The 136,891-nt window shown below is 53.6% G+C and overlaps 5 protein-coding genes across 18 annotated transcripts; 4 read left to right on the plus strand and 1 right to left on the minus strand.

The window, feature by feature from the left end:
- Positions 1-13,564: 13,564 nt before the first annotated feature.
- Positions 13,565-40,942, plus strand: RGS8 (regulator of G protein signaling 8). Of its 5 annotated transcripts, none has more exons than XM_058421758.1 (7): positions 13,644-13,662; positions 19,646-19,704; positions 21,273-21,811; positions 23,674-23,775; positions 24,665-24,729; positions 33,382-33,548; positions 35,219-40,942. In XM_058421758.1, the coding sequence occupies exons 3-7, from the start codon at positions 21,786-21,788 to the stop codon at positions 35,399-35,401; spliced, it is 543 nt and encodes a 180-aa protein (XP_058277741.1). In that variant the 5' UTR covers positions 13,644-13,662; positions 19,646-19,704; positions 21,273-21,785; the 3' UTR covers positions 35,402-40,942. The 5 variants fall into 5 exon arrangements, with proteins under 5 accessions (XP_058277742.1, XP_058277741.1, XP_039929100.1 ...); XM_040073163.2 differs by lacking the exon at positions 13,644-13,662 and adding an exon at positions 19,181-19,328; XM_058421759.1 differs by lacking the exon at positions 21,273-21,811 and having other exon boundaries at positions 13,565-13,662.
- A 6,874-nt stretch (positions 40,943-47,816) lies between these two features.
- LOC120756856 (regulator of G-protein signaling 16) lies at positions 47,817-54,615 on the plus strand. Of its 3 annotated transcripts, none has more exons than XM_040073602.2 (5): positions 47,817-48,257; positions 49,368-49,469; positions 50,158-50,219; positions 51,514-51,680; positions 51,980-54,615. In XM_040073602.2, the coding sequence occupies exons 1-5, from the start codon at positions 48,178-48,180 to the stop codon at positions 52,178-52,180; spliced, it is 612 nt and encodes a 203-aa protein (XP_039929536.1). In that variant the 5' UTR covers positions 47,817-48,177; the 3' UTR covers positions 52,181-54,615. The 3 variants fall into 3 exon arrangements, with proteins under 3 accessions (XP_039929536.1, XP_039929537.1, XP_039929539.1); XM_040073603.2 differs by lacking the exon at positions 47,817-48,257 and adding an exon at positions 48,720-48,826; XM_040073605.2 differs by lacking the exons at positions 47,817-48,257; positions 49,368-49,469 and adding an exon at positions 49,662-50,026.
- Positions 54,616-58,724: 4,109 nt separating this feature from the next.
- Positions 58,725-64,463, plus strand: RNASEL (ribonuclease L). The gene is made up of 7 exons (XM_040073323.2): positions 58,725-58,837; positions 60,174-61,761; positions 62,096-62,184; positions 63,098-63,288; positions 63,390-63,510; positions 63,805-63,926; positions 64,311-64,463. The coding sequence occupies exons 2-7, from the start codon at positions 60,324-60,326 to the stop codon at positions 64,444-64,446; spliced, it is 2,097 nt and encodes a 698-aa protein (XP_039929257.1). The 5' UTR covers positions 58,725-58,837; positions 60,174-60,323; the 3' UTR covers positions 64,447-64,463.
- On the minus strand, positions 64,439-82,845 carry RGSL1 (regulator of G protein signaling like 1). 4 transcript variants are annotated; one of them, XR_005702220.2, is made up of 17 exons: positions 82,714-82,845; positions 81,781-81,885; positions 81,361-81,522; positions 80,267-81,201; positions 79,707-79,769; positions 77,859-78,090; positions 77,153-77,239; positions 76,358-76,430; positions 75,278-75,482; positions 74,785-74,914; positions 73,788-73,953; positions 72,982-73,120; positions 71,670-72,411; positions 68,925-69,017; positions 68,747-68,804; positions 65,968-67,324; positions 64,439-64,523 (listed from the first exon to the last, which is right to left on the minus strand). XR_005702220.2 is itself a non-coding variant. In XM_040073321.2 (17 exons), the coding sequence occupies exons 2-17, from the start codon at positions 81,815-81,817 to the stop codon at positions 67,264-67,266; spliced, it is 3,012 nt and encodes a 1,003-aa protein (XP_039929255.1). In that variant the 5' UTR covers positions 81,818-81,885; positions 82,714-82,845; the 3' UTR covers positions 65,707-67,263. The 4 variants fall into 4 exon arrangements, 3 of the variants coding, with proteins under 3 accessions (XP_039929254.1, XP_039929256.1, XP_039929255.1); XM_040073321.2 differs by lacking the exon at positions 64,439-64,523 and having other exon boundaries at positions 65,707-67,324; positions 71,670-72,115; positions 72,287-72,411; XM_040073320.2 differs by lacking the exon at positions 64,439-64,523 and having other exon boundaries at positions 65,705-67,324.
- Positions 82,765-99,067, plus strand: GLUL (glutamate-ammonia ligase). 5 transcript variants are annotated; one of them, XM_040073326.2, is made up of 10 exons: positions 82,765-82,906; positions 85,320-85,455; positions 88,101-88,182; positions 88,514-88,739; positions 93,549-93,739; positions 94,940-95,101; positions 95,365-95,511; positions 95,920-96,047; positions 96,213-96,412; positions 97,329-99,067. In XM_040073326.2, the coding sequence occupies exons 4-10, from the start codon at positions 88,606-88,608 to the stop codon at positions 97,645-97,647; spliced, it is 1,281 nt and encodes a 426-aa protein (XP_039929260.1). In that variant the 5' UTR covers positions 82,765-82,906; positions 85,320-85,455; positions 88,101-88,182; positions 88,514-88,605; the 3' UTR covers positions 97,648-99,067. The 5 variants fall into 5 exon arrangements, with proteins under 5 accessions (XP_039929260.1, XP_039929262.1, XP_039929263.1 ...); XM_040073327.2 differs by having other exon boundaries at positions 82,766-82,906; positions 85,307-85,455; XM_040073328.2 differs by lacking the exon at positions 88,101-88,182.
- Positions 99,068-136,891: the final 37,824 nt, after the last annotated feature.

Below are 136,891 nucleotides of genomic sequence, written 5' to 3' on the forward strand. Positions count from 1 at the left end.
GCTCTTCTCCTTAAGGGTGGTTTTTGGGGTTTGAGTACCATCCATAGAAAGTGACACTAGAGCTGACTTGCTGCTGCTTTGCAGATTATAAAATGGTGCAGTTACATGTGTAAAAGAAAAATGGGTTTTTTTGCTTCTGACATGATTGTTATTTTCAGTCTCAGAGCTGGTTAAATATTACTTAAAACAAGACTGAACAATCCTGGATTTGTATTCACATTCACTGAATTCCTTCATTTTGTCTTCATATGGGCTATTCATTCCTACTTGAAATCAATTCATCTGTAGTTAATATTTTTTTTTTTTTCTTTCTCTGAGTAGAAGGTGTCAGTAATGGAGTGAGGATCAGTTTTCAGAGAGAAGCTGACCTGAAAAATGGATCCCTAAGCAGATCCATGGTGAACTTTATGACCTGTCCAACTGAGGACATTCTGTGATTTGAAAAACAATTATTTAATTTTTGCTGTCGTTTTTGCAGGGAGGAGAGTCACCCTGGGGCATTTATACCAGATATTTTTGTTCTCCTGACTTGTCAGCGGTGATGCAAAATACAGTCACTGCAGGCTATGTGTTGTATTCAGACTGCTGGTTTAGAGGATGCTGGATTTTCTGATTTCATTTCTTTACTGGTAGTGTGATTAGGATTTGCATGGAATTTGCTTGAGGATCATCTGTGCTCCCAAAGCAGGGATGTCATAGGCTTGTTTTAGGTCATGGAACATAGGAAATAAGTTACTCTCAGAAGTTCCTCACTCCCTCCAGGCTTTTATTTTTAGTAACTGTAAACAAAATGTGCTGAACTTTGCTTTTTAATTGTGAAATCAGGAGTAGCGTATCACTTGCTTAGTACCTGCTTGCAAAGGCAAAAGCTGTTTACCTCTGATGAGTCCCAAATTAGGATTATCGAGTGTTCCAAGGGGAAGCTGATGCTCTGGGAGGCTTAGGCAGAAATGTAACCCTGCCTGGAACATTCTTTTTGAGAGCACTTGTTAAAACATGTGGGCGAGCTGTCTCCCAGCCATGCACATCCCTCTTGTGCAAGCAGCTTTGGGTGCTGGTTGTTTACCCACTGCTAGATGAGGGACTTGCTGCAGTTGGGAATAAAAAGTGCAACAAAACACCTTGTCTGAGCTGCTGCTGTCCTGCCACAATTAGGTTAAATGTTAAAAGGTGTGCCCCAAATCCAGGCAAGCCATTTGTGATTGGATTGGTGAATGAAAGTGGCTTCCAAGACGAGCGTGAGTTTGCCAAGGTTGTGTGAATATTGCCACAAAGAAGTTACTAAAATTTTTGTTTGTTTGTTTTATAGAGCATTGTGTAAGATTTTGCTTGGGCTTGTGGAAGCCAAATCTACAGAAAACCCCTGAAACCACAATCTGCTTGGCACACTTAGCGGTGTATTTTGGTAGGAGCAAGTGGAGACCTGCATTACAAAGAAATCCATGGAAATCAGGGCTGGTCATATTGCAGACTGGAACCTCCTGCTTGCTGGAGAAAAGATGATGGCCTGTGATCCTGAAAAGAGATGTTGAAAGCATTACTTCAGCACAGTGTTCATCAAAAACACCTCCTGCTAGTAATCCAGACTGCAAACTTTCACAGACCCCCTGTTGTTTCTGCTCTTCCTTATTTTCCCTGGATCAGATAAATGTGGAGAAATGCTGCTCTAACATCTGTGCTAGAAGATGCCAAATCCTGGGCTCCTCTGTTAAGGATTATTCTTTAGGTAAGAATGTGAGGTTGAGTGTTCCCTGATATGATCCTCTCCACTCCAGAGAATTCATGATTAGCACAGATGGGATGTGAAGATCAGGGTGGGCAGTAGGATTGTACAAGGAGTGCTCCAGAAGAAGCCAGGGTTGGATGTGAGGCCTCTGCACTCTTGACCCCACTTCTCACTGATTTTCTTCTCTTGGATCTGAGCAACACACTGGTAAAACTAGGGATGGTTTATTCCCCACCTCTAGGAGAACCTACTCTCTGTGTGTTTCAATAGATTTGACCAGGAAAACCCTCTATTAAATTTATACTACCCCTTTGTGGAAGCAGAGATCAATTTCTAGTGTGTTTCAGTATATTTTTTTACCCCCTCCAGAACAGGAATGTAGTTGGTGGGATTCTCAACAGCCAAAGAGCAAGTTGTTATTTTAGTTTGGCTTTTATTTTTTTTCTTAAAAGTTTCTTTGCCTGTCCAGAATATTTCAGGTTGGGCCAAGCTGGGGAGAGATCACAGCCTTTGATTGCAGCTATCCCAGGTGGTTTGGGTGAATTTAGTTGGAAGGGTTTTGTATAAAGTGCCAAAGACGGAAAGGTTTCCCAGAATTTAGGATGGAGTCTAATTCTGTGTTGTGCTGGTATCTCTCTCGAGATTAGCTAAATTATAATTTACTAAATTGCAATGTATCACAGCAGCTTTGTGTAATTCTGTGCTGCACATACCCAGAGGTTGACAGTGCTGATTTATTCCCAGTTCTGCTGCAAACAGACCGCTGCTGTATGAAAATACTATCATCTGTAACAAGTCAACTGAAATATTCCAAGAATGGTTTCAGCTGTTTGCAGCTGGATTTGTAGCCACTATTTTATCCTGGATGTGAGCAGGAGGTGGGGCTTTGTACATTCCCAATCCCAGGAATGCCTCTGCTGCTCTGGACTCCACCAGCACCTCTCCCACTGTGAGGAATGGAGTGGTGAATGCAGGCAGCTCCAGAAAATGAATCTCTTTTGGTAAAAGGAGATACTTGGATAAAGAGAATTTATGCTCTCAGATGTATGAATTCCTATTTTCCCCCCAGTTATTTCTTACCTTTGCTTGCACTGGGATGTGTTTGGAGCACTCTTGGTGCATTGTTGAGCCCCTGTGCTCACAGCAGCAGAACAAGCAGACACAACCACAGCCACCTAAACAGTGCCAGATGGAAATCCCCCGAGTCAGCTTCACATGACTTCACCTCTAAGTGTTTGGGCTCTGATTCCAGGCTTGTGCTCTAGTTTGTTGTGTTCCTTTGAAAGCATTGTTTTCTGTAATTAAAAAATGATGATTACATGCAGCCACCAGCTGTGCCAGGCACAGTTCTACAGCGAGCAGAGCTCTGTGACAGATACGTTCAGATGGATTGGTCACATTTTTCTCTAACAGCCCATCAGGAGCCAGCTTGCTTGTTATGTTTTGATAGTCTTGGTGTTCTCTCCAGAGCTGAAGTAAAGCGTTGTGGATGGTTCCCCCATTAGTCTGGTTATATTTTAACCATGCTTGTATTTCATAGAATCACAGAACCCAAGAAATGGTTTGGGTTGGGAAGGGTCTTAAAGACCCTCTAGTTCCACCCTGGGACATCTTTCACCATCCCAGGTTGCTCCAAGCCCTGTCCAACCTGGTCTTGGACACTTCCAGGGATCCAGGGCTATCCACAGCTTTTCTGGGCACCCTGTGCCAGGGCATCCCCACCCTCACAGGGAACAATTCCTTCCCGATATCCCATCTAAACCCTCTCTGTCACTTTTAACTTCTATCCCCTTGTCCTGTCACTACATGCCCTTGCAAAAAGTACCTCCCCCTCTTTCTTGTAGACTCCCTTCTGTATTTTTATAGCCTTGAGTTCTGTTAAATTATGTGTTATTCTAAAAACGACTTCCTCATGCTTAATTTAAACCTCTCACCTGATCATTGCACAAGGCACTTTCCCATGTAGCTTATAGAAGTAATGATATTCAGATTTCTTATGTGTTTTCTGTTCTGCTTATAACTTCATGAATTATTATCCTTTTTTTTTTTTTTTTTTTCCCCCATTCACATCTATTTTAATCTGTACAGTTTTAGGCAGTTTCACCTACTTTCCTGGGGACAACCCTGCATGCCTTCCATGCAGTGACTTTCCATACACCCATGGGCAGCTGGATGGCCAAAGCTGAATGCTCTTGTTAGTTGTTTTGGTGGGGTTTTTGCCCCCCACATCTTGCTGTTAGTATTTACCAACCTTCATTTCCAGTGACTAGGTACTTTTTTGGTGCGAAAACTGGGATATATATCACATATATTTTATATATATTTAAAAAATATTAACTGCTCAAAAAGATCCCAATCTACCTGAAAAAGCAAGAAGCAAAATTGGACAACAGTTTCTACTTGCCTGAGTGGCAAAGTGAGCAGCATAAAAACATTTCTGAGAACAGCTGGTACAAGGGGCCTGTTTGGTGGCAGTTTTCTCTGGAATAGCAATCACAGTGTACTCTTGTTTGGTTGGGTTTTTTTTAAGTATTACCCTCTACTTGGAGAGCAATAGATTTAAAACACTCTCAGTCCTGAGAATTTTGCTTGTTTACTTGAGCAATTTGAAGGGAATTATAGTTGAAGTCCCAGCTCCTTGGTGGTGTCCCTTGTAAGGCAGGCTCCTTATTTGTCATCTATTCAATTTTCCTTGCCATTATTTTTATTGGTATGTAAAGGAAAAGGACATCCGCGGTGGTTCTGGGAAAGAAAAAGCCTTCAATAGATTTTTTTCCTGCAGCATGAACAGAACTAATTTGACAGCAATTACAGCACCAGGGCTCTGAGGAGAAGGACTGAGCGACTCCCATGCTTTCACACAGCATCATTTCACTCTGAGTGGAAAAACAACAATGGCCAGAGCCAAGCACTGCCCAGAGCTGGGAGTTCTCTGGAGGATGACACAGCCCCTGGTGAAATTGCCCTTTTCTTGCAGCTCCGTACAAAGCTACCAGAGAACCATGAGGAGATGTGGGTGGATGACAGGCTGAGTAGCTCAAGGTGCCGCAGGGTATTGTCCCAGAGGGAGCATCCCAGGAACAGCCCGGGGAAGAGACCTCATTGTGGCTTTCCAGTATTTTTTTCCCTGTGAGGAGACCCTGGTACAGGGTGCCCAGAGAAGCTGTGGCTGCCCCTGGGACCCTGGAATTGTCCAAGGCCAGGTTGGATGGGGCTTGGAGCAACCTGGGATAGTAGAAGGTGTCCTCCCCACAGCAGGGGTGTGGAATGAGATGTTGTTTAAGATCCCTCCCAATCCAAACCATTCCATGCTTCTCTGAGAACTTGAAAGCTCAGTCATCTCTAACCTCCCATGCTTCTTTCTAAGGAAAGAGTTTACATAAAAGCTACCCTGTCATGTTCATAGTAAAATATTAAAAATACAGTTATGGAAGGTGAGAGCTTGATCTGGATGTTTAAGATGTCTTGTAAAAATCCTTAGAATTCTCTAAATAGAATTTAAACTGAAAGCATATGAAGCTATGAATTCTGAGCTCCTCTTTTCACTGTTAATATTGTATAACTAAAGCCAGATCCAGCAAAAAAGGATTCTTTTAATGGGAGGAGCATAATTTTAGCACAGCTGCCACAGAAACACGCAGGGCCAAGCTCTGCCCACTGTTGCCTCTGGAGATAGCTGGGTTTAATGCATTTGCAGGAGCCGTGTGGAGAAAATCTCCGGCATGCTGTTACTAATTTCATTTGTGGAAGATGAGATAAATATTAATGAATATAAACACCTATTAAATGTAGACTCACCAGTTAAATAACTGTGCTGACTGAATTAATGTGCGGAGAGGTGCTTTGTAGTCAGGAATGTTTTGCTGGAACGATGCTTTCTGAAAGGCAATTTCTGCGAGTTTATCATTTCGTTAATGCTACCTGAAAAACCTCTTGTCGAAGTTGGGAGCCTGCAGACATTTTTTCTTCACATCAAGGTCATTTCCATCCCTTTTTTCTGCTCCTTGCTGCTTCCTTGGCAGCGCTGATCAAAGCATCTGAGGGGTGCCTGATGAGCAGCCCTTCATTATTTCAGCCCAGACCAGCTTTCGGACCCAGAACACTGCATGGCCTCCTAAAACAGCTGCTGCATTTCTGGTGAGGAACAGGACTAAAGAATGGAGCTTTGGGAGATACAGAAATTAGCTGACAGAAATAAAAGAAGGTGCAGCTAATTTGTGCTGCCTCCCTATGGCTCCTGCTTAAAAAGATTTAAAAATACTGAAAAGTGTCAAAATAATCAGAATCTATTATGCAACAGTAGGAAATACTGAAGCTGTTCTTTAAATAGCCAGTGACACAGAAGATTTTTGTGTGCTTTCCTGGGGGTTACTGTTCCTTTTGAAATCACAAAAGAGGTTGCTGCTTTTTTCCTTCGCCTTTCACAGTAGTGAGGACTAAAAGCTGGAGGTACAAATTGCGTGTAGATACATAAATTCAGCGATACTATGCATCCTATAGTGAAGAAAAGGCATCGTATATTGTGCAGATGTAGAAAACTGTAGTCATTTTAACAACTTCATAATCAGGAAAAGTCATTTAACCTGGAAGTTGATGTATGGTGCTCATTTATATTTATTACGTATACCAGGAGGACAGGGAAAATTGAGGATGAGAATTCTGCTGGAGGCTGTGTCGATCATAATAAAGGATTAAAGTGCTCAGGAGGGTGAGTTGCTTCACCCACCTTGCTCTCAGCAGTCAGGACTTGAACCTGATGCTGTAAAAACACTGAGATGTTTCTAACTGAGCTGAGTTTGAATTATGACCTCTTTGGCAACTCTTGCATTTCACTTGGCTTTGCTTTTGAACTGCTGCAGGTTTGTTTGGGGGCTTTTCTCCCTCCCTGGAGCTATAAATTTCCCATATAACATTTCATGATAGATGGAGTGTTGGACTGTTGGGAATGAGCTTTTTGTGACACTGACCTAAGGTGCTGCTACTCAGTGAATAAAAGCACTTCTCCCTTTGTAACCCTGGGCTTGCTTTATTCTCTAAACCTGCAGGAAAAAATGCGTTTTGCTTCATCATGATCCATTAATGTGAAAAATACTTGTTCTGACTGTGACAACCCTTCCTTTCAGTGGTCCTGGTAATGACAACAAATGAGGTCAGCATTCTCCTTGGTCCTCCTCAGGCTGTTAATGTCCATGTGGGATAATCATGGGGACTGAAAGACCTATCAAAAAATGTCAAGAAGGCCAAAATGGTTATTTTTCATAGTTGTCATTGTTAGGAAGTTCAAGAGAAAGAAGTGCTGAGTAGCACTGCTGGTGATAATGACAAACAGTGAGGGCTTTGCTTAGAGTAGAGGGGAAAAATTGCATTCAAGAGGGCTCTTGGGAAATCAGGCGGTCTCAAGCTGCCTGGGTGGCAGGATTTTCGATAAAAAGCTTTGAAGTGATCTCAGAATAATTTGTGGTGTTTTCTGATAAATTTGGGGGGATAGGTGAGGAACCTGATTGCTGTAGAACTCGCTCAGTACCTGTGTCTAATGGGAAGAAAGGGGACCTGGGTAATTACAGATCAGTTTAATTTTCACTTGCAGGAGGAAAAAAAAAAAAAAAATGGAAAAAAAAGCACACAGGTCTGGAAGGTGCTGGACAGGTAAAACCATGTGGTTGTTTGGGGAAGTGTCATCTCAAACCACAGTAATGTCATCCTCTGACAAGATTAAAACCTCTCATGCTAAGGGAGAGACATTATGTGACAAATACCAACTCTTTTGGGCGTGGTCCATACTGTACCAGACTCAGGATGAAACTGGGTGCAAAATGCTTGGTTGATCGTAGAACAGTGGAATGGTTTGGGCTGGAAGGCACCTTAAAGATGATCTCATTCCAACCCCTCTGCCACAGGCAGGGACACCTTCCCCTAGACCAGGTTCTTTAGGGCCCTATCCAGCCTGGCCTTGAATACTTCCAGGGATGGGGCAGCCTTCACCATCCTCATTGGGAAGGATTTATTTCTTCTTAATATCTAATCTAAATCTATCTTCCTTCAGCTTAAAGCCATTCTCCCTTGTCCTGTCACTACGTGCTGGTGTGAAAAGTCCCTCTCCAGCCTTTTGTAAGCCCCTTTGAGGTACTGGAAGGCTGCTATAAGGTAAATTAAATGGGTATTTTCAGGTTATTTAATTCAGTCTGGAATGGTGAATGGAAAATGTTGTTTCCTATATTTGTGAACGAACTAGTACAAATCTGAGAATCTGTAGGCTAACGGGAGAGGTTTCAAGCCTTGAAAAAACTGAGAAATGGTCACAGCAGACCTGGGACAAGCAGGCAGTGAGTGTGAGATGCTGGATTTGGAGAAAGCAGCCCTGCAGTCAGCAGCAGACAGCGGCTGTTGTGCCAGCAGTAGCCGCTGCTGCTGATGCTGGGTCACAAGCTGAACACGAGTCGACAAACTCAGCCCATTGTGCAAAGGCAAACACCACGCTGGGTGTAAACTGTCATGCAGACAGCAAAACATACACTGCTGCCTCCTCCTGCTGCTCTCACCCAGAATACCCACTTTTGGGGCTTGGTGCTGCGCTCCTGAGGAGATCCTGCCTGCTGCCCTGATCCCGGCCCGTGCTGGGCCACAGCAGAGCCGTTCACTGCTGCCTCGTGACGTGGGTGCTGCATGGGCCTGTGTGACACACAAAAGCTGCTTCCTCCTGCCAGCAGGGAAGGCAGAGACTGATGTGGGAGTTAAAATGGGGTTCACTTCTGGGGGCTGTGCGTGGTGCTGCCCTGGGCCACGCAGAGGTGACCTGCTACGCCAGCATGCTCTGACACTCTGTGACCACTCCAGTTTCTTTAGCAGGTGTCCATGTTTTCCAAGACAGAGAGATGCTCATACTCAGGTAGTTGTGGAAGTCCATTATTATTATTTTTCTTAACCTCATTGCCTATTTCTCTTCATTTTAACCATTCAGTCCCACAGGATGACCATGTCCCCAGTACCGGATTTTTAGGGAGGTTTTATTTGCACAGTACCTTGTTGCATTCTGTGGGTGCTGCCTGAAGTCCAGGACTCCTGGGAATTGCATCCACGCTGTCTTTGCAGTCAGCCTGAGCTCTAAATGGATCGGGATCCACTCCTCTTGTCTGTGCAGCTGTGGGGTCTCAGGAACATCTCATTTGCCTGCTCCTAAAGGCAGGTGATGGAGCATCCTGAAATATAACCCCCTCTCTGGGAGTCACCTTGTTTGTACGTGTTTGGTCATGTGTAAGGGGACTGCAGGATATGCGGAATTTGGGCAATAAATACAGACTTATGGCTTTAAACCACAGCGAGGACAGGTAGGTTGTAACAAGCTGCTAGATCAGGCTTTAGAATGCTTCTGCCTTCCTCTCCTAAAGCCATCCAAAGAATCTTTCTTGGCTCTGTAGCATTGCCAGGAGCAGAAGGGTTGGTCTCCAATGCTCCCTGCAGCAGATGCTCAACAGCACTCAGTTGCTGTCTTCTGCCTCCATGAGTATTTCCTAGAGAATTTTCAGACCTTCCCAACTCATGGCTATTTATAAGGCAGTTTCTGCTGGCTGCCAGCGTGGCTCTGGGTTTTGCTGGGCTGCGCTGATGGAAATGTGAAAGATAAATTAACCTGCAGGTGCTTAGTCAGAGCTGGCATGTGGTTTTCCAGGCATGGGAGCCAATTCTCAGGGTCAAAGTGTCTGGTCTGCATTTGGCCAAGTGTCTGGATGGTGGCCAGCATCACGAGAGCCCCTAATTACAGCAGGCTGGGCAGGGAACAGGCATCACTTGGTTCTTGGCCTCTCCTTCTTTGCCAAATGGTGCTGGGGTTACACCGACTTCCAACAGGGGGGAGAGACACACATGTGTCCCTGCTCTTCGAACAGAGGCTCAGCAGCGTTCCCAGATGTTCCCTTAGCAGTGCAAGGGCTAAACAAACAGCAGCAGATGGGATGGCCCCAGTTGTCGTGCTCCACAAAGCCGCCAGACGACTCCAGGACACGTTTTGTGGAGTTGCTGCTCGCAGTGGGTCGGTTTGAGTGATCAGGGAGGAAATGAGGGAGCAGCAGGATCGCTGTTGGATCCTTCTCAGCTCTGATTAGGAAGGAGCACTGGAAGATGATGGCTCACCTCTGAGCTCTGTGTGCTGCTGCTGCAGGGAGGGTAAATACAGAATCAATAGCACGTTTCAGAACACTTTTATTTTTCTCCCCCAGAAACTGTTTTTCTAAGACAGTTGCATTTATTTTAGGAGAGAGGTTATCTCAGGAGTCATCTCCCAAGAGACTTCTCTGTTATGTGATGTTTTAGCAAGAAAGACCTTCTCCAGAGACTGTGCTTTCTCTCGGGGGATTTGTGTTTTGCAGAGCATTTCCATGCATGTTTCAAAAAAACAGTTTCTGTCCCCATTCTTTCGAAAACAACACGTCATCAGTCGTAGCCTTCAGTCTGTGATGTGGTGGCCTCTCTCATCTCCCAGGCTGGACTTCAGGTGGACAGGAGTCATCCTGCTGTCTGCAGCCAATGCCTGTGATTGGTGCTGCCCTTAGCTACAGCTGCTCAAAGCCCCGGGTCAGCATCCTTTCTGGAAGTCTCATTCCTTGCTGCTCTAGGATAAGTGTCCAGGAATATGGCCCTAGGCTCAGGGAATAGGGGAGCCAGAGGGCACAGAAGCTTCCACAGTTCAGTCCTTTTCCTCTTGGTTTCCCCACAGGAATGGCTTTGCCTTTGCTGCCATTTGCAAGCCCAGTTCAGCCCTCAGAGGGCTTTCCCAGAGTCCCGGGGTGGCAAATACAAAGCCAAACAAGGAGCAATGTCGTGCTGCTGCCCACCAGTGCCAGCGCTGCCACATGATGATTTCTGGAGCTGAAAGACCTCTGAAATGCAGGCTTGTCTGAAAACCCCTGGAGTGACTGGCTCTGGGGTTTCCATTTCCAAGGCTGGGGATTGCTGGATTCCCAACCTGGTTTAAGTAGGGGAGAGAATGTGAGTGGAAGGGGAAAGAAATGTCACAGGCCGGCGGGGAGCTGTCTGCCCCTGCAGGGACCGGGCTTCCCGAGGTGGATCCAAGCCATCAGGCTTCACAGCCAGGACGAGCTGCTAATTTCAGCCGTGGCACTGCCCCAGCCACCCTGCTTGGAAAAATGCTTGGGTTTTGTTTGTGCACAAGGGAGTCGTGTTTTGCGGGTGCCCCGTCCGCCACGGGGGACGTCTCTGTGAGCAGAGGGCCAGCACTAATGCCATCCTGTGTGGCTGGGAATGAATTCACCCTTTATTCCATGCTCTCCATCCCTGCTGGGCCCAGAGCCCTGCCCTGCTCTCAGCGGACGGAGATGCTGCCATTTGCAGCTCCACACCCTGGTGCCTCTAATCCCGGACAAAACCCGGCCCGTGGAGCAGCAAACACAACAAGACCTCTATTCTTAGCCTGGAAAGCCTCAAAGCTGGTTCTTTGGGGTGTGGGGCGATGAATATGCAGTTGCTGGAGCTCTCACAAAGCCCCGAGCTGGGAGCAGACTCTCCTCTCCCGTTGGATCTGTAGCCTTCGCTGCAGCTTTTCACAGTTACATAAATATGGCCTATTTTCCCCTCACAACTTAACATCTTGCTCGCTAAGTTTAGGCTTTTGCATGCATACAAAACAAACCTGCTTTTCCACATGCAGCTGGAAATCCTGGGTCGCCCAGGGAGAAGCTGTCCCTGCCCCTGTAAAGCTGGGGGCCACCTTCACAATGGTGACAGAGAGCGGCACTGACAGCGTCCCCTTGCAAATCCTGGCCACCACGCTGCAAATCATCAAACTGCCTTTTTTTTTTCCCTCTGGGAGAGCCAGATCCCAGCCTACAAGGCTGCCAGAGGGTCTGCCCTGCTGGGGGCTGGAAGTTTGGTTTAGGGCACAGAGCAGGCAGCTCCTCGCTCCCCACAAGGCAGAGATGTGGGGATTATTTTCCCCAAAGATGGTTCTTGCCCACCCTCCCCAATGCCTCTGCCCTATATCCACATTAAAAACCACCCTACAGAGAATGGATGTCATGTGGAAATCTCCCAGCCCTGGGGTTTAGGAAAGCTGTGCATCCTCAGGGACTCCTGGCAGCTTTGTTAGTGATGTAAGTAATGCAGAGAGCTGCAAGAAAGATGCCCACACCCCCCTTTGCAGTGCTATTGTTCCCGATTTCAGCATCCTAAAGGGATCCAGCTCCCCAGCACCACTGGGGTCTCTCTGGGATGGAGGAACAATCATGATCTTGACATGGCATCAAAGCTCAGCTTCTCGCTCCTCTTGTGGTGGGAATGAGGGTGGGATACCTGGTTTTAGGCCCTGAAGTGATCATCCCTTGGGCCGTGGATGTGCTGCTCCAGGCAGAGAATCCAACCACAGCTACGGATCCACAGCGAGACCTTTCCTCCTGCGGGGCTGGCGGAATGCTGAGACTTGAAATATGTTCTGACAGCTCCTGGCAGGGTGACCTGTGAGGGGGAGGTCTGGAGCTAGGTGCCAGCATCCTGAGGCCAGTGGTGCAGGCAGGCAGGCCTGGGGTACAGGATTTTGGCTCGGTGGGACAGATCCTATCCTCTGCTGCGGGAATGTTCATCATTTGAGGTGAGTCTTGAAGGTGTGTGACTGAACACAGCCACCCAGAGATGGGGATGGGCCTGGTGTGCTCCCAGGTTAACTGCTGGGGAGGGTACTGACTTGGAAATTCTGCACTCATAAATCCCTGCATCACCCATTGATTTCTATTAACAACAGCAGTCCTGTGGCTAGAGATCCATGTGTCTGCAAACACCAGTGGGAAACCTTGGAGTAAAACGGGAGACTGGGGGTTTTGGGGAGGGTGGAATACCTCAAGCATCTGACTTGACTTTCATTTTAATCCTTCTGACCAAACTGAGCTCCCCCAGGCAAGAGCCAGACTGTCTAAGTGGCAAAGCACTGGAGCAGAGGAGGGGAAGAGATCTGGGAGCTTTCAAAAAGCTGAAAAAGGCATGAGGTACAAAGCTTTCGCTTCCTTCCAGAGGATCACACGCTCCTAAGCATGCTATGTTTTAGAGAAATGAAATCTGCGGAGCCAGGAATTGGTGCCCCTTTGGGAAGGGTTCTGGCTGGATCTCTGGTTCCCACCGTTTTGGGTCTGTCATTGCAGCAGATCAGCAGTGTCAGGGACTGCAGGCAGCTCTGCCAGCAGCCTCCTGACAGCATCCAAAGGGGAGGTGTCATGGCTGGAGTGTCTTTCCACCCCCTCAAACAGCCCTGCCAGCCCTTTGGATCTGTACCAGGACGACCCAGATAAGGGGATGAGAGGGGGAGGCTGAGCTTTACGCAGCGCCGGTGCTTCGGGGATGTGCGGCCCTGTGTCAGGCCAGCCCCATGCCGTCCCTCGGTGCCCCTTGGGCATTTTGTTACGTTCAAAGGAAGAAAGGAGTCACCACGAAAAGCTGAACTAGCGCTGCAATCCCTTCCTGCTCTTCCCCTGCCGTGTACCAACAAACAAAGACCAGGGAGCCCCCCGTGCCCAGGCAGTCCTTTCCTCGCTCCGACGGCACGTGAGGCCCTCATGTCTTTCCTGCCCCTTTCCCCCCCGTGCCCGCCGTCAGTGCTCCGTGGGCAGCAGCCAGCCTGCCGCAACAACGAGAGCAAGTCAGGCAGTGCCATCCTCCCCGAGCCTCTGTCTGCTCTGTGTGCGTGTGTGCATCTGCGAGAGCTCTCCCTTCTCCCCCTTCCCTCTCTTTCCTATCCCCCCTCCTTCCACCAGCTCTTGTTTGCACGACATGCAGGGCTGGGGAGCCGGGGGAAGCGGCACGGTGCTGCTGCTCCGGAGGACACAGCCGCGGCCAGGCCGCGGCCCTCTCCCTGCCCGATGCTCCGGGACCCCGCAGCTCCTCAGGGCCCCGACCAGCCATGTCCATCAAGCACCAAAAGCCGCGTAGCTGCAGCACAGGTAAGGGCCAGGAGGGCCTTGGAGGGCGAGGAGAGGCCCCATGGTCCTTCCTTTGGCCGCATCCCTGGGGGAGGAGGGATTTTGACTTGCTGCTGCCCCAGTTTTTCCGGCGGGGAAGGAGGAGAGTCCTCCTTCAGCAGGCAAAGTGGGAGGGGAAAGGTGCTGCTCGGATGTCACCCCTGTTAATGCCACTGCAGCGCTTCTCCCCGCGCATTAATCTTCCCGTGGCATCTCGTGAATGGTCAAAGGGACACGGGCACGGCTTGTAATTAATTAGCAGGCGGGGAAAGGGCAGCGTTTCTTAGGCTCGGCCCGGCCCTGAGCGGGGAGGAGCGGGACTGGTTCTGGGGTGATCTCCGTTGCAATGGGATTAGCGCTGGGCCTTTGATGCTGGGAGAAAACATCGGCCTGTGCCCGCGCCCGCACCTCTGAGATCTTCACCATCTTGGCATCTTCCCCCCGCCCTTGCTTTGCTACTGTTGTGCCTTTAAAATGGTGGATTGCCTTTGCTTTGAGTATTTGGGTATCTGTGACATTGTGACTGAGCGCCGGGGCTGAGCTGGTTAAAAATAAGACTAATTGGAGCGAAAAGAGACCGTGTTGGAGGCGAGAGAGCTGCGCTGAGCCGAGGCTGGAGAGAAAACTTGCAGATGGCAGAGGCATGTGCACTCTTTGGGGGAAGAGCCAGCCAAACCGGGGGGGGGTTTATTCTCCTCATGCCGTGACTGTGGGGCTGCTGTAACACCCCCACAGTGCTGAGGGTCACCTCCTCGCTGTCCCATGGGTGGGGGAAATAAACCGGTCACTTGGCACAGCTGACAAATACAAGGGGCCCCTTGTGCTGGCACCTTCTCCCCGGGGCTGATCCCGGCTGCCGTGCCCCATCCCAGCGGAACGCGCTCCAGTTCCTCCGGCCGGGGAGCCCGCAGGTCGCACGGTGAGCGGGCTGAGCTTCCTCTGTCCTGCTGTGCTGCCCTTGGCTCGTCCCTGCAGCCCCCAGAGCAGCGCCGGGACAAGCCTGGCCTGTCGCCCTGCCCCCCTTGCATGCGGCTCTGGGGACATCGCCCAGCTGGGCTGTAGGGCTCAGGCTTTGGCAGAGCTCGGCGAGCATCTCTCTCCATCCTGGCAGGGCACGGGCACTGCTGGCAGCCACTCTCCCGAGGAGAAACGGCTGCTGGATGCAGCAGACATTTTTCTGACAGAACCACCGTCTGCTGGAGGAAGAGGACGAGCTCATCTGGCTCACCTCGTTTATATTTTAGTTCAGGCTACGGCAGCAGCCTCCGGAGACAGATGACGGAGAACTCCCCGCTCACCCTCGTGGCTAACTCTGTTTGTTTTTCACCCTACAGATAGTGTTTAAAGGCAAGCAGGTGCTCAGGTGTTTTGCTGCGGTGGGAGTGACCTCCCCGTGGCACAGTTGTGTATCCACCGAGCAGTAAATGGCCCCAGGAGATCCTTGCTGGATGCCCTGCAGGCCCCAGCCTTTGGAATAAGGGCGATAAGATCAGAGCAGACCTTGTCCATCATAAATGGCTTTGGGGCTGCGACCCCGAGGCCCGGCGCTGATTTTTAACACTCAATAAACAGCTCGTTTGCAGTAGTCAGCGCACAGAATGCAGGCTGCTTGCAAGCACCTCGGATGATCTCCCGGCAGAAAATTAACCCTATCTGTCAGCAAGCCTCGCCCCCTGACCTGCGCTGGGCATCGGACCCCAGTCAGACCTGCGAGGGACCGGGAATCCGTGGCGGGGGATCACTGTGGAGCTCTGTCTGCCGGGGTGGATCCGTCCCAGCTTCCCAGCCACGCACAGAGCTGCGTTCCAGCCGCTGCCATATTGACAGCAGCAGCGATGCTGAAAGCTGGGAGGGCTCCAAGGCTGCACAGAGCAGCTCTGTGTCAACTCCAATCCTTTCTGCCTCCCTGCTCCACGCTCGCAGCATCCTCCCCAGCGCACAGCAGCTCCTTTCCACCCAGCTGCTCCTGGGCACGGCAGCGCGTTTCCTCGGAGAACAATTACGAAATTGCAATAAAGTGCTTTAAAGGGGAAATTCTTCCCTTTGATTCCTGCCCGCCCTTCTCAGCCTGGAGCTTCCTGCCCTGCTTTGCTGTTGGTTTTGTGCCCTACCCGCCCGGAGGAATTCGGGAGGGAGCGGGAAGCGCAGTGGAAGCATCTGTTCTGCCGCAGAGCCCAGGAGCCACAGGCATGGCCAAGAGACACTTTTGTCATTGACACAGGGGACAATTTAAATAGCTGCCATGCTCTCGAGCTAAGCCGCATCTGCGGGTCTCACTTTATGTAACTCGGTTTTATTTTTGAGCGTGTTCTTTCATTTCCAACGGGAGTTTGATTCGATGGATGTCTCCCATCTCCTGCCCTGCCTCCCATCTCCTCACCTGTCCCTGAAACTCTGTCTCTCCTTGTTTCACCTCTTAGGATTTCCTCCCTGCCAGGCCTGACGTGGAGAATGATTTGAGGTTTAAGATGAATAGAGAAATCAACCCCTTAAAAACATTGCGAGCTTCACCTGTGGATCTCTCCCGGTGCTACTTGAGATTTTTTTTTTTTTAAAGGGGGTTCTGTTTGCAATTAAGATAAGCGTGTGGTTTGTTGTGTAGTTTAGCAAGTTATCTGCACCGACCGTAATTCCTTCCTTCCAAGGCAGTCACCTTGTGCTGGACCAAGTGTGCTTTCAGACAAGACAGCAGGGCAGCCTGGCACAGTGAGCAGAAGTAATTTCCTTCCAGGTTTAATTGCAAATGGTGGTGGAGAACCGCAATCTCTGGGGAGTGATTAGTTAATTACTAATCTAAATTCCCTTGGGCTTGGGCCCGAATCGGTGCCGCTCTGGATTCTGGATAAATTTTGAATGACCGTGAAGGAGAGCAAATGACATTTTATTCCTCTCAGGAGTCCAGCAAAAGCCCAAAGCCCCCCTGAGTTCCAGCAGTGTGGCTGCAGGTTTGTGGCTGAGCCTAAGGCAGGTTGTGCAGCTCACCTGAATTCCCAGAGCCAGGACTAATGTGGGAGGCAGCCAGCCCTCCGTGATTGGCATTTTGCAGTCACAGAGCCTACACAAAATCCCAGAATGGTTCGGATTGGAAGGAACCTTAAAGCTCATCGAGTTCCAACCTCCTGCCATAGGCAGGGGCACCTTCCTGTGGTTGCTGAGCATCCTCTGGAAAGATCTCAGAGGCAACAGGGTCTCATGAAAAAGCACCAGGGAATGACTTCACCTGCGGGGATGGAGCTGCCTAGCACCACAGCAAAGTGAAGAAGTGCTTTTCTTGGCAGGAGGGAAGAATCCTCTTGGACCAACAGGTGGTGAAAGCTTGAATGAGGCCCTCGGAGCGCAGCACCAGCCAGGAGAGGTGCTGCCAAAGACCCAAGAAAAATCGTGAATTAAAAGCAGCTGAAGCTGGTGGAGCTGTTTGGTCTGGACAAGGCTTTTTGGATAAAAACCATTTGAGTAATCATCGATGGTCAAAACACCTGGTATAGGCAGAGAGGCATTGAAAATAGAAAGGACCCTGGAGAGGGAGATTAACGTGTAGGGAAGAGGATGGCAAATTCCCTTCTGCCCTTCCACATTGACAGCCAGCACTCCCCAATGCTGCACGTGTTCACTGCCTGTGTGTTTGCTGCTGCCAGGTTAAGAGGAAATTGCTTTAGAGTAATTTTTGGAGGGATTTAAATTTTTGGATGGGATTCAGTCCTAATATCAAAATGAGTTATTTTATTAAAAGCATTTAAATAGAAACTAAAGAGTGGTCAGAAGCAGGAGGACTATTTTAGAAGGAATTTGCTATAAACCTATTGCACAGAAGCTTTCTAAAATATTACCCTGTAAAAACCCCTTAATTCTCTTTATCTGCAATTTAATTACATTTCCCATTGTGCCTGTGTTAGAACAGTTAACTTATTCTTGTTCTCTATTAACTCACACCTGCCCCAGGAAACTAGAAGGAAAAATGGTTGGCATTCAGAGTCATTTGTGTGTTATTCAGGATCTCACTGAGCTCACAAAAAGGGTCTGATGAGGGACTGGAGCAGCAGGAATTTGGGATCTCATAGTGGTGATGGCTGTGAGATGGCGATACCTAAAACTGGTGTAAAAGCAGAGGGAGAAGTGGGAGCACTCCCCAGATCCAGAGACTTGTCCCATCCAGTGTTGGTGGACCAGAGTTTGATCTGTTTGGGACTGCTGCAAAGTCTCAGAGTATGTGAATAATGGAGCAGAATCATCCAGAGCTGCGTGGATGGAACATTTCAGTGACCTCCTCCAGCCCACAAGGTGTTTGTGAGTGAGAGCTGAGGGGTGTCCTGGGACTGTTATGAAAACCTTGTCACTTGTGACCCCCTGAGGTGCCCAGAGGGAACCTGGGGGCATGGAAATTATGTATTCAACCAAAAATGACACGTTAGAAGTTAAATTTGGCTCAGGTTTTGGGGCAAGGGCTGCAGCTGACTGTTATTTAACTCGGACAAACCAGCCTGGGGTAAGAGAGGCAGAGGATGAACCTCAACCTTTGACTGGTTTAGAGAACATTTCGCTGGCCACAGCATTTTTGCAGTGCTTGTCTTCTGATAACTGCAGATGTGATTAATCCCAGTCAGGATGACCTGGGCTCTGCCAGGGGAGGATGAGAACAAGGCAAACATTTCCGTGCCGCCCCGGGCTGGGAAGGAGGGGTCCAAGCTGCCAGAGAGCCAGGATCTTTGCTGCAGTGCTGCTAATCCCTGTGTTTTTCTAGGAGGTTTTGCAGGACTCTGCCTCTCCCCGGGGATGGTGCCTGGTGATAATGTGCTATCTCAAGGCATGTTTCCTGCTTAGAGCACCAGGATGCCAGGGCCAGCAGTGTTTTAGCAGAGAGGAAGGTGACTACAAGTTTCCAGGGAAAAGGCATTGACTTGTTAAATTGCAGAGGACTTCTCTTATTATTATATTTTCTTATCATTATAATTTTTTTCTTTTCCTTGAGTCAGTCAGCTTTGTCAGGATGAAAAAAGCAATGGAGACGCCATGGCTTGAGGTCTCAGTGAGCCTGTGACCCCTGTCAGTGCCTGTGTGACCCCAGGTGTTGTCACTGCTGGCTGTGCTGAGCCCACAGCTGGGGGGCCCTGGGTGAGGTTGTTGTCACTGTCACCGTGGTGCCCTGGAGGATGTTGCTCTCTGGAGGATGGAGATGGGTGCAGGAGAGAAAAAGGGGATTTGAGCCCGTACACTGGGGCGAGGGCACCGAGGGAGCTTGCAGGGATGTAAACCCGGATGGTTCAGGGGCCCTGCCCCACCACAGGGGGGATTTTTGCTCCTGTCATCCCGTGCCCAGCAGTAAGATCCTCCTTTGCTTTGTGCCAAAATCTGACACCTGGGACTCTTCAATGACCCTGCTGACACCTGGGCTCTTCAGTGAAACTCTCCCACCCCTCCTGTCCGTGGCAGCTCCTGCGGATGAGCGGTCTGAGGGCAGCAACCTTCCCTGAAGCTCCGGGGAGCCGCTCAAAGCGAGGCGGGCGGGTGCTTTATTCCAACACAGCGAGCGCTTTGGCAGGCATCACCCCCTCCCCGCCCCCAGATGCTCCCCGGCAGCCTTTGGCATCCTCCGCCCGTGCGCGGCGGTCCCCCGGTCCTCTCGGGGGGAGAAGCTGGGCTTCTGCCGCCAGGTGGGTGAGGCGGGGGATGCGCGGGGATGCGCGGGGATGCGCGGGGATGCGCGGGGATGCGCTGGGATGCGCTGGGATGCGCGGGGCTCCTGAGCAGAGCCGGCGCTGAGCGCTCGGAGCCGGCTGCGCAGCCGGGCTGGGGCTGATGAGAGAGCGGCTCTGAGCTGCGCTGCTGCTGCTGCTGTTGTTGTTGCTGCTGCTGCTGCCGCTGCTCTGCCCGGGGAGGGCTGGGGAGGGGAGGGGAGGGGTGCCGAGGTGTGACTGGCACCCCGAGCAGGGGGCTGTCTCTGAAGAAGCCCGCTCTACTCTGTCCCCAGAGCCTCTCTGAGCACGCTGTCGGCACAGACCCACCGGCAGAGAGGACAGGTCAAAGGCAGTGAGTATCTTTTCCTCGGTGTCTGTCTGTCTGCAGTGCCTCTGTGCTCCGTTTTATTTTTTTTTCCCTGGCTTTCTCTGCATGTGAATGGATGGTCTTAATCTCCTGAAGCCCCTGAGAGATCTCATGGTTTGCTGTTGTGTTTATTTGTTTAGTTGGTTTCTTTTAACCTTTGTGCAGCTATTTGGTTTTTTTTATTGGGATGGCTTCTTTATCTTTGCTCAGGTGGTTTGATAACCTGAACGTCCTAATCACACCCCTCCCTTGCTGTCTCTCAAGGAGAAACCCCCAAAACACATCCATGATGAGGCTAGTAAATCTCCCTGACCGGGTTCCTTCCACAGGAGGGGGAGGCAGGATGAAGGATGGAGCAAGGGAGGCAAAACCCCTCACCAAGACCTTTATTGCAATTTACCAGACGCCGCAGATTACATTTTAAAGTCATAACTGGCTGGGTTTGTTTGCAAACAGAGGGAACATCCATGGGTATGCCAGCCGAGCAGTGGGATTGCCTCCACTGGCAGTGGAGGTCCCAGCGCCCCTGGAGTCGGACAGACTTTGGGATCTCAGGGAAGTTGGGTGCTGCTCAGCGGTGCTGTGGGGGCTGAGTGGGTGGGAGTGGGGGCGAGCAGAAGGCTCTTTCATAACAGCACCCCAAAATTCAGGCTGCTGGAGGAGGCTGCGAGGGAGAGGGCAGATGGCTCCGCTTCCAGCCCGGAGCAGCAGTGGGAAAGAGAAGCAGGAGCTGCTGGACTCTGGGAAGTCCTGTGCTGCGGCCCCACATGCGGGTGAGGCTGTTAATGAGGAAATTTAAAGGGGCTTAAGGAATTACAAGGATTGATTTCAGTCGGAGCGCAGCGAAGCAGCCGGTCGGGGTGGGGATTAAGGAAATGCACTCACTGGCAGTGCAGCGCAATCCCGGCTCCATTAATTTAGCGGGGAAGAGGCTTTGTGCGTTTTTAATGTAATCAGGTTTTAAGAGGGATGTTGCATTGGGCAGCCCAAGCTCCAGGGTCTCCCCAGGCCCCAGCAGAGCAGGGTCCTGACCCTTGCACAGCCTCTCAGCTCTCATCAGCTCCTTGGGCTCCTCCTCGGTTGTTCCCAGTGACATGGACGTGACATGGAGGGTACCTGGAGCTTGGCAAATCAGAAACCTTTGCCTCTGCTCATTGTAGAGTCCTGTTCTCTGTCCCCTGGTGCTCCTGCCTGCTGGATCTCACCTTCACTCTCTGTTCACGTGAGAGTTGTCAACCAGTTGCTCCCCAGTGTGCCAAAGCTCACGAAGACCCTGCCATCTCCCTCCTTCCCTCCTTCCCTCCTTCCCTCCTTCCCTCCTTCCCTCCTTCCCTCCTTCCCTCCTTCCCTCCTTCCGTCCTTCCCTCCTTCCCTCCTTCCCGCCTTCCCTCCTTCCCTCCTTCCCTCCCCTGGTGGTTCCTCACGGGCTCCCACCGCCCCAGCGAGGCCTTGCTTGCTTTGGGTTATTTTTGTGCGAGCGCTTGAGCCTGTGGGGTGGTGAAAGGAGCAGCACCTGCAGATGCGTGAAGTTCCTCCTGTTATTCTGTTTGCAGTGCCAGCTTTTCCGTGATGCCTGGCCAGTAACCTCAGCCATGACCTGGAGGGACAGGCACAAGAGGTAGTTTGGTCTTCTTAGCGAGGTCAGCCCGGAGCTCTGCCCGTTGAGGAGAGACCTTCAGAGGTGTCGAAGGATGAGTGGGATAATGCCGACTCCTGCTGCTCCCTGGTGAGCTGGGACACCAAACTCAAACCTCTTTAGACCTGAAGCTGGACTTTACCTGCAGTCCTGGTCTTAGAAGGAAATGCTGTCTCTCCTCTGTGACCATCCCTCAACTCTCAACGTCTTCCATTGAACAATTGACTTTTCCACGCTAGGAAGCAAGGATCAAATGGGTTGAGGACAACTGGTCCTTCTTGGCTTTGGCAAAGAGGATTCTTTGGTGCATTTTTAAGTGCCGGGCCATGAAACAGTAAATCCCTTCTTCCCGCGCTCCTGCCTCCTGCGAGCAGCCCCGACTGCGGTCCAAGCCAGCCAGTTAAAGGGTTAACCAGAGCTGGATGCCTGAATGGCTGCCTTGCTGATCCCACGGAGGTAACTGGAAAGACACGGTGCATCCCTCACCCCTGCCCGTCCTGTCGCTGTCTACCTGGTCCAGCAAGACCTTCAGCTCCCTGCAGTGTCCCCTCTTCCCTCCTGCCCTTCCCTTGCCTCTCCACCTCCTCCAGACCCAATTTCTTTCCCTCCCTCCCTCTCTCTCTCTCCCCTGTGCCCTGTCTTGGAAGTCCTCGCTGAGAGGAGTGTGTTCCGTGAGGAACAGCTCCCCGCTCTGCCCCTCCACCCGCTCTGATTCCCTGCTGCAGTGCCTTGATCTCAGGCATCACAGGGGAATGCGAGCAGCGCTGCGGTAACAGCCTGTCACACCTCTCGCTGGGAGATTCGTGAGCAAACAGAGGAGGGAACGGAAAGGTGGGGGGTAGGAGGCGTCTGGAGAGGCACCAGAAGGATCCCGGGTGTCCACTGGAGGCCAGCTGGGAACGGGGCACTCCCTGTGCTCCCATCTGGAGTTTGTGGAGCGCAGCATCCCGGGCCCACGGTTGTGGGGCCGGAGTTGGAGGCTGCGCAACAATTCCTGTGGCTGAGGAGTTCCTGGGTTTTGTGCTCGTTAAACGCTGCGAGCTGCCTGTGCCGCACCAGGGAGACACTCGGCGCATTTAATTAACATTTAATTTGCTTTAAGATTACATTAAAATGTGCAATAATAGAAGCGCTCCGAAGGGCGGGAGGAGAAGGGGGAAACAGGCGCGCTCCAGATTGGCTCAGGCACTGGCGCTGAAGTGTTCTGCAAGAATTACAGATGGAAAGGGGAAAAAATGCTGTACTTCTGCAGCCACAGAAAGTATTCGGCATCTGTTTGGCAGCAGGGCTTGGAGAAGTGCTTTCAGCAGCTCCAAAGTAGGTCCAGCAGCTGAGAAGTGGAGAGGGGGTCCCTAAATGCTCCTCCCAAGGTCCGGAGCAGAGAACGGCCTAGTTTGATGTCCAGGGAATCTCCTGGATTGAGAGGAGCTGCCCCAGGGCTGGAGAGGCAGATGACAGAGCCCGTGCAAAGCCCCGAAGCAGCCCCTATGTGTTTTTGGGGAGGGGGTGATGCCAGTCCCGTGCAATGCGTGTGTGTGCTCTGCTCCCCGGCCCCCCGTGTCCCTGCCCATCCCGGGTTATGTAATGAAGGATGCTGCAGCTGCTGTCCCGGGAAGGGGCTGGGCAAGGACACCAGGGGCAGGCACAGGATCGAAGGCTCTGGGGCTGGGCTGAAATTTAGAGGAAAAAAAGCAATAAAGCCATTTTCTGCCTGGGTAAGCGTGTCAGGGAACAGGCAGTTTGATCCTGCTTATGTAATCCTGAGTCTAAAGAAGCCGCTTGGGATCGATCCTGGCCGGGAAGTCACGGTGCTGCAGCACAGGCTCACCTTGCAGGTGCCTTACTGCCCCTCTCCTTCCTCCTGCCCCCTCCTGCCCTTCCCCTCTGGTATTTGTGCTGTTTCTGGCTCTGCTGGAATGTGGTGACCGATTTCTTGTTCTGCTGCCCCTTGCTCTCCTCCCACACCTGACCAGAGCAGGACTTTCCAAGGAGCCATCCCAAAGCGCAGCCTTTCAAAGCCTTTTTGGCCAGCCCAGGCAGCTGAATGCCTGGTGTGAGTGAGCCTTCAGCTGCTCTGGGACTGTGTTCACCGTTAACATCTGCCTGGAGATGTCTCAGGGTCCCTCTCACACATGAGGGAACCAAGGACACAGATATGGCACAGAGCCGCTGAGGTGGTGTTTCTTTTTTTTTTTTTTTTTTTTTTTTTTTTTTTTGGGGTTTGTTCTTTTTCTTTTGCCAAGCTGTCTAGACTTATAATCATCCTTCTTCTTTGGTTTTCCCCTGCTAACACCCCTGCTTCCCCACCTCGACCGCAGGAGCAGAGGGATGAGGACTCGCCTGGGCTGCCTGTCTCACAAATCAGACTCATATAATGATTTCACAGCTATTCTTCCGGACAAGCCCAACCGGGCTTTGAAGTGAGTATAGCTGCAGCATCCCACCCCGACCCCACTCCTGCCCTTCCCCTCCCCACACCCGGTACTGTCTTCCTTTTGTTGTACTTTGTATGAGCTGTGACTGCTTCCAGAGGAAAGCAAACCCTGATCCAGCAGGAACAGCCTCAGGAAACACCTGGATCTTTGGCACAAGCCCTGCCGTGAGACAGGACATGCCCACAGCCCCCAGTGCTGTGTGTGGGACACGTCTGCACCTGTTTGGGGATGGAATTTACACCTCTGGCGTGGCAAATCAAAGCCTGAGCAGTTGGCTTGGTGCAAGAGGTGACAGAAATTTCAGGTCATCTTCAGCCCAGCCTCGTGTTTAACACTGCCAAAATTCGGGTGATGGTTTGCACAATGCTTGAGGGAGGTGCTTCAAACCCTGCGGAGTCCTGATTTGAGACGTGTGGGACGGGACTCACCTGGTCACAAGTCCCTGCTTACGCCTGAGCTAAGATCTCTCCTTCCCCTGAAAGGCAAGCGAGAGAAGCAAACACTTCTGCAGGGCTGAGCTTCATTTCGCCTGACTTTTGGCTTTTACAATGTAAATGTCTGCATCTGAGCTCGTTCCCTGGGCCTCTGCTTAGAGTCAATGAGGGAAAATTGGTCCCTTTTTGGGTATGATTCATCTGGCCTATTTTGCCTGCCTGCCTGGGGTGTGAGACGAGCAGGATGAGTCCCTGCATATTGCTTGGTATCTCCTCACTGATTCTAAAGGGAGCTCAGGGTTGCCTGGCTCAGTTCTACACTCTAGACCCCCAAAATCAGGTGAGAAGGATTCCAGCCTTCCTCGGTGTCCTCATCAAACAGCTCCAGAGCGATGAGCAGCCGTGGGTTGTCAATGACTTGCCTCTTCCTTTCCTTACAGGAGACTGTCCACGGAAGAAGCGACAAGATGGGCAGACTCTTTTGACGTCCTTTTGTCCCATAAATGTGAGTAGAGATCAAATTCTACCTTTTTTTTTTCCCTCCTCTTCCCTTAACCCCTGTGTCCAGGGGCATGGTCCCTCACTCCGCTCACTCCCCAGCAGTCACCATCCTTTACAGGCAGGGGAAGAAAAGAGTTTTGTGCATTCCCTTCACGTCTTTGCCCGTGACCATGGGGAAAACCCCAGCTGCTGAAGCCATCGGCCCGAGGTGCTGCCTTTTCCAGCTCAGTACCCTTGACCAGCTTGCCCTGTCGCAGAGGAACCTCCCGTGGTCCCCCTGAGCAGAGCCTGATTTGCAGTTCTCACAGCAAACCCGAAAATTTCACATCCAGAGGCCTTATGCCAACCTATAATCAGCACCCCCCGCTCTGTTCAATCCTGTGAGTTCTGTTCAGCAAACATTGCTCTGCTCCACCAGCGTTTTCACACTGAGAAATTATAAACAAAGCAAAGTTCCCAGCATGGATTCATTCGTGGGCTTCCATTGGAGTATAAAACCCGAACGAGTCGAGGCTGGGGAAAAGTCACCGTGGGTGCTGAACTGTTTTATGGCAATAAGGAGCTGTCTGACTTGCTCAGAAGCTCAGGTTTTTGCTTACATTTTACAATGTAAGTGTAGAATTATATTATTAAGAAAAGGGTAATTTTGCTAGGTTTCTACTGAGATGACAACGGTTTTGGCAGGGAATTAAGTGACAACTTTAAACAGGCTGGCTGACCAAGGCAGGGAAAGCAGGATGTAATTTTAGCAGCAGTATCTAGTTGAGATCATTGCTCTTGCAGCCAATAGGGGAAAAAATATATGGTGTAGCTGGGTATGGCTAAAAAGGAACATTTCTCTTGTGGAAATTCAGAACAAGAAGGGGAAAATGCACCAAGGAGATTATAGGGTACCTGGGGGATGGAGAGAGGGGAGGGCAGGATATTCACATCCCTGTTATCATCCTGAACTCAAACCCATTTCTTCTTCACCGGTGCAAAAGTAGAAATTTTCTTTATTAGACTGCAGAAGAAGCGCTCGGATTACAAACCCCGGTGAATTTACCCACCTATGTCCTGATGTTATACAGATTCTTCCCTCTTCAGCTGACTACGGCAAAAATGCTAAATCAAGCCTTAGTTCAATTATTTTGTCCAGCAGCCTCCACAAGTGTGTCTGGTTTTATTAATAAATTAGCCCTAGAGAGTGATAAATGAATTATCAAGATCGTTCCCATCTCTTAGAATGGAAAGTAATTCTGATAACTCCCTGGCACTAATGAAAAATATTCAGTTTCTAATGAAAAATATTCAGTTCCTAATAGCAACAGAAGGTGATCTTTAAAATTTAAATTAATCTTTTTTTATCATCAGTCACGGTGACATTGCCTGGTGATTGGTGACAAAAAAAAAAATTTGTTGTTTAATAAACTACTTTCTAAAGGAATATTTTATAACTGCTCTGCACCTGAAGTTTCTGGAATTGCCAGCCTGGCAGTCAAGGGTTATAATGATGCAAATACAAAAAGTTCTGTTGAAAGAGAAGTGTTATTTTGGTTACACTGGTTTAAAGGAGAGAAGAGCACGTACTCATAGAATTAATTCTATTGTACGAGTTGCATTTTTGCTGTTAGGATGTGCTGATGTTAGGCAGGTAGAGGAGCCTTTGCCTTAACGGGCCAAAATCTGGGAGTAAATAAAGCTGTGCCTGGCCTGCTGGCATCTGTCTGTAGGGAAGCTGCCAGCAAAAATTCTGCTTTTGGTGCCAAGAAGGGGACAGAACTGTCCCAGTCTAATTTCCCTGTGACTGCTCAGGTGAACAGCATTAGCCAGGGAAGATTGGAATTCATGCTTGGGGGCATGGGCTAAGCACCAGCTGGGCTTGGGGAGAATTCCCCCCGGGGCTCGCAGCATCAGCAGGTAGAGCATTTCTGCTTGACACATCTGTCAGAAACTGTCTTCACTAGATGGACAGTTCATTTATTTTGGAAAGGGGATTGTGATTTCAGGGGGTTGTGTGGTGCTTTCTGCTGCGGTCAGATGCTTTCGGTCCCTTCCAGCCGAAGTGTTCTCCTGGGAAAATAAACCCCAGATTGCCCCAGCGGGACTCAGGAACTGGATGGAGCAGCTGAAAACGGGGCAGACCTTGTGGGCAATATTGCAAGGGGTTGGACAGGTGGCAAAATTGCTCCAAGGAGCAAGAATTGTGGATCAGAGCTCCCTAAGAGGCGCTCCAAAGTGCCCGGCAGAGCAGGCTGCCCTGGTGCACGGAGGAGGCTCACAGGGCTGCGGTACTTTGTGAGACGGGAAAAAACACTCCTTCCCTTCCCCTTCCTATTTGCACGAGTCTCCCAAAGGTCTCTAAGTGGGAGTGACCTGGGGAGGTGCCATGCGTTACACAGATTCCATGGAGAGTCTCGTTCAGCCCGGCTGGCTGGGGATTTGAGCCGCCTGGTCTAGAGGGAGGTGTCCCTGCCCGCGGCAGAGGGGATGCGATGGGATGCTTCTTAAGGTCCCTTCCAGCCCAAACCAGTCTGTGATTCTGGGATCACCTTTGCCAGACATCCTTTGAAGTGTGAGGGCCCTGGGGAGCTCCCTTTGATCCCCCCTCACCCTTCTAATGAATAAAGAACTGTGCAGGTAATGTTTGATCCTGACCTGCTGCAGCGGGGCAGCACCGTGAGAGGAGGGTTGAAATCCCTGGGGATTCGAAGCAATTGCTTTGTCGTGGGAGATTCTATGCCCCTGTGCATAGAATGGTCTGATTTGGATTAATTCCCCGAGCCATTCAAAGGATAATTCGAGTTGACGTTAACAAGAGCCTGCGAGTGGGAAATGCGGGAGGGCTCTGCCACCTCGCTTTTGTGAGCACTCAATTCCCTCATCCCTCCTGGAGCGAGCAGTGCTGAGCAGCAGCTCCAGACCGGGAGGTCAGTGCGGTGATATCCTAATTGTTTCTGCTAATGAGTGAAGCAGATCAACTCAGAAAGCCCGGGCTCAGGCAGACAATCCCTGTTTTACACCAGGAGCCCTGTCTGAGCTCACTGCCAGACGCGAGCACAGCGTAGCCCGTGCTCCCTGGGCTCAGGGCTGCTGAGCAGGCAACAGGAGCGGGGAGCCTGCTGCTGCTCCTGTCAGGGAATTGAGAGAGTGAGAGGCAGACCGTGTGCAGCGTTTCCTTGGGTGCCCAGGGAGAAAAAGCAGCGTTTTTAACACGCTGGATTTGGGCATCTCTTCCCACTTTGTGCCAGGGAGGTGAGCTCAGCGCGGTCGCCCGAGTGTGAGTGCATGCGGTGAGCGACTGAGGAGCAATCCCCTCGCTGTGCCCGTGCCCAGGAGGCACAGCCTGGCCAGCCAGATGAGGATTTCTTTTGACAGGCTGCTGGGGGGAAATACAAGCAATAGCCTGTCTCGTTCTGCGTCCCTCACGGGGCTGGGCACATGGCTTATCCTTTGTCCAGCATCCAGCAGGACAGGCTGTCCTCAACCCCTGGTCACTCCTCAACAAAGCACCCGACGCCAAGAACCTTCACGCTGAATTCCCACTTTTATCTCAAGGGTGATTTTCCCCCAGATTTTTTGTGATCTCCGTGCTCTTCCGCCCAAACTTTATTGTTGTTCTCCTCCTTCTGTTGTCTACACATCCCTTCACTTCCTACGCAGCACAGGAATATCCCAACCTACTCCCAGCTCTTTTTAAGCCAGAACAGCATTAGCACTGTGCTGGTGACAGGCAGCTGAGATCAAGGGAAGCACCGCTCAGCAGCAGTGAGGGCATTTTCATCTGCTGTGCAGAGCAATTGTCACCTTGTCCCTCCAGCCCTGGACCCAGTCCATCCATCCACCAGCCACGGGGACTCTACCTTTACTCCCTGCATGAAATCTGCTTGCTGAGGGGGTGAAACACGTGCATTAAATAAATGATTGTTGATTGCTTTCTTGCTCTGACAGCGGCAGGTGCTTGGTTATTAAACTGCCTGAATGATTTAGAGGCCGCTAATCTGGGCTCTTCCTCGCGCTGATGAAGCTTGGTTAAGACCTGTCTTGTGTTTTCTGCTCCCCTCTCGCTGGAAGGCTCCACTTCTCCATCTCCTGTAGGGATTTCAGGAGTGCCTGTCCTCGCACGGTCCTGGGACTGCCTGGCACTGCCCATCCATAAAACACAAATTCCTGTCATTGCCTGACTCACGGGTGACCTGCAGGATCCTGAGTCACGTCTGAGCACTTGCACAATCCCTCCTGCACGTTCCTCAGTCAGTCTGAATGGAGAGCAGGGCGTTTTGAAGCTCATAGTTACACTGCAAAAGTAAAATAGCAGACGTCTGCTGCTTCTCCCTCAGACTCTCAGCAGCCAGCAAAGGGCTCTGCTTCTCTGCCTTCAACTGATCTGCTCCATCAGGATCGATTTCCTCCTTTGGCTTCAAGCAAAGGACTCTGGAGTCAAATTCCTGAATAATTGTCCAGTAGTTGTCCTGAGGAAGGGCTGTGCACTTACACCAGCACATCCTGTCCTGAGTGGCCTCAGGTTAGGGATTACCTTGTGCTGCTGCTTCCTCTGCAGGCTTCTAACCCTGCTTTTAATTCCTGGGCTTTCTCTGCAAAGCATCCCTTTGGAGTTGCACGCTGGGGTGTTTCAGGAGGTGAAACCTCTCTCCTGCTCACATCACACTGCACTCCAGTGGTGGTAGCCCTAGGAAATAAGGACATCCAGTTGTGTGGGATGAGCTTTGAAATGATCACTGCTGATCATCCATGAGTGTTCATTCCTTGGAAGCCTTCATGTGCTGTGAAGGAGAGGAAGAGATTGAGGCCAACATCCAGGTCAAATTCCAGCTCAGGTGGTGGCAGTTCCCATGCCTGATTGTCCTCCTGCCCTTTCAATCAGACTTGTCATTGTTCCATGACAAACTTTTGGCAGTGGCTCCCCAAACCCAGCTGTCAGGCACAGCTGGAAAGGCTGGCAGGCAGTCAAGGGCTAAAGATGAAAACTCTGGAAAACCAGAGAGCCAGGGATGACCTCTCCTGCATCCAAAGTGTCCCGTGCAAGGTCCCCACAGCTTCAGCCTCACCACTTGGAGCTCCTCCAAGGCTGTGAGGACTGCATGACAGGAGGGTATTAAAAAAAGCAGAGAACAGCCAGACACTATTATTTATCCATTCAGTGTCTAAACTTATTTCAGGATAAAAAGGAGCTGATTGACATTAGAGCAGGAGGCAGAGCTCATGGAAACCTCCTGGTCCCAGGGGAACCTGCTGCAGCTGCTCTCTGGGGCAGGGCTGTAGCAAACGCCTTTCTCTCCTTGTCACTCACAACATTCCCTTCTTTTAGCAGATACTATATTTTTCAGGTATTTTATTTCTCAAGTATCATATTTCTCAGATATTACATTTTTCAGGTTTGGTTTTGTTTTGTTTTTTTTTTTTTTTTTTGTGGGTTTTTTTTTTTGGGTTTTTTTTTTTGGTTTTTTTTTTTTTTTTTTGGGGTGTCATATTTTTCAGATATTACATTCTGCATCAGTGACCTTTTGCAGATGTGCTATCACTGCTATCCCTGCAAGTGATCTTCTGTCAGTGCTGCAGCTCTGGGACTGCTGTAGAGGCAAAGGGGGGAAAAAAGACCAAGACAGAGACAGGGGAGCTCAGCAGGGATGCAGCAGAGACATAGCAGTGTGCTTGGGTGCTGGAATATTTAATGGCAAGCATCCTAGGAGCTGATGATTTAAAATGACATAGATCTTGAGGAGCTGGAACTTCCTCCCTGTTTTATTTCCTTCTTTCCGAAAGCTGTCAGCCTGCAAAGACTCCTTGCCCCGTTCTCCAGTCCTTCCCTTGCTCTCACACAGGCCTTGTGAATTTTAGAGGTTCTAAGGGGTCACAGGTTTTGGAAAATGTTTCTGTATCCCACATCTCAGGAAGGGGAACTCTACAACACCCCTCACTTTTCCCATCTTTATCCACCCATGGAGATGCTCAAAGCAGCCTCGGGCAGGGTGATCCTGACAGGTGCCCGGCTCCTTTGGCATTCTGCTCCGAAGGCTTCTCTGGGGCTGATGTCACAATATTGCCCCAGGCTTGGAGGCACAATTTGCAGTGTTACTTGGAGGAGAGGCTCGGTTTTGTCTGCCCTAGCAGTGCAAAACCATGATCTCCTCCTAAAACTGCTTGAATGAAGAGGTGTCAGGACGAGCTGGAATAATGCAGCTATTTCTGGGGCTGACAGCAGGAGGGTGCATGGCTGAGATGGGATGGATCCATTTTTATTGCTGATAGCAGACTGCTGATGGAGCAGTCAGTGAAAAAAAACCAAAAAAAACCCCTAATGAAGGAGCTTTGAGGAGCGCAGAGCGGAGGGGTTTAGCCTCTAATTTGGGCTTGTCTGGTCTAATATCTCTTCTGCCTTTCCCTCTGAGGATCTGGGCAGTCAGACATCTCTGACTGACACACAGACAGAAATAGGATTGTTTGTTGCTGCTCAATACCCAGGGCCACTGCTTAGGGCTTGAGGAAAGAGAGCTGGGAAATATCTCCATGTCCTAAGTTATTACCAGAAAAAAGGGAAAGCAGGAAGAAATTTAGGATGTGCAAGAGAGATGCAGGGCAGTGTTACATTGCTATAGATCTGTAGCACACATAGCATATAGATAGCATATAAATAGCATATATATTATATATACATATATAGAGATAGATAGCATATGCAGCATATAGAAAGAACCGTCTGAAGAGCCTGTTTGAGAAAATGTTAGGATTATCCACAGCGATCTGAACAAGCTTGAGAAATGAGCCCATGAGAATCTCGTGAGGTTTAATAAGACCAAGTGCCAGGTGCTGCACCTGGATTACCCCCAGTATCAATCCAGGCTGGGAGATGAACGGATCAAGAACAGCCCTGCCCAGAAGGACTTGAGGATGCTGGTGGATGAGAGGCTGGACATGCCCTGTCCTTGCTCCCTTCATCCTTCTGAGGTGTCTGAAGCCTCACCAGGCGCATCCCCAATTCCCTCAATATTTTCAGACAGTTGATTGGAAGTAGCCAGTGCTGACTCAAGAGCTTTCCAGTCATGAACTACAAAAACCTGGATCCTATGGCGAAAGACCAGGAAGAGTTAGAAACACATTACTGGGAAAAAAAAAAAAAAAAAAAAAGAGAGAAGCTAAATTTATCCCGAGGAGAAAGGGTATGTGTGAAGCCTTCAGCTACTTCAGCTCTGCTGGTGCCGTTCAGGGAAAGGAAATAAAAAACAATGGCTGTGTCCATAAATAGGCCCAGGCAGGGCTTTAAGAGGACACAGATTGCCTAATAAATCTTTCCATATTTCTAATCTGCCCCGGCTGACTCAGATTGCATTACTGAAATGTCACAATTGCTGAGCATTAGCAAGTGATAAGCACACTTTTACCACTGACTAGACAAGCCGTAATTATGCCGAGTCCTTTCCCTCTCCCCTTCATTGGAGCTGTAACAGACTCTAAGAGAGCTTTCCTGTGTTTGAATAAGAACTAAAAATGGCACAAGGCAATAAAGCAAAATGACAGAAAACATAGGAGACAAGTCCACAGCAGCCATGTTTTATTAAAGGTTTTTCTTAGCAATGGATCGGGCGTTATAAAGCGTTGCATTAAAGTGAGTTGAAGCTTGATAATTCCATGAGTAACTTTCCAAAGGGTGGGTGTCCCAGTCCCGAGGAAAGACTTTTGCTAGCTGGAAAACACTTCTTAAGAGTTACATCAAGTGACATTTGGCTTTGTGGCAGCTCTCGGGAGCCCGGCTGATCAGTGGTGGAAGTTACGGACACGTCCTGGGATGGCAGAACTCAGGAGAAAAATCAAATGGTCTTTGGTAGGCAGGGGTGCTGTCCTGTTTTGGAAAGACAGGTGTCTGCCAGGGAAAGCTGGAACTTCCCATGGAATGGAGAATGTAAACCAACTCCCTCCAAATTATTATAATTTTGCTATTAAGGGAGCTTTCAGGCAAAGATATGGGAATAGGAATAACAGTTATTTACTAGGAATATTAAAATATACAAACGTAGTAGTACAAAAAACAAGCAAACAAACAAAAAAGAAATCCTAGAAACACTGACAGAGTCAGAATATGACCTGACACCCTGGTCAGGGTGTTGGGAGTAGTCCAAATAAGTCCTCCTGGAGTCACAGATGTGGTTCTGTTGGAGTAGAGATGATCCTGTAGAAGGGTGGTGGCAAGATGGGTCCAGTCTTCCTCTGGGAATCCAGTGGAAACAGGCTGTCCTAGTATCCTGGTCCTGGTGTCCTGACTCTCAGTTTTTATCCAGGTGGGAATTCTTGGCTCCTCCCCTGGGTGCAGCTTCTCCCAATGGGATGATGGAATTGTCTCAGCCATGCAGTGAGCCTCGATGGCCCATGAACAGCAGAGATCCCCTGGGTTGTGGAAGAGATAAGAACACTGCCCCGCCTGGTTTAACAGCTGGCCATGAACAGAAGAGACCTGCTCCCTCCCTGCCAGAGTTATGAGGAATGGGTTATACAAGAGATAGAGAAAACACCTCCCCAAACGGTTTCAACCGATGGCAAACAGAATACACATTTTTGGTTACATGTTGCTGCCCAAGACAGGTGGATGGAGGGATGTCTGTGAAAGGAACAGCTCCTTGCCTTCCCTCCCCTCCCTTTGTAACTCCCCGTGTCTCCCCGGCAGATGGGCTGGCAGCTTTCCGTGCTTTCCTGAAGACGGAGTTCAGCGAGGAGAACCTGGAGTTCTGGCTGGCCTGCGAGGACTTCAAGAAGACGCGCTCGGCGGCCAAGCTGGCCTCCAAGGCCCAGCGCATCTTTGAGGAGTTCATCGACGTGCAGGCCCCTCGGGAGGTGGGTATGGAGCACCCCGGGCTGGCGCAGCACCCCTAGGGCACCCAGCAGGGCTGTCACCCCCAGCTGGGTGCTCTCCCTCTCCCCCTTCCCTCTCAGGAGCGGCTCAGGAGGGGGGGTGGCAATGCCGTCCTGCCGGCTCCAGCTGCCTCTGCTCACCGTGACTCATCCCTGATCAGGGCAACTGCTTTGATTACTGAATTACTATCAACCACTTTGAGTACTAAATTAGTCACAGCCACCGGCAGCCTCAACCTACGTTTCCTAACCTCGTTGAGCTCCCCAGGAGCATTTCACCGTGCTCCTCTCATTTGCTATCAACCCTTGAGCAGGCTGCTGGGCTCTTTCCTCGCAGGACGCTTTGCACAGGAACATCCCACCCATGAGTAACTTGTTGACTCCCAAGGGAGGAGAGTTTCGCTGCTGACTAACTCCCCCCTCACCCAGACCTCCCGAGAGATGCGAACAACAACTCCGAGCTGAACAAAAAAATGCAGTCACAACCTGGAGCCTGGGATTGTTAAATCCTCTTCCGAGCACTTGACAGGCTGATGGCACTGTCAGATCCTGCGTGGTGACGGTGCTGGGTTGTGTTCCTGCAATCACAGCACAGCCAGGGGGGCTCTCACTGCACCCAGCCCCTCCTGCTGCACTGCATGGATGCCTGTCAGACCCCAAAAAAAGCTCATTTTTCTCCTTCTTCCAGCCAGGAAGGCCATTGCAAGGCCACTGGGAAAGACCCAGGTTCACACCGAGGTGTGTGGGTGTCTCAATGCCCTCTGCTCTCCTTTGGGCATTTTCCCACTGTTTTTCAGAAAGGACTGGAATGCTGATTTTTGATTAGAAATGGGAATGCAGGTAGGATGGGGTCTTTCCTACAATTTGGTCTTGTGGTGAAATTTCCTTGGCACTGTAATTTGGCATGCTTAGAATATGAAATAATTAAGCGAATGCAGAGAGCTAATCCGTGCTGCTGACATCTGCGTTGAGGCAGACAGCTTTACTTTCCAGGCTCCTTCAAGTTTGGACACTGAGCTAATGACAACAAATAACATTTTTCCAGCCATTTTTTCCCTTCCAGACAATAACCCTAAAAAATGCTGATTGCTCTGCTAGGGAAGGAAAGCAGGAAAACTCTGCTGGCTGGCTTTGCAAAGAAATGGCAGTCATAACATGATAGGGTGGTTTATTTTTTTTCAAGCCTCTCCTCCAGATATCGCAAATTGAAGCTGCCATGGGAAAAATCAAACTGTTTATTTTAGATCACCAGAGTTTAGAAACATTTAATAAGAATGTAGTAATGGTTTAAACCCAGTTAAAAGTTCATTTCCCCCATCTATTGGGCATGTGGTGAAGAATAGAGGGAGCAGGAGAGAGGTTAGGCTGAGTCAGCAGTTCTAGGTGATGCGCAGCCTAAGAGTCTGAATAAAAGTAATTTGATTTCAGAAGTGCTCAGATCACTATAAATCCGACTTCTCCAGGCCTGGGGCAGGATTCACAGCCCTGGATCACTAAACCCCCCAGAGCTGTGCGTGCTCTTCAGGCATGGACGAGGGCAGGACTTTGGTTCTGCTGCTGCTGTTTCACAGCCACGGCTGAGAGGGAATGTGCCCTTTGGAGGAGGCCAGCTGGACACTCAGTGCCAAATTCTCTTCTGCTGCTTTCCCCAGGTGAACATAGACTTCCAGACACGGGAGCTGACGAGAAGAAATGTGCAGGAGCCCTCCCTCTCTTGCTTTGACCAAGCTCAGGGGAAGGTGCACAGCCTGATGGAGAAAGACTCGTACCCCAGGTTCCTGAGATCCAAAATTTACACAGACCTGCTGTCTCAGACCCAGAGGAGGCTCAGCTAGAGCAGCGATGGGGCCCTCAGAAACCACATTCTTCCCACAACAGCCAAAACCCATGTCTAAATGTGAAACTTTCCTGGTGTTAAAAGCAGTGGGAATGGGAAAAGAGGGAGAAGGGGCAGAGGAAGCTTCCAGAGAGTGATCCAGGTGTGGTATTAAGACTCTTCGACTTTCTGTGCTTTTTTTTTTTCATTTTCTTAGCAGTAGCACCTTGCAGTTGTTGCCTCTCTCTAGCACAAACCCACCACCCTCTCGAGTCACGGGGCAGTCTGTGGGCAGGGCGGGTTTCCTTTGAAAGTGCTGGGTTGGTTTGTGTGTAAATAACACCTCTCCATCCTTCCCCACATCTCCCTGTCTCTCACCTCTCCCTTGTGCTTGGAAGGGCCCCAAGGGCAGTTCTGACTCTTGTGAAGCCACATCCAGCCCACGTCTCACACGTTGGCTGCTGGGGTCTGCACCCGGAGACCGAGGGCAGGGAGAGAGGACACAAAGGCACAGGATTCATTCCCTTTCCTGGAGTGGAAACCATCAGCAAACTCACCTCACCCCATTTTGTCTGCACACCTTATAGCAAGGCTGCTACCCTGTCACTGCCCCTTTTCCTTCTGGGATGGAGACTCAGAGTGTTCTCCACAGGACTGTCGAGGAGCTGAGTTTTCCTCGTGAGGAAGGTGATCCCAAAAGCTCTCACTAGGCCCAGGCAGGCGAGTCTTCTAATGTGAATGATTGTTTTTCATGGCTGTTATTTATTTGTGTGGTGGCTCAGTCTCAGGGCCCCAGTCGTCATTCAGGCTCTGTTGTGCTGGGCACTGGACCAAAACCTCGCACAGAAGGGGCTCCTGGCTGCCACAGGCTCGGTGGCTCCTCAGGAACGACCTGTAGGGAGACAGTGGAGAGAAGGAATGTCCCCTCTGCCCCTACTGAGGTGTAAGAAAAGCACAAGACCCGTCTGCCACGGCAGATGGCATTTTTCAGCCGGTACCTGGCCGGCGCGTGGCAACGTGAAAAATCACCTTTCTATTTTTTGTTATTTCCTGATTACCGACTGCCCCTTCCCACTGTGGGTTCAGTGCCCTGCAAAGAGCTCCCCGAGACACGGACCCTGCCGCAGGGTGCTCGCTTCCAGCGGCACACAGGGGGCATGGAGCGAGCAGGATGGGTGTCTGGGTGTGCAGTGGGGTGTGAGGTACTCCTCAGGTGTTCCCATAGCCTGGATGGACGCTGCAGGAGAAGACTCGGTGCAGGTGTCAGGGGTGCAGCACCTCCTCTGTGCTCCTGCCATCTGATGGCCCCATTTCCGTGGCATTGCTGTTCCAGCTTGGCAGATTCTTGCAATATTTTTGAGGGGAGAAGCAGACAGCCTGTCTGTGGATTTGAGCCGACAGACCAGAGGTCTGTTTTCATAATTTAATGAAGACCTTGAAAGCGACCCCGTGGATCTTTTCCTTCTCTCGGTCATCCCCAGACCAGAGGCTGTGAATCTCTGCTCCAGCCAAGGGTGGTGGGTGGGTTTGATACGTCAGAAAGCTGCTGATAAAGACTTTGTGTAAAGTGCTGTAAATGAGGTAGAATGAATTCTAAAGCCAAGCATAATGTGTTTGGAACAAGATTAAAAAAAAAGTCTGGTTGGATATTAAAAATTACTGCCCATTAATTAAGTAGGACACAGCTTTTTGAGCCTTTTTGCAGGGGTGATGTGCAGGACAGCAGGACAAATAGGTTTAGTATCAAGACAGAGGTGGTAACCGTGCTGGGTTTATTCTGGAGGTGTTTTCCTGTGATCTCCAAGACTCTGAAGTCTAAATACAGTGCAAGTGCAAACTTTTTGTTCAGTAGGGAAACCTGCTTTTCAGTGCCTGGTTGGTCGGCAGTGGAATCCTCCAGGTCTTTGGAAGGCAAATCCCATCTCCAGCTGACTTTCCATGAGGAATGGCCATTAAAAGCAGCACTGACCCAGCATTCCTGGCTGTCCTCTGGCCCTGCAGGGACACCTGAGGAGCAGGGTGGTGACAGAGGTGGCACTCTGCATCCAGGCTCAGTGACACAGCTCCTGGAACTGTTGGGGCACAGGAGACACAAAGCTCAAGGTCTGGACGAGGCAGTTTGACACAAACTTTGTGCTGCTTGCTCGAAAGCAGTGAGAGACATCTGGAAAATGCTCCAGATTTGCCACGATTTCTCCAAGGGCACCAGATCATGCAGGAGCTCAGTGTCCCAAAGCTTTATGGCAAGCGAGGTGCAGTGAGATGGGTGTGGGGACCTGCGAGATGCATGGAAAGAATCAGAGATGGAAGCAAAGCCACACATCCAGTGGCTGTCTCTGGTGCTGTCTGGGCTGTAGGATGGAGCCACATCACCTCCACAGCCCCTGCCTGGGGTAGGGAGTGAGGAGGGCAAACCCAGCCACGCTGCAGTGGAACACTCGGGGCCTGACCTGCAGGGGAGGATGGAAATCTTCCCTCACTGGCTGTGAGCAGAGGCTGGAGGAACTCCCCTTTCCCAGAAACGCTGTCTACACAGGACACACTGGGATCTGCAGGGGCACAGGCTGCTTTTGCAGTATCCTGCCCCAAAAACTGATGCCTTGGAGTGGCTCACTGGAACAGAGGCTGGACAGAGTTAAGAGGATAAAGCAGGCATTTATTAAAGGCTTTCAACAGATACACCTCGGGCAGTCAGAAACCTCCCAGAGGGGCTACACCCAGGATGGACGATGGTCAGGAGTTTTTCAGACAATTATTAAGTTAGGTCCATTTACATGTCAGGGGTTAATTCTCCAATTACAGCTTCAAGTAACGAAGTCATATTCCCCCAGTTTGCTCCCCCAAAATTCGCTTTTGTTTTTACATTTCGGGGCCTGAGGCAGTAGGGTGTCTTTGGATCACGGGCCCAGAGTGGTTGTTTTGTCTAACTAAAATGTGAAGACATTTACCTAACACTCCACATGGAGTTTAGAGCTATGCACTAGTGCAGTACAGGATTGGGAAAATGTAAAAGCTAAAATCTTAAGGCATCAGCCCGTGGTCCCGGTTTTACCCGGTGATCCCACTGCTGCTCAGCTTCCCAGCACTGTGGCATCAAACAAGAGCTGCGAGTGGTGAAGGGAGGGTGCCCTGTGTGCCCCTGCCTTCCTCCTTTCCACCCTCCTCTTGCCTGCGTGTGCAAAGAGCAGCCCAGGATGCCGGAGCCCAGCAGTCACAGCTTTCAAAGGGAAGGCAGAAGGCCACCACAACTGCCTTGTGGTACTTCTCTCCAGACAGACCTTCCGAGTGCGCTTGGGTGGTGCTGACCTCTAGTGCCAGCTGAGGCAGCCCAGACAAGGCTCTGCAGCACCTTGGGGACGGTCACAGAGACGGCCAGGCCAGGGGACACAGCAGGAACCAGACGCTTGTGTCGAGGAATGTGAGTGGGGACAATGCCCAGGCTCCCCTGGTCCTGTTCAGAGCGTGATTCCATCCCTCCACAAGACCCTCCAGCAGCTTTGGTGCTGTCGTGCTTTCATTTCATGTCAGAACTCATGGGGAGACTTCAAAGTGGCCAACGCCCTGCAAACCCAAGCTCCCTTCTCTCCTCCATCCACCTGGGGAATTGCTTGGAGCAGGGCACGCCTGGAGATGCCGTGGTGACAGGAGCAGGGATCAGGAGCTGATGTAGGAAAAGTGTTTTCCCCATGAAGCTGGTGCCAGATAAGGCTCTCCACTGGGAACAGCGTCCTAGAACACAGAGGGGAGCAGAAGTGTTGTCTGAGGCATGGGAGTCTACCACGGTTATTTTTGTTGCTGCTCTTGCAGTTTGTCTCTCTGGAAGGAAAGCAGACTAGTTGTTTAAAGTAAAATTCTGTTTTTCTTAAACAAGAAAATGGCACCAGCTGCTTCTTTTATGACAAATGCCATTCTGAAGTGAATCAAAATAAGCAGCTTGTAGCGCTACCCCTTAAACCAGGGGCTGATCAAGGAAATAATGACTGAGCCAAAGCTTTGGAAAGAGCTGAGTGCTGACTAATCCCCACCAAGGACGAATATCCTATCCTTGATTCATCTCTTCCTGGTGTGAAAGGGATATTCACAACCTACAAACCCATTTCCCCTCTCCACAAGCACACACCTCCAAAGTTTTCCTCCTGTTTGGAGCAGCGTTAAAGTGTGTCATCCCACAAAGAGAGAGGGGGAAAAAAAAGGTTCACTCAGTTCTTTTTATTCTGTTTGCTGGCACATATCCACTCAGCTCCCAGGTAGTTTGATGGCAGAAGGGAAAGAGTTTGCAAATTTCCTTTCCCTTTTCTATGAGCTTCAGGTGCTGTTAACTCCAGGATCAGATGCAGAACTCTAATCTGTCTGAAGTTTCTCCTGCTTTGGTCCATCGGCCAGGCTCGGGATGATTTCCATCCCTTTTAGTGGACTCATTAATGCACCAGGGGGTCCCTGTTGTCCATGCTGGGGAGGTGTGAAGGGCAGAGCCTTGCCAGTCTAAGCAGGGGAGGGGGAAATTGCTGTGTGTGTCTGGGGGTGTGGGTGGACGAGAGTGCATGTGACTTCATCTGTATCTTATTTAGTGTTCTCTACTAGAGAAGCTTTTCTGAGACATAGATGTGCATGTTAAAATAGGAGAATTAGGCGTAAATGACATAAACTGAGATCTTTAGCCAGTGTTGTGTTTGCCTCGTGTATAAGTCCGAGTAGTAGTAAGAGACGTAAAACTCTGCTAGGCTTCCAGTTACCCCTAAGAGCACATGTATCAAACTGAACTGAATGTTCACTGATAGACACAAAACCAAAATGTTTACAGCATTCAGAGCAATAGCAAAGCATACCTCATGCCAGTCCTGGAGTGCCTCTCACCCGTCAGCGCGAGCTCTCCCCTCCCTGGGGGCCTCTGGCTTCTCCCTCCAAACTCCTCCTCTGTCCCGTCCTGGTTGTTTTTCCTCCTCCTCTTCCTCCTCCTTGAAGCACTCCAAACCTTCCTGTCCACCAGCACTGTTTGTCCTCATCTGTCTGAGCCTGGGACTCGCCTAACCTCCCCCTGTTCGCCCCTCCTCCATCCCCATCCATGCCTCCTCTCTTCCTTGCCTTTCCCTTCCCCAGACTCTTGCCTCTGGTCATGCCATCTCCCTCCTACACGCCTCCTACTGCCACTGTAAAGCTCCTGCGAGCTCTTCCTTGCCTGTTATATTAAGAACAAAACGTTTCACATCATTTCTGCATTATCTTTCATCCCTGGGGCTGCTGCAGTTGTCTCCTTCCTTGGTGCTGTGCTCTCTCCGGCATCGTAGCATTATACCCCAGAACTGGAATTAAAGTTCATTTTGCTGCTAGACCAGAACGCTTCTCTCTACCACGCACCCCTTGGGCTTTGCAGAGGCTCGTCTTGTCCCCAAGTCTTTCGTCTTCCTTCTTTTTCTCCTTCTTCCGTGCACGCTGCACGTGCCGTGCTTGTGGCTGGGGCTGGCTAGGGGAGAGGGCGGCCGTGCTGGGGTCACTCGCAGCTGGGCACCCCCGTGGCTCTCTGGTTTATAAAAGCAGTCTCAATAAAGGTGTGTGGGTTGTATTTGCTCGGCAAAGTCAGTCATTGCGCTCTGTGCCTCCTCCCGGCTTTACGGGAGGATGTGTCTCTGATCCGGGGCTGCAGTGAACTCAGCGGGAGTTCAGGGAGCTGAGGCCGTGGGAGGGAGGTGGCAGAGGGGGATGAGCTTGTTACCGAAAACGTCCAACCTTCCTGGCAGAAAGGCACAGGAGAAGAGGCAGTGCCTGCTGCTGGAGGGACCAGGGAGCTCTGGGGACCAGCTGTGCTGTGAGTTGTTTGCCTCGAGTAGCCCCACACCTCCCCGTTTGCCTCACGTGCTGTGTGCCCCGGGCCGGCTCTGGAACATGACGGAGGAGGAGCTGCTCAGCTTTGCGTTCCCAGTGTAGGTAATGATGTTATCCTGAGAGAAATGTCTTCATGTTGCTCCATCAGTGCCTGCAGCCACCAGCTGAAAAGCAGTGAGGGGAAGGAGGCACCTGCTGCTGTGTTTATCCTGCAGACCTCTGTGGGACTCCTGGCAATGAAGAGAGCAGGGCACGAGCACGCCCTGGGGTAGATCCCTCTTCCTTAAGAACCACGACTGAAGAGCTCACCTTGTTACAGCCTCTCTCCCCAACTCCCCTATGAGTTACCCAAATCAGAGCTCAGATTTGTCCTTAAGCTCCTTGGCACCTCCACCTCGGTGGGGTGGCAGTGTCCCCTTGAGGGCCTCACTACAAGCCCGGTCAGGCCGCTTGAAATAACAAAGCTGTCTCGTTCCTCTGGAAATAAACCCGTGGGTGGCTCAGAAGAGACTGAGGACGGCTCTGCTGCACGCAGTGAACTCAGAAGGGAGCCACCAGGTAAAAAGAACAGCTCAAAAGTGCTTCCCTCTGCCACGTTTTTATTTTCATGACATTCCCGCTGCTGCAGCTGCCGCCTCGGCGGTGTCCAGGTGCTGGAGATACGGGCAGGAGCAATTTGGGCAGGCCAAGCAGGCTGTCCCCTCCTGCTCAGGGAAAGGCATGGGCTCAGCTCCCCAGGCTCGCCCTGCATTAGCTGCTTGTTTGCTAGGCTGCCCTTCCCTGGGAGGCTGGAGAAGCTCCTCAGCCACCCCACAAATCCCACCGGTGATGATAGCCCGGGGTAACGTCACCACGCCCTGCAGGGTTCCGCCCGTTGTGTACAGACACCCCGAGGACGGAATGAACACCCTGAGTCGATTTGTTCTCTGCCTGAGTGTCTGAAAAGCTGCAGCCCCGGGGATGGAGGGGTGTCTCCCAGCCACACTGCTGAGGAGGAAGAGGACGGGAGAAGCTGTTCCTCCTCAGCCCCTGGTTTCACTGGATGGGGACAGCAGAGTGGGGATGGGTTGGCTCCGAGCTGTCGATGGCTCAGCTGGAGCAACTTAGAACCAGGCTCCCCGGAGGTGCAGCTTGGGGAGATGAGTCAGAAATGTGCCAGTAGGGCCTGCAAGGAAGGAAAATCCCAAGAGCCTTCCAGCAGCACACTCTGAATCCCACCCTCTCTGAGTACACCCCGCTGCTGCCCGTGATGGATTCCCTGCCCCAAATCCCAAACCCATCATGGCCAGAGATGGAAACGAGTGCTCAGCCTTCTCCCTGCACCAGGAGCAGCGGTGGGGGATGCACAGGCTCCTGGGAAGAGGGAGCAGCGTGGATGGATCGAGCATGATCGTGTCACAAAGAGCAAGCAACAAATGAAGAGCTTTCTCCGGACCATAAAAAGCAACCCTGTGCCCCAGCAGGCAGCTCACACCCAGGTCTCAGCTTGTTTCATCCTTATGGGATAAACCAGGGGGGCATGAGCAGGGTGAGAGTCACCAGTCAGTCCCGGGCCAGTCTGGGGAGTCTGGAGGGGCCTGGGAACGCTGGGGAAGGGTCAGGCAGCAGCTGAGGGCAACCCTGGGTAGCCAGGGGGAAGGGGAGGCGTTAGCAGGGGCAGGCAGGGGGGCAGGGAGGCGAGGGGAGGTCTTAGTGGGAAATGGTGTGGTGAGAGATTTACTGCAGAAACCTGTGCGGGGCTTCAGTGAGGAAGGGCTGAGCGTCTCCTGAGCAGGGCTGGCCCGCAGGAAGAGCAGTGACCTGGATCTCACCTGGCCCTGGGCACACTGAGGGCTCTCGCCTCGCCCGGAGCACGACCCACTCTCCCTGCGAAAGGTGAGCGTTCGCTCTGCACTCTGCACGGGCTTGCATTTAAAAGCAAAAATTAAATGGGCTTATTTCCCTCTGGAAATGGGCGTAGTGGAATTTATCAGCCCCTCTGGCTTCTTTCTATCCCCCTTTCTTTTCCCCCTAAATCCCTTCTTCTTCTGTTGTTCCTTTTCATCTGCTGCTGCTTCCCTCAGCCTGTCTCCGAGCCAAACCAATTTGAATGCATCCAAGGGAGGATCTGCCATTAGTGCTGCTCTGTCTCTCCTCTTAGTTAGGATATATTTAGCCATCATCTTTTAGCTTTTTTTTCTGGCTGTTCAGTGGCTTTCGAAAGCAGGTGCTGGGAACGGAAAGAGAAGATTAAAAGTACCTGCTGTCAGCTACCTCTCTCTCCCTGTGCAGCTGTGCAAAGCGAGCACGTGAGCAGAGTGGGTAACAGCTGCCCCTCGAAAACCTCATTTGTAATTCTAACTATTATTATTTTTTATTATTATCGTTTCAATAATCCCTTTCCGCACTGCCACAGATTTCCCGAGCAGCCATTTCCTCCCGTGCCGGGAATCCATCAAACACCCCGTGGGTCAGGGTGAGGGACCCAGGCAGCTGGGATGTCCTGGGATGGGCTGGGCGGGCGCAGATGGAGCCAGGCTCTCCTGCAGCCACAGGGACACGGTGTCCCACAGCCGTCCCTGACTGTCCCTGCCCCACAAGCCAAGACCCAGCCAATGTGGCTGCTCAGGGACCACTTGGAAATGCCTGGCTGCTGTCTCAGCCTTGGCAGCTTCCCTGCTCCTCCCTGGCACCACCATGGAATTTCTCAGGTTGGAAAAGACCTCTAAGATCATCAGGTCTGACACAGCCATGCCAAGCTCACCGCTAAACCCTGTCCCCAGCTCAGCACTGCTGCCTGCACAGCACCAACCTCCATCCCATTCCCACCTCCTTGGCTTTGTCCCCTCCCTAAAGACATCCAGAGCTTATCAACAGCTTGCAGGTGGAGGAAGGGGCTGTGCTACATGAGCAGGGCCTTTAAAGCTCCCCTTTCTGCTCCTTTGCACTCAGCACCTCCCTGATCTCATGGCAGGCTCTGCTGGAGCGCTTTCAGGTTTGACCGTTGCGGATTGCCGCCTCTGTGGTTCCCCAGTGCTTTAGGAGAAATCAGGACAGACTCCTTGGTGGGCCTGCCTGGTGATGCAGCAAGACCCCAACAGCACAGCTCACCCTGGCTCTTCCCCTCTTCCTTCTCCCTGCCTCCCCTTCCCGCTCTATTTCTGCATCCTCCCCTTATTCCCTTATTGAACTGTATAAAAATACAAAAAATATCTCTGCCAGAATCTCTCCTCAGAGCCTGATTGTGCACGAGGGCACTTTGCACCCTGTCACCAAACCCTTGTTCTCCTATTCCCCACCCCATTTCTGTAGGCTGGGGCTGAAACCTTTGTGGTTGTGTTTCCCAAAGTTGCCGGCCTTTTGCAAACACTAACCCAAAAACCCCAGCAGCAATCCCTGGGGCTGGTGGGGTGTGTGTGTGTGTTTGCTGCTGAGGGTGAAGCCAGCCAGGGGCTGTACCCCCCAAATTCTGGCTGTGGGTGCTTCAGAGCCCAGCCAACCCCAGAGCACCTGCCTGGGCTGCCAGGACCTTGCTGCTGGACATGGAGCTGGTCCTCATGGATGGGAGGTCGGGGTGGTGCTGGCAAGGCTGTGGCACGGTTCTGGGAAGGGAGCCTGGCCCCAGGCGTTGCGACACAGATTTTTATTTGAGTTTATTTTGTATTCCAAAACAAGGGCTGATAATGGAGGCAACGGAGCCGGAGCCGCGGGAGGCTGCTGAGCTAAATGAGACAGGAAGCACGTAATTAAATTAGATACAGAGCAGCACAAAGACATGTGAGTACACATACGGGGCTGGGCCGAGAGGCTCTTATTGCATAACCCCGGGAAGAGCTCTGCAATAGGAAAAATCTCACCTAGTGCAGCCCATGCCGGCCAGCTGCCTGCCTTTGAGGCTTTGTCCCAGCCTCGGCGAGGAGGACTCTTCTGGAACGGCCCAGTCCCACTCCTGTGCTTGGGCTCAGACCTGCACACGTGGATCTGGCACTGTCCTGTGCTAAGCTCTGGATCAAACACCCCAGTGTGAGCATTTCCTGTGCCTTTGTGCCTCTTCTGGCTGAGCTGCTGCGGTGCCCAAAAAGACACAGCTTTGGCTGAGTCCCTCTCCCCTTTCCCCTCTCCCCTTTCCCCTCTCCCCTTTCCCCTCTCCCCTTTCCCCTCTCCCCTTTCCCCTCTCCCCTTTCCCCTTTCCCTCTCCCCTTTCCCCTCTCCCTTTCCCTTTCCCCTCTCCCCTTTCCCCTTTCCCCTATCCCCTTTCCCCTCTCCCTTACCCCTTTCCCCTTTTCCCTTTCCCCTCTCCCTTTCCCCTCTCCCCTTTCCCCTCTCCCCTTTCCCCTCTCCCCTCTCCCCTTCCTCCTTCCATTTCCCCTCCCCTGGGGTTGTACAGAGCTCTCTTTCTCACCATGGGCAGTTCTTCACCTCTGTTTCGCTGTCAGCTTGGCCCCACCCGTGCCCAGAGCTACAAATCTGCCACAGGGGACAAGGCGAAGTCCCGCACACCCTTGTCCGATGCATTTTATTTCTCTGGGGAGAAGCAGCAGGGAGGCAGAGCCTGAAGCAAGGAGGGGGGCTCGGCAGGCAGCAATCTCGAGGCAGGGATGTGCAGAGTTTCTCTGCTCTGGCTCACATTCCCCGTGCTCCTCACCAGTTGCTGTTGCTGCCATCCCAGCTGTGGTTTTTTTTGCCACAGCCACATTTGCCTGGCTGCCTCAAGCAGCACGTGGTTCCCAGCACAGTGGCTGTGCCAGGCACCACGGAGCTGCAGCCAGAAATCATCTGTCCCGTGTGCCTGCGACACGTGTCCAGGCTCCTGGAGGCTTTGCTCTTGGCATGACCTGCTCAGACCGTGCCTCAGACACCAGGGAGTGTTACCAGAGCACCCTGTGACTGCGCAGATCTGCGCTTCTAGAGGGGAGAGGGACAGCGGTGAACAATCCCGCAGCGTCTGTGTGCCAAACCCGGGGGGAGATGGAGATGTAGGTGATGAGGAGATGGGGCATCTGGTCACCTGCTGCAGTGGGGAGGTGAGTGTGTGCTTTAGCAGGGGGTTGGACTGGAGGATCTGCAGATCCCTTTCCCAACCCCGACCCTTCCGTGACTCTGTGGAGCAGCTGTGTGCCCCTCCCCTGTGGGTACCAGGACACCAGTGCTCCCAGCACGGTGCTGAACTGGGGTGGAGCCTCAGGCTGGTGTGGGCAAGCGCTTCCAGAGCTGAAAACAAGCCTTGTCCACGCTGTGGGTGTGCACAGACCTTCTCAGCAGTGTACAGGCAGAGGCCACCTCACAGCCCTCTCTCCCTTACCCTTCCATTTCTTCCCTCGAATCCACAGCCAGGACCACAGCTCTAATCATGGTTTTAAGGCACAGAGAAGACATGAATAAGAGCTTTGTGTAGCTCTAGCCATTTATCTGGATATATCTGCTAACCAAGAAGGCTTAAACTTGATTATTTGAGTGAAAAACCCCAGAGCCATCGGGAAAGAGGCTGCTCTTACACTAGAGCTGTGACAGGAGCTAAAAGTGTGTGTTCAGTCGCTAGTCCTGATGCATTTTTTCCTGTCTGTCCATGAGCAAGACCATTCTGTGGTTTTTTCTAAGTGATGAGAGAAAGACAGGACTCTCCTCTGAGGTGAGGTGCCTCATGCTCCTCCCAGAGTCTCCCACTCAGATATCCTCATGCTCCTGCTCCCAAAGGCAGCCTGAGAGGAGCCTTTTCTCCCTGGCCCAGGGCCGAGATTGCTTCATGCTGCCACTCTCCTGGACCAGCTCATCTCTCCTGGGAAAGATGCTCTGGCAAAGGGAGAGATGCTCTGGCAATGTGCTGTGTGTGATGAATGCAGGCAGCAAGGGTAGGAGACAACTGGAGCTCTGGAAAAATGTCTGAGCTGGGAACAGAAGGGAGGAAGGGAGAGGATGAGGAGTGGAAGTGGCAGCTGTGGCCTTGTGCTCGGCTGCCCACGAGCAGGGAGGTTTATGGTCACTCCCTTCCACAGCCCCTGAGCTGGGGAATTGCAGGGAGGGCAGCTCTGGGGGATGCTGTGTGAGCCTGACCTCACCACGGGGACCTGTTGCTTCTCAGGGATCTCTGGTTCTTGTAGCACCAGACCCTGGGGTTTGCTGGCGTGCACTGGTTTAACCCTTTCTCTTCATCTTTCTCTTTTGCTGGGTCAGTCCTTCCCCTCCAGTTTCCAACTGGCTTTTAATCTCCCTTCAACTTTCAGATCTCATCAGGATCCTCCATTCTCAGGTGCTTTCCCTGGTTTTGTCTCTCTTCGATGCGCATCCCTTCCCTTCCCTTCTCCCACCACACACCCAGCAGGGAATCTGTGACGAAGAAATGCGACTTCAGCCAGCCCTGTCCTTACACATTCCAGCTGTGACCTGGCAGTGCCATTAAGGGGCAAGAGGAAACACGACACGCGGGAAGCGCCTACATCCATCGCGCCGGGAAGCGCAAACCCTCCTGCCCCGCCGGGGGCTGGCACCCCCTGCTCACCCCCCTCGGGCAGAGCCCGCTGCTGCGGGGCTGGGAGCGCGGGGAGCTTTGGGAGCGGGATGGAGCAGCGGGACGGAGCTGACGCCAGTCGCCGAGCGCTGCCGCGTCTGTGCTGTCCCTGCGCCGTCCCTGGCTCTCCCACCCGCGGGCTGTTACTCAGCAGGCTCCGCACGTCGGTGGAAACGAGCCCGGCTTTTTCTCCCCGTTCTCGAGGAAGCGGCTATGACTGTGATGCTCAAGGACGAGCCCGGGCCTCCCACTGCCCCCTCCCTCGGCAGCACACACAAACTTACCTAAGCTCTTATCTTCACGGGCTCTGCCCGAGCAGCTTTTGGTTGGCTGGAGGCTGGAGCGATGCCGGGTCCCCCTCCCCGCTCTCCCGCCTCCCACCCGATATAAAGCGCGGCTCCGCGCCGCTGTCGCAGCCGCCAGCACACGACCGCGGGGCAGGTGGTGCCGCAGCCGCCGTCGCAGCCCGCCGCCAGCCCCGCCAGGAGCCGATGAGCTGCTGGATGCCCGGGCGCCCGGCTCTCAGCATGTGCCGCGGCTTGGCCGCGCTGCCCGTCGCTTGCCTGGAGAGGTAAGGCGCTTCTGGGAGGCGGAGGGCTCGCTGGAAAGGACGCGCCCGGACCAGCCCGTGCTGCTGCGGATGTGCTGTTAGGGTGGAAGCCGGCGTGCAGGCCTCGAGGGGAGCTCAGCGAGGCGATTCCTTGTCGGCCGCTTCCCTTCGGCTCTCCCTGAAACGAGCGGAGGGAGCGGAGGCTGGACGGGGCTGCACAAACACACCAGGGCTTCCCCGGCTCTGCCTCCGCACAACTCGCTCCGAGTTGGCGGCAGCAGGGAGTGTTTTTGTCAACACGGTCGAACTGCTGCTCAGTGACATGTCGCTCCTCCCGCGGAGCCGCACGCTGCCGGCCTGGCGTTCAAACCCTGCCTTCTGTGCGGGCGCCTCGGGGCAAACAGCGGCTCCGCCTCGGGGGCACCCTGGGGACGCACAGCAGCCGCTTCTCCTGCCCTGCTGCCGCAGGCAGCTCCCGGTAGGGTGGTGCCTCCTCCGTGCCCTCGCCGCGGAGCCGCGGGGACAGGCGGGAGCATCCCAGCCCCTGGCACAGGAGCATCAGCGCTGCCGCTGCCTCCGAAGGGCATGGGGTAGGTGGATGGCCCTCTCCTCGGCCTGGTGACGGGCTCCTGGGCATCAGGGGCACCCCAAAAAGGAGAGCAGGGGAGCAGCAGCCTGGCAGCAGGGAGATGCTCCCGCTCTGCTGTGTTTTTCCAGCGGTTCGGGAGCAGCGGAGCGCTGTCGGGAGAGTGGGATGGGAAAAGGCACCGGGTTAGCTCCGGGGAGCTGGGGGGGCTCCAGCTGGGCACTCGGCAGCTGCTCTGTCACCTGCCCCAGAGGAAAGAGCTCGTCGTGCTCCCATATTCCATGTGTCTCTGCCTGGGAAGCGAGCAGGAGAAAACAGTCCCCCAAGGCTTAATGCGCTGCCGAGCGCGGTTGCCAGGGAGCAGGAAAAGCAAGCGGGGAGCATTTATTTCACACACCGGAGAGCAGAGAAGTGGCTGAGGCTGGGGAACAAGGGCTGGGCCCCCCAGCCCGTGGGGTGCAGCCCCTGGCAGCGCACGGGGTGGCGGCAGCACGCTGACGGTCCAGCCATCCCACCTCTCCCCTTCCTCCCTGCCTCCCTTCCAGAGCCAAGGATCTGAAGAGCCGCTTGGGCATCCTGCTTCATAAACCCGAGCTGGGACACAAGATCGGGAGCTCCAGCAAGCTGCAGCTGGGCTCTAGGCGCAGGTAAGCCCAGCACTGCTCTGCCCCAGGTTCAGGCCGGGCCAGGTCCCCATGGAGCAGCCTTTTCCGAGGGATGCTCCTGCCCATCTGCGCAGCACAGAGCACAGCTCCCCCTCCGCGTAGTCCCACCCAGGCGGGCCGGGAAGGCGGATCGCTTCCCAGCTCCAGCGGCTATAAAACCCGACGGGGGGACGGATGCTCTGGCAGTAGGCACAGAGAGCAGGGCCTTGGCAAGAGGCAAGGAACCCCGGGGGCTCCTGCACTTCCTGGTGCCTCACACCAGCGGCTGGGATCCCCGGGGATTGCAGGCAGCATTAAACACAGAGCACTAAATCCTGCTGCTGAGGGCAGGGGGGCTCCCTGCAGAGGAGGCAGTGCCGGAACGGCAGAAAAGGGCTCTTCCGAGCATTCCCTGGAGAACCTGCTGCACTTGCATCGGCAGGAAAGGGCTTTTCTGAGCATCCCCTAGAGACCCTCCTGGCCAGCAGCATGGAGCTGAGGTCGGGTGAGCCATCAGGGAAGGTGAAAGGAAGGGAGGAGAGAGGAAAGAGAGCCCACAGGTAATGGATATTGGCCTCTCCTTCGCTTTCCTGCCGAATGCCGCTGTCTCCCGTTAATGGAGCTGCACAACTGAAGTGCTCCCATCCCTCACCGCTGGACAATGAGCCTTACATCCTTTTATCTTTTCCAGAGACTCCTCCCGAGAGGTGCTGGAGTGGAGGGAGTCCTTTGACCAACTCCTCAAGAGCAAAAGTGAGTAGCATCTTGTTTTCTTCTCTCGGTGAGAATGTGTAGGACAAATGTGCTCGTGCTGCGCTGTACGACTGAGGTCAGTGTTCGATGAAATCTCGCCTCCTCCTCCTCAGATGAGGTGTTTTAGGATTTAGAAAGAGGTCCCTTTCCTGCCCAGATCTGAGGCACAGGGCTCATTGCCTGCCCCATGAAGCCGTACCCTTTCCTCCTGGCTGGGTGGTTTTTTTGGGAGGCACAAGCGTTGTCTGGCTGCTGCCTTGGGACAGGAGCATTGTCACAGGCATCCTGTGAGGAGCAGCCCGCCAGGGGGAATGCCATGATATTCCCAAACCACCCCTTTCTCCACACTCGGGAGAAGGCAGTGTCTGCTCTCGGCGCCTGGTGGAAACAGCGATGCAGCCACCTCCCCTCAGGCTGGTCCAAACAACTGCATTGCTGCCCTCTGTCTGTCTGTCCTGTGCCTCCGGGGATGGCTCCTCCACGGGGAGAAGGAATTCAGCTGTCTTACAGAACAGCCGTGGCCTTTTCCCCCCTCTGATATCAGCTGTGTGTCTGCGATGCACAGGGCTCCTGTGAGAGGCTGTGTCCCTCTCCCTCTGCAGGCAGCTCCTCCAGACCCAGCGATGGGACCTCTTTTTTAGCCCCACACAGCCATCATCCCCTCCTTACACTGGACTCTGCACAATGGCAGAAGCACCAAACTTTAATCCAAAAGCAGTTGTCTACCTTAAAATCTCCTCCCCAGCCAGACAGAGTCCTTCCACAGCGCTAGGCTGGGGCCAAGTGTATTTTTTTTCCCCAGCCTTCCTCACGCGCTGTGATGGCTAATGAGCATCTCCAGCTTTGTAACTTAATCCACCCTCCCAGCACAGCTTTGAAATCCTTGCTGCAATTACTCTCCCGCCCTCAGCATCTCGCTCCCCCAGGATCTCGGCTGAGAAATCAAAACCGAGGCACCGCTGCTGGGCTCCTGCAGCGTTCCGATGCGTCAGCGCGCTTCTCCTTAGGTAGAATTAGCTCTTTTCCGAAGCTGTAAAGAAAATACTCCGAGGCCTCATTACAGAAAGGTCAGATAAATAAAACCAGAGGATTACTTGTCTGTGGGAAAGGATTTTATTGGAGTCTAGAGGCCAATTAGCAGTGTCTCAGAGGGTGGAATTTGCCCGGAGGGAAAGGAAATCTGCAGATGTCACGGTCTAAGCTCCCAGGGTGATGCTCGCCAGGCAGCGTCTGCGGCTGGTCCTCTTCCTCCCTGCCTTCTGTCCCATTAACTGCTCTTCTGTCCCCTCCCCAGGTGGGGTAAACGCCTTCCACACCTTCCTGAAGACTGAATTCAGCGAGGAGAACCTCGACTTCTGGCTGGCATGCGAGGACTTCAAAAAGACCCGGTCGAAAACCAAGCTGGCCTCCAAAGCCAACAGGATCTTCGAGGAGTTTGTCCAAAGTGAGGCGCCCAGGGAGGTGAGAGCGTTTTCTGTGGCATCAAATGGGGTGGGAAAGGAATGAAGTATCCTGGTGGGCTTTATTAAAGTGCTTTCGGATCAGGGGGAAGATGTGCTCTTGTCCATGAGAGCTTTAATTTCTAACATCGCGTGGTCCATCACAATTGGCTCGTTAATGTCGGAGCAGAAATTGAGTCTAACCATGAAAGGAGGGAAAGGTTTGTGAGCGTCTTCACCCTCACCTGAAGCCGGATTACAAACAGTTTCTGTCCTCGCACCGCAGAGGAGCTAACGTTTGTGGGCGCTGCTGCCTTGCAGGTGAATATCGACCACGAAACCAGGGAGATCACCCGCAAGAACCTCTCGGGGGCCACCTCCGCCTGCTTCAACGAGGCCCAGGCCAAGACCCGCACGCTGATGGAGAAGGACTCCTACCCCCGCTTCCTGAAATCCGCCTCCTACCAGGACATGACCAAGCAGGCCGCCAGCCGCGGCACCAGCAAGCGGTCGCACACCTGACCCGAGCCCCGGCGCGCCGCGGGGGGACGAGCCGGGGGGCCAGGCACCGGGTGGGACGTGGTTTGCCGGGGCCGAGGCCCGTGTGGCGGCGTTTCGGCCGAAGTTCTGGGATTTTAGCAGGATCCCCAGCACCTCGAGCCGGAGCCGGCGTTCCTCCCTCTCCGGGTGGGAGCCCGGAGCCTCCCCTCGCAGCTCGGCCGGAGATTTGCGCCGCTGCAGAGGCGGAAAGAAATGGGGTTTGAGCTGGGAGCCCGGGGAAGAGGGACGGGATTCCCCTGAGCATCCGCAGCCGAAGAGCTCCCACCTGCTCTCTCTGACCGGGGGAATCAGCCCCGGCTGCGGGGCCGGCGCAGGAGACCGCCGCTCCCGCTCGCAGGGAACGGATAAAAGCCCCGAGACTGCCTGGCATTTTCAGCTGGAGGGATCCTGCGCCTGCCTTCTCCCGATCCCGAGACCCTCCGGCTGTGTCCTGTGCATGCTCTGCATCGAAGCTTTCCACCTCCTTCCAGTGCAGTGACCTTTTTATCCCTCGCTTGAGCTCCACGACCTTCAGATTGCGCCTAATCATAGGTCACGTGCGCGACCTTTTATTCCTATTATTGTTATTTATTTTATTTTACGGTCGTTGTTATTATTATATCTGTATTTATTAGAGGAGCACTGCTGAAAGCACACGCGCATGTCCCTCGCTCTGAGGAGCTTGTAAATGAAATTATTTCAGCTGTTGTAGCACTTAGCATGCCTCCCACCTTTTCTGTGTAATGATTTGAGAGGACCAGGCAGATTTGTAGCACAGTTGTGGAGCGAGGCACACCAATAACAGCAGGGAGAGCTGCTAGAGGAGCACAGAGGCAGTGCAAGGATGCTTTGCAGCCCGTGTTGTTGCCTCTCTCCCCTCAAAGATGTGGAAGGCATCTCAGCACACAGCAGCTTGTCCTAGGCAGGGAACAGAGAGGTCAAACGGGCACTTTGGTGAGCAATCCTATGGAAAAACTTGATTTTCACACATGGGAGAGAACACCTGGGTTTATAATCGGGCTTGGTGTTCCCTTGGATGGTGAAACCATCTGCAGTCTGCAGCCACAGCACTTTACCAGAAACGCGCGGAGTGAGAGAAGTCGGTGCCGTGAATTCAGTGACTCGGAGGGGTGGCAGGACACATCATCAGCCCAGACCTGAGGGCAGCTCTTCACAAAATCCCTCTCAGCGGGAATTTTGGGGTCCTGGAGAGGTGTGGATCCCACTTGGCAGCAATGGTGGCAGCAGCTGCCTGGGTGGGTGACGTGGAGCCTGTGCTGGGGTGTCCCAGCTGTTCCCTGCCGAGGGCAGTTTTCCAGGGCTCTGGTTATCCCTAAAGACCAAACCTGGAGATCCTTAGCCCTTGCCAAGGGAACTCCCTTTTGCCCCCCTGTGTCAGCAGCAGCCAGAGCACAGCATCCTTTGGGCTTTTCCCAGCTGCTCGAGCAGAGCAAGGGACCAAGGACCAGTTTGGGGGTGTTACTCCGAGTCCTCTTCCACCACCCCCATCCTGGTCCCATTTCTGGGCCTCTGGCTGTGTTTACGGGGAGATATCAGCTGCTTTCTTATTTATTATTTATTTTTACAACTGGAACCACCCTTGCTGTGTTACTGAGGCGAGCGATGCACAGTGGTCTGTTCTCATTTCCGACGTGACGTTGTCATTACAAAATAAAACGTAAAGAGAAAAATACCCTGACAGCATGGGCTGGGTCTGTTTTTTTGTTTTTTTGTTTTTTTTTGGTTGTGGACTTCCAATTAAATTTAACATTCTAATTCTGGCTGCTTTGCCAAGCTGCTCATGTTGGGTGACTCAGGGGGCACTTTCAGCCACTTTAAAAGTGACGATGTCAAGAGCAGAAAAGGAAGGGGGAAGACTTTTGAAGCACAGACCTTTGTGGTATTTGGTTTATCAAAGAAAACCGAACGGCTCATAGAAAGAAAGAAAGCAGAAGTGAAGTTTTGAATACATGAACTGCCAGGGTACTCCTTGTATTGCTCATAATTTCTGAGCCACTTACAGGACTGCAGTTCCCAATATCTGCTCAGTATTAGTAAAACACAAATGTCCTAAAATTGGGAGGATGCGATTTTTTTTTTTTTTCCCCCAGGAAAAAAACCCTGTTTTTCGGGTCGCTGTCGTAAATAATACTTGAGTTTTGCCAGTGATACACCTGATGGTTGAATTCATTGACAAGGGGGAAACTCTGGTATCACAGGGGTTATTAGAAAACATCCTGTTCCTGTGCAGAGCGAGTTCCCTGGAATTCCCTGGGAGGGAAGGGGAGGGTTGCATGGAAGGAGCTTTCCATGGGAGCACCCAGGCCTGCCTGTGGGAACACATGGAGAGGAGCACCGCAGGGCAGCTCGGAGAAGTGCTCGGAATAAAAACCCCACCGAAATGTGGTTTTATTTCAGTTGCCTTCTTTCTATTTATTGCATGTTCTGGAAGCCAGAATTAACTGGCCTGCGTCAGCGGAGGAGAGCGTGAGGAAACTGCCGAGGAGGAGCTCACGGGGGAATAGCTTGGGAATATGCATGTTCTGAGGTGTTACTATGAGCACCAGCCACCCCCTGCCATTCAAATGCATTTTACAGGCACCTGCAGCTGCAACAGAGCCTCCGACACAGCCGTGCAGGGATCAGCAGGCACTGTAAAATGCATCGGCTCTGCTCCATCCCCACCCAGCCAGAGGAAAAAGCAGGTTGAGCCTCCCCTCACCTTTCATTTCCTTTTAAATTAAGCATGGCCTTGTCTTACAAGCCAGGTGATTTGGGATCATGGCAGTTTGCATCTCTATCTGATCTTTGTCCGTGTCAGAGGAAGAAATGAGCTGAAAAGTATCCAGGAGCTATTTAAATTACTTGTCAGGAAAGAGAGCAGTAAAGCAGACTGGAAGCAGCTAGAATCAAAAATAATGTTGTTGCCTTTTTTTTTTTTTTTTTTTTTAACTGCAAGTTCTGAATGAAAAATATGAATACTTTGTCTTGCACACCTTGAAGTTAATTTAAAGCCGATCCTCCGTTAAAAATAATCAAACAGGCCAACGACGACAACAACAAAATAAAGAAGTAATAAAAATATAGAAGTAAAACCTTTTTGAGCTCCCTTTAGCGGGAAATGTGAGGGGCTGTCCGTTCTTGCTGCATCATGCACGGCCCAAGCTGAGCCTCAGCCTCGGTGGCAGCTCTCAGACCCCACAGCTGATCTTGGTCAATCCCATTTGCAGCCCAGTTTCCTCTGCGAGGTTTCCCAAAGAGAAAACCCAGTCACTAAAAGCAAGCCCTGCATCCAGCTGTGGCTGCTGCCAGAGCCCAGCGGTAAGACAACAAAACCTTCAAGCCTCGGGGTGGGGGGGCAGGATTAAAAAAAGAAAAACCCAAACCCACGAAACCACGTTTGAGAAAGAGGAGCCAAAGCTTCCCTCGGCCGGCTGCGGTCATTCCCAATAAACCCCGGCTGAAGTTTCCCAGGGTTTGCGAATTTGGAAGCAGCTGAGGGGATTTGAGCTCCGGGGAGCCACCCTGGGGGCTGGCACTGCCCTGCCCCCCGGGCTGTGAACACAAGTTTGCTCCGGGGCCAGGTTTCCATGAGCCAGGATGGGGGGGGTTTGGATTTATTTGGTGGGAAAAAAGCCATTTCCGCGTGCCCTGGGGGCCAGAGCATTCCCAGCAGCAGCTCAGCCAGAAGGTTCCTGCTCCAGCGGGACCAAGCAGCTTTGGGGTGGTCTTAGGACATGGACATGGATGCAGGGGTGCACTAAGACAAGGGTTTAGACAGGTGGATGTGCAGATATTTCAGTGCAGGCATTCTGAGCTTTCATTTTCCGTGGATACACACGGGTGACACCAGGCTGCACGTGTTGATTTGTTTGATTTGTTCCTCTTTTTGCTGAAAGGCCGCGATGGAACGCCATAAAACGCCATCTGCGCATACCTCAGAGGGAGCTGAGCGGCGGAGAGGATGCACGGAGGCACCTCAAACACGCCAAACACCTCTGCCCATGCTCTGCCAGCCCCAGGCCAGCCAGCAGGGAGGGAGCAGCTGGATGGCATCGCTCCGCAGCTCCCACCTCGAGGCCTTTGGCTGGACCGAGTGCCAGAACTCGCAGCTGATGCTGAGCGCTCCCACCGAGCCCGAGCGCTCCCCTGACACAGGCAGCTGAATGCCAAGGTGGCACAAGGATTTGTACCCCTGGGCTGCCTCGGGAGCTGAGGAAAGGATGAGAGAGGATTTTTCGTGCTTTCTGCTGCTGCTGCTGGGGTGTGCAGCCCTCCTGCCTCCCCGGGGCTGGGCTGCCCGTGCTGCAGGGGAGCTCGGGGAGCCTGGGGGCGAGGGTGGGCATGAGAAACAGCTGGGAGAAATCCTGCTGGAGATCCACCTGCTCTCCTTGGGAAAGGGAATCCAGGCTCAGGTGCTCAGCCTGACTCCTTGCCTGACCTGTTCTGGCTGCTCTGGGCTGTTTTAAATGGATCTGCTCTGCTCTCCTTGCTCAGGGAATGGGAAGCGCTGCCCTGCTTGGTGAGGTCCCTGCCTGCCTCGCTGTTGCCTTCCTCTCCTTCCCTGCTGGCAAAAATTTCTTTTTTGGTGGTGATGGGGATTGAGCAGCAGCCTAAAAAGCTAGAAAAAGAGGTTTAAAAAAATGTAAGAATACTCCATAAAAGGCACAGATGTGGGGGATGTGGTTCAGTGGTGGACTTGGCAGTGACGGATGATGGTTGGGCTCAGTGATTTGGGAGGCTGGACTCAACGACCTTGGAGGTCTTTCCAAAGCTAAATGGTCCTGTGAGAAGTGGTTGATGCTCCTCCATGGGTAGCATCACCTGTCCCCCTTCTGTGGACTATTTTCCAGGGTTGTGTTCCAGCACTGAAAGTCACATCAGCATGGCCAAGCACATAAACCCTGGGATATTCCCACTTGCAAGTATAATAAGAAAGCACGTGAAGGGAACATGAAGAAAAAAACCTCATCCTACTATTCATAGCTCCTTTAAAAATTTATTTTGCCCTTGGCAGGCAGTTTTTGTTGCCACATTTTGCCTCGTGTTTATTTGTGGCTGCTGGGAGGATAAGGATTCTCGGGAAATGTCATCTCAGGGGAAGGGATGCAAAAATGGGTGTAAGTCCATCAGAATGGAGGAAAGAGGAGATTTGTTTAGCTGTGCCCTTGATTTCCCTGCTGTCTGTGTCTCAGCAACTCATCTCCTGAGTCCCTGGGTGCGTGGGAGCAAATAATGACTCTGCAAATGTACAGATACAGCAGGAACTCCATAACCCAGAGGCTACAGAGAGGTGGTGGAGAGGAGTTCTGTTCCTCCCCTGCTGTAGAAAACCTTTGAGGCCCTTTCATTCCCTGGAAATTGTCTGTTGCAGAGTTTAATCTTATGGCTCTGTGAAAAACAGTTTGGATCAGGAAAGCAGTGCCAGCAAACCCTCCTTGGCTGGGATGCAGGCACAGGACACTCCTGCCACAGCCCTGCTGGCTGCAAACACCTCGTTCCCACCACCGCAGGGTTTGGGTTCCTACCATCCCAGGGATTTTCATCTTCCCACCATAAGATAATAAATGACTTTAATTAAACCAGCAAGCTGAAGAAGGCTCTTGGACTTGGCTGGGTGGGCGATGTGATGCTGTTATATCGGCTTTTTTTTTTTTTTTTTTTTTTTTTTAAACGTCTTTTGGCTGTTTTTTGATGTCTTTACTGGCTTTGAAGCTGAGATGTGCCCTTGCTCTGGTTGTTTGTCTGTTTTGCAGCCTTCAAACGGGTACTTGAACACCAGCAGCTGCAGCCACAGCCCGGGTCAAACCGGGAGAGATCCCTCCTGTGAATTAAAATGAGATCCTGACAGCCTTGAGACAGATTGGAGATTGCTCCCTGAGTTTTCGCAGTCTCTGTCCCTGTGGGGCTGTGTCAAGGTCTCCTGTGGCAGCACAAACCCTACAAAATCCCATGCAGAGACCGTGGGATGTTCCCAGACCCTGTGGATGCGGTGGGAAGCCGGATGCCCAACACCACATTGAAGTGCAGGGATGTGACTCCTGCAGAGGCAGAGTTTCATGAAAGCTGGCATGGAGATGTGAGCCAGCAGTGCAGGCATCCATAAGGATTGGGATATCCATGGAAAACACCTGCAGGGCTGCATCCCCCCAGCCCTTTTAAGGCTTTTCCGTGTCCTTGTGCCTGTATCAGGCCATGTCTCCGTGTCCACAGGCAGATTCCCAGTTTGTGCCTGTGCCAAGGCACCGTGGAAAATCAGGAATGATTTGACTGACACAATTCCAGCCCTGTTTCCAACATGAGCTGAATCCTGCTGCTGGCACAGTCCAGAGGAGGTGGCTGGGGGAGTTGCACAGGCTCTGCTGAGCTCATCTCACGTCACAGGGCAGTGAAAGAAACTGGGTGGGACATCACAGCCTGGGCTCCTTCGTGTATTTCCTGCTTTCCAGGAAGGCAAGGAAGGCCTGGAGGAGCAGGCTGGGTGTTTACACAGCGCTGCCTACAAGGAGCAGGGTGCCAGGGTGGTGCCAGGGATCTGCCTGCCCAAGCAGCGAGGAACCCACTGATCTGCAGCTCGGCGATTCCCTGGCTGTAATTTAGCAGCATTCATTTCCCTCACGCAGATGGATTTACCAAAAGGTGAGGAAAAGCTTAAAATTCAACCCCAAAGGTCCCCCAGTCCAACCCCCGCGACGAACCCAATGCCTCCACGCCTTCAGCTCCTGAACCACTGCTGAGCAGATGTTTCTAAACAGGCTCTGGGTCTATAGGCAGAGCACTTTGCTCGTGGCTTCTCTGCTGCCTGCTGAAAAAAACGCTGCCAGACACCTCCCCCAGAGCCCCAGCATCCTCCTGCAAGTGGATAAACCCTTTCTTCCTGCACCTCTCTGCGGAGCCCTCGCAGGCCGTGTCGCTGTGGGTGGCAGCAGGCAGGGCTGGGTGACGCATCGGGACATGTGGACGTGGTCAAAAGTCATCGGGGAGGGACAGAAATAGTTAAACCTTTCCTGGAGTCCAAAGCTCAACGCTCTGCTGCTTGGAGGAGGAGGAAGGTATGCTCAGCCCCTCTCTTCCCCCTCCCTGGGGTTCTGCCATCCTGGCAGGGGGGAGAACCTTGACCCTCACCGTGCCCAGGGGATGCTGTGCTGCTTTTCGGGCCAGGAAGGTAACACTGTTTTTTTATTTTTCCTGCACGGCAAAAGGTACAGAAATTAATACAAGGAAATGAAATGCATCTAAATCAATGAAATACTGTGTTTATTTCCTGCTGGGCGGGGAAATAAACCATCCAGAACCCAATCTTTGGCTTTCCTGAGGGAAAATTTATGTAAATTTATACTTTGCTTTTATACCTTAAGACTCCTCTATCCCTTTCATGATTTGCTTGGTAATTTATTTCCAGTTCAGCTTGTCAGGCAGTAACTCCTGGAAGCGCTGATCAGGATATGGGTATTGGAGCCCTGCTTTTTCTAGATACCAGATAGATAAAGGTAAATTAATTCCTACCTGATCAATCTCCTAACGTGGTGAAAAGCTTAGGAGAGACTTCCTGTCGGGCAGGGTCTCCTCGTGGCCTGTAGAAGCAGAAGGGATCAAGGCTGGCTTTCTGTGTCACTCCAGGCGTTGGATCAGGGGCTGTCAGGACTGTGTGGTTGCCATCCAAAGCTGGAGGGGAATGCCCATCTCCACCTGACACTGTGGCTGGGGGATGGCTTATCAGGTAACCCGTGAGGAGTGTGAGATGACATTCTGCAGGGACCACAGCAGCAGGGACACCTCCCTGGGCCGGGAGAGGGGCTGGGGCAGGCAAGGAAACAAGGAGTCCGTGAGTGCTAAAGCTGTGCTTCTCTCCAGGCCTTGACTCTCCTGGCTGGCACTGGCAGTGCTGTCCTCAGCTGCCCCTCACACAGGACGTGGAGTGCAAATGGTGAGGTTTCACGGGCTAATAAAGCAGTATTTTCTGTTCATTACTCAGGTGAAGAGCCCTTAAAACTGCACCGAATGGGTTTCATTGCCTGCGCCCGGCGCATCCCCCACGCCAAAGGCACTGAGCACCGCACCTCTCCCATGCTCCCGTGGATCCCTGCGTTCTGCTGCTGACCCCAGAGCCCTCCCGCTGACCACCATGGAGCTCCCAGCTCACAACCAGAAGAAGGTCTCCACCCCTCCCAGCACGAAGGCAGCAGAAATCCTTAACTCCGAGTTAAATGTTGCCGTGAAGAACAGGGATAAAAAAGCTGTGCTGGAGCTGCTGGAGCAAGGGGCAGATGTGAATTCCAAGGTAAACAGCGGCTGGACACCCCTGCAGACCGCAGTGCAGGCCGGGCAGGAGGACCTGGTCCGGCTTCTGCTGGACAGGGGAGCTTCTCTGCATGCCAGGAAGGACAATGGTGGCACTGCATTTACTGAGGCAGGGATAGTAGGGAACGTGGAGATCCTGCAGCTCCTCCTGGAGCGTGGCTCAGACATTAATGACCACGACATCAATGGCTTCACAGCTTTCATGGAGGCTGCGTGGTACGGGAAGGAAGAAGCCTTGAGATTCCTGTACAGCAGAGGAGCGGAGGTGAATTTGAGGAGGGAGACCAGCGAGGAGAAAGCCAAGCTGCACAAAGGAGGTGCCACAGCGCTGATGGACGCTTGCAGGGAGTGCCACTTCTCGGCTGTGAAAATCCTGGTCCAGGAGATGAGGGCTGACGTGAACATCCGTGACAACAGAGACAGGAACGCCTTGATCCACGCCCTAAAGAAGGTCTCAAGCAAAGAAAGGTATGATTCAGCTGTGTCCATAGTCCATTTCCTGCTGGAGCACGGTGTGGATGTGAAGAGCAAAGATGAATGTGGGAAATCTGCCCTCATCCTGGCTGTTGAAATGGAGAGCCCGGAGCTGGTGGCAGCTTTTTTGGAGAAGGATGAGATCGACATTGATGACGCGGATGAGGAGGGCAACACAGCCCTGATGGTGGCTGTGGAGAAAGGCAATTGCAAAATAGCAAAGTTGTTGTGTGAAAAGGGAGCGAGGACTGATCGTGGGAACCTGCTTGAAGTTGCAAGGAGAAATCGTTCTCTTGACATGGAAAACCTTCTTCGCGAGCACAGGGCCACGTTTGTTCCGGAAACCCCCAGAGCGTGGGAGCCGAACAGCAAACGCTGGAGGGCCCAGCTGAAAAAACTTGATCAAATGTATCGCCCCATGATTGGCAAACTGAAGACATTTCCGTACATCCAGCAGAAAATTCAGGATGACATCTACCTCGGGCTCCACGGAGGGACAGAGGTGGCAGTGAGAATAACCCTCAGCGCAGAGGGTAACAAAGAGAAAGAGTTCTTGGAAGAATGTTCTCACTGCGAGCATCTACTGAAGCTCTTCCAGTCTGAGAAGGAAAAAGGCTGCATGTACTTGTGCTTCCCACTCTGGGAGAAAAACCTCCAGGAACACCTGCAGGACCCTGAAGGCCAGAAGGATTACAAAGCTGCTCTGAAGATGATCTTCCGGGCACTGAGAGAGCTGCACTCCCTCAAATTTGCTCACCAGGATCTACAGCCCGGGAATTTCGTAATAGGTTATGTTTTGCTTTCTTTATGCTTTTGTTTTGCTTTCCCTGTAGTTTAGAGGTGAAGGCGGCTCACAGCTGTCTGTAAAATTAGAGATGTCTTTGTGCTGAATGGGGTGGCTTTAGATCTCCTCTTTAAATAAGTACAGATACGTTCACAGAGGGAACAATCTTACACATCTCGTTAGCTCTGCCCCCCTCTCCAGGGCTCTGGAGGCAGATCAGCCCATCACAGATGCCTTCAGAGAACTGTTTTTTAAAGAAGGGGTCATCCAGAAGTCGGCAGTGGACTGTATGAAGGTTTGCCGCCTTTATATATTAACCATTTCTCTTATTTCCTCAGATTTAGCTGGCAAAATCTACTTGGCGGACTTTGGTAATACAAGAAGGTCGATTGAAGGCCAAGAGGAACTCATAAACTCAGATTTAGAGGCAAGTTCTCTGTGAACCAACCTATGGTTTAAAATGTTGGGTGCTCTGTAGCTGCAGGTCCCTTTTCCTAGGGAAAGGCTTTTTGCATCCCCGACTAGAAAATGCCCTGGTTTGTGGGAAAACCCGTGTCGTGACAGATGTCGCACTGGAGCGATGTTGGTTGGGACGCCCATCTCCTCTGTCCTGGTGCACACAGCCTCGAGGTTTGTGCTGGGTGTGTACTCTACGCTTCTGGGCACCTGCTGGGCTTGGGGAGACGAGTCCATTGGTGTGACGGTTCTGGCTGCTTTTTCTCTGCCAAGGTCAGGATTAATACACGGGAGTCGCAGTTTTGTGTTCGGACTCAGCGTTTATTATTTCTTATCTATAGTGTGGTCTCACGAGCCGTGAGCTCTAGCTAGCAAGTGAGGAAACGAAGGTAAAATGGAGCACCTCTAACTCTCTCCAAGGTTATTTAAGTGCTAATCACCCAATAATGAGGTGACACCCATATTATTTATATTTCTGACCCAATAATGACCGCCCAAGGCCCGCAATGCGGACCTTTTTCACTCAATTACAGAAAACCACCCAAAACCCATGAAGAAGGAGGAAGAAGAAGGTGAAGAAGAAGGACTCAGACAATGCCCAAAGTCCCCCATCTTGCCCCATACACTACTATATACTAAAATCTTAAATCGAAGTTTTTCACCCTGTGAAATCACACAATTCTATTCAAACTACACACCCACAACCCCAGTGCTATCACTCAACTTCCAAAGCCGGTTCCATGGCCTCAAGTCAAACGTGGTACTTGCTTGAGGGTCAGGGTCTTTTAGAACAGAAAGCCTAAAATTTTCAGCCTCCAGAGTTCCAAGACGTTGGGTTGGAAGCTGGGTGCCTGTGGCACGGGAGCAGTGATGTCTGTTTGCAGGCCCTGGGCACGCTCGTGCTGTACGTTTTAACAGGGGGTAGGAAACCCCTCCAGCAAGTTGGGATCAAGGATTTGGCTCGCAATTCCCCAGATTACATGGAGGCTCTGGACCTTGTACAAAGCCTGTCCTCTCGTGATGAACGAGGCTTGGAAGGGTTGAGCAAGCATCCCTATTTCTGGAACAATCAGAGGTAAGTCCTGGGAGTGCAAAGGAGGTGGAATTTTGGTGTGGGAATTGCCTGTGGTGCTGGGAAGAGTCCCACTGCAGCTAATAAAGCTTCTCATCCCACAGCAGGTTCAACTTCCTGAAGGCTATATGGAATGCAATCAAAGATTACCGAAACCGAGAAAGTATTTTTCAAAACCCTAATGTCACTAGGAAAACTTTTCCTTATCCACAGTGGACCAAAATGGTAATCCTCTTCAATTTGGATTGGTATCAGCTTTGAGCTAGATATTCAGGCAGAAGATTTTCCGAGTGTTTTGTGGGCTCTGTTCAAAAATAGAACTGGAAAAATAGCCCCACACAAAATACACACAACTGGGAAAAACAATTTGATCGAAGGCATGTTGATGCTAAATGGAGCTCTGCTAATTGAAGTAATAAAAGGGGTTGATCATTCTAGAACTCGCTGGCAAACCTTCAAGGTCTGTTGGTTTTTTGTGGGGTGTCAAAGGCCGGAAATAATTAGTGTGCTTTCTTTCAGATTGACAAAGATATTTTACTCGTCATGGAAAACCCTAGGAATGCAAAACAATACAAATACAAAAACTATGTCACCGACCTCCTGAGGCTCATGAGAAACATGGATGAACACAAAGATGAAGGGTACGTGTTCTCATCCTCGCCCCTGCCATGGGTGCATAGAATCAGAGAATATCCTGAGCTGGAGAGGGCCCACAAGGATCACCAAGTCCTGTCTTTGCCCAGGACAAGCCCAAGAATCCCCACCACGTGCCTGAGAGAGCTGTCCAAAGTGAAAGACAGATGGAGATACTGGAGGAAGCACCAAAAAAAAGAAAAAAAAAAGAAAAAAAATAGAGAAAGAAAAAAAAAATTGAGGAGTAGATAAGTTGCAGCTCTGAGGTTTCTAGGAAACCTCCTCGTGTTATCAGAAAACCTCCAGAATGTCTTTTTCTCTGCAAGGGCACCCTAGAATATTGACCCCTAGGAGAAGCTTTAAAAATCCTGTTTGCTTTTGTTCTCTTTCAGGATCAGCAACAAAATAGGAGACTATGCTGAGTATTTCCTGAAGGTTTTTCCAAAACTTACCATCTATGTGTACAACAGTTTACGCCAGAATCCCACGTGGAGTCGCTTAGCAGACTTCCAGGACCCTTCTCTGTAGGATGTCACTGCCCTCCTGTCCCATGCCTGATCCCACTACCACTCCTTTTATTTCTTATTTATTCACCTGCAAAAGAGCTGAAGATGTGGGTGAGGAGGTGAGATAAAGGGACAGAGGATGGAGGACTTTAATTAGGAAAGACTCCTAAGATTTTGGTGTAACAACCACAAGCTTTGGATGCTGATTTGCACTGTGATTATATGTTGCTTGTGGAAATATTTCGCAGCTATTGAAAAGGTTGATTTTTGTGGTGTGGTGTTTGTTTGTTTGTTTTTCAAACTGGGATTGTTATTCTTTCAATGACCCCACGGAGAAACAAACTTGACTACAAAACTGACTCTACGCTCCTTTAGGAATGAGGTTCCTTCATCCCCTTTGCACAGGAAGAGAGGTTCTGCAGCACTTGTACCAGTCATCTTGCCTTGGAGCAAACATCCTTCTGAAGGTCCTGGGAACCTTTTAAATACATGACGGAAGTTTGACACTATGCAACTGTGGATGAGAAAATGCCACCAGGAGAACACTGACTCCTCTTGTGCCAATATTTTTGGGCTTTTTACCTTTCCTCCCTGCTCTGTTTTTTTTTTTTTTCTCCCCTTGCTCACTGTGCCTTTCTCATGCCCAGAAGACAGGAGGACACCCAGAGATGCGTGCTCAGGTCTCAGCAGTGCGGGGAGCAGGGGGCTATGGGGTGCCCTGTGCCACGGCAGCATTTCTGCTCTTGCATGAAGAGAAGCGAGGACATGGGCTGCGCTCCTGCAGCCTGCTGTAAGATGCCACATTTCCAGCTTTCTCTGTGACTTTTGCGACTTCTTCCATCACTCTGCTGTTTCACTGAAGGGCTGGGACTCGGCAGCCTCCAAAGACGTGCCCAAAACAGAGCAGTGATTAAAGCCAGGGAGGCTGTGACTTATCTCTCTGGGGCAATCCCAGAAGGATGGGCCAGGGAGAGGCCAGGCAGGATGGCAAACGGGTGGGCAGTGCTGCAGCTGGGTGGCGTGGCAGTGTCTGGGGCACAGCCCGAGGATCAGTGGAGGTGACCTGGGGAGCTGAGGGCAGAACCAGCTGCCAAAATTTAGTGCTGTGGGATGTCCCAGCCTGTCCCAGGCTCAACGAGAGCTGGGATACAAATCGCTCTGAGCCTCATCCACACAGCCTCAGAAGCACTGAGAAATGTGAAGGCTGAATTAGGACCTTCAGAGAAATGAAAATATATAAATCCACTCAGACATGAGGTAGAATGTAAGTTTAGTTTTAAATAAGTAGAAAATTCTTTAAGTGCCTTAAGCAAGTAAGAAACTGCATTAGTTAGTAAGAAAAAGCCCTAAAACCTAGTTTAAAGTTTGGTGGCATCATCTTTTACAAACTTAAATAAGTTTTGGACATAACGAAAACATAATGCAGCCTTGCTAGCATTCCTGTATGGAACAGATAGAACTATGTACATAGAATTTGTGTAAAAAATCACTTTGTGTAAGAAATTTATGACCACTTTCACACACCAAACTTAGATTTGCCCACCTTTGCCTCAGGCAGATTTGCATCCCATGAACGCTGCCCAAAGGTGTGATTTGGCCCTCCACGCTTCACTGCTCCGCTGTCCTGCCTGCATTTGCTGTGCCTCTGCCTTTTTGCTCTGCTGGGGTCCCCCAGGACAGCTGGCTCAGCCCAGGGTGATGGGATCAGGTGCTCCCTGTCCTGGCTCTCGCATGTTGAGGACGTGTTTGTGTGCACAGGGATGCTCCCAGCTCATTGTGGCTCATCTGCTGCTCTAAAAACAAACCCAACAAGCAGCCCACAGAAGCAGTGGAGTGAAGGCTGCTCTTAGCTGTGGTTTTGCTGTGCTGAGCTCCAGGCACATCTGTGAGTCTTTAGAGGGCCTGGGCTCAGCTGGGCTCAAGAGTGTTAGTGAAAAGCTCACAAAAAATGCAGCAAGATTTTAGGGCTGAAAGCTTTCAGGGCAAAATCAACCTCCAGCACAAGAGCAGTTCTGAGAGTTGGTCACATTTCATGTTGTAGGGAATGGTATCAGCTTCCCAAGCCCTTCAGTTAAATAAGTGTTCTTGGGTTTGTGTATTTTTGATCCTCCAGAGGCAAAGTGTCGATACTCACAACTGAGAAATACGAAACATCTCATCTGCCTTAAGATGTACCTGGTGTTATTCCCAGGATTCATTCTTCTAGGATCTGGGATTAAAAAGTGGGTAAAAATAGCTCAAAATGACAAAGCTGAGAGCTTGCCCCTGACAAACTGATAGAGGTTGTGGTCTTTTCTCCACGAGGTCCAAAGAATATTTGTGATTTCTGCAGCTTCCTGGTGACTTGGCAAAGTCACTTTGACTCAGTTTCACCTGGGGAACTAAGGCCCTTGCTATGATTTGGTTAGTGCTTTGTAAACACACTGGCTTAAAAAACTAACAAAACCCCAGAACCTCACAAAAAGATAAGCATGCTGAAACCCCAGTCAGTTTTTGTTGGAAAATCAGAAAGGCTTTGGCAAAACAGGCGCCGTCTCAGCAGCCAGCTGAGTGAGGGAAGCAAATGGGCTCTCTCAGCCTCACTACCCACAGGAAGTATTTAACTTGTGGGGAAAGGTGAGGAGCTGAGGTACACTTTACAGATCCATGTGAGGAAGGACATTTGTGCAGTGTTTCAGCTGGAAGCACGTGTCACAGCACGTCCCTGCCACGGCTGCAGAGCACTGAGCTGCTGTGCTGTCACCAGGTCAGCCGGAGGATGCTGTGAGTTGCTTTATTTTTAGGTCTTATGGCTGAGTGCAAACGATTCCCTGTGTCCAGGCTGCTCAGCTTCCTTGGATCACACCTGTGTGGGTGCTGTCTGGGGAGAGCTTGAGGGAGGGGTGAGCATCCCTTCGTTCCTGCAGGGGAGGGAGAGATGCTGCATCAGTGGCTGCTGTTGCTGAAGGCACGGTGAGGGTGATCAGGGACCAGCACAGGGCTGTGTGCTCCCAGGGAGGAGTTGTGGGCATGGAGAGGGATCAGGGATGCTCCCAGGGAGGAGTTGCGGGCATGGAGAGGGATCAGGGATGCTCCCAGGGAGGAGTTCTGGGCATGGAGAGGGATCAGGGATGCTCCCAGGGAGGAGTTCTGGGCATGGAGAGGGATCAGGGATGGTCCCAGGGAGGAGTTCTGGGCATGGAGAGGGATCAGGGATGGTCCCAGGAAGTTCTGGGCATGGAGAAGGATCAGGGATGGTCCCTGGGAGGAGTTCTGGGCATGGAGAGGGATCAGGGATGCTCCCAGGGAGGAGTTCCGGGCATGGAGAGGGATCAGGGATGGTCCCAGGAAGTTCTGGGCATGGAGAAGGATCAGGGATGGTCCCAGGGAGGAGTTCTGGGCATGGAGAGGGATCAGGGATGCTCCCAGGGAGGAGTTCCGGGCATGGAGAGGGATCAGGGATGGTCCCTGGGAGGAGTTCCGGGCATGGAGAGGGATCAGGGATGGTCCCAGGGAGGAGTTCTGGGCATGGAGAGGGATCAGGGATGCTCCCAGGGAGGAGTTCTGGGCATGGAGAGGGATCAGGGATGGTCCCAGGGAGGAGTTCTGGGCATGGAGAGGGATCAGGGATGGTCCCAGGAAGTTCTGGGCATGGAGAGGGATCAGGGATGCTCCCTGGGAGGAGTTCTGGGCATGGAGAGGGATCAGGGATGCTCCCAGGGAGGAGTTCCGGGCATGGAGAGGGATCAGGGATGGTCCCAGGAAGTTCTGGGCATGGAGAAGGATCAGGGATGGTCCCAGGGAGGAGTTCTGGGCATGGAGAGGGATCAGGGATGGTCCCAGGGAGGAGTTCTGGGCATGGAGAGGGATCAGAGATGCCCCCAGGGAGGAGTTCTGGGCATGGAGAGGGATCAGGAATGCTCCCAGGGAGGAGTTCTGGGTATGGAGAGGGATCAGGGATGCTCCCAGGGAGGAGTTCTGGGCATGGAGAGGGATCAGGGATGGTCCCAGGGAGGAGTTCTGGGCATGGAGAGGGATCAGGGATGGTCCCAGGGAGGAGTTCCGGGCATGGAGAGGGATCAGGGATGGTCCCAGGGAGGAGTTCCGGGCATGGAGAGGGATCAGGGATGGTCCCAGGGAGGAGTTCCGGGCATGGAGAGGGATCAGGGATGCTCCCAGGGAGGAGTTCTGGGCATGGATGCGTGCAGCAGCTGGGAGTTTCCCGTGACTGTTACTGGGGATGATGGGGCTGACCAGCATCCTGCACAAACCCTTGTGATTTAGGGGGGCACAGCCTGTGCTGGTGGGGCCAGGAGGAGGTGAACACCTCTGGGAGCACCTACCCATCCTGTGGGAGAAGCTCACTGAGCGAGGGCCTCTTCTCCCCGCTGGGATCTGCGTCTGAGGGAAACAACAGCACAACCTTCCCACCCTGGGCTGTTGCAGGGAGCCCTCAAGCCCAGCTCCCATCCCTGCAGCCCCCAGGAGCAGGAGGGCCCCTTTCAGCCCAAAAAGGTTCACCTTTTTGCTCCTCTGAGGGCTCAGCCTTCTGGGGCCGTGGTAGCAGGAGCTCGAGGCCTTCTGACAGCTTGAACATGAGGACAGCCTTTCTGCCTGGTGAGGGAAAACACGTGTGGTGCCTTCAGTTTTAGCTTCCATATTTTCCAGATCCTGTACTGCATCGGTACAGAACTCTGAACTTCATATAAAGTGTTAGCAGGTGCTCTTCACAGTTCAGTCAGACAAAACAATCCTTTTCCAGCTCAGGGACCAATCTTCACCATTGCAGCTTCAGGCCCAAAAAAGTACAAACAACAGCGAATCGAGGAGAGCAATCTGGGAGGATGGGACTTCATAACATGAAGCTGTAATTGGACAATTAACCCCAGTATGGAAACAATGGACCAAAACTTATAAAAGTGTGAGAACTCTTGACCCGTGGCCCATCTTGGGTGTAGCCACAGCTGGGCTCTTGTACTGCCCAAGGTGCTTCTTTTGAAAGCCTTTTAATAAATACCTACTTCATTCCTTTAACTCTGTCCAGACTCTGTTCCAGGTAGCCTCTTTAGGCTCTGTCATGGAGTGCTCTGGTGGCAAATGAGGGAGGACAGCAGTGGTGCTCTTCTCAAATCACTTGGGGCTTGCCCAGAGCACAAGGAAGGACGGCTGAGCAAGGACTGGAGACCTCCTTGAGGCCAAAACAGTTTGGGGGCTGCAGGGTGGGGGTGACACGTCCCACCCCGGCTCTGCGGCAGAAATGGGAGAGGGGAGGCGTGCCGGGCTGTGTCCTTGTCCCCGAGTGGCTCCGGTGGCCGTGCGCGGGGCTCGGGCCGTGCAGCCACACTGGGGCCTGGTGATGGCAGATGGGCCCGGCCCTGCCCACACCGCTCTGCGCGTCCCTCGGAAGAAGGGAACAGCACACACTGGGGACCTCTGCAACTACGGGTTTTTTTCCCCAGCAATCCCGGGGCATTTTAAAAGGCAACAAACCCAATTTTTTAAATTTTTTTTTTTTTTCCCCAGGTCAAGGACAAGTTTTTACCTAAAGGTTACAAAAGCAAGACCCTCAGAGAAAGGTCATTGGTGAAAGCATAGGGTGCAGAAAAGTGTCTTGGGAGCTGGTGTGGACATCGGCGCAGCCAGAAACAGCAGCTATTTTGGGACACATATCTTGTCCCCCACATGCCAGGCAAGCTGAGGGATATTTTTTTCTGCCTGGCTCCTGTTACTAGTCCCTGTGAGATGCAGCAAGGGGCGGTGGCCTGGGGGCTGTTGTCCCAGGGACAGTCCCTGTGGCATTTGTGTCCATGCTGGAGAGATCACAGCCTTTTCTACATGAGAGCAGCTCCTAGTGCAGTCACTCTCCATGGCTGTAAACACAGGCTGTGCTCTTTGAGTCTGTCCCAACCCTTGCAGCAGTTTGCACTGATTTAAGCACAGAATAATTCGTGTTGGGAGGGACCTTTCAAGGCCATCTAGTGCAGCCCCCAACACCTTCCACAAGACCAGGTTGCTCAGAGCCCTATCCGACCTGATCCCGAATATTTCCAGGGATAGAAACCGCAGCTTCTCTGGGTAACCTGTACTGGTGTTTTACCACCCTCTAGTGTAAAAATCGACTTCCTATCTCTAATCTGAATCAGTTTAAATGTCACTCAAGACCCTTGCAAACACTGTCCCGGTCCTGGATAACACAGCCAGTAGCTCAGTGTAACACACAAGGCTTCTGACTTACCACCAGTTTGGAATCCATGTGTGATACATGAGGTTTTTTGGGGGGCAGTTGGTGACTTTTGCATTAAAACAACTGCATTTGAGAAGGTCCTGGAAGAGCAGTGAGGCTCTGTAACCAGGTGGAGACCCAAGCTGAAGACTGGATGTTGTCCGTGGGAATAGCCAAGGCCTGAGGTGGCTTTGAGCTACGGGCATGGCTCGGCATTCCTGGAGCACAGGGCTCTGTCACCTCAGCCCTGCTGTGGAGCAGGAGCTCAAGCACCTGCCTGGAGGCATCCAAATCCTCGAACTCTGCTGCTTTTTAGCCAGAACTTGACAGTGATAGATGACAGGGAGCAGAACAGCAGCTTGCTGACGCCCACTCATCCGTCAAAGCAAGATTAGTATGTGCCTATTTTGGTTTCCCCTTTAATCAAAAATCAATTAGACAATTTCCAAATGAATATTCAGCCAAGGAGCGGGCTGTCAGGCAGACTGACAAGGCTCAGCATCACTTTGTGTTTTTCAGTTTAGAGTTATTCAGTGTATTGAAACTAAACAAGGGGATGAGGAAGAGAAAATATCTCTTTCCCCGGAGATGTCACCTCAAATTCTGATGGAGCTTATTCTCCATTCCAGATATTCAATCCACCCTCCATGGAATGCCACTGTGCCTAGTGTTTGGCTGCACAGTTGCTCTCCTTTTCCCGCTCCCATTTGGCTTGCAACCCGAACGATTGGGGGTTTTAATTTCTGTTTCAGGGGGTGTGCCTGAGTATTTTTAACTTGGTTATTGAAATAAATAGGAATTATGCAACAGCTCTTTGCTTGGGAAGTCTCTGTGCTCAGTTCCCTATTCACCAAAGAAAATTTCTAAAATCCCACCGGACAGTTTTGACTGATTTTGACAGGAAAAAAAAAAAAAAAAATCAATTCCATTTTCCCAGCAAGCCTGCACCACATACACCCTCAAAGCTGTGTGAAGGAGGGGGTCTTTTCAGGGAAACTTAAAAAGAGGTCAGGTCTGGGCGTTTCTGCACTGGAAGAACAAACCTGGAGCATAACGTGTAGCAGAGGGAATGGCCACCAGCTTCTTGACACCAGGGATCTTGGGGACTTTGGAGGGGGTTTTTGCAGGTGAAGAGGTTGGAACCCTGCCCTCCTTGTGGGCCCTGGAGCTCCTGGCACCCCTGGGCTCCTGAGAGCTCCTCTCCTCCTTCTGGACCCGGGAGCTCCCATCCCTCTTGGGCTCCTGAGAGCTCCTCTCCTCCTTCTGGACCCGGGAGCTCCCATCCCTCTTGGGCTCCTGAGAACTCCTCTCCTCCTTCTGGACCCGGGAGCTTCTGTCCCCCTTGGGCTCCTGAGAGCTCCTCTCCTCCTTCTGGACCCGGGAGCTCCCGTCCCCCTTGGTGAGCTGAAAGCTCCTGTCCTCACGGATCTCAGAGCTCCAGGCCTTCTGAGGGGCCCGAAAGGTCCTCATCACCTTCCAGATGCAAAACCTGCGTGAGAAACACCGGACACAGCGAAGCTCCAAGGAGACAATTCCAGCTGAGCTCCTGGGGAGTGCATCATCTGCACTTTCAGCGTGGCAGAGGAAGAAGCGGCTGGAGATAAAGGGGTGGCATCCCCAGAGCCTCTTCCACCCCGGGAGAGCGGGGATGGATAGGTACCTTCTCCAGAAGTACATCAGGATGGGGAAGAGGGTGACCTTGGCGCTGTGGTAGATGGCTCGGGTGAGGGGCCCCTTGGAAGATGAACGCCGGATTAAATCCCTCTCTTTCTCAGAGATGTTGACCTGGGCACAGAGGAGACCAGAGCACTTTGCAGCACTCCTGGTGGGGCCAGGTTTCTCTCCATGGCCCCACCTCAGCAGTCTCTAAGAAGAGACCCAAATTCCATCCTGGCTGCTTGCCCCAGGTGCGTGGGGAGGATCCCACCTGGATTTCTGTGGGAAGCATTGTGCCCTCCAAAGGGGAGATGGGGTTTGTGCAGTGGGGAGGGGATGATGGTGACCCTGGCCTCTGAAGGGTGAAAGAACTGGACTGGTGCTGTGCAGCACCATCCTGGCATTTCAGCCTTGGCATTTCTCCAGCAGGAAATGCTGGAGAATCTTCCCTATCTGTCCCATCCTTATCCACATGCTTGTTTTTCATTTATCAGGGTCTGGTTGGGGGCTGCTTCCCACCCCCTCCCCGCCCATGTGGAAGCCCCAAGCTCCAGAGCACACCCCAAAGCACCCCCCCAGCAGATCCAGACCCCTGCCTGCTCCTCCTTCCCCACCACTGCTCCCAGCTGTGCTGCGATGGCCTTGAGCACTGAGCAGGCAGCAGCCTCCAGCCTTCCTGGGCGGGTCCCAGGGTCTCACCCGCAGCTTGGGGGCGATGTCAGAGCTCAGGAAAAGTCTGCTGATGATGTCAAGTTTCTTTCTGAGAAAGGCATTTTGCCTTTCTGAGCACGTGCTGCGGGGTGCCACAGCTCCCACGGAGTCAGCCAACCTGGAAAACCTGCAAAGGCACGTGGGGTCTTGCTCTGAGACAAGTGCTGGTAACTGCTAGGCTAGACGGGCACGTTCTTGCTTAATTTGGTATTTGCTTGGCCAGGAAAAGCGATCCTCAAGGCATGGAGCATACATGGGAGGTATGAAAAGCTACCTCTCTCTTCTGCCACCCTCGTGGTCACAGCATTCACCTGGGGTGGGTGATGTTCCCTCTTTTTGGGAAAAGAGGAGGACTGAAAGCTGGTGATTTGCCTGTTGTGGGGGTGTTGGCTGCAGGCCTGGTGCCCATTTGCCATGGATTGGTCTTACAGGTTTGTTGGGAATGTGGACAAAATCGAGGGAGAAATGCCACCACAACTTGGACATCCGGAATGGTGCGGGCAAAATGTCGCATTGCTTGGGACTACCAAACCAAAAGGAATTCAAAGAGGAACTCTGAGCCAGGGGGTGACTGCAGGCTGAAATGGAGACCTTTGGAGGTCTCCATCAGAGATGGGTTCAGGCCAGACCCAAGGGAGGCTGGTGCCAAGTTGGATGGAGCTCCCAGCATCCCGGTCCAGTGGGTCATGTCCCTAGCCATGGCAGGGAGTTGGAACGAGATGACCTTTAAGGTCCCTTCCAACCCAAACCATTCTGGGATTCTGTAGCAGCACCCTGGTGAAAGAAGAACTCACTTGTCCATCTCCAGGTAAAAGCGGAGGTCGTCGACGAGGAAGTTGACGACGATGAGCTGCTTGTCCAAAATGCGGCGTTTTATCAGCGTCACCTTTTGCGGCCGGGCTTTGCCCTTGCGGGGACCCTTCGCTGGACTTTTCCTCTTCTTCTCCTTGATGGGCAAGTCTGAGGGAGGGGAAGAGATGCTGTGTCCTGCTGCCCAGCGCTGGGTTTGCTCCTTCACCTGTGCTTCCCACAGCTGCATGCAATCTGCTGAGAGCCTTTCGACCTCTGTGGACTTCACCTTCCCTCTGGCTTGGTGATCTCCTCCATCCCTCCTCCTCTTTGCACCCACGGAGTGTTTATGCTCACTGTTTCCATAGGGAATGGCCTGTTCCTAAAGCCTGCTGGTCTGCCTAGCTGTTGCCCTGGCTCCGACAGATCCCCCAAGCAGATAATGAGTAAGGATGAAAGGGAAAAAAAAAAATCTCTTGCTTCCCCCATATACAGAATTCTCTTGATCTAAGTAGGGTTTCTGTGTGTTTAGTAGATTATTTTCCTAACTGCTTTTCCAGCCTCCTCTCAAACCTGTGCATAAACTTTCTGTTAATGTCAGCTCCCTGTTGCCCAGAAAACAATTTCCTTTTGTTTATTTTCCCGGCCTGTCTCACCTTAGCTCCATTTACTGTTTTCCTGTTTTGGGTTGTTCTTTTTGGTTTGGGTTGGGTTTTTTTTTTCTGTGGTTTTTTTTTTGTGGTTGTTTTTTTTTTTTTTTTTTTTTTTTTTTTAGTTTTTAGTTTTTAGTTTTAGTTTTGTTTGTTGGGTTTTTTTGTTTGTTTGTTTTTTTCCAGGGATGCAAACTTGCATATACAACATTAAGAGAGACACAACAGCATAACGAGGCACTAAGTCATGGTGGTGGGAGGTAAGGGACAGGTTTTCTCCATTTTCTTCTCTACCTAAACCCAGGGGTGTCCTGGGGAGGGAGGAGAAGGGGTGGCAGGACACTGGACATACTTTCCCTCTCATTTCTTCGCTCCTGACGGAGAAACTCCTCAAACTCTGCACGGCATTTGGGATTTTCCATCTCCCTCTGGAACTTGCAGAAGCTCCTGACAAGCTGCCGGATGGCATCCCAGGCCCATTCCTGTGGAGATATGGCACAGGTGGCAGGGAGCTGCAGCACTGGGGCTGAGCCCTCCTGTTTGGATGCCCCACTGTGAGCTGGAGCAGCCTTGGCAGTGGGATTTGTGGCCCAGCCATCACCTTTGCTTCCCAGTATTTCTCAGTTTCCCTGGTGGCCACAGGGATGATGTGAGTCACACGGCCAGTCCTGACAGATGTGGAGCAGGACTCCAGAGCCTGTAGGAGGGAGTCTTTCCCTGCTGCCTTCCTGCAGCGCTCCAGGTCTGACCCCCTCACCCCGTGTGTATGACATCCCTTGTCTCACAGCAACTCCTCTGTCTCGTGCCTGGTGAGCAGCCTGCCAGCACACGGGGTCTCTCCTTACCATCCTCTGGGTCTCTCTCCCTTCCTGCACATACTGACGATGCCTAGACCTGGACTTTCTGCACCAGGGCAACGAATCCTCCTGCTGCTGCTGCGCTTCCTTCTGTTTCTGCTTCTGTGTCTTTTTCTGCTTCTGTGTCTTCTTCTTCTTCTTCTGAGGGTAGTGTCCTTCCTCCTCTTCCTCGTCCTCCTCATCCTCCTCAAACCTGCCAGATGGGAGAGCAGAGAGAGCATCAAGGGCAGCCAGAGGCATGAGGAGGCCACTGCTTTGATGGAAGGGGGGCCAAGGTGGGGAGCAGCTGATAGGGAATAGCCCTGGGGTTGGGGTCCCACTGGATTTCTGTTCCTGGAGGAGGCTGGACAATGGTAGAGGGCACTAGATACCCTTCCCTGGGCACTAAATACCCTTCCCTGGGCTCTCTTCTTCCACGTGGTAACCTTGGGAGGGTCTGTCCTGCCTATCTGCAGTGTTTTCTCCTCCAGTCCAGCAGCCTGCAGGCCCAGAAGTGATTTGGTAGCTTTGGGGTGAGGATCTGGATGGAATATCCATGTGGCGGCTGATGGGTCATAGAAAAATGCATTTATAGCAGTTGCTGCTAAAATATCCCCATCCTTGGGGTGGGATGGGTGTTGGGCAGGGTGCATTTGCATAGCTGGGCTTAAAAAATCAGCTCAGCCCAGGTGCTCAGCATCATTCTTCCATTTGCTTTACATCCCAGTGTGAAGCCACAAGGACTCACAGCTGGAGTATTCCCAGGAGGTGAGACACGAGTCCAGAGATTTAAGCAGCATGATTTTAAGTGATTTTTCTGGGAATCTGAGTGCTGCCCAGGTGGCATTCCGGGGGTTGACCGGGGATGAAGTGCATGAGATGCGCACAAGGCGCAAAGAGTAAATTTGAACTGGGGATGGGGGGGTGCTAATTTTTCCCCTTTCCCCAGTAATTCTGCAGTTTCGAGCCACAGGCCACTTATGCCTACATCTGAGAGGGACAAATGACCAAACAGGGAGCAGTGGGAGAGCACTAGGAAAAATCTGAAAGAGCGGAAGGAGGAAAGCTCTGTGCTGCCCGGTGCCAGACCTGTGTTTTCTAGATGCCCTCTTCCTTTCAGCAGCAATCTCCTTCTCTCTAGCAATCCTCTCGGATGCAACAGCTGTGGGGACAGAAACAGGGCTGGCCTCTTCCTCAGGTGACAACCGATGCCTGCACACAGCTGGACCCTGGAGCCTCCCCGTGGTGTCTGTGCGGGGACTCTGGCTCAGGAGACACTGTGGGAGCTCTCCACCTCTCATGGCTTGGCCTCCTCAGCACCTGCTTCGGAGAAATCCCCCACTCCCCCCCTCCCTGGCTGGATTAACACCCCAGTGCACAGCTCTGTCGTGGGTGGATAGGCTTTTCCTTCTGGAGAAGTTCCACCAGCTGATGCCATGCCTACAAGGAAGCTGTGGGCCTGACATTTCTAAGTCTGGAGGGATTTTAGCCTGCTAGCAGTGCTAACTGTTTCCCACGGGAAAAGTTCTCAGGAAAGCTTCTTCTCAAAACAATCTTGGCAAAACAACTATCCTTTCCCAAAGCAATCTTTCTCCAGGTGGTGTTTCGCTGTTTCTCCGGTTTCCCCAATGGGATTAGAGAGGTGTCGCTCCTATTCACCAGTCATGTTAAGTCTGTATGGGAACACCTTATAAAAGGTGGTAAGAATTAGACAATAAAGCTTTTCTATACTCTTTGCCTTCTGAAACATTTGGAGCCTTTCATCTTTCTTTTGTGTCCAACAGCGACAGGAAGCCTCCTGCTCGCCCAGTCCCTGAAGCACCCCCAAGGGTGGTCCAAGTTTGGGAGCCCCCCTGGCCTCTTGCCTGCCCAGCCTGGACTCACCGAGCGCTGCACTCATGAGCTGCAGAAGCTCCTCTTCCTTGCTTGGGCTACCCACAGCCAGTTCATCTGCCATCATCCTCTGGGATTCTGCATCAGAGAGAGGAGGGGGGACAGATCCCGTGGCCATTACCTCTGGTTATGACAGCACGGGCTCTGAGGGCTGGCTTTTGTTGCCTTCTCTGTGCCCTTGTGTGTCCTGTTCCATGATCTATCCGTGGCACTGCTTTTCTTGGGTAAAACTGAGGGCCCACAAGCTACAGGAGTGCTACAGGTGACTGCTGTCACCCTCAGCACACTGCGGGCACTCAGAAAATTGGTGTCATTCCCAAAAGATTGCGTGACAGAACAACGCTGAGGGCTTACACCATTAGCATCAGCATGGCCAGTCCCAGCACCCTCAGTAGAAGGCCAAAATGTGGAACTGGGGTGGCAGGAGCCACTGCCGGCTTCGGGCTTCACTTTGCTGCAGCCTTCACCTGATCTGGTGGTCCAGGCCAGCGCAGGGATGTGGCGTTTGGTGCCCCTGGCACTGGCAGGAGGGAATTTGGCCCTTAGGTCACTGCCAAGGCTCCCAGTCCCACTGTACCGACCCACTCCATCATGTCCATATCCTGCTTAGCGTCACTGGTCACCCCCAGAGCATAAAACGTGCTTCACTGGCTTCAGCCAGCGTGAGCCACGTCAGGAATCGAGAGCCTCCTCTTACCAGCGCTGCCCAGGAGCACTTCCATCTCTGCCTGGATGGAGCCCCCTTTCTGGAGGTCCCGAGCAGCAAGTAATTGCCAGTGCTTGGAGGAGACCCCCTCCAAGCTCCTGGTGCCGTGCAAGGCCTGGCTCAGCTTCAGGGACCGGTTCATCCTCTGGGACAGGTGGAAATGTTCCCCGCTGCCAGCAGCACAGCCCGGCACCTCGGGCACGGGCACATCCATCCCTGGAGCCTGCGGTGAGAAGAGGGCAGGGGGTGGCACAGAGCCCCTTCCCCCTCTCCAGCACTGCGCCCACGTGTTTTACTGTGCCCCAGACTACAAACCTGCCCACTTTAGAGCCCTGCTTGAGCTTTGAGCGGTCTGGAAGGAATCTGTGTGAGCACAAAGCTCGGCTCAGCTGGCTGGGATGTACCGGGCACAGGCAGAGGTAGGCCAGACTCGGCCTTGCAGCTTTCCTGAAGAGTTCAGCATCCCCCCAGCAGGGCTGGAAACAACCCTGAGGGTGTCCCCAGCAGCCTGGTAGCCTCGTGTGCTGTTTTGTTGGCTGCTGTCACCGGGGCTGGCTCCAGCTGGTGCCCTGGGAGTGCCTCCCTCATTCCCCCCAGAACCCCCTGGCAGGTTTTGCCTCTCCCCACACACAGACAGTGTGCACAGCTCGCCAAGCAGCAGGGGTGGAGTGGTGGAGTGGCTGGTTTCTGGCTGAGAGCTGACAGCAGGCACCAAAAATAATCCTGCTAAGCCCCCAGCAGTTCCCCTGACACGGGAGCAGGAGAGCCGGGAGGAGTTTGGCTCAGGGGATGGTGCCCACAGAGAGCACGGCCCCGACACCTGCTGAAGTGATAATTGCACTCCCAGACCAGCTCTGGCCTCGGAGGGGAGATTTCCTTGACAAGAGATGCTTAAAAACCTGGGCAGCTAATTAACTTCCGACCAAGAGCAGCTAATGAGGCAGGGTCAGGAGCTGCCAGCCGACTTTTCCAAAATGCTCAGCTCTCACCGGCTGAGGCTGTGGGAGCCAGGTCTTTGAGGATACCAAGCCCTGACAGCCTCTCCTTAACATTTCCAGGATCAGCTTCTGATTTTACATTTTGTTTTTGGGAACACTGTTTGCAGTGAGAAAAAATTCCTGCATGGATTGTGCAGGTACCAGTGCAGGTGGGATGCTCAGGGGGTTCTGCCTGCAAGGAGCTTTCTGGGTGTAATGCTGGAATTTGGAGTAGGTATTGTGGGACTCCTGATGCCTGGAGGAATAATAGTCTGGGAAGAGTACTTGTGTGACTCTGATTTCTTGTTTTTGGTGGAAAAAAAAAAAAGTGGAAAAATTGAGGGTGGTTGAGTCATAGGCTGAAAGGCTGCAGGGCCTCTTCCCCCCTGTGCTGACCAGGCCCTGGTGCAGGGCAGGGTCATCCCATGTGTGTCACGCACATGAGTCACGTTAACAGCAGTAATAATTACACATTAATACTGTGGGCAAGGAAAAAAGCCAGGGGGAGATCAATTCCCACAAGCCTGCCACCCCTGCCTGCCATAAAAGCCTGCAATTATGTTCCTCCCTGCTTTTAGGCAGGGTCACAGCTTGTCTCAGGGGAGCTCTTGCAGGTTGTGCCTGCAGTGCTGCCGACTTAACGGGATGCTGTGCTGGAAGAGCTAAGGATCATTGCTCCAGGCAGCTGGAGCAGGATCTGCTGTGTCACCCTATGGCAGCACTGGCTGGGGATATCGTGGGATGCCAGACCACTGCTGCTAATGCTGGGCTTGTCCTCCCTCTTTCTCTCTCTGTCTCCAGGTTTTCACATCCCCACTGGAGCCTGCACACCCCCCACGGATGCCCTGTGTGTCCCCCTTACCATAAACTGGAGGAACGTCCTGTCGTCATCAGCCAGAAATTCGTCATAGAGGCCACAGAGCACCTGAGGAGGAGCAAAAGGGGGATTGTCCTCAGGCAGGGTCACAGTGCTGGTGCCACGGGTGGCTCACAGCTTTTTGGCGTGCCCAGGACATGCCTGCACATCCAGCTTGGTCCATTGGGCTGCCCAAGAGGGCTGGGGTTCTACACGGGTTTTGCTGGGGCTGTGCTGGAGCCAGTGATGGATACAAAAGGATGGACACTGCCCTGTCACCCCAGCCCTTGGAATGTGCATCTATCCAGGGTCACCAGAGATATTCACTGGCTGCTCCCCCCTGCTCTGCTGCCCAGCAAACCAATGAGGATGCTCCTCTCCACTGGCCTGGGGCATCTCAGTCACCAGTCCAGTGCAAGGTGACCCCAACTTTTTCCCTTCCTAACCTCTTTTCCTCTTAGTTTTCCAAATGCTTCACTTCCCAAACATTCCCACAGCCCTCCCACCACCACAGGGGCACCAGAGCTGTACCTCCCAGCCCGACCGCTGCCAGCACCCCTGTGTACCTTGCAAATCTCCTTCTGGGCTCTGAATATCCACGGGGAGAATTCTCCACATATCAGATGGTTCCACAAACTCACGAGAGTCCTGGTCTCCAAGGGAAGCTTCTCAATGCTGTCCTCCTCCAGGTAGGTCTTGCAGATCTTTTCCCCAATCAAATGGCGCAGGAAGAAGCTGTTCTCTCTGTTGGAGTCCAGCACCACGGGCAGAAACTCCTCCAGGTCGTGCCACAGGTCCAGGAGATGAGTCTCCATGGGCCGGTTCTGGCTCTGCAGGAAGTCCCTGAAGGGTCGTCCTGCACAGGCCTCGGCACTCAGGGCCCAGGGAAGGAAATCCAAGGTCCTGACCGGCTTTTTCAGGGATGGCAGCCGGGCAAGGGATGCAGAGGGAGGCAGGCCAGGGCGGATTTTCTCCTTACAGAGGTTTTCTAGATCCTGCTCTGTGCTGGACTGAGGTCTTCCAGGAAATGTTACTCCCCTGCCTCCAAAGGCAGGATGCTCTGACTGCTGGGGAATCAATCCCCAAGCATCCTTATCCAGACAAAATTCCTCCATGCTCCCCGCTGGCCCTGGCTGCTCCTCTGGCCTCACCCCAAAAGTGGCCGTTTTCAATTCTTGGGTATCTCTCCCCTCCTTGACCAGAGCCCAGACCGCTGCTTTGGCCTTCTGGCTGCAGTAGGGCCCTGACACTCCCTGGCTCCTTTTGATGTGCATGGTGGGGAGGGGCTCTGAGAGGCCTGGGGGCTCCTGTGACAAACGTTCCTGATATTCCTGCAGCAAAGGCTGGCACGATTCCTCTTCCTTCATTCCCATCTTGCAGTGCACAAAGAATTTAGGGAGCCAGTAAATCTGAATCATAAAAAGGGCCTGTTCCTGCATCTTGCTCAGGATCTCCCTCCTGGTGCTGACGGACTGGATGTGCCTGGCTTTGGGCAGAGATCCTGAGATGGAATGCGGGGAATTACGATGGGGAGATGGCTCCGTGCAGGCTGGCTTCCCCAGCCAAACCAAGCAGGTGATGGCATCCCACACCCCTGGGAGCATCCAGGAAAGACCCCCTCTCTGGAAGGGAGCTCCTCCCCGGCCCCCGTGGCTCTTACCAAGGGTGTTGGTGCAGAGGGTGACGACGCTGGAGCCCTCCCGCAGGTGAGTGGCTCTCAGCCTGAGGACCAGGGACGAGCTCAGGTCCCTCTGACTCCCATCTGACTCGTCCAGACCCAGCAGCCTTTCAGTGATGAGCCAGAAGTCGATCAGTTCTTCCCCTACGGGTCAGACAAGGGATGGGAGTTGGGAGGAGCCCCTGAAAGCCCCGAGGACGGATGAAGTGGAAGGAAAGATCACCTGGATGAACCAAGGGAACAGAGCGGAGAAAAGACATTGTTATGCATCTCCCTCCCAGCTGTGCTGCTGGCTCACCTTCCAAAGCTTTCTCTGGCATCTTACCCACGCCCCCAGCCCTGTGCCAGGGTCCTGCCAGGCCCTGCTGGCTGGGAGGGGGCTGTGGAGCATCCCGTGCCCACCTGCCGTTCCTCGGATGAAGGCGCAGAAGTGCCGCATGCCTTGGCTCCCACCGATGCACCGCTCCAGCAGCCACCGGTCAGCGCCCTGCCAGTTCAGGAGCTCTGCTGTGAGACAGAGAGCACAGATGGCGTCAGGGGCTGCCTGCCAGACCCCAAGGAAACTCGCCAGTTCCCACCCTGAAAGAGGCTGCTGGAAGGGAGACCAGCAAATCCCCCCGAACTGGGAGTTTTGGGCAGGCTATGGAATGCACACGTGGTGTTTGCGAGGATAGCTCGCTCCTGTCAGGGACAGCCTGTCCCGCTGTTGTGCCTCTCTTCCTTGCAGATGTCTGTCTTTTCATGCCCGAGTTTGGGGCTTGCCCTCAGCTTCCTCCAGCTTTGAGATCCAACCCGACTGGAGAAGCAGCAGCAGTATATTCAGGAAAAGCCTCGGTGAACTGCTTATTTTTCTGAAACGAGGATCTGCATTCCTGCTGCCACAGCTTTCTTTCCAGTGGCAGCTGACACACAGGCTGAGGAAGGACCTGGCTGGACTGGGAAGGCTCATTTTAGGGGCAAAGTGAGCACAACCCAGACTTGTTCCAGTAAGAGAGACCGCAGCCTGTTTTCCCAGGGCATCCCTGCACAGCAGCAGACCAGAAGCATCAGCAGCTCGGTTTCCCGTGCCTCAGGATGCTCTCCAGCCTCGCTCCACCCCTGCACCGCTCGGCAAACCCTGCTGGGCAGGTACTTAGCGAGCCTGTGTAAGTAAATCCCCGCGCATCCCATCGGGACCGGCTGCATCCCTAAAAATGGGGCGTGCGACGCCTTCGTAACCCGGAGCAGAGGCACGACCCACTGGGCAGGCAGCAGGCAGTGACAGCCCCGGGGGGAGAGGAAGCCCAGGCGCAGAGGAGAAGCCGATCCGATTTCCTGCGTGCCGCGATGACTCACCTGCTTCCCCCGAGCGAATGAAAGCCAGCAGCCTCTGGCAGAGGACGAGGTGGAGGCACAGGCTGGATTTGCAGAAGTGAGGCAGCCGGTGCTTTCCCAGCCAAGCCAGCAAAGCCGCGGGGCTGGGATCCTGCGTTGCCCAAGGAGAGGATTTAGCCGCGAGCGAGGAGCCGGCTCCCGCCCGGCCATCAGGGTGAGTAACAGGTCCCTGCTACGGGGGAAGGGGGTGGGGAAGGCGCCCTGTGGCTTTCTGGCGATGAAAGCGCCCCGGTGCTGAGGCACACGGGCGATACTCGAGTTACGGCCCCCGCTTGCGTGCCCAAAAGCTCTGCCTGACCGCGGGCGAGCCTCGGCGCTGCGCGGCTGTTCCTCCCCCTGCTTCTCCTCGCCCAGGCATGGCAGCTTCCCGGGAGCTTCCAGAGGAGCAGCTTTCCCCTTAGCTTTGGGATCTGAGCGCTGCAAGCGGCGCTGGCGGCCGTGGGGAACGAGGACGCGCGTGGGGAGCGAGGGCTGAGCCAGCCCGGTGACCAGCTGGGCTTCGCTCCTGTTGAATTCAGGAGGAATCCAGGACAAGGGGCTGGTGTTTGCGTCCCTCTCTGCCGCCGCACACGCCCTCCTTCGCTCCGGCTGTCGGTGTTTATAGATAGACCCCATAAACTGCAGCAGGACTTTAAATGGCTTGTGCTCCGCCCAGGGCTTTTAAAAGCGAAATGACGCCTGGGTTTGAAATGATCGCCCAGCTGCACGAACCGGAGAGCCAGAGAGGGGCCTCGACGCTGAGAAACCGGCTCCTGCCCTCCCTGGCCTGTGCCCTCCCTCCCGCTTCCTCCCACCCCTCCCTTCCAACAAGGGGCATGTTCTCACCAGGTGGCTCGGCAGCCCCGGCCACAGGTACCAGCGGCCCGTGCCACTGATGTAAAGAGGTGTCTGGCCAAAAACCTGGATCAAAACGGAAACGGAGAGCTGAAAGACATGGGGGGTGGCAGAGGAGCCCGGAGCCCAGCTGTTCTAGTTAGTTCCCACTACATAGAAGAGTGCTGAGTTCCCTTTTAGACCTCTGTCTCCAAGCTGAGATCCTCAGGTTTCCCTCATTTTCCAGCCCGAATGTGGTGTGCTCCCAGTTTTCCTGTGGGCTCTAATGCCACAGAGAGTTCACCTGAGGAGAGCTCTGAAAGGCCCCAGGTTTTATGGTGCAGAGTGGACTTACGGGAAGGTTCAGAAAGGTGTTGAAAAAGTCAACAAAAACATCATCTTGCAGCAGCAGCCTGATGTCCGTGGAGGCTATGGATGCTACAGGGGGAGAAGAGAAAGTTACCTGGGCTCTGTGTTGCCAGCTGTGACATCAGTGTGAGCCAAAGGAGGAGTTTTGGGGGGGAATCAGCCTTAGGGGATGTGTGGTACAAGCGTGTCGTGTCCACACGCGGGAGGATTTGGGGCTGGGACAGTCTGTGAAATGTGTTTTGGGGTGGGTGGCACGGGCTGTTTGGAAAGCACCAGGAGCTGGGGAGTTTGAATGGCAGCCTCCCAAACAGCAAAGGTACGTGGTTCATAGAGGCTGGGCACAAATGTGGTGGCATCCATAGGGCAGGAGAAGGAGGTGCTGTGGCTGCAGGGCACGAGCCGTGCTCCTCTGCCTCGCCCAGACACTGGGCACAACACAGCTTATCCACCCAAGACTTAGTGCCAGTGTCAGTGCCCAACACCTCCCACCACCCTGTGAAGTTTTATTCATGTCTGAAAGATCTGGATGCAAGAAGGTGGGCTGGCATCAGCCTGCTGGTAGATGGATGCCCTTGGAATTGTCCTCATCCACGAAGGCAAAGCTGTGTTACAGGGAGGATCCATATTTCAAAGCTCAGTACTGCTTTTTCCCCCCACTTTTCCCACCTTTTGGGGTGTGTTTAGAGGGCCAAAGCCCCCAGCATAGGGTAACTCACCAGCAGTCATCATGGTGGCGCAGTGTTCTGGTGCTGTGTTCCAAAGTGCCACACTGATTGTGACACACTTGTTTTGGTGACTCCCGGGTGCTGCAGGGCTCTCAGGGACTACGGGGCTGTCAGCAGCTCCCTCCTGGCTGTCCTCCAGCCTGCACAGGAGAGCTCTGAGAGAGGATCTGAGCAGCGTCTGTATGGGGCTGAAGAGGGGATGTCCAGAGGATGGAAGCCAGGTGGTGCCAAGCAAAGCGATGAGCGGAAATGGAGCAGAGGAATTCCCACCCGAACCTGACTGAGCACTGGAACAGGCTGCCCTGAGAGCTGTGGAGTTTCCCTCACTGGAGATATTTGAGAACCATCTGGGCACAATCCTCAGTACTGAGCCCAGGGGACCCTGCTGGAGCTGTTGGACCAGGTGGTCCCTTCTGACCTTACCCATCCAGTGGTTCTGTGAAATGTCACTATTTAAATCACCAGCCCTGCAGACACACCTGAAATTAAACCCCTCTCCCTGCTGGGGCAAACTTCTTGCCTTCACAGCAGGTATCTCAGCGCTGGCTGTGGTTGCTGTCAGTCTGTCTGCTCAGCTTGGATTGGGAATTTCACAGGAGACCCCACTGTGTCTGCTCCAAACAGACCAAGCCCACATTTCTTATCAGCTATCTTCATCAGATCTGGGGTTGAGACCCAACCTTGGAGACTCTCCAGCTGGAAGAGGAGGAGGAGACGGAGGAGCAAAAGAAGGAACCCGTCCTGGTGCAGGAGTGAGGTCCTGTTTCCCTGTCAGGAGGAGGAATCTGCTCCCCAGGTGGGTATTTGATCCTGCTCTTTGTAATGCCGCGGTGCCAGCAGAGGGGCAGGACAGTGTCCCACGGCGTCCCCAGCAGCGGGGCCACCTCACGAGGTGGCGCTGTCAAACCAGGAATGCGAAGCTGTTCCAGCAGCAGCAGCAGGGCTCTGCATCTCAGCGAGCGGCTTGTGGCAGCGCCAGCGGGTACAGGACAGCTCCGAAATGATGGCGGGGCCGGTGCTGGGAACCCCGGCGGGACAGCGCGGGGCTGCCGGCACCGGCACAGCCTCTCGGGGATGGGCACTCGCCTTCCTTCGGCCACGGCACGGCCACGGGCGATGGTCACTGCGCCAAAGCCCAAAGCGATGTGGGGAAGGGACAGCCGTGAGCCCCAAAACACCCGCTCGTCCCGGCAGTGCCAGGCGGAGCTGTGGGAAGGAGTTATGGAAGTGCCTGGGGAGGAGTAGCTCCAATCATGGATCCAGACAGACAAGGAGAACTCCCAGAATCACAGAATCACTGAATCACTGGATCACAGAATCACAGATTCACCAGGTTGGAAGAAACTTCCAAGATCATCGGGCCCAACCCACCCTAACACCTCAACTAAACCATGGCACATCCAATCTTTTTTTTAAAACACATCCAGGGATGGTGACTCCACCACCGCCCTGGGCAGACCATTACAGTACTTTATCACCCCTTCCATAAAAAACCCACTTTTGTTCCTAATATCCAACCTATATTTCCCTTGGAGCAGCTTAAGATAAAGACTTTTGCTGCTGAGCCTGAGACTGAGGGTGGGGTTAGGAGTGAACTGCAGTAGTGGCTGCCTCACACCTAAAAGACTCAAAAGTCCTCAGAGAAAGGTTAAAACTTGGGGAAAAAAAGAGAACACATTTTTCTGTTGGCATCTGAGGAGATGCCCAGTAGGATCCTCAGAAGCTGGGCTGGCTCCTTGGATGGCTCTGGCCTGACCTCAGTGGGACTGTGATGGCTTCTGCCAGGAAAGAACTAAGGTTGTGAGCAGGAATTGGCCGATGTGGTCACTGTGGGAGGGCACAGGGCCATTTCCACGGAGTTCCTCTCCAAGAGGAGACCCCAAGAGGCCTGGCAGGATGGAGCTCTCCTCAGCCCAGCTGCAACTTCCCAGCTTTTCCCAGGGCACATTGTCTCCTCGGGAGAGGAGCTCACGTGAGCTGGGTGGCTATTTAGGAACAACCAAAAAGGTTTGAAAGAAAGAGGTGTAGCCACGAACACAGCCCAGATTTAGGAGGAAGCTCGGAGTGGCTGGACTGCATAAGAAGATCAGGGCAGGGTTGCAACATCAAACACGTCAGGAGGGCTTTGCTCCTCCTCTGCCCCAGCCTGAATCACCCACATCCCCTGTCCCTGGCACGGGGAGCAGCCCTCCCTTGGCAGCACTGAGGTGACAAGTGGCAGAGCCTCACGTTCCCGGGGCGGCAGAGGGGATGGGGATGGGATTTTTCACCTTGCCCAACATCAGCTGGCACTGTTCCCACGGTGGCAAAGTCCAAGGCTGCCCAAGCACAGTGTCAGCCTGTGGTCACTGGCCCCCCTCAGCCTCCCCCAGCAGCCCAGCCTGTCCCTTCTGGTGCCGTCAGGAGCGTGGGGGTTGTTTCCCACACACCCCGAACATCTCAGCATCGCTTCTGGGGCTGGCTGATGGCCTGGAGACACGGAAATCTGGGAAACTCCGGCCTGAGTGCACAGACCTGCTCTCCCCTCTAGCATGACTATCATATCCCCACCATGAGCTTCTAGGGGAAGGTTTGGGATTTTTTTCCCCCTGTACGGCCTCATCCCGTTTTCATATAAATAGTTTATAGGACATTAGGCCCACAGCGCCTTAAAACTGGAGTTGCCCAAGGCCCGAGGAATTCCAGTTCAGCCTTAAATATTAATTCCTTTCTTGAACAGAGCACAATTACTTTTCACCCGTGCTCAGTCTCCTGAGCACATAAGATCTGTTTGCTCAGCAAGGACACCGCCGGTGTTTCCTTCGGAAGCATTTTGGAGCCTGTTGCCTTCCCTCTGTGGTTTCCTTGCTTGGGACTGTTCCTTCCACCTGAGAGCCCCTGTGGCAGGCTCTGCCTTCGCTCGTCTCCCCTCCAGCTGAAGCAGAACCACCGGTGTAACCTTATCCGAGCCTCTGGGGCTGTTGACTTCAGCAGCCCGGGTTCAGTCTGTGCTGCGGCAGGACAGGGACCTAATTCGGCCACAAGGGAGGGGCACGGGCAGCGGCACTTTGCTGTTACCTTTTATAATTTACAATGTCAGGCCCGGAATCACCGCTTAATCCACTCAGGCAGCGGGGTGAGGATCTCTGTGCTCTCACTGTCGGAGCTGTGAGGTGTGTCAGGCTGAAATTAAGGCGCCAGCCACGAGCTAACGCAGCCCCAACCCGGCCGGGAGTGCTTTTAACAGGGCGAACAATAAAAAAAAAAGAGAACGGGGAGGGGGAGAAAAGAAACCCCGGCAAAACCAGCCGTGCCAATGCACAGCGTGACCGATTTCCAACTGCGGGGAAAGGCATGTGCTGAGCGCTCCCTGGGATATTCTCCACCCTTGTACAGAACGAACCGAGCCAAGCAATTTCTAGGTCTCAAATCCCGCCTGCTCCTGACGTTCTCATCTTCCAGCTTCCCCCCCGGGCCGCTGTTGAAGGCGAGCACGTGCTCGGGGAAGGCGCCGGGCCCCCGGGCAAGGGCTGCAGAGCGGCAGGTAGGGGCTGCCAGCCGGGAACGCCGCTGGATCTGGGCGAGGGGCTGCTGGGGCGTGCGGCAATGCCGCGGGTTCCCGGGAGGGGTGGCAAGGTGAGCGGTGGGCACGGGGACAGGCACCCAGGCGGCTCAGAAAGGGGTGGGGAGGGAGGCGGCAGCACCTGGGCTGTCCTGGGGGCCGTGCCCCAAGGTCCCTCTTCTCTCGGTCCGGAGAGCTCCATGGGGAGGGAGGGTTTGGGTTGTTTTTTTTTTTTTTTTTTTTTTTTTTTTCACTCAGCCTGTGCCTCTGCGCGTTTGCGCTTCTTAATTTGCTTTCCCAAACTGCCCTTTAGCGCAGCGCAGGTGATCTGCTGTGGAAAGCCGAAAGCCCTCTGGCCACCAGCCCGCGGCCAGCCTTGACCCTGGCAGCATCTTCAAAGGGAGCATGGGCCTGCTGCGGAGCGCGCAATGTTTGCTCACAGCCAGGGCCAGCAGCTACTGCCTGCCTGCCTTGGGGGGTTTCGTCAGCCTCCTGCCGCGCTCCGGGGGACACCGCTCGGCCACTGCTGCTTGCACAAGGTCAGTCCCCCCAGGACACTCGTCCCCCTCAGCCCACGGCGGGCTCCCCGTCCTCCTCGGTCACTCCCGAGCTCAGCGCTTGCTCAGTTGGTTTTTCCAGCCCTCCTGCCGCTCGTCGTGGGTGAAACGCGCTGCTGCTCCAGGTCTCCCGGCCTGGGAGCACCTGGGGAGCGCGGCAGGAGCCGCTGTCACGGGTCCAAGCACAGGCAGCTGTGCCCAGGGGTGGGCAGAGACAGGGGTGATGCAACCTCAGGACAGCGAGCCCGTGGCTGATGTCACTTGGGTGCAGTTCAGTTCCTCGTGCGGGGCCTCCCAGGCCAAAGCACTCCCCTGGATGTGTCTGAAAGTGCTATAGGTTTTCTAGGAATGCTCCTAACGTGCCCAGTTTAGGAGTGTCTCGACTGTTGAGCATGGGGAAGGGAGAGATGCTGAAGATGTTCCTGCTCATTGCAGGGGGTTGGACTGGATGACCTTCAGGTCCCTTGCAAACCAAACCAAAGCTTTCTGTGATTCCATGATGTTATGCCCATCCCTCTTCCCTCCCAGCTGTGCCACTGCTGGAGGCTGGGGCATTTTGGGTGTGTCCAGCCTCCTCCTGGGACCTAACCATCACAACAACATGGGCAATTCCTCCTCCCTGTGTGACATCTGGGCAATTCCTCCTCCCTGTGTGACATCTCCGTTGGAAAAAAAAACCAAAACAAACCAAACCAACATTCCTCTCTACTTCAGAATTTTCCTTTAGTGCTGGTGAACACCCAGTGGGTACCTGGGCTTAGTACTCCAGGTCTGCAATCTGTTGGGTTTGAGATCCCAGGATCTGTGGAGTGGTGCTGGGGAAGCCATCAGCCACCTGCCCCAAGGCCTGAGACACAGGGAAATTTCATATCCTGTCTATTTAACCCTCAAGTCACCACCCTCCTCTTCCCACACGCCCCACCCCCCCAATGGTGTGACAATTCTGCATTTAAGGCATTCCCAAACGGAGGACAGGGATGGCGGGGGACACACGGACAAGGGATGGATCACAGCAGCTCCAGCAAGACACAGTGGAGAGGGAATCCTTGATCCTTTACTGCCTGGCTGCTGGCTGGAGCTGGAGAAGGGCAGGCATGTCTCATGCTACCTGAGAGAAACTCATCCTGCTCCCCAAACCTTCCCTGGAGCGCGCAGGGACCCTGACGTGCCCCGTCCCCGAGGGTTCGCCCAGCTGCCTTGGAGGCAGGAGGCTGCAAAGTCCAGCCTGCCCAACCCTCATAACTCAGCAGCCACTTCCCAGCTTTGGCACTTCTCTCAGGATATCAAACTGTGCCGGCGGGAAGCGCCGGGCCAGGCCAGCAAAGGTGTTCTCACAAATTAATAGGAGGAAGAAGGAAAAAACCTGTGCCAGTTGGGACTCGCCCCTGGAAGGGGACATTGTCTCACCCTCTGGCTGCTCGTGTGGCCCTTTGAAGGCGGGTTTCAATCCACCCGCGGGTCGTGTCACCTGTCCAGCTCCCCGAGGAGGGTTTGTCGGCGACACCGAGGGTCACCGGCGCACGCAGCTGGGACAAAAGCACAGCCTGAGCAGGCTTCCCCCGCCCCCCCCCCAAAAAAAAAAAAAGGGAGAGAAAGAAAAAAAGCCAGGCTGGAAGGGGAGGAGGGGAAGGAAGGCAGGCGGTAAACAAGTCGGGTGAGCCCAGCGAGGAGAGCCGGGAGCGCTTCCCGGGAGAGGGCGCTGGGTCCGCGGCTGCCGCTTCTCGTCTGGCTCGTAAACAACTTGTGCAGGGCGAGCACGGGGGCTTGGCCGTGAGCCAGCCACCGAACCCTCCCGGGGCTGGCAGCCCCATCCTCCCACCCCCGCCATGGGGTCTCTCCCAGGCTGGGGTTTGCTGCCCGCCGTGGATTTTTTGGGATGGAGGGATGGTGTTTACATTGCCGAGCTGCCTTTGCTCCCCGCTTGGCTCCAGGGTTGGTCGGAGCTGGCCAGCCCCGTGCACGGCACGGGGGTCACCCCCTGCTCAGGGGCTTCCACTTGTACTCAGCCGGGCTTGTTCGCAGCCAGAGGCGAACAAAGTCACCGGGGAATTAGCAGGTAGCACCGTAATTCCAAGAATTTGGAGCTATCGGAGCTCTCAGCGTCCCGATTAAAGAAACACTCAACGAACCTCGGGAAGAGGGCTGGACGCTGCTTTACGTTCGTTGCCTGTGGCTTGACAGCTCCCCTTTATGGGAGCTATTTTGGGCGCCAGCTCCTGCTCTGCTTCCTTTTGCTCCAGCTGAGCTGTCAGATTTGGGTGACCACAGCTGAACTCGGGCTGAACGTGAGTTCCTGAGTTCGTTTCCGTGGGTAAAACACCACGTTTGTTTGTGAGCTGGAGCCGATTGCCCTGCACACAGGGTGCAGGAACTGGGGCGCTGGCAGGAGGCGCTTTCTGGGGTGCTGCAATGCTCGGTGGCTCTGCCTTGCCCAAGCAATTCCAGGAGCAGAAAAGCACCTGAATTTCACCTTGCTCTGGACAGCCTCCGGGGATTGCCACACACTGATGGCTGCTCCAAGGTGGTTGGTGAGGAATGAGCCAAGCTGTCCCCGCAGGGAGGGTGGGGATCTAGCTCTTGAGACGGGCGATAAATCAAAGCGTGGTTTTGGCCAGCACTTCCACCTCCTCCCGCCCGAGGATCCGGCTCTCCCTGGCCATTTTCCCTTTGGATGTGGGCTGTACGGTGGCTGTGATGGCCAGGAGGCTCCAGCTTCTCGAGGAATGGCGGTTTCGGTGCCATCTCCCCGACGCTGGCACGGGGCAGTGCAGCATCCCGTGGCTCCGCGGCAGGCGTGTGGGTGGCGTGTGCTCGGCCTGGGACCTGCGTGTGTCCTCAGCGTGTGCACACACGGGTGGCAGCTCCGTCTGCTCCTGCTGCCGTGGCTCTCCTGCCCCTTGGATCCGGGCTGGGAGTTGCAGGAGATGGGACAAGCGACCCGAAAGGGTGGAAAAACACCGGGCACTGCCTGCGGTGTGCTGGGTGCGGAGTGGGTGCTCCCATGGTGGGGCTGAGGGTTTCTCCTCCCTCGAGTGACAGCTAGCGATGCTGCTCCTGGCAGCGAGGGTCTGCAAATCCCGGAGGCTCTGACCTGCTCCAAGGAGGAGAAGCAGCGCACCGAGGCTCCTGTCCCCCTCCCAAGAGTGGGCACCGAGCCAAAGCCTGTGCCCGGGGCTCGGTGGCGCTCCGGTGCCTCTCTCTCTCTCCCCCCGATTTCCCGGGACGGCCGGTTTCCATCCCTGCCGGCTATGCCAAGGCAGCCGCTAATGTAAACGCCGCGGAGAGCCCTGGGTCCGCTCCCGCCTGCCCAGGGACGAGGGGTTGTTTTTCCGGTCGGGAGCGTTGTTTAAAAGACCCCAAACCCACCCAAAGCCTCCGCTTTCTGCCCCCCTCTTCCCTCAGTTTTCCGCACCCACCGACCCCGTCCAACCCAGCGCGGGGCGAAGCGGCGGCGCTCCCCTCTTTGCCGGGGGCGGCGGGGCCGCGATGCCGCCGGAGCGGGCGGAGGAGGAGGAGGAGGAGGAGGAGGAGGAGGAGGAGGAGGAGGAGGAGGAGGGGTGGCGGCCCTGTCCCCCCTCCCGGGTCCCCCCCGTCCCGCCCCGCTGCCCAATCCGTGCGGCGGGGCCGGCGCTGCTCCGCCATAAAGGGGCGGCGGGCGCGGCCCCGGGAGCCGAGCGTGGGAGCCCCGCGCCCGCCCGCAGCCGCCGCCGAGCCCAGGTACCGGCCCGGGGGGACGCGGGGACAGGGGGGTGCCGCTGGCCGCCGCCCGCCGCAGCCCCCCGGGGGCGTCCGGCGGCCGGACCTTCCAAGGGAAAATTCCTCCTTTGGGGGAAGGGGAGGTTGGGGCGGGGGGGGGCGGGGAGGAAGCGGCAGCTTGAGTTTTCTGTTGAAAACATTCCCTTTGCAGTTTTTGTGCGGTTTGGGGTTCTTTTTTTATACCCCCGCGAGGCTCTTCGGCTGCTCCCTGCAGCGCTGGGAGGAGATGCTGCCAGGAGATGCACGCGTGGGGGATGCTCCTGGCAGGGCAGAGGGGCGGTGGGAGCCGCAGCGGGGTGGGCTGGGGGCGGCTCATCCCGAGCCCCCCTCCCGCAGGCGGACTTGGAGCGACTTCCCAAATCAGTCCGCATTTCCAGAGTGTTGGCGTTCCCAAGCTCCCTGGAAAGCACGCGTGGAGCCCGGTGCTGCGGGTCGGACACGAGCGGGCTGGCTGGCGTTAGGAGCCCGGCTCCCGGCGCTCTGGGGATGCTGCAGCTCCCTCCCACCGGCTCTTAGAGTCGCTCGGCCCGTCCCGCCTCCCCGTCGCTGCCCGGGGTGCTCAGGGCTCGAGTGTGCTGCCTGTTGCTTTTCCTGCTGCCCTGGGACCGGCCTCGGATCACCGCAGCAGGGCTGAGAAGGCGGCTGGGGTAGAAAAGCCCTCCTCGATGATGCAGATTTATTAAGAAAGCCCCAGCTAATCTTTCCCTGCATTAGTCTAGCTCTGGAGCGGAGAGCGGAGGTGAAAAGTTCACGTGGGGCTGAGGAGCCCTTTGGAAGTCTGTTGCTCTGGTTTATTAGCAGGAGTTTGGGCATTAATGAGACTCATTTGAAGGGCTTCTGGAGCAGCAGGGCTTCCCTGGCTGCGAGCTGCTGTGTGTTCCCCCTGAGGAACGACAGGGAACCGCTGGAGATGGCATCCACCCTTGCGGCCGAGCTCTCTCGTGCTCCTCCCTGGCCTCGGGGTGGGGGGCTGAAAAATGTGGGAACGCAGGCAAGGGCTCACAGTGTGGGCTGTTTGTGATTCCCCCCGCGCAGGAACCCCCTCGTCAGGACTGCAGCCATGGCCACCTCAGCGAGCTCCCACCTGAGCAAAGCCATCAAGCACATGTACATGAAGCTGCCGCAGGGGGAGAAGGTCCAGGCCATGTACATCTGGATCGACGGCACGGGGGAGCACCTCCGCTGCAAAACCCGCACGCTGGACCACGAGCCCAAGAGCCTGGAAGGTGAGAGGGGCAGGTGCAGGACTCGTAGCCCCTCACCGGGTGGAGGAAGGATGGATGCCATTTCTCTCTTCCCGTGGCAGAAGGATGGTTTTTAGGGAGGACGTTCCTCCTCGCACCCTTCCAGTTACCTCTTCCCCCAGATGCTGCAGGGGAACGTTCCCAGCTCTCCAGATGTGGAGTTTCAGGGAGATGCCTGGGGCTGGGAGCCCATCCTTGGTGTTGTCCCCGCCGCAGAGGGGCTGTTGGCAGGAGCTGGGGGCTGTTGGCAGGGGCTCGGCTGCCCATTGACTCTCGAGTACTCGTTTTGGCCGGAAGTAGTTTGGCAGAAGAAAGTGCAGGGGAAAGAATGGAGCTATCCGGTGTAATTAAGAGCTTGTGTCCCACAGAACAAACAGTCCCAGCTTACACAATAATAGCATTAGGATTTTCCCCAGGTTGCCATGGAGCTGGCTGGAGACAGTTATGAAATGAAAATACTGTGTGTGACTGAGCAGAACTATCTTTTTTCTTTCCTTTTTTTTTTTTTCTTTTTTTTTTTTTCTTTTCCCCTCTCTCCTTTTCCCTCTGAGGGAGTGGTTGGCGCAGCTCCTTTGCAATCTTTGTGCTTCCCATCCTATCTCTTTCCCCCCAGGATATGGAGGAGATAACATTGCCTGGGTGGAGTTCTGGGCTTTGACCTGGAGGGCAGTGCTCAGGATGGAGGGGTGGGCGAGGGGCCACGCTCCCCTTCCACGTGAGATTCCGCCTCTCCATGATTTGCCTTCCCACCTTCCTCAGGCCTTGGAGCGTGACTGAGGGTATTCCACGGCTCCCCTCATTCCCACAGCTGGAAGATGGCTCGTGGTCTGCCCTCTCCCAGCCGAGGGGACCGGGTGCTTTGCTCATCCCTGTGGTTGTTGTGACATGGGAAATGTCCTCAGTGCTGCTCTGTTCACTCGGGCTTGGCCAGCAGCCCAGCAACTTGTTATTTCCCAGGGTGGCTGGGGAGTTGCACTCCTGTGGTTTTTTGCTTGTTTTGGGTTTTTTTTTGTGTTTTGGGGTTTTTTTTGCTTCCCCCACTTGGAACAAAAATCAGCTGAGCTGGGGCTAAACCTATTCTCTCTGAGCATCTTCACCTCTGTCATACTGGAGGGTGGCAGGGGCCCATCCTGGGGAGCAGGGACCCTGGGTCACTGCAGCTGGTTCCTCTCTTTGCTCCAGATCTCCCTGAGTGGAATTTCGATGGCTCCAGCACCTACCAGTCCGAAGGCTCCAACAGCGACATGTACCTGCGACCTGCTGCCATGTTTCGGGACCCTTTCCGCAAGGACCCCAATAAACTGGTTCTCTGCGAGGTCTTCAAATACAACCGCCAGTCTGCAGGTGAATGAGAGGATCTTCTCCCTTCTCCTGGTGGAGGTGGTGTTCCCAGGAAGGGGAATGGGAATACCTGCCCAAGTGCTGTCTGTGCCCTTAGCGTGACACAGAAATAATCCCCGCCTTGAAAGTAGAGGGCAAGCGAAGTGCCGGTGATGGACAAAGAGCTGGGCTTGGGATTCTTCAACACTGCTGGCACTCAAACTGTAAAATAAGTGGAAATGGGGAGTGGAGGTGCTCATGAGCCCCGTGTCGCTTTTCCGTTCCAGAGTCAAATCTCCGGTACACCTGCAGGAGGATTATGGACATGGTGTCCAACCAGCACCCCTGGTTTGGGATGGAGCAGGAGTACACTCTCCTGGGGACAGACGGACATCCGTTTGGCTGGCCTTCCAATGGCTTCCCCGGACCCCAAGGTAAACTTTCGGGAGCCTGGACCAAGGCAGGAGCGTTTGAACTGAAATCTGTGTGGCACAGCTTCGGGCGAGCCGAGGGACCCAAGGTGTTCCTAGAACCGAAGGTGGACGGTAGAAAGCGGGATATTGGCAAAAACAAACCACGAGATTAAATTTGTGGCAGAAGGGCTGAGGTGGGGATTGGCCACGTCCAAATTTGCTGCTTGGTTTGTTGGTCCGCAGGGGACTTAAACTCAGGGGGAGACTTAAACTCGGGGGCAACTTGCTCTCCGCCAGTGTTCTACCCTGCTAGTCCTTCCATGAAAAACAGATCTTGGGGCTTTTGAAGAGTTCTCTGTGCGTGCTGGGCCTTCAGCAGACGTCAGCATTTTTCCCTGCGGAGGCTGATGTTCCCCTGTGCTGTTGCAGGTCCGTATTACTGTGGTGTAGGGGCAGACAAAGCCTATGGCAGGGACATTGTGGAGGCCCACTACCGAGCGTGCCTTTATGCCGGCGTGAAAATCGGAGGAACCAACGCAGAAGTGATGCCAGCCCAGGTAAATCATGCTGGGACGCCTCACGGAGCGAGAGAGTAGCGTGGGAAAACCCCAGGCAGTGGGAGCTGTGTGTGCCTGCTCTGAGCTGTGCGGCTGTGCCCAGCGTCAGGGGGTGGGAGGTGCCTGTCCCCACCCCGCTGAGCCCGTGACGCCTCCTCCTTGCAGTGGGAGTTCCAGGTGGGACCCTGCGAAGGGATCGAGATGGGCGATCACCTCTGGATCGCACGCTTCATCCTGCACCGGGTGTGCGAGGACTTCGGGGTCGTGGTGTCCTTCGATCCCAAACCCATCCCTGGCAACTGGAACGGTGCTGGCTGCCACACCAACTTCAGCACCAAGAGCATGAGGGAAGAAGGAGGTCTCAAGTAAGTGTTTGGGTTGTTTACCCTCTTTATCCTGGGCAGCAGGATTTTGCAACACTTTGGATGAGTCGGGAGTTGTTGCTCTGGTGCTTGGCGTGACATCCGAGTCTTCTGGATGGGGATTTTTTTGGTTGTCTTGTTTTTGTGGTTTTTTTTTTTTCTTAATATGTATTTTTTAAAATGATACGTTCTCGTTTTGATGCTTGGTGGGCAATTCAGCCAGCAGTACAGCTCCACCAGTGCTGGTGGAAGTACAGGATGCAGCTATCCCTAACAGCCTGTCCAGCTCCTGACCTCCCAGTGCTGGGAACAAACAAACAAACTCAGCACAGGGCTTTTTAAATTATATTTTTATAGCCACGATGAAAGAGAAAGACCCTCAGCTTCGTCTGAGCAAGGCTGCTATGTTTTCTTAAAGAACATCCTAGAAATGCAAACCGTGAGGACTGCTGTGCTGAGTGCGGTCAGGGACCCTGTGTCACTGCAGCTGTGTGGAGGGATCCATCCTGGCAGCTCTGTTTTCCTGCCTTTATCTTAGTGCTGGCCTGAGATAACGGGACAGCCCACCACTCTGTGAGCCTCGTGAATAGAAACTCCAGTGTTGAGAGCTCTCCCCTCCGAGAGCAGGTGGAAGCGGGAAGTTTAACCAGTGGTGTCTCACGGACAGCACTCCCTAGGGAGCCTTTGGGATTTGGCCTCCAGGACCCTTTTTCTGCGTCAGCAGCAGGAGTGGAGAGAAGCCCTGTGTGGGCTGAACAGCCCAAGTGGGTTGTGTGATGCCACAAGGCATCATCACAAAGTGGCTTGGGGACAGCGATTAATGTCGTCGTCACTTTGTCACGACAGCCCAGCCGGGTTGAGCTCGTCCTGTCCCTCACTGTGCCATCCCCTGTCCCTCCCTCCCTCCCTCCCTCTGCAGGCACATCGAGGAGGCCATCGAGAAGCTGAGCAAGCGCCACCAGTACCACATCCGTGCCTACGACCCCAAGGGGGGGCTGGACAATGCCAGGCGCCTGACGGGCTTCCACGAGACGTCCAACATCAACGAGTTCTCGGCCGGCGTGGCCAACCGCGGCGCCAGCATCCGCATCCCGCGCAACGTGGGCCACGAGAAGAAGGGCTACTTCGAGGACCGCCGGCCCTCCGCCAACTGTGACCCCTACGCCGTGACAGAGGCGCTGGTCCGCACGTGTCTCCTCAACGAAACCGGGGACGAGCCTTTTGAGTACAAGAACTAAGCAGCGTGCGCCCCGCGGACACCGCCTCCCCCCCGCGCTCCCCGCGCCCCTAAACTTCCCTTCTAGATGTAATCCCGAGGGTACAAGATAACATGTTCCGTGTCACAGTAACTCTTGTTGTCTTGAGGTGGGGAGGAGGGCAGGTTTAGTTTTATCCGTGTCTGTTTTGTCTTTGACTCTTCAGAAGACGAGAGGAGGACGGGGTGTTAGAGAACTTTTAACCACTGTTTTTTGGGGTTTTTTTGTTTTTGTTTTTGTTTTTTTTTTGTCTAATTCATGTGTACATCCGATGGGATCCAGTGGCTTCCAGGGACAGACTGCACAGGCAGAAAGCCTGTAGGAGAGGAGAGAGCTTAAAACAGAGCCAGATTTTGGGGGGGGCCAGCCCCGCTGCAGACTGATGGCTCTCTGAGGTCGGTGCCTCTCTATGGAGAAGGGAAGATGGGAGCTGTGGTGATGGGAGCTCTTGCGTGTGCTCCTGCCTGTGTGGGGACGTGACGGGGACATCGTCGCCCTCCGGCCACTCTGAGGTTTCTGGGAATCTTCTGGCATTGAGCTCAGCGTAGGAGCGTTGAGGAGAACTCTCGGTTCTGTCACTGGAAGTCAACCGATCTCTGGCTCATAACACAGAGTGAAGTAGTATTTTTCTATTTAAATATAAAAACGGCAAAAAAAAAAAAATTATATATGAAAGTGTTTTTTTCTTGAAGAGATGACGTTCCAACGCCTCATCCAGCCGGAGCGGGCAGAGCTCTTGCGGATGCTGTCGGAGGCCTCCAGGTGGGACTGAGGGTGAGCTTGGAGGGAGACTCGGATGAGATTTGTTCCAGCATGGATTGGAGAGGGTTCCCAGAGCGGGAAGCCTGCAGAAGCATTTGTCACCGTAACTCACGGTGGCCGTGACACGCTCAGAGTGGGAGGACGGTGTCCTGAACCAAGAGTTGACTGGTGAACAGCGTTCTGGACAGAGCTGTGGCTGTGTCACCTGTCCAACAGAGCTAGGCATGTCACTAAAGCAGGGCTTTTGATAAAGGCTAAAAAAAAAAAAAAAAAAAAAAAAAAAAAGAAAAAAAAAAGGAAGAGAGGTTTTAGATTTTTTTTTTTCCGTAACGTTCTTAGTTTCTCCAACTGAATGGTTTTACAGAGACCGTTGATGCCACTGTTGTGTCCTGGCTCTCTCTGGGGCTGTCTGCCATCCAGCCAGGATGGGGGCTAGGAGAAGGGAAGGGAGAGGCCACCTGTCCCTCCCAGCCAGCCCTGGCACTCCCAGCTCCTGCTGGGGGGGTTCAAACGTTCCGGGATTTTACACTCGGGTATCTTAGGTGGTGCCAGTTATATTCCGTTGCATTTGGACTTCTTCCGAATAGGTTTTTTTTTTCTTTTTGTAATAAAAAAAGAAAAAAAAGAACAAACCCTTCAATCTGATCTCTGCAGCCTCTTTTTGTACGTGTGTTGCCTTCACCATTCAAAAGGATTTTGACTCTGATACTGGGCTGATGTGGCTTTTCATTTCTGGGGTGGTTTTTTTGGGGGGGGGGCAGGGGGTCTTTCAATCCATGAGTGCTCTCCAGAAAATGGGAATTAATCAGCAGTGGTTGGTTCTCTGGTGAGGGATGGTCCAGCTCTGGCTTGAATGGGGTTCTTTTGGGATGAGAAAGGGCCTGGGCTTCTGATTATGGGAGGGTTATGAGGTCACTACAGATGTTTGTGCATTTCCCAGCCTCCTCCCCACAAGTTCTACCGGATATAGAAATCCCACAGAAAACAAAACTCCAGCACACTTAATTTAAAATTAAGGGAGCTTTGTGGAAGCACAACCTTTCCCACTCTCCTCCCCACAAGTTCTACCGGATATAGAAATCCCACAGAAAACAAAACTCCAGCACACTTAATTTAAAAGGGAGCTTTGTGGAAGCACAACCTTTCCCACTCTCCCTAAGAAAGAAAACGAGAGAGAAATGAGAAAATGCTGCTCATCCACCTTTGGCATAAACCCAGTAATTCAGGGAAATAACCGAGGCAGTAGAAATGTGTCACTTTGCTCCCGTGGTCCTTTATTTAGCTTGTGGTGCCATTCCCCAGCTCCCCGGGAGGTGCTTCCTTCAGGAAAGGATGCTTTAACCATTCCCACCTTTAATTTAAGCCTGGATTTTAACTGAGGATCCTGCCGGGCTGATGAGGCCGTTCCTGCTCTCACATTTTTTTGTGGACCAACCATTTTCCTGCATCTCCCTTCTGGGGAGCACTGAAGGCAGCACCTTCCTCAGCACAGTCCCAAATCTGCCCTGTCCCCGTGCCCTGGTGGGGTGGGGTGTGACTGGAACAGAGGCAAAGTGAACCGTGTCCCATCCTGACACGGCCACAAGGATTTTGGAGCTGGGGTGCTGCAGCCAGAACAAACCCAGGCTGCTCTGGGGTAACTCAGGAGCCCAGAAATCCTGAAGTTTTGTTCTGATTTGGGCTCGGGGCTGAGGCAGCTGCTGTTTCTTGGGCCTTCCAAGGAAATGTTACAGAGGAAAGAATCGGATTACTCCTGAATTAAGGGAACTTTTCGAAAGGCATTGGCACGGAAGGAGGGAGAAGACATGGTTTGGTTTCCTTAAAGAACCTGTACTTCCAAACACTGTGAATCATCGAAGCTGAATCTCCCTCCAGAAACCCTTTCCTCCTGGGGAATGAAAAAAAAAAAAAAATAGGAAAAGGGGACATGGCTCAGTTTTGGCCACTTAGCATCACCAAGGCGGGAGGAGCTGATGGGCAGCAGGTTTTGTGGTTTTCCACAGAATCATGGAACACTTTGGTTTGGAAGGGACTTTAAATATCACCTCACTCCAACCCCATGGGCAGGGACACCTTCCTTGGGCTGCTTTGGGATGAACAGCATCTCCCTGTGCCGTTAGGGTGTCCCTGAGGAAGATGCCATCTACAGGGTGTCCCTCAGGCTGATCAGGGGAGCAGGCATCAGTCCTTTGCTCCTCCAGCTGCCCTGGACGTAAATTTAGGTCAGGAGCTTGATGCTTAATGGTTCCTCTTGTTCTCAGCTGAGAAAGCATTTATCCACTCACTGCACAATTACCCGGCTGAAAACAAGGTCAGAACAACATTGTCCTGGGAAATGGCTTTTCAGATCATTATTAAAAGTATAGGGAGGAAAAAAAGATTATAATGAATTAGAGGGGGGAAAAAATTCATTTATTCCCTCTAGACATTGTTTTCTGATTTTTTTGCCTAAAGTCTGCTTGCTGAATCTGCTTTGTAGTTACCTAAACACCGTTTCCCAGCTCTGGAGGGTAGGGAGGCCTCCTCTTAAGGCCATGGGGCTCTTACAAATTGAGCCTGAAACCCTCAGAAGCTGAATTTACATCTTATGCATTCATAGAAAACATTCTGACTCTTGATCTGAGCCTCTCAGGAGGGAGTGAATCCCTTTTCTCTGTACTCACACATCCTTTAAAATGTGACTAATGATACAGCGAGGATGGGTCCCGAAGGGTTTGCTGGGCACATCCAAGCATCAGGAACTGCTCCAAATGAAGCAGACAAAAATAGCAGCAGCTTTTTGAGGTGCCTGTTGGTTGTGCTCCCTTTTAATCAAACACCAGCTCAGGAGACAAGGCTGCCCCTAACCCATCAATATATCTGCTCACATGCCAGGCTTTTCCCCACAGCTGGATTTTAAGGCAATCAAAAGAAGATTAGCCACAGCTCCCTTCAAACACAGCCCGGAGCACATGAACTAATCAAGAGCACACCTGAAGCATCCTTCCGTGCCAGGCTGTGCCAGCCCAGTTATTGCCTGGACACGGGGGATTTTATTTTCCCTTTCCGCAGAGCCTGGTGCATCAGGTGTGGCTGCTTGGATTTCTCCTACCTTTTCCCACTCCCTGAGTGCCTTGATGCTGGTGCAGTATCCACATGCCACTTCTCTCATTATTTTGTGGGAGTTTTTCAGTGCTATTTGATCTTCCTCGATCACCTTTTTTTTGGTAGGAAAAACCTTCAGACGCTGGCACAGCCTCTGGCTGAACGCACCTCTCTCCCTGAGCACATCTGGAGGAGGAGGAGGAATCAGCCAGCCTCAGCTGGGCCGGGATTTGCTGAGCTGCCCTTTGGATGCCCTTACCCGGGGGAGAAGAGAGGCACCTCTTGTTGCTGGGTGAAACGGTTTTTTGTTTCCCCAAGTCTGTTTTCCCCCTTTTTCCTGGGGTGTTGACGCTGGCCCCTGTGAGCGTCGTGCATCTCCTGCCTGCAGAGGATGGGAAGGGATGGCCCCAGGGAGGGAGGCTGCTGAGGGGGCGATTTGCAGAGCCCTGCAAGAGCCTCTGTTTGGGCTTGAAGCTGCTGTTACCAGAGCAGCTTTGTTCTCCTGAAATGCCTTCTGGAGCTCCAGCAGCTCCTCTGGCGTGGGGCCTGGAGGAGTCCCGGCTGAGATCTACACTCGCCGATAAAAGTGACCAGGTTTCCACCTCAGGAAAAGTGGCTGGAGGTTCTTTGTCCCCTCGAAGGAGGCCGGGGCAGGCTCTAGAAGGGTGCTGGAGGAAGGTCAGGTGTGGTAATTCCTTGTGTGAGCCCTTTGAGCAAGGTGGCGGAGCTGGGAGGGGACTCCTGCCGTCACACATCCGTAATTCAGCTCCAGCCGAGCCGGGATCGCGTCCCACTCGTTCACTTGCTGATTAAACTGAGGACAGCTGCTTAGGGGACAAGTGGCAGCTCTTGAAAGGGAAGATCTCCTTCGGTCTGCCTGGCTTCCCCAGGCAGCTGGACGACGAGTCAGACCTGGGCTGGCTCCTGAGTGGGTCCTCCACCCACGAGTGGTTCTCCAGGCTCTCCAGATGGGACTGGTGACCTATTTGCAGTTTCAACACGTCCGCGTGGATGTAAATTGAGCCCTGACTCTTTGCTTGCTGATAAAGAGGCCGCTGCCTCTGTAGGATCTGCTTTTCCTGAGGCCATGCAGGTTGCGGGGTGATATCAGTCACTGAGGGATGACTGAAGACGTCACTTGTGACTTGCCTGGCTCATGAGTGGTGATCTCAGTCTGATCCTCGTGACTCCACCCCGAGCCAGTGCTGGGTGTTTGGGGACTGTTCCTCCTCTTTGTGCAGTGATCTCTGGGGGGAACATGTGGAGAAGGGTTCTGAGCAGACACAGTCCTACTGCTCTCCACACTGGACCATCTCCAGGGGTAGATGATGTGGGTCAGAGCATCTCCAGTCTGCCTCTGGAGGTGTTTGTGTTCAGAAGGAATGGAATTTGGGGCTGTGTGTTTCCTGCACGTCAGCCCCACCCAAACCTGCTGTGATTGACCTCGTTGTGAACTTCCCTGACTGAGGAGAAACCCAGGGTCAGACAGGTGAACTGGGGAGCAAACCCCACATTCTGTGACTCCAGACTGAACACCAGGACTGCAGCTCTCCTCGTAGGAGGACTGGGCCCTTCTCCCTCACTGCTCCCTTCCTTCCCCTCCCTGGTGACACAAGGTTGGGGCAGCGGTGCGGGGGAGGGCAGCGAGGCTTCACCTCAGCCAAAAAACCTCTTTCTTTCCCTTTCTTTCCTCCCATCCTGGCCTGCCCACAGGCTGGCATGGCCGTGCTATTTTGCTTTCATAAGCTGCATTATGTAAGCCGAGTCTTGAGTGGGGATGCGGTGCCAACTTGGACTCCGCAGCGGGAAGGAGCCACATTCCTCAGCACTGGGTTTAATCCCTGCCTCCAGCCACAGTTGGTTTGCTGAGAGGAATCCGGGGGCTGTGCCGAGGTTTCTAATCCCTCGCCCCAGGTGGAGCCCTGCTCTCCTTTGTCAACAGCTTGTGCCCAGGTCTCCTCCCAGCAAGCCCTTTGGAGGAGGGTTGGCCCAGGCACTCACGGCTCACCTTGGGACTCTCCTCTCCTGCCCTTGTTTGCTGAACTCTCTGCCCTCCTTGGCTTCACTTTCACTTGCTCAAAAATGCTGCTAAGGCAAGAAAATGGAAATGGAAGCTTCCACAGCCCCAGCCCCAGGAAACAATGGCAGGCTGGCACAGAAAACACAGCCCGGGGGAGACCACGGTGGTGCCAAGGAACTTCTCCGCCTGTCCCATCTGTAGGACGTGATGCCTGTCCCACCAAAGACCCAGAGATCCTGCACCCAGAGGCGCTGCTGGCACCGTCCTGGCTGGGTGGGGGGCGCAGGGCAGCAGTGGGTGCTTGGCAGGGTGTTTGGTGGCTCCCCAGCAGCCTCAGCCCGCTGCCTGACCCCCCTGCAGTCGGGATTGATGATCTCCAGGACCCCGTTTGGCTGGGCAGCGCCGTGAGGGTTCAGAAGGAAAGGTCCTCACCCTCCATGCAGGTCTGAGGTGAGGCTGACAGCAGCCTTGTTTTCATGTCCCACGGGTGGATGAGGCACCAGACTCCGGAGTTTGTGCTGGCAGCTTCCCCCAGTGCCAAACACGTTGTTAAAATGAGAGATATTGATCAGACCCAGGGTTGGGCTGTTATTTCTCATTCACAGAGCTGTGTGGCTCAAACCAATCCGTGGCTTGTAGAGATGCTGAGCAGCTGCTGAATTGCCCAGCTGCCTCTGTCCTGAGCCAGAGCCTGGCCAAAATACTCAAAACACTGAGAAAGCAAGGGAATAGGAGCCTCCTGCCCTACTGAGCTGCATCCTGGCAAGCATGGTGGCCAGCAGGAATTTTTATTTATTTTATTTTTTTTTTAAATTCTGTGACCATTTGCTTCAAGCACAGACCCCAATCTGTCCAATGCCTCTCCATGTCAGTCATTGCACTGCAATGGTTTCTTTCCTTTTCACTCTAATCTTTTATCACCTGTAAATACCTTGCTGCAGCTCCCTTTCCTACTCTGCTCACATACTGTTTGTGACATTATAGACCAATCCGTGGTCGGTTCGTAAGTACAATTACATTGAAAGTGGTGTGAAAAGTTGCTTAGTGTGTTAAAAGGTACTGTCAGAGCGTCTGGACTCTGGATCTGATGCAAACAGGAAAAGTTAGTTTCAGTCAAGGCAGCACTTCAGCCCTCCAAGGATCCTTTGGCCTTGAGCTAAAGTCACTAACTACTGGCTGAGTTAAATGCTAGAATGTAATTTTCTGCTGAACTTCAGAGTAAGAAGCGTAAAAGTGAAATAAGCTGCAGGTGGTTTTGGTTTTAGGGGGTTCTGAGCAAGCCCCCAAGTCTGAGGTGGGAATAGCTGTGCCCAGGGTTATGCTGTCTAGATGCCATTTCCATTTCCAGTCAGGAAGCTGCCTGGGAACAGCTGGGCTCAGAGATGGGCTTGATCTGAAAGCTGGAGGCCAGGGCTTCAGGCGGCTGAATCACCAATAACTATGCCCTTGCTCTGAAATACAAGAAGACATTTTCAGACCATTTTCCACCCAGACAGATAACACCTGCTGGGTGATTGACTGGCTCCCTCTTTTCCACCTCCCCTCGTGGCTGGCTCTCCTGGCAAGTTCTCCATCAGCCTGCTGGTGATCTTGGGCCGGAGAAAGTCATGGAGCTTGCAAGATGGGAGCTTCTGCTGGAAGAGATGACCTTGGGAAACAAAGAACCTCTATACAAACATTGGGGTAGGGGGATGGCAGTGAAACCACACGGGTTCTGCAGGTGAACGGGATGGTTTGGGTGACAGCTTTGCCCAAAGAGCTCTCTGAGATCCAGCAGCCCCCCTGCTCGTCTCCCCCTGCCCATGCAGCCAGTGGGAACTGCTCCCATGAAATCTAAAGCAAGCACAGCAATGCTTGTCTTTTTGTTGTGAATAATGTCAGGCCTTTTTTCCGCCAGCGCTATTGAAGCAGCAGCTGTATTTCACCCAGCTGGCAGCGCTCGGGGAGGAGATCAAGTGTTCTCAGCAGAGCTGGGCCACATCTAGGGCTGGGGGAAAGTGGTGCAATCCTGAACTGGGCCCCCAGACTGGGGCTCCGGGGGATTTGGGGGTGGTGAAATAGCCCTGTGTGCTCAGGGCTCCGTGGGAGCAGGAGGATGAGGAGCTCGGCTGCTGCTGCTGGATGGGATTTTAGATGTGTGGGCCACATGTTGTTGGACAGTCCTCTTCAGAACCCAAAAAACCAGGGGCACCTGTGTGTGTGTATTTCTGCGCTCTGCCTGGGCACGCTGCAAGAGCAGAGCTCCAGCCCTGCCAAAACATCCCGCGCTTCTGGGAAGCGTCCCCGGCACCGTGCGCTCATCCCGTGGGATACGCCGTGCCTCCCTGTGCCAGGTACCTCTGGGCAGGTGCCAGCCCTTCCTCTGGGCTTGGGAACAGCTTGTTATGAACGGGGATGCCATGGGAAGCAAAGCAAGCAGGAGCAGATGTGCCCATGGGCACTGCTGGCCCATCTCCCTGGCACGGGCAGGACTCGTTCCCCTGTCCCTGTGCTGCTGGACCCCCGGGATGAGAGGGACCCCCCTGCCAGACCCCCATCCTTTGCAAAGAAGGACTTGGGAAGAAAAGTTGTGTTAATTAGAATTGCATCTCCTCGGTATCCTGAGCTCGAGCCTCCCATGCCTCTGCTCTGTTTGCCCACTAATGGGTAGCTCAGTGCAGGACACGGATGAGATGGATGTTGGGGACAGGAGAAGGCTGGAAGGCAAGGAATATGCTCTAATGAGAGGGTTTTGCTTTGTTTGTTCGGAATATTTCTTTGGGCCATTCATTATATTCCAGTCATGAGGAAACATGTGACTTCTCTCTCTGTAAGAAAAACCCGATTTTTTTTTTTTAATTTTCCTACCATTTTTTTGTTTTGTTTGGGGTTTTGTTTGTTTGTTCATTTTGCTTTTGTTTTCTTCCGCCTCCAGCGATCTGATTCTTAGTCCTGAGGGGACCTTTGCTGCCAAAGCTCCATCCTCCCTCTACCTATCAGTGATTTCCCCTCCCTCCACCCTTCATTGAATAAACAAAAGCCTCCGTCCTGGCCGTGCTGTTCCCAGTACCTGTGCTGGCTCTTTCCAGCTTGCCAAATCCGCAGGGATCGAGGTGGCTCCTCCAGAGAGACACTGGGTGTGCCCTCCACACTGCAGCAAAGTGGGAGGGGGACCGGGGCATGGAATAAATTACGCCCCCGGATGGCTTTTGCTGCCTGGCTTTGTTGCTCTCCCCCTGGGTTTGTTGTCTCGCACGTTTCTGCTCCATCCCCGGGTTCACTTGGGTGTGCTGGGCTCACGGCTCCCTCGCTCGGTTCTGCTTTTCCAGCGCTGTTGACATCTGCTGATCGCTATCCAGCCGTTAAACCCAAGGCAGAATGGGAGGAGGGAAGACACCTCGTTAATTTTTACTCCGTCCTGCATCCTTCCCAACTCTTTTCCCTGGCAGAGACTGGGAGAAACACTAATTTGCACTCCCCGTGCTTCCCACTGCCATCCCAGAAATCGGTCTCACAGTTGCCACAGCAAGGTCGGGCCTCTCAGGTCTGGATTTTTGGGAGCTGCTTTTTGGCTTTTTTGTTCAGTCTGGTGCCGTGTTGCAGGTGGTGAGGCAGAACGCTGTGCTGCAAAGCAGCTCTGTGTCTAGAAGCGGGAGCGAGGCATAGCACGCACGTTTTTAGCATCCCGAATACATCAGCATCCAAAACAGTTTGCAGGGAAAATGGTTATTGCTATTCCCAGAGTGCCAGGGAAGCCTGGGATCTAACAGCCCCAGAGTGGATGGGGCTGGTGGGTCCTGGCTTGGCTCCTGCTGCTCTCCTGGGACAGGCATGGGGATGGGCAGGAGCTGGGCTGCCCTGGGAGCCCGTTCTGCTGGGACAGGATTGAGCTTCCAGCCCAGCCCAGCTGTGCCCAAACCACCCAACAGCGCTGGGAGCAGCCAAGCGAGACTCAGGCAGCAAAATCCTCATCAAAAAGGCTCTGCTTTCCTTTTCCATGGTCCCAGCTGCTGTTTTATAGGAGCTGCAGGTCTTAATACCCAAGGGCATTTGGTTTTGGGTTTTTTTTTTTTCCAGGTGGGTTTTTTCTAAGCAGTGGGTTGAGAGCATGAACATAGATCAGGATGGTATTTTAAAAGTGGTCGTGTTTCGCTGTCCCTAAATGTAGCTGCAGTGCCAAGTGGAGATTCATTTGTTCCTGGGATTGCCTGCAGGAACAAAGGAATTGCAGCAGCACTGCCCAGTGCCTGCTGGGCAGGTTTTGGGTGATGGACAAGGCAGTGTTTGTCAGGAGAGGTAAAACATTGTCAGACACTGGGATCACTGGGAAACAAACAGTTCACCTGCTGGCACAAGGGAAGGAAAACGAGAAATGTGTGCGCAGAGACGTGGCCAGCTCCAAACCGGCAACGGGAGCGGCTCTGCTCCTGGCCGGGCCCTGGTTTGGAGACCTCTTGCTCCATCTCAAACCTGAGGGGGGTTTGGGCAACGGGAGCAGCTCTGCTCCTGGCCGGGCCCTGGTTTGGAGACCTCTTGCTCCATCTCAAACCTGAGGGGGGTTTGGGCCAGCATCCCTTTGGGGTTCCCCCCGCTGTTCTGCTAGAGAATAACTCCTTTCCCTCCTGACTTCAAGGACTGGACACCTGTAGTTTACCCACCTTAGCTTTCTTGAGTAAGCCAGGATGAAAGATCCTGTGATTCTGCAAGAGAAGATGCGCGAGGCGCTTTTCGCTGCTCCTCACCCCACGGTACCCGGGTGGGAGGTGAGTTCCAGGGAGACAGGCAGAGATGGGGACGGGAATCTGCTCCAAGAGGGATTAATGCAAACACCTGGTGGAGCAGGTCGTGGCCAAACCCCGCCTGGATCACTCCCCGCCTGGAATTTTCCTGGGGAAAGGCGGGAGGGGGACGAGCCCGATCCGGCTGTGGTGACGCAGCATCTGGGAAACGCTGCTGGAGAATTCTTGTGGAAAGGCGACTCCACCTCGTAGGTGTCGCAGCAGGGCCGGGGTGAAGCAGCGAGCAGGCAGCAGGAACAAAGCCACCTTTGTGGCCCTGCAGAGCTGGCCCCAAGCCAGTGAGGTGCCTGGATCTCTCCCGAGGTCTGGGGAGGGCTGCGTGAGCAGCCAAGAGCTTCCCGGAGCTGGAATTCGGGGCAGTTGCTCTCTCACCTGGAAAAGCAAACCCTTCCCCCGGCAGAATCATCAGAGGGGCTCGGATGGGGTAACTCCTGGAGCTGCTCCCAGCCCGCCTGGGTGTGCTGGAGATGCTCGTGTACCTCTCGAGGGGCGGCAGGAGGGTGCGGGAACATCCCTGCGGCACCCGGGGAGTGGGCACGGGCAGGATTCCTCCGGGAACAGGGCGGGGAGTGGCACTGGGGGTCCCTGGCGGCTGGGGACAGCGCCAGCTCAGCATCACCTCTCTCGGCGCGGAGATGCCTGTGTCAAACCCATCTCGTTACAAATATCATTGGCTTTTCGCAAATATTCAGATAAATGCGATATGCATAATGTTAAAATGACTTTGCTGTATGAATACAGTTTTTTATTTCTGCTATTATCAAAATTAGAAATAGTGGTAAAATAACTAATTTGCAATTATAATTGAACCGCCTACTTAGTTAAGATAACATCCAGTAAGCATATAATGAAGACCCTGCTGCTAACGTGTTAACTATCAGCACCTGCCGTCTGTAAAAAACATGGACCAAAGCCCAAAATAAAAGTAATAATAATAATAATAATAAAAAACCCGAAACAACAGACAAAACCCCACGCATGCTCTAAAAAAACAGGCCCAAAGAAAAGCCATACAAAATAATTCCTAAAATACATAAACTAGTTTATTAAAAAAGTATAAATATACATTAAAGTCTATGAATATGCAACAAGCTAATGTAATAGAAAAGATATTTAAAGAGTATCTCTAAAAATAATAAGTGTGCTCTTGGCTAAATGCCAAGCACCCAGCCGTTTAACCCTTTGCTTTATCTCTATCTCCTATTGTCTTTTCATTAAACCTTTTAAATTTTACCAAAAATTTAATTAAACCTCATTTTTCCCACTCTGCCGTGCACAGCCAGCCCCTCTCCAGGAGGAAGGGAAAGCTCGGGGATCCGTGTGTGGGTGTCGGCACTGTATCCTCCCCTCTGGAACGGGAGGAGATGGATCTCTCCGGGTCTAGCACCCTTAAAAATGTCAAATTCCACCCGGGGAGTGGAAAAATCCCATCTTTTGGGATCTCCCAGCTGCCCGTTACACCAGCATGAAACCCACTTTAAACCCACGCCCTTGTCGCGGGGGGAGAGGACGAATCCGTCCCGGTGTTCCATCGCCGCGGGGCAGGTGGGGATCACGATCTGCTGGCACCTTCCCCCTCCCCTGGGATAACCCTCCTGTCTCACATCGCTGCTCCCGACCGGAAAACCCCTGGGACTGCGGGAGTTAATCCTCCATCCCAGCTGCTTTCCTCCTCGGGCTCAGCAGGAAGAGGGATTGTGCGAGGCAAGGGGCACCGCGGCCGAGGGGGAGGAGGAGGCAAAAAAAAAGAAAAAAAAGAAAAAAGGGAAAAAAAAAAAAAAAAAAAAAAAAAAAAAAGGCAGCTTCGTGTTTAGACCTTTTACCTAATTTCCAAAGTTTCGGACCTGAGGGCCATGGCAACGAGAGCTGCCAGCGGTGCGATTGGAGGCAGTGCCGGGCTGCCCTCCCAGCTTCCCAAGCAGCATCCCCACGGATGGGACGCACTTAGTGCTGGGGCCAGTGTTGGCTTTCTGCCTCCCCTTCCCCACGGGGAGAGATCGAGGCATGTGGCTCTGTGTGCGTGTGTGATCTGATTTATTATTTTTTTTTTTTTTTCCCCCAGCTGATTGCCTTTGCTCGTTTCAATTACATTTTCCCTGGTTTCTGTGAGTCGTTTAGAAAGTTCTCTTGTGCAACCAGAGGGCATCCAGGGAGGGAAGGATGCAGGGCTGTTCTCATGAAGACCTGCCTAGAAATCAACAGGGTGGCACAAACCCAGCCAGGTGCCGTGTGTATTTGTGTAAACCCAGATAAGTGAGAGGAGGTGGCACTTTGCAGCTGCAGGACAGAGCTGGAGTCCAGCAGCACTTTCCTTTTTCTATCAAATAAGCCTTTGCAAAAACACCAGGGATTCCTGCAGAACAAAGGCAAGGATTTGATCTGGGGCAGTAAAAACTGTTCTTGTTGTGCTTTCAGCTTGCTGATTCCCCTTTTGGGATTATCAGAAGGGCTCAGCCACCGAGTTCCCCTCCAAGCACAGCCCATCCTGGGGAAACACAGAATCGCAGAATATCCTGAGGAGGATCATGGAGTCCAACCCCTGTCCCTGCACAGGACAGCCCAAAAATCCCACCCTGTGCCTGACTGTTGTCCAAATGCTTCTTGACCTCTGGCAGGCTTGGTGCAGGGAAAAATCCTAACGAAACTTGGATGTGTTTCCCACCTGAGCATCCACCTTCGGTGGCAGCATTCCCAATTATCCCTCGGCAGCACTGCAGAGCTGACACAGCCGTGGCCTCAGTTTCTGCAGGTCATGGAGATCAACCCCTCTCAGCTCTTCCAGAGCTGCTTTTTCGGAGCAGAGTCCCTTGTCAATCTGCAGGTGTGAGCATTTCTGGCAGCACGGAGTGGTGGGGGAGAAGAGGGAAGGAAAGTGGCTAGAAGGAAAAGCTTTTGCAAAGGAAAACATGGGGACTGTAGGAGCCACTAAGCTGATGGAAATCAAGCTGATCTGTATTCCCCAGATCTTGGGGATCACTCAAAGCTTCAGCAGAGCAGCTAAGATAATGTCTGTGTCATGGTTCTCTTGTGCTGCAGGCAGCATCTTCATTCCACTCCTCTTCCTCAGTGAGCCACAGGTTTCACAAAACCTCTGCCTAAGCCACTCACTGGATCCACCTAATTTTCCTTACTCTGGCACCAGGTTGTCTTTGTCATGGGGAAAAGCTCTCCAGCACAGAGCTGTCCTCATTTCTGCTCTTCCCTGCTTGTTGTGCATGGCTTGCAGTTCTCTTTCCTGGAGAGGAGCACGTATTTCCGTGAGTGTTGTGTATTTATCTTCCAATCTGGATTAGTATTCAGGAAAAAAGAAGGGTGAAATACCCCAGCCAAAGCAATTGTAGTGGTTTTATGTTTGCCAGTTTTTGGTTTTTTAAAATCAGTGTCGTGGTTTGAGCGTTTATTAGAACTATTTATTATTTTGTCGTTGTTGCGAGATAGGATTAGGAGAAAAGCAAAGCAGGTTTAAACTTAAAAGGTGTAAAGACAGGTTTATAAATACAACTATAAAAGAGAAAAAAATAATAAGAATTAGAATAAAACTTCTAAAACACTCTTTAAAGGAACTCTTCCCTCTCCTTCTCTCGTCTTTAACCGTGTATTCGCATAAGCGTATCTAACTCTCTAATTAGTTAATTAAGCTATCAACTTTCAACGCAATCACTAACTGATTTTTTTTCCTATAACTCTCATAGAAAAATCACTTCCATACTAAACCAGCACAGCTACCTTTGTGTTTCCTGCTGTGCCCAAAGCTTTCTGTGCATCCCCGTGGCATCTGAAATCCTCCCAAGAGCAGTGAAACACGGTTCATCCCTAGGGAGCTGTGTGCAGAGAGAGGATCATCTTCCCCAGGATTTCAGTAAGCCGTGAAATTGGGTATTTCAGCTGTTTTCATTACTCTACTACACCACATATAAAAGAATCACCAATTTTTTTTCCATTCATCCTAAAGGATATTCCCATCCTTTGGTGCCCTTTGAATGCCAGGTTGTCTCTTCAGCCAGCAATTCCTCACCACACCTCTCCCTTTCACCTTATTTTTAGGGTACTTTTAACACCACACAGCGTAGCTTTTATCTTCTTTTCTGCTAGAGCTGGGAATTTGGTAATTTCTACCTAATTACAAGATACCGCCCAAACCCATGACAAAAAAGGTGAAAAAGGAAGACTTAGCCTACACCCTCAAACCTCCATCTTGCTTTCTATATATATTACTATAGTCTAAAACCTTAAACTCTGAGTTTTCCACCCTGTGATATCGCACACTTCTATCCAAATTCCACACCCACAATCCCAGTGCTGGCACTCAATTTTGGAAGCCTCTTCCACGGCCTCAGGTCCAATGCAGCGTTCTCTCGGGGGTCAGTGCCTGGCAGCACAGAAAGCCTGGAATTGTCAGTGCCCAGCGTCCCAACAACACAGGATTTGTGCAGAAAAGCCTCAGAAGCTTGGAGCACCTCTCTGAGCAGACAAGAGCAGGATGGCTCACTTGCACTCTACTTTCAGTCCTTCAGGAATGGCTGGAATATGAATAGATCCCTATCAAACCAAGTTCATCCTGAGGACAAGACCATATGAATTGTTTGCAGAGCTCCAACAAACGAACCTGCCTCAGCATTCCTCCTGATTCCTCATTTTGCCCATTTTGATCCAGTGGCCAGCTCAGGCAGAGGCCACAGAGCTCAGCTGCAGGGGGCTGAAACCTTTTGGCAAGTCCTGGACCATTCCCCGCTTCCCAGGTGGTGTGATCGAGCATCATGGAAAGATGTCCTGTCTGGAGCCTTTCAGTTACAGATTTGGGAGGTAAAAACGCAGTGCCCCTCCCACCTGGGGGTCTAAATGTAGAGGGGGGACCTGTGTGAGCACGGCTTTTCTCCTTGAGGCTGTGCTCTGCAGTGGGGCGGGGGTGATGGATCCCGGTGATGAAATGGAAGCGAGGCCTTGGCTCTCTTCCCGGGCGAGGTCTGGAATCGCAAAGTACCAGAGGCCACAAGTCTGTGCCCAGGAAAGGGGCAGGGGACACAGGGCATGGCCAGAGCTCTCTACATCTGACCCCTCACACCGCTGGGAAGGTCTCTTTGTCGTCTGCTTGACGAGGAGAGAACAACTTGCGAGCATCTTCCTTTGTCTTGCTGCAGTTTGGATGGCCCCAAGGGCTGTTATTCCATCCGGGCTGCCTTCGGAGCACGTCTGGGGTGTTCCTCTCTCAGGAATCTGCCCCGTGGAGCACATCTGGGGGCTGAGCTTGCAGCCAAGGAAGGGCACACACGAAGTTCATGTTGATGCTGGCCAGGCTGCTGGCTCTCCAGAAGGGCTCATGTCTGCACAGCTTCAGTCTAGGGCTAAATTTAAACACCAAAATGCAGCGTTTAGGAGCTCAGGGAATAGCCCAGCCCTCGTCTCCTGTGGCTGCCTCCAGCCAGCCCTCTCTTTGGCAAGGAAGAAGCTTTTGTTTCCCTTGGACTCTGGGCCAGCTTGGAATAATAACACCAGCAAAACCCTCCCTGCCCCAGCACAATGAGGCAGCGCTCTCAATTCCCAGATGTGCCGAGGGGAAGCGCCCAGTGTGTCCCTTCCTGATGCTCCCCTTCCAGATGTGGAGTGGCAGGGAGCTGGAGACAGCTGGTTGCCAGCCAGGAGAGGAGTGGACCGTGGATTTTTGCCCTGGAGACTCTCTGGATCTCGCTGCCTGTGGCCAAGGGAAGCGGTTTGGGTGCCCAGCCAGCTGTTCAGCTGGTTTGAAACAGCCTGAGAGTGCTGTGTGCTGCAGGGAGGAAACGACCCAGCAGGAAAGGTGAGGATATTCTCCCTCTCAGATGTGTCTGCATCCTCGAGGAACCCTCATCCCCTATCTTCTCCCCCTCCAGCGCCTCTTGCTCCTCCTCATTTCCTCCTGAGCATCACCAGCAGGGCTGGGCTCCGTTAAAATCCCTGCAGGCAGCTTGATGGGACAGAGACACATCCCCTGGCCTGCCCTGTGCCCTGCCCAGGGGTCAGCATGGACCCACCTCATGCACGAAGCCTCCTGCCAGGGTCACGCTGAGTGAGCCTGAAGGGAGCTGCTGCGGTTTGGATCTGGAGGTTGAAGCCTGTCCCCCTCGGAGTGAGGTGAGGGCGTGTCAGGTTCAGCCAAAAGGAGCCTCTTTTGGGCAATGCCCCGGGGTTTGGGCAGCACAGGAGGGGGCTGCCCACGGGCACAGCTGCCTCCCAGGGTGCTGGTGGGTGACACAAGCCAGGGCACTGCGTCCCGTGACCCAGGCTGGCTGTACCCACCCAGTGGAAAATTCCTCCTGCCCATGGGCAACGTCCTTCTGCCTTTATTTTGAAGCAGCTCGCTGAGGACACGGCCAAGGCGGGAGATAATGGGTGCTGACAGGGGCCTGGCTGCTACTTGGGGTTCTGCCAGGGCTTCCATGATATTTGCAATTAAAGGAAGCCGGGAGGGAGATGGAGGAGGAGGAGAGCACACGGATGTGACAGAGAGACGGAGCCCTTGGAGGAGCTGGGGATGTCTGAGCAGGTCACAGGGAGGGATCCCCATCCCAAAGCCAGTGCTGGGATTACTCACACCCATGACATCAGCCTGGGGGCCCTCCCAGGCTGTCCCTGTGCTGGGAAGGCTGGGACAGGGCGTTCCTGTGTGTGGGATGGGGATCCAGACGTGTGTCAAGGCTGATCCATCCCCGTGTGGCAGCAGTGCTGAGCACTGGGAGCGGTCACCCGAAATTTGGGGGTGCTCAGGGCACTTCCCTGCAGTCCTGCAGGAACTGTTGCTCCTCCCTCTCACATCCTTCTCTTCCCTTTTTCCTTTCCTCTCATTTTCCCCCATATTCCAGAGCCCACCCAGTGGGGTGGATGCTGTCCTGACTCTCTGCAAAACCAAACATTCATTTACAAAGCTTTTTTTTTTTTTTTTTTTCTTTCTTTGGCCAGATTGAATTTTCCCCTGGGTAGCAAAGGTGCTTTGTTTGGCTCTTTGTTTACAGGAGGAAAATGCACAGCAGAGAAAAAGCCCAGGAGCTTTAAGTTAACTTGCAACTTGAGGGTGTTTCGTTTGCCATGAAGGAATCGTGCAGGTGTCTTGACGAAACGCTTGAGGGATTTTTTGCAAGATTAGATCTTATAATTTGTCTTCCTGGATGTGTAAAAATATCCCAGGGAGACCTTTGCCCTAATGGCAACCCAGGATAGCTTCCAGTCTATCTCAAAAAGAAATCTGGAATAAAACCAGAAAGATTTGTACACGTAGGACCCTCTGAAAGATGTAACCAATCTCTTTTGGGATGTATTTAAAGGGAATCAGAGAGAAAACAGCTGAGGAGTCCTGAGGAGGTGCTGGACATGATGCTGGAGCTCCTGGGGGGTAATTCAGGGGTGGCAATAGCCAGGAGCTTGCTGTCCTAATGCCTGGGTTTGCAAGTGATGGTCAGACTCACAGCCTGCTTCCCTGCACAGGTAAGAGTTCCAAGAACTATGCAGAGAGCCTGGACTCCAGAGCTTCGTCCCAATTCTCGCACCCCGGAGTGGCTGCCTGGGGCGCTGGTGTCACAGCACAGCCCGGCAGGAAACCCAGGATTTACCCAAACCCTCGGCACTCTGGGCATGCATCTCTGGCACACCTTCAAATTCAGAGATGGGAAAAGTCAGAGCCGAGAGGAGGGTTTTGAAAAGGGAAAAAGGATCTGCAAGGGAAGAGGAGGAGCAGGAGGAGGAGAGCAAGGAAGGGGGTGGCTGCTCCCTGCCGAACGCTTGGGAAATATCGGCAGCAGCCACGTGAGGAGTTGTGCTTTTGGCACAACCTGCGTGTTCTGCGGCACAGGGAGGGCTGTGAAATCACCTCCCGCTTCCAGGAATCCTCCCGGCACGGGATGCGGGGCCGGGAGCTGGTAAACATGAGACATCCTGTAACCCAGCCGGGACCCTGCATCAGCTGCTGCCGGCCCGGGCACCTCGCTCGCCCGGTGGCTTTCCCGGGGTGGAAAAGCGGCTCCCAATCTGCCTGCCCACCAAAATCCACCTCCCCTGGGCTTCCTGCCCCTCTGCCCTGCCTCCCGGGAGAACTTGTGCATTGCTGGGCGCAGGGACAGCGTGACCTCGGCTGCCTGCTGTCCCCCTGTCCCTGGAAGACGCGAGGGGACGGAGGCAGCGCAAGCGCCAGGGCCCCCAGATGTGGCAGGGTGGGAAGGGGGTTTTGCAATCACAAAACATCCCGTTAATTAGACCAGTGTCAGGCTCGGGGGTGGTTCCTGTTAATGACATCATGTGGGGACTGAGCGTGGCCGATCCCGAGAGGGAGGAAGGGGAGACCCGGGGAGGAAGGAACGGGGGTGAAATTCCTTGCTGTGGAGCAAAAAGTCAAGCAGGTGAGGATGGGAAAGAAAAGCTCCTGCTGCCACTGCGGGGCTCGTCCGAAGGGGGGAAGGTCTGGGTGGGTGGGGACGCGATCCCCATGGCTGTGTGCCCCCGGCACGGAGCCTGGCCTGGCTGCAGCACGGTGACGGGGCAGCGGGGTGCTCCGAGGGGTGGGGGAACACGGGGGACACAGGATGAGCTTGGCTGGTCTGGCTCAGCGAAGCGGGGAGCGTGAGGGGCACACAGAGCCTTCCTGCTCCTGACCCCCACGTCCAGGTCTCCTAAAATTCGCCCTAATTTTCAGCCTTCAGCTCAATTCCCCGGCCGAGCAGGCCTCTGCGGGACACGGGGTGGGTTCGGGCCGCCCGCTGCTTTATTTGTATTTTCAGAGCGCGCCACAGGCCCTGGGTCACTGAAGTGAGTGAAATCCCACCCTGGGGCCTGGAGCAAGTCCTCATCCCCATCCCTCTCCTCGGGGATGGACTGGAGTCAACAGCTGAGCTGCGGCTCGAGTGTCTCAGCCACCACAGTGCCCGTTTGGGGCGAGGGGCAAGGGCTGGGCGGGTGCCAGGATCTGGGTGGGAGAGCAAGGCAGGGGACACGGGACAGGCTGTTGTCACTTCTGGAAGAACCCCAGGGGAGTGAGGGTCTGGTGGTGCCGAGCTGGAGACCCCACTGGTGGTTCAGGGGGGCTCTGGGTGTAAGTGGTCTCAGGGGGAATTTGGTGGGACAACAAGGGCACCCTTGTGCTAAGGGAGCTGAGGGTACTGGGATGCTGAGATGAGACTGGGACAAACTGGAGAAAGGTGAGGAGAAGGCCCCCCCCTACCCTGCTCGCTCAGTGGAGGGGTGAACTGGCAACGTGGTGAGTCAAAAAGCTGAAAAAGCGGGGGGGAAACCTTGAAAAGGAGAATGTGTGGGGGTTTAAAACGAGACAGCACATCTTGAAAACATAGCTTGGGCCCCTTTATCATCTCCAGAGTGACTGATGCAAGGGAAGCATCTCACCAGGGCTTGGGCTCACAGGGAGTGAGTCAGGAGGGCTGGAGTCCCACCTCTTGAGTCACTGCTGGCAGCACTGCAAGGCCCCCTGCCCCTTTCACTTGTGACTGGTGACGGAGTCACCGTCCCCTCGGGGGAAAATCATCAATTTATCATCGAAGCCTGAAATAAAGAGAGAAATTCTCCCCTGGGATGCTGACCCAAGCAGCAATTGTGGCAAGAGATGCTTCCTGGAAGGGCAGTAAGTATCGGATCCCTGCTGTAAGGAATGAGGTTTGCCTGGAAATTGGACCAAGCAAAATGTGCTGGGAGTCATCGTTTGAGAGCTCTGCCTCATGAGGTGTGAAATATCTGCCTTTTCTGATGATCTTCTAGGAGATGGTTTTCTCTGTTTGAGCCACCCAAGTTCTTGTCCTCGCCTGGTTCAGGGGGCCCAAGCAGCCAGCTGTGATCAATCACACACTGCTTTCATCCAGAGGTGTACACACCTCTGGATTGAGCAGCACCAGCACTCAAACCTCGCCTTGAATGTGAAAGGTTGTGACGAGGATCCCTGCGGGAGGGAGCTGGACCCCAGGAGCAGAGAATGCCAAGCACTGTTCTTATTGCTGGGAACAGCCAGACATGAGGACTGGGGTCTTTTTCTCTGAGCCATCACACAATTTTGGGGTGATTTTCCCCCTCTATACACAACCCAGAGTGTGCCTGCACTTCCCTGTATCCTGCCAGATCGTGGCTCTGCTCTGGGGCATTCCCCTCTGGTGTTTTCTTCCTCCCAGGCGTTTTCCTCGGAGATCCACCCCTTTTCTTCCCAAACAGGCAGTTTCCCCTAACAGCAAGCACCCAGTGGCCAGCAGCTGACAGCTCAGTTGCTTTGCCTTACGCACAAAACTTTCCACTTGTGCTTTTCATCCGCCCGGCGGAGGGAAGCGCCTGCTCTCCCTCCTGCAGAAGGGAAACGTCTGCCCTCCTGTGTTCAAAGTCCCCTCCAGAGAGAAGCCGAGGGTGCACTGACCTCACGGAGCAAATATTTTCCATGACAGCTTCTGACATCTCCTCTCTGTACCTATAGCTGACCCAGCTCTGGGTTTGCAGCCACTTCCTCGCTTCCCCACATGTCCCCAAGCAATGTCACCCCCTGAAGGTTTCAGTGACCTTTCTGGACACCCCCCAGGGACTCTGCTGGCCAACAAGGTGGCCTCTGGGCCAGTGCTGCTCCCCAGGAACACCAAATCCTTCTGGCTTGCTGTGATGGCATCTCCAACCTCTCCCCTTGCCTGCTCAGAGCTCGAACGCCTGTGGCCATGGGCGGATGCCGAGCCAGCTGGGAAACTGGAGCCAGCAGGCACCAAGCATCCGTGGGCCTGAGGTGGGATGCAGGGAGCTTGTTTGGAAGTGGGAACAACTTGTCAGCAGGCCTTGGTGAGGGAGGACACTCACTGACTCCATCCCTGCTGGTCCAAGAGGTGTTTTCCACCTCCAGCCCCTTCCTGTGTTTTGGCTGCACAGAGAGCTTCCCCAGACTGTCCTTCTGGAGGGGACAGCCACATCTGGTGTCTGGGTTTTTGGCTGCACAGAGACCTTCCCCGGACTGTCCTTCTGGAGGGGACAGTCACATCTGGTGTCTGGGTCTCCTGCACAGGTGCTGCAGAGCCCAGAGCCGCTCTTCATGGTCGAGGTGTTTTATTTGCAGCCATGAAAAGTCCCCCACCGTCGGCTTTCTGAGACAAGGTGCTGCGGTCACTCCGCTGCCAGGGCTTTCCAAACCATGTGCCAGGTCCTGAAGGGGAACAGGGTATTCCAGGAGCTGGATTCCCGAGGATTGGATCCCTCCCACCCGCCTCTTGTGGAACAGGGAGAAAACACAGAAATATTGCCAAGCGTGTGGCACGCACCAGGAGGTGTCCGAAGATGCTCCCGTCAGCCTCGCGGGCAACTCTGAGGGGAAAATCACCCAAATAATTCGCTGTGGGAATTTCAGAGCCCTCTATTTCTTTCTGGGGCTTCATTTCTCACCTACAGCAAAGATATCCCCTCAGGTAAGGCAAGGAGAACACCTACACCTGCCCTTCTGGTCGCTCCTGCAGGGTTTGTGAGAGAGTGTTTCCCAGTTCTTCTGCCCGGGAGAAGTTCTGCTCTTCTCTAGAGGGTTGTCAATGCTAGAGTGAAAACCAGCACTTAACATCTGTTGAGCTGGGTAGGGTTAGGGCTCCCTTTTTGGCTGCTCGGTAAGATTTTCCATTTTAAACATCTCTCTTTTTGGCAGACAGGGAAGGTTTGTCCACCTGCTCCACAGCTTGCCTGGTGGCAGCTTCACAGGAATGCTTCAGGATGCAGTGGAGAGCTCAGCCAATGATTCCAGATATTGTCCTGCACCTGCTGTAGAGCAAGTCCTGGACCTCCCCCCTCCATCCCGTGCTCCTGGAGCAATGTGTGCATCCCCGGGAGATTCCCAGCACGGCTGTGAGTGCAGCAGTCCCACCCTGGATCAGCCAGTGTGAGGGTGCTGCGCACAAGCTCCTTCACAAGAGGCTGAACTCTGGAAATCCACATGCCAGTGGCACGTTTCTGCACCTGTTTTTGGCTTCTCCTTGGAGGAGAGGTATGTCTCTGCTCTTGAGCACATGCTGTGCTCCTCTGTGGAAAACCCAGGTGGATCCCTGCTCCTGGGAGGATGCAAGGGCTGTGCACCCCACCTGAAGGTGACAGCTCAGCCTCGAGGAAACCATTCTCTGCTGGAAGCACCTGCCTGTTGGACGGGGCAGAATTTTGGAGGTGGAGATGTAGAATCATATCTTGGATGCAGAAACCTTGGCTTTTCCAGAGGCCTGGGCCTTCCCTGGGACTGCTGCTCTGCCTCCTCGCATTTTGTGGGGAGAGGAAACCGCGGCTAACCTCGCTCACAAACACAAATCAGCTGGGGTTTGTTGCCTTTTTCTTTCTTTTCTTTTAATTTTTTGGGGTTCCGTGTGTTCAGTTGGAACAATAAAACATCTGTTCCCGAGCCCAGCAGCTGGACCGAAATGAAATGACGTTAGCATCAATTATCCTCCGGGATGAGGAGGCTGCGGGGGGAGAGAAGGAACGAACGGAACGGCGCCCGTTTCCTCAACGCTGAGTAACAAATGGGAACAACAGCTTGGCTCCGTGGCTACTGCGTTCCCAGAGAGCCTCCAAACCCCCACCTGCTCCAGCCCTTGGCTTTGGGGTGCCAGCTGCTCTGGGGTACCGCTGCGAGGCAAAGTGAGGGAGATGCTCTCGCCGCCCCATTTTTGGTGTCTTGGCTCAGGCGGCTGTGGCGGGGGGGGGATTCTCTTGAATGCACCGAGTGGTTTTTTGCGGGGATGGGTTGGGGCTCAATCGCGTCCCGCAGAGCCAGCACGGAGAGCCCCAGCTGGGACGTGGCCAGCGGTGGGCGCAGGCAGCCAGCCCGGAGCGGAGCTGGGGCTCACAGAGGGATGGGATGATGCAGAATCACGTTCCCTGCGGACAGAAAGGGGCCATTAACGCCGAGAAAGGGGGGAGCGGCGGAGCACAATGCCTGTGATTTGTTGGCAGGCGCGACCTCCAGCCCCTGGCAGCACCTCAAAGCAGCTGTGAAGTGCCAGTCGGTGGCGATGCTCCTGCGCGTGATGTGGGGCGCCTGACCCTGGCGTAAGGCTGGGACACAGGCTGGGACACGGGCTGGGACACAGAAGGGGACACAGGCCAGGACACGGGCTGGGACACAGGCTGCCCGCTGGGGAGGGCACCGACCCCGCCGCTCCTCCCCGGGGCCCCGCGGATGAATCCCGAGCGTGCTCCGGGGACGTGGTGATCTGGGTGCTGTCCTGTCCATCCTAAACACGCTCACCAAAAGCAGGTTATTTCCCCAAATCCCAGCAGCGCTGAGAAAACCGTGTCTGTGGGAAAAACGAAGGAAGTTAGCGGGGAAAAGCGTTGGTTTTTTTTTTTCCCTAAGCGAGCTGCTTTTGTACCTGCACAGCCAGATGCTTAAATAACTTAATGCAGGAAATAATTTGGGCTGCTGCAATTTTCAAGCCTCTGAAATAGCTTTGCTGCTCCCTGGGGAGCTGCGAGCATTTTTGGCCTCTGCGGCTTCCAGCACCCCGCAGGTGAGGTACAGCTGCTCCTGGCAGCCTGCAGGGCAGGGCTGGGGGAAAATGGGGCTCCTGGGGCTTGTGTGGTGCTCATCGGGATTTTTTTGAAGGAAAGTGTTTGGGGTTAGCAGCAGGAGAGAAAGAGCTCGTAGAGGGAATGACAGCTTGCTCCAAAAACCTGGGAGCATCAAGCACCCAGGGAGTGCTGTGTCTGGCTTCTTCCTTGAATGTCCCTCCCGTGGGATTGTCACCCAGATGCCATGGGAAGGTTTGGGTGGGAAGGGACAGTAAAGATCACCCAGTTCCACCTCCTGCCATGGCAGGGACACCTTCCAGTATCCCAGGGAGCTCCAAGCCCTATCCAACCTGGCCTGGGACACACCCAGGGATGGGGCAGCCACAACTCCTGTGGGCAACCTGTGCCAGGGCCCCACCACCCTCACAGGGAAGGATTTCTTCCCAATACCACATCTAAACCTGCCCTCTGTCAAGCTGAGGCCATTCAGCAGCACCCAGCACATGCCTGAGAAGACTCCTGATTTCCTCTAATCCCTTATTGCCTTTGGCCTCCAGCCTGGGCTCTATCCACGGGCCACGCGGGGCCAACACTAGCCCAGGTGTCACATCTGATGTTTGTCACCTCTCTGCTCCCAGACGGGGCGCTGCAGGCACTCCTGGCCTCTCCTACCAGACACGGAGTGCAGCTGGGAAAATCCCCAAAAACTTCACTCAGAAGAGACTTGGCAGATCTAGAAGCGAAAGTAAAGGAAGCTTTGGCTTTATAAAAAATTTGAAAACCAGATCACTTTGTCCCAAAGCAACTGAACTCAGCCCAGTACGTCTATTTTTTGTTACATTATGTACTGTACTCCAGCCTGTTTTCCCAAGCCTTACAAAAGCGAGTGGATCCTGATTTTGTTTGCCTGTCCCAACCCTCAGTAACATGCTGAACTGGCTGGTTTGGGGTAGGTCTGGCCAGGACATTAATTCCTCCCAATATTCTGGTCTTCCTGGCTGTATGAAAACAAGTGCTGGAGGTTGGCTTGATCTCCAAGCAGTGAAAGAAAGGCTTGTGGTGTTGGGTCCCTGGTTGCCCAAAAACTCCCATCTGGTGGGAATTTGTCAGCTGGAGCATTGGGATGGGGCTGCCCTGATTCCAGGCACCTCTTCCCCTCCCAGCCTGCCAGCAAAAACAGCCCGGGAGGATTCTCTGGTGGATTGGGATCCAGAGGGACGGAGACAAGAGAAGGGCTGAGGTCCCTGTACCCTGCCTGATTCTCCACTGGTCTTTTTCTTCTTTTCAACCCTCTTGCAGTGGCCTGCTTTTCCCAGCCCGGTGGGTAATCCTAAATAAATAGGAGGCAGAAGCCTAAAATGTCTCCTGAGGAGCAGGATTTTTGTCTCTCCCTACGGCACTGGTGCTCTCGCTCACTGTAAATTGTCTCACCTCTGCCAGGACTGAGCCTTCTGTGCATCATCCTCCCCTATCCAGGATAAAATGTGCCCTGAGGGGCCCAGAGGGGCCGGGGACAGGCATTTGTGCCACCAGGCCAGCTGGGATATACAGCAGCCACCTCTGGCTCATCACCTGGAGGAGGCTTTGGGACAGAAAACGCCGAGCAAGGCTCAAGAGGGCCCGGGTATGCATGATGCAGCTAAAAGGAGGTGAGATGGGGAAAAAGGGAACACAGCAAGACATTATTCAGTGTTCTGACCGCCACAAGACATCTGAGACAGGGTGGGATGCTCTGTGTGGGCAGCCGCCAGGCAGGGGATGCGTGGCTCTGCTCTGTCCCAGCAGCTCTGAGGGGTGGCTCTGGAGCTCTTCCTTCTGCCAGGGCAGGGCACGGCCTGGGGCCGGGGCTAAACATGTTGTGACAACATCTGCATCCCATCTCGGTGGGGGTTTGTGCTCTGGGAGGCTCCCGTTCAGCCCTGGGGCTGCTCCCACCCCAACCCAGAGTGGCATCACTGCCTGGGGCAGCTGGGGAAAGGGAATGAGGGGCCTGGGGGGCTGCTGGGGCAGGGACCTCTCCTCCTCCCAGCCTCCTCACCCCTTCATTTCAACACACTCCCCCCCTCCAGCTTGTTTGCACAGCTCAGAATGTTCCGAGCATTATCAGTGTTTGCACTTTTGCCACTGTTTGTGCTGGTTGCACTTTAAAGGCAATAAAATCAAGCTTTGTTTGCGTACAAGGAAGCCCGGGGTGTTTTTTTTCCCCCCAACACGCCAGAGCTCGCCCTAAAACATGGCACCAACCATGCCAGGAAGGCCTGGGCCTGCCTAGGGTGATGTTCCTGGGGGAAAAGGGGCTTGGTGTGCACAAACACACGGGGTCCACACCGTGCACCACCCCAAGGCTCTGCCTGCCAAGCTTGGAGCTCGGTGGGGGAGGCTGGCCCATCATCCTCCCCCTTTCACCCCCAGCGGAGCCAAGGAATCCCACAGCCCCAGCAGCTCCTTTCCCAAGTGAGCTCTTCCCTGGCAAAGCCACTTCCCTGCGAGCCCTGGGGTTCAGGGGAGCCAGGTGCCGCTGGTGCCAGGGGGCCGTGGGGGTCCCACGGTGCAGCGAGGTGACCTCGTGCGCGTGCCCAGCGCTGTCCCCACAGGCTGACACCACCTCCCTGCTGCCTGCAACACGCTGTCCCTGGCCAGGGGTTAAACATTAACGGGCTGGGGCCAGTGCAAGGCCAGAGGAGTCTCCAGAGTGTCTGGGGAAGGGTGTTATTCCTGGAGAAAGCAGCGCTAGGGAAGTGCCCTCCCTCCTCTGTGCTGCTCAGTGACCCTCTCCTAGCTTGCTGCTCCATCCCTGCTGCCAGAAAACCTCCCTCCATCATCCTCCTCGGTTCCCTAGCTGCTTTCTCCACCTCTCAGTGTGGTCTGTGTTTTCCACACTGCCTGAGTCTGTGCTGACCCTCTCGGGGTGATGCCAACTCCCCCACTGCCCCCCTGAGCTCCATACCCTCGGGATGGGGCAGAGCCAACCCGCAGCTCGGGGGCTGGATGGTGACCACGGCCGCTTGTTTTTCCTGGAAGGGCAACGTTCCTTGCAACCGATCCCTGGATTAACGCAGGGCTTTTTCCCCGCCCTGCCGAGGCACATGTCACCTCTGTCACCCCTGTCACCTCTCCAAAGAGCAGCCTCTTTTGGCAACACCCTGTAAACAAGGTGCCTGGCTCGCCAGGGACACCTGGGGCTGCGAGGGACCAGGAAAGGCGCAAACCTCAGAGATTCAGTGGGGTTTAAACTAGCCAAAAAAAAAAAAAAAAAAAAAAAAAAAAAAAAGGAGAGAGAGGAAAAGAGATGCGGAAAAGGCAAAAGCTGTGTCTGGGCTGGAAATAATGCCTCGGCAGGGCCCAAAATGCAGGTGCTGCGCTGCGGTGTGGCGGCTCACCCTGCCCTCTCCTGGACACCGGCTCGCTGGCAGCCGGTCCCGGGGGCAAAAATCCGGGATTTTTGAATGTTCTCCCCCAAGAAAACAGCCCGAGCTGTCTGAGGGGTGCAGCTCGCTCAGAGCTGTTGGGCCAGGGGAGGATTGTGGCACGGAATCATGGATTCGTGGAACGGCTTGGACTAAAAGCCACCTTAAAGACCATCTAGCTCCAGCCCAGGGAAAGTTGCGTCATTTGCTGTGACCCGATGCCTCCTTGGCGAGTCAGCACCGATGGCTCCCTGAATTCCCCGTTTTATGGGTGGGGAATTCTCCATTTTCCGGACCAGGAGGGAAGGGCTGCCGTGGGCCGTGCTGTCTCCACCTGCCTCCGTCTCAGAGGAGGTGGATGCTGCCGTGGCACAGCCCGGCGCTGTGACCTCTCAGTGCTGCTGGGGGGGAGGTTTTTTTGGCAGGCCAGGGTGGCTGTGACTTGCTCTGGGGATGAGGCACCCACTCCAGCTGGAATCCACGGGGATGGAAAGCAGCCTGGGACGTGCCTGGTGTGTGGGCTGAGCCGCGCAGGTGGGCACAGGGCACACGCTGGGCAGCTCAGCCTCACCCAGCACAGCCTTGCCTGCGGCTCACCTGCTCCTGTTTCCCCTCTGGAGCATCTCTGCTCCACCTCCTGCCGCTGCCAGCAGCTCTCCCCCGCTCACAGCCAGACCAATGCTCCTCGGAGTCATCCAGGTGTTGTTTTCCCTAGGGAACTGCGATGCCAGCGTGTTGCAGGAACCCAGCACGGCTCTAATCCTGCCTTAGCCCAAAGCCAGGGATTGAGGCACAATCCAGCCCCTGTGTTTATCCCAAACCTTGCAGACAGGGAGCACAGGGTGACGTGGGCGTGCCCGTGGTGCTAATTGCTGCCTGTAATCCCAGGATTATGTTTTACTGCTTGTTAAATCCCTGTTATGCCCCCAGCTCTGTTCCCTACCCCTGGCCAAACCAGAGCACAGCAGGCCTTGGGATCCTCCTAATTAAATGCACTTTTTTTTTTTTTTAATAGCACAATTTTAGTGCGGTTTAAAACACTTGACAGAAAGACACAGCTCAGCTCAGAGACCCACATCCCTCCCAGGCTCCAAACACACCCAGCGTGTCCCTAGGGATTAGAGGCTGAGCAGAGAGCCTGAGCAAGCGCCACTGGGATCCCAGTGGATCCCTCAGCCCCTTCCCTTCGCCTGGGGATAAAGAAAGGGCCCGTTTGGGGATGCTGGGGTTTGTCCTGCAGCAGGGCACTGCTCATCCCAGAGGGAGCAGCTGTCTGAGGCACCCCCTTGGGAATGGCTCTGTTCCATCCCCGGACCTGGAGCTGTTTATGGAATTATCAGGCCCAGACAAATGGTGATTTTTGTTCCAGCAGACACGCTGCACCCTGGGAACCTAGCAGGAGATAAATCACTGACCCAGTAATTGTATTTCTCCACCTTCCTCCCTCCTTGGCTTCCAGTAGGTGGGTTTAAACCGGTCCCAGCTCTCTGAAAAGGCGGTGCTGAGAGATGGGAAGAAAGGAGAGGGAAAGGGCAGCAGAAGGCTCTCCCAGCCCAGTGTCTGGAAGGTCCTGAGGGTCTCCTCACCATGGACCCAGGTGCCTCTTTCCTCTGCAAGGAATCACACCTGTTCATGCTCTTCCCTCCCTCCCAGTTCCAAGGCAGACCACAAGCAAGAGGAACTGCTGAGGTTGTGGGGGTGGGACTGGAGAAAACCTCTCAGCAGCTCTTGCTGCAGTTCTGCAGAGCTTTTCTGCTTGTAGCTTTTTTACTTTATTTGGTCTCACCAGGTCCAATTTTACTGGACATTTCTGCCTTTTGTGTGGTCCAGTCCTCACAATAGTCCATTTGGGAGGAGGCCTGATCCACACACACCCCTCCACGTATAAAAGCAGGGAATAAGGAGACTCAGGGTACATGAGTGAGAGAGACGAGGGAGATTTGATTTGTACTCCCACAGTGGGGCACCAGGAGCGGGATTTTAGGATCTGCTCAATAAAGCATTTGAGGTTTCTAAAAGACACACAACCCCAGAGCCCTTTCAAGGGCTCAGCCCCTGAAATAATAACCGTTTTGGAAAGCACTGCACTAAAAGGAAGGGAAAAAAGAGAAAAATCCATACATTGATGCATCTTACACGGCAGTCAATGGACACGAGCATCAGTTTTCAGCTCCCAAAGGCCGCCAGGGTGGCTCTCTGCTCCCTCTTCCTCCACGTGACAGAAATTATTCAAATTCTTCTCTTCTAGCAGCCAGGCAGCGATCCCCGCGCTGCGTCGGCCGAGGAGCAGATGCAGCTCTGGCAGGCGCTCAGAAAAACACCAAGTGAGCAAGTTTTTGTGCTGCTTCTCACATCCTCGCCATTCCTCGGAGCGGGGCGTAATCAGCCCCCGTTTGTTTTCACGGCCTCAGCTCCAGAATAGATGGGAACACGAGCTGCAGCAAAGTGCCAGGAAAACCAGGGTGGGAAAGGTGCAATTCCTGCTCTCTGTCTCCTTCCCCGCTGAGCAGTTAAAAACTGAGACACGCCAAATCAAGCCTTGGGGATGCCAGGTGCCAAAGGTGCCTCCAGACAGGCTCTGCACTGTCAAAAAATACAGTGGCACTGTACGATTCAGTATCCACGAGCTCAGCCTGCTTCTCTGGCTGATTTACTTCCCCAGCTAAAACATGTCACCCTTCCTGACTTCCCATCAGCTGGAGAAGGGAAAGCAAGCTGCATGTGCCTTTCTACTACACCCCAACCGGCCTGGGAGTATTGGCAAGGTCGTTGGACACCGACTCTGTTCCCACAAAACACGGCGTAGGATGTGAGTGATCAAAAAGGAGATTCCTTGCATGGAATGGAAAAAACACCAGCACTCGAACTGGTGATGGGGAAACGCTCAAAGGAAGACCTTGCTTTTTTTTTTTTTTAGATTTTATTTTTAGGTGATTTATGCAGCTCTCCTGCAGCCGCGCAGTGATGGAGGGCGTTGGTGTGACGCAAACATTGGCAGGGCAGAATTGGGAAGGGTCCCTCCGCTGCCACCTTTGCTCCACGCCCTGCTCCCTCTCCCCGGGTGCCACCGTGCTGCTGGAGGCTGGCTCTTTGGGATAGCTCTCCACCCCCTGAGGCCAAGGACAGCAAAGGGTGTTTGCTCATCCTCCCACCTCGGCCGTGCAAGCTGCCCGCCATGGCCGCCCTGCTCGGCCAGGCCTGCCAGGCCGGGAGTGAGCTGCTCCAAACAAACGCAGCCAATTTCCTCATCTCCCAGTGATTTATCTGCAGAAGGGAAAGCTAAGCTCAGCCTTGACATCCTGCTTTTTATTCTCCTTGGCTTTCCAGCCAGGAGAGCCGGGGCCTGAGGAGTCTGGCGAGTGCGGCCGAGGTCAGGCCACAAATCAGGGCTCCGTCAGGCCGGGGACCCCTGCAGCTGATTTATCTGCTGCTCGATGCTTCCTTATTTTTAGTGCATCTGCTGGAGTTCCTCATTACTCACAAAGAGCTTATTTGGGACTCCCTGTCCCCGGGGATGGTCTCTGCTGGGAGCTGTGCAGGATGCCCGAGCAGCGGAGGCGACTTTCTTCATCCCACAGTCATCTGCAAGCAGCCAGACGCGAAGGAAAGACGCGGAGTTTTCTTTGCTGGGATTGTGGGGTTGGGGCAGCATGGTGGAGGCTGAGTCAGTGGGGGCTTTGCGAGTCTTTCCAGGCATCCTGGGGCTGCAGTGGGGCAGGAGAAGCTCCACAAGCCCGTGTGAGCAGCGTTTCCGTCTCACCCGCTGCACAAAGGTTATTCATTTCACCCACCCTCGCCTTTAGGCGAGTGGCTTTTGAAAAAATTCATTTCAGGGACAAGGGCTGCCCACCCCCATGCAGTCATACCCAAACCAGCAGCAGCAGCTCCTAAAGCTGTGGTGCTCCAAGCACAGCTCCAGCACAGCCTCTGCATGGGAACACAGCTAATTTTAGCTCCTCGGAACGTGCAGCGTGGTTGAGATCGGCTGCAGCCAAAGAGATCCTGCTGGAGGGGGCTTGTTTGCTTAATATGCTTCAATATCCATCATCCTTAAGTCCAGCTAAGAGTGTGTGTGCCCTCAGGGACATCCTCTGCACTCAGGAAAGTGGACACGAGGGTGTCCTGGCCAGCAAGGTCTGTGCAAAGTGAAACCAAACATTTAGCTGGGGCTGAATCAGCATCGTTGTGGGCTTTATTCTCCAGGTCCACAGGCACACCCCAGATGTGGATCAGGATGAGCAGAGCTCCTTGTTCCCTCCAGGAGCAGAGAGGCTTCCATCCAGGGTCAGCAGGGTGGTTCTGGCACGCAGGATGTGGGGCTGGACTTGGACCAGCCGCGGGAAGGTGTTTACTGCCGCCGCAGTAACGGCAGCTCCAGGGCTGGCAGCTCCCCAGTGTGCCAGGCTGAGGTGGGACAGGGACCCCAAGGGGTGAACTGCCCCCTTTCAGGGTTTAAGGTTGTCTCCCTGGGCCTGTTCTCCCAGTACACTCCACTGGGGCGGTGTTTTCTGTTTGTCGTGCCACCCTGGAAGTGCTGGCACCCACGGGTGATGCTCCTCCGCTTTGTCCAGGGTTGCTGTGACCTACAGGGCTGCCTGCAGCCCTTAAAGTTGTAACTTGATTCTGCAGCCCTATAAATACGACCAGAGCACCCTATAAATACAGCCAGTGCAAAACAGTAACAGTAACTGCAGAAACAGTCATCTAATCCAGTTCAACATAGGGGACTGTAATCCAGCAGATCAGCTGAGCGTGGATGAGCGGCCACAGGGACCCGGGGAGGAGCCTGTGCCCAGGGCTCAGCGCTCAGCAGGCAAGGAGGAATGCCAGGCAGCTCTTCACTGACGTGCAAACACCCTGAGGATGAGCAGGTTTGCAGGGGTGCAGGTGGCATTTGGCCGTGGAGGAGTCCAGTTCCTAGAGAGGTCCACGAGGAATTTGCCTTAGGATTTTTGGGCATGGAGTCAGCTCCCATATTGGGGCTCAGAGGCTGCTCCTGGTGGTCACTGGAGACTGATCTTTCTCTGAAGCCACCGTGTCCTTTCATGTCACCAGTCAGAGCTCTGTTGGCTGCCTGGGAGCTGCACAAAATGCTCAGCTGGTGCCTCCCTGGCACGATCCACACACCCCTTGGGTTCCACACTGGGAAAACCTTTCTTCCCTCTATGCCATCTGCCTGAGCAGTGACCAGGTGACACCAGGAGGGCAAAACAGGGGTTGCAGAGGTTTCAAACCCTCTGCCTGCAGCCCAGAGGAGCTGCAGACTCACCTGGAGGTTGTCACCAGGGCCTGGTGTTGTTTGCTGCTCCCCCATCTCCCCCAGGCCCATGGGCACAACTGGGAACAGATGGGGACCAGGGTGACTCAGGAGCTTTCCCAGACCTACCTGCAGGGGAGGGGAGCACATGGGCTAGAGCAACAGGGCATGGACGTTTCTCATTTGCAGCACAAAGCACATTTTCCCTTTTTTACTACTGTAGGAAGCTTCATTTGGAAGAAAATATTACAGCACGTTGCTCGTCTGGCTCTGCAGGACGTAAAAACGAGCAGGAGGGATGGGAGCAGCAGGGAGGAGAGGGCAGAGCAGAGGAAAACCTCAGCCCAGGCAGCACAGTGCCAGGGCTGGGGGAAACTCATGGCGTGCCATTTTCCAGAGTCATCTTTGCCATCCTGGAACCAAGAGCTGGATCTTGGAAATGCTGCTGGAAGAGAAGATGCACCATAAATTTTAAGTGTAATGCAACCCCGAAGAGGCAATAATTATGCCCGCGTGCACATCCCCATGCCAACCTTCACACCTCCTCCCGTTCTGACACCCAGACGTGGCATCTGACCCCTGGGACCTGTCCTGCCCGTTACAGAGCCCCCACCTGAGCCTGTCCAGCGCGTCATTCCCAGAGTACGCCCTCCTGGTCATTTCACTGCCCTCCTTAATCCTCTGCCCTCTCTGATGTCCGGGGCGAGAGGTGACAGACGGGAGGGCATGGGAATCCCAGGGCTGATGGCAGAGATTTACAGCTCCTGCCGGAGTGGTTCTGAGCTCAGGAGGGCGGCTGGGAGGGCGGCTCAGTGAAGTGCAAAGGAACGGGCAGCATGAGATACCAAAGCTGGAAATTACTCAGCCCACCACCAAATAATCTCCTCCTGACTAGGCATGTCCTGCAGGGTCTAAATCCTCCTTGCAAAGGATTTCATCAATCTCCTGCTTTCCCCATCCTGCCCAAACCAGACTCTCCTATGTGTAAGGTGGGTCCGCCCCCACCCCCGTGTCCTCTGCAGCCCAGAGCAAATGGGTGGGAGCACTTCCCAGTGTTATCCCTGTCCATCACACCTCAGCCAAGGAGGACCTGGGAGCACTGTACTGGAAAGGTCCCTGCAGCAAGCCAAGGGGATGGAGATGGGGAGAGCCACTTCTCTGGCTTCTGAGCCGCTTTGCAAGAGGACGGGGAGGAAGATGAGGAGCTGGTGTGATGAAGGCACAGTGGATACCACACATACCTCTGCTCCCATTTTGTTTCTAAACAGGAGATGGCCTGGTGAACACCAGCAGGATCACTCTCTGCTGATAGCTTCTCCCAAATCTGCTTAGCCCATAAATTAGACTCAACATCGTGAGTCTTCCAGCTGGGCAGAGCTGACATCCTTATTCCAGCCTTTTATTTTTTTGCCTGCATTGGAAGGGAAGAGATTTGAGTGGCTCCGTTCCCCATGTGCACTGAACAGGGAGGCTGAGCTATGCCACGGGACCGTGGTGGCCTCAGTGATGCACTGAGCAAACTGGAGGCCCTTTGGGGCATACCAGCAGCAGGCAGGGCTTAACAGGCACTGCTGCTTCTGCTTGCTCCTTGTTTTGTGCCTTGAACAGATTTCAAAGCTTTTGGCACCAAAAAAAGCGACAAAGACCCGGCTGTGGAAGAAGGCTGCAGCTAGAAACGCAGATGCTGTATCGCTTCTCTTTGCTGGGGGATGGCTGGGAAGAGAGGCCAAGGAAATGAGGGTGTATTTCATGTTGTCTTCGCTATTTGGTGCGGTGCCAGAGTATTCAGCACTGAGGGAGGAGGGGAAGATTATCTTTGCTCCAAAGAAAACTTAGTCGTTCTTCCAGGGAAGTCTCCCAGAGATTTGAAAAGTGAAGGGGAGGTTGCCCCTGATGCTCTGGACTGGTCACTGCCCTGCTCAGATCAGTGGCAGGGATGGGAATTGCCACTGGTCCAGGGCAACGCCTCAGCAAACACCCTCCTGAAGGTGTCCTCCCTGCCATGACCCTGGTGCAAAGCTGGCTGCCCCCCTTGCCCACTCCCTGCTTGCCCTTTCCCATCCTCTTGGCCTAAAAGGCTGAGCTGGAGCTCAGGCAGCCTCTGCCTTGGTCACCTCATGAACACAGAGTTGTCCTGCATGAGGAGAACCCTTATCCTACTGCAAAACCCATCTGTATCCCCAACCTGACGCCTTCTTAAGAAACAACACCTCTTTCCTGGCACAACTCCCGCCAGCACCGCCTGTCCCATCCCTGTGTAGGGAAGAGCCCGCGGTGCTGAGCTGAACCCGCTGTCCTGGCAGTGCCCTCACCCCTGGGAGCCGTAATTCCTGGAGTTTCCCTCAGGCAGCTGCTCCAGCAGCTGTTGCAGGAGAGCTGCCACGGGACGTCCCGGGCTGCTCCGTGCCCCTGGGCCCGGCTCTCCTCGCCGACACAAACAGTTTGTGCAAGAAGCCCTGGGCTGAGCCTCTCCCCGGGGTGGAGCAGCACCAGCACGCACGGGGACACGCTGCCCTTGCCAGCTGTCCCGGCCACCCCCCGACGACTGGCACGGCTCAGCCGGCATTCCCAGGACATCTGCAGCCCCACACGAGCTCTGTCCCTGCAGGACTCAGCCTGACCCCTCTCCAGGGCAGCAGCCTACAGCAGGCAGGTGTTCTCTCCACAGCCCTTTAGGATCCTCAGCGCCGAGCAGATCCTTGTCCTATCTTCCCTTCGCGACATCCCAAAAACCCAGGGGGGTGTGGCACTCCTCTAGAGGAGTCTGCAAAGCCTTGGGATGTCAGGACAATCCCCTCTGGCTGCCACCATTGCTGGCAGAAATTTCCCTGCAAGGCATAAGCTGCGTGGTGACCTGGCCTCCTGCTTTCCACCCTCTGCAACAAGGCCACCGCCTTCAAGTCCTCAGCCTACTGAGACCCCTTATGGGTTTCTTTGCTTTAAACCACAACACAACTTCCCAGGCTGGGGCTTCAGCAGGAGGAGAATTAGAAGAGCAGAGAATCGTAGAATCCTTTAGGTAGGAAAAGACCTCTAAGACTGAGTCCAGGGCCATGTCTGCATGTTTTTAAAATACCTCCAGGGATGATGACTCCTGCACCTCCTTGAGCAGCCTTTTCACTGGCATCAGTGCCGAGGACGCAGCACAGCTCCTACATCTCCATGGAGGAGCAGCTATGACCTGGCCTCCACCTGGGCACTGCTGCATTTCAGCACAGCTCTGCATCTCAGCAGGAAACACAGGGCACATCATCCTGCTTGCACCACCAGCCTTGGGTCCAAACATCCATCCTTTATGTCAGGGATGGACACCTCTGTGCTCTAGGTGTGGCAAGCTCATCCTGAGGTGGTGCCCCAGGAACAGCCCAGGAAAGACCAAAATGTGGTTTATTATTCTGCTCCCAGGCACCATCAGCTCATGCCCTGTGGCTGAAAAGCCCAGGGGACCTGCAGAAAGCCCTGGAGCAGGGAGGAGGCACAGGGACCGGCAAGGCATCCCCTAAAATCCAGCATGTTCGGTGTTTTCGTCCCTGCAGCTTCCTGTGGAGTCCTGGAGGGCAGCAGGCAATCCCTATCCCTCACTCCCAGTGCCCCAGGAGCACGGGAATCACACTAGTCCTGCTTCAGCCCCTGCTCCGCAAACACAGCAGCTGCTGCGAGCACCGGCAGAGATGAGGAAAAACAGCAAAGCAGAGAGGAGGGGGGAAAACAAACCCCTAGGAGCCGGCAGGGAAGCCTGAAAAGATCTGGCTGGACACAGGGAGGACGAAGCCCTGGTTTTTTCGTGCTGTCCTTTCTCCTCCGTCCCACCTCTAAAATACCGCCGATCTGCCCGTGATTAAGAACAAGGCTCCCTTGAGCGGCGATGAAACCTCATCCTGTGTTTTTTGAGAGAATTCTGCTTCGCTGGGAAAGGACGGGCGCTGCCTCCAAGCTCCAACCCACGCCTCCCCTCCGGCCCCGAACTGAAAAACAACGGGCTGTGGAGGAAGAAGGGGAGAAGGGAAACATGCCGTTCCTGCAGCTCCAGCAGCTCCTGCCCCTCGCATCTCCGCGGCGGAGCCCCTGCCTTGCTGGCAGAGCCGGGATTGGCCGGGGGCGGTGGGGTGGGAAAAGGAAAAGCCCAGTTTGGTGTTACCGGGCAGACTTGGAGATTTTGGGGGGGATGGAGGGGAGGGGAGGGGGCCGCGGGCACACGCGCCTGCGTCGGGAGGGGAGCGCGCACAGGGCTTGTTTTGTGATGCTGGATTCCAGCTCGCCTCCGCCGGCGCGCTGGGACACGGCGTCAGCTGCTCTCCGTCTCATGCTGCTATTTGGGCGACAGCGATAGGGGGGACAGCCGTGGCCGGGGGTGGGGGGGGGGGCTCTGGGTTGGTGCTGGGCTACGCGGTGCCCGCCTGAATGTCCCCATTGTGCTGCCAGGGAGGGAGCAGGAAGCGCTGGCATCGCCTTGGCACCTCGCCGGCACCGTGCCAGCATGGGGACCCCGGGAAAGGGGCAAGGGCTGTGCCCCCCCAGGGAGTATTTGGGGGAGGGAAGGGAGAGGAAATAGGAGGGGGGGAAAAGTTAGGGAAAAAAAAGAAAACAAGGTCTGGAAGTAGAAAGTGTTACCGTGTAGAAAGGGGATTGAAAGGAAAGGGGAAAACGCAGCCAACCTCTTTGTCTGCTCCACTTGGGCAGCAAAAATGGCGTTTTTCTACGGGGACAGTAAAAAAAAAACAAAAACAAAACCAACCCTGCTACTTGCCCCCAAATGCTAATTTCATCCCAGGTGGCTGACCCAGCACAGGGCTGAACTGATCGCTGCAGGATGTCTCACCCGGTCCTCAAGCCTCTCTGAGCAGCCCCTGCAGCCCCCCCTGTGCTTTACCACTGGGGATCTCCCCATTTTCCAGCCCCTGCCACCCAAACTGGCCCCTCTGCCTCCCTGCCCACAGGGTGGGTGCTGGGCAGGGGCACCCTGGGCACCTACACCCATCCTGGCCACGTGCAGGTGTAGCCTGGGTTCACCTGGACCAGGTCTCGTCCACCGTCAGCACCGGCGGAGAAATGCCAAAATTGCTCAGCGCTCCCACGCAGCTTCACAGCACAAAATTAAACCTGAAACAGGAGCCAGGAACTCCAGTGGCAGCAGAACATTATTTTTTATTTTCCCTCTTTCCTTAAAACATGTGAAAGCAAATTGATTTCTTTAGGCCACAGCCCAAGATAAAATTAAATCCTTTTCCCAGAAGGCTGTTCCAGATGCTCTCTCCATCATCCTGCAGGAATGTCTGGGGTACCTCTGGAAAAAGGTCTGAAGGAAACGTGCATGAGTCCAAGGTGGAGGGGATGAGGTGGGAGAAAAACCTTCCAAATTGCCTTAACAAGCTTAGGGGGAAAAAAAACCCACGGTATTTTGGAGTAACATTTTGAAAAGCATCTTCAGGGCCCTGCTGCTTTGTGAAGAGAAAGCTTGATAGGACCCTCATGCTGGACTTTAGCTATGGGGCTAACACCCATTAAGTTTTTTATATTTCTTAATTTTGTCCATTTGTTAGTGTGCAAAGCAGAAAGTTCATCACCCCGTCCTGAGCAGAGGGAATATAAACGGGATCATGAAAGCAAGCAGGACTTGCTCCAATGCGAACAACCAGGAACACCGTCCTGGTTCCAGTTTCCTGTCTCTTCCTGAGTGATGTTTGCATTAATTGCTTGCATTAATTGATGCACTTTGTCATGGGCAGGAGCTGACACCGACTCGTTAAAGGGAGCACCTGCGGTTACACTTCTGGGGTGCACACACCAACAGCTTGGGGTCTGTCCAGAGCTCAGCGTGCCGCTGGTGAGGCAACTGTGGATGGAGGATAACTTCCAGTCAGGGCGTGTCACCCTCCAAGGACTTTGCTTAGCCCGTGCCACCACCACAAACACGCCGCCTTGGCCACCTCGCGCCTTCCCGGTGGCCGTCGTGAGAGAAGGTGGGGTAGGTGGCAGCAGCTTGGAAGACGCAGCCCTTGGCACCTCTGAAAGCCAAGCCAAGCCCAAGACAAAAGGGTTTGGAGAGCCACGCTCATTAGAGAAGGAAGTGAGGTGTTTTTCCCTTGTGGATGTGAGCTTCTATTCACGGTTCCTCATTAGGGCTCGAACAACCTGTGGACCTATCCCAACTTTGGGCTGGCAGTATCTGCGTTCCTATCAGCCTGGAGCTGTCCATTGGGCAGGTCACTCGAGGGAAAAAGAAAATCAAAATCCCATGCAATTATAAACTGGGTCCTTCCTTGTGCTCAGTCTCAGCTCAGCGGATGCTTGCCCAAGTCACTGACCTGGCCCTTCCGCCCTCTTCCCATTCGCTCCATGGGCTGGCCAAAGCAAATACCAAGGGATTTTAATTAAAACTCCTTTCCACCCACAATGGTGGGCATTTAGTCTGTTAATTGCAGAGCAGACAGCCTCTCAGTGAACCAGC

This window comes from Hirundo rustica, chromosome 9, assembly GCF_015227805.2.
Source record: "Hirundo rustica isolate bHirRus1 chromosome 9, bHirRus1.pri.v3, whole genome shotgun sequence".
NCBI classification, from domain to species: Eukaryota; Metazoa; Chordata; class Aves; order Passeriformes; family Hirundinidae; genus Hirundo; species Hirundo rustica.

Bases quoted from the DNA above. Each gene is read 5' to 3' on its own strand.
- RNASEL (XM_040073323.2), top strand. From the start codon at position 60,324: ATGGAGCTCCCAGCTCACAACCAGAAGAAGGTCTCCACCCCTCCCAGC. The intron at 63,289-63,389 runs GTAAGTCCTGGG...CTCATCCCACAG, and splicing joins TATTTCTGGAACAATCAGAG to CAGGTTCAACTTCCTGAAGG. The intron at 63,511-63,804 runs GTAATCCTCTTC...GCTTTCTTTCAG, and splicing joins ATCCACAGTGGACCAAAATG to ATTGACAAAGATATTTTACT.
- LOC120756856 (XM_040073602.2), top strand. From the start codon at position 48,178: ATGAGCTGCTGGATGCCCGGGCGCCCGGCTCTCAGCATGTGCCGCGGC. The intron at 48,258-49,367 runs GTAAGGCGCTTC...CCTCCCTTCCAG, and splicing joins CCCGTCGCTTGCCTGGAGAG to AGCCAAGGATCTGAAGAGCC. The intron at 50,220-51,513 runs GTGAGTAGCATC...TCCCCTCCCCAG, and splicing joins CCAACTCCTCAAGAGCAAAA to GTGGGGTAAACGCCTTCCAC.
- RGSL1 (XM_040073320.2), bottom strand. From the start codon at position 81,817: ATGCGGCACTTCTGCGCCTTCATCCGAGGAACGGCAG. The intron at 75,483-76,357 runs GTCTGGCACCGG...CCCATCTGGCAG, and splicing joins AGGGCATCTAGAAAACACAG to GTTTGAGGAGGATGAGGAGG. The intron at 74,915-75,277 runs GTAAGGAGAGAC...ATATCTCCACAG, and splicing joins GGAGAGAGACCCAGAGGATG to GAATGGGCCTGGGATGCCAT.
- GLUL (XM_040073326.2), top strand. From the start codon at position 88,606: ATGGGCCTGCTGCGGAGCGCGCAATGTTTGCTCACAGCCAGGGCCAGC. The intron at 93,740-94,939 runs GTGAGAGGGGCA...TCTTTGCTCCAG, and splicing joins CGAGCCCAAGAGCCTGGAAG to ATCTCCCTGAGTGGAATTTC. The intron at 96,048-96,212 runs GTAAATCATGCT...TCCTCCTTGCAG, and splicing joins CAGAAGTGATGCCAGCCCAG to TGGGAGTTCCAGGTGGGACC.
- RGS8 (XM_058421759.1), top strand. From the start codon at position 13,582: ATGCTCCGGGACCCCGCAGCTCCTCAGGGCCCCGACCAGCCATGTCCA. The intron at 19,705-23,673 runs GTGAGTATCTTT...CCTCGACCGCAG, and splicing joins GAGAGGACAGGTCAAAGGCA to GAGCAGAGGGATGAGGACTC. The intron at 24,730-33,381 runs GTGAGTAGAGAT...TCTCCCCGGCAG, and splicing joins CGTCCTTTTGTCCCATAAAT to ATGGGCTGGCAGCTTTCCGT.